The sequence below is a fragment of the Pinus tabuliformis genome, chromosome 6, assembly GCF_031772625.1.
Source record: "Pinus tabuliformis cultivar Carrire ecotype Pingquan chromosome 6, CPIR1, whole genome shotgun sequence".
Lineage (NCBI taxonomy): Eukaryota > Viridiplantae > Streptophyta > Pinopsida > Pinales > Pinaceae > Pinus > Pinus tabuliformis.
In genome coordinates this window covers 83,016,472-83,160,650 of record NC_142292.1, presented here as the reverse complement: position 1 = coordinate 83,160,650, position 144,179 = coordinate 83,016,472, and positions in this window count along the sequence as shown.

Sequence of the window (144,179 nt, the reverse complement as noted above, 5' to 3'; positions counted from 1 at the left end):
AAGTCACTCCAATGTGCAGATGTTCGACAATCCCTGGTTTCGCAGAGATGTCGATAGGCTGGGTTTGTGTGATGTTCACCATATTTCCTTCAGAGGACACTTGATAAACTTGGATAGGTGTTTGAAGGGTTTGAAATGGGAGACAAGGAGCAAACCGCTCGAGACAAGTAAGCATATCCTGATGGGCAGGGAGAAACGAGGAACAATGGTGAGAATCATGCCAAGGAGGTTCCTCGGGAGACATAGTCTCAATAATGGCTTCGTTAGAAGGGAATATTTCTTTTAAAGGGTCCGAAGAAGTCTCATCTCCAAGCCATGAGGATGGAGCGAACGAGTCGGGAACCTTGCTCGAAGGAGCAGGTTCAGAAGAGGGAGCCGATGCAGCAATGATTTCGACGTAGTTGAGCTCGGCAGGACTCAACGGCATCTCATCGCCCCAAGATTCTACTTGATTAGTGGGAGGGAGGATCCACGGATCAGAACAAGTAGTAATCATATTGACGGAAGCGATGTTAGGAGATCGGAGTGGAAAAACACCCATGAGGGCGGGATCTTTGAAAAGCCCGGCTCCCAGACTCTTAGACGATTTGGAGGTATGCTCCACAAAAGGGATGTTGCCTTCAACAGAGGAAGCGAAGAATGATAGCTGGTCTATGGTAACAATCTTCCCTTGATGAGGGAAACGGCTGATACGAAACAAAGATGAATCTACAACTTGCATCGCGTATATCCAGCTATGTCCGAGAAGGAGGTTGTAGGTAAGATTAGCATCAACAACTTCAACTTCCATCTCGACCATCTTTCCTTTCAAAGAGATGGGCAAACGTTGGAGTATACCATAAGGACGGGATGCTATTCCATCAAAAGCTTCCAAGGTTGTGGGAGACTGGCTCAGCGTCGGAAAACCAATGGATTTCCAACAGGCAACAGACATGATGCAAGTTGAAGCACCTTCATCAATGACTGTATGATGAATCGTTTTGGAATTAATAATAACCTGTATGAGGAATGCGATTTGGTGAGGCAGTCTTTGTGTATGGCGTTCCAAGTCAAAAGTAATCAAATCTGAATCGACCGGGTCTATGCCACCGATAGCCAATATCAAGGACTTCCTCTGAGAAGGGTAGCTCTGGAGAACTTCTAAAGCGGACATAGCGAACGGAGTCTGAGCTAAGTCTTCAACAATATTGTAGTGTTGTGCAGCACGAGCATTTGGGTTGTAAGAAGATTTCTGGAGTACTCCTTTTGGAGGGGGTCGAATAGGCGTTTCAGTGCTAGGTCTCTTGATGTGGAGCGGGCCTGAACTGAACGGAGGAGCACTAGAGGGGACCTCAGGCTCTTTCCCGGTAGACGACGGATATTCTTTCGTTCGAGTACTGATGTGGACAGGTATCGTCCCAGCCATAAATACTTGGGAACTGAAGGAAGAGGGAGGTTGAGAAGGGTCAGCCACCATTTGAGTTTGTTGCGAGGGAAAGGGTTCTTTGAGCACCGCAAGAGTCCCGGAAGCGCCTTTCAACAAACGACTAACCTCGGACCGCCTAGGGAAATCTTTGGTATAGTGATCTTCATCACAGATAAGACAAGGATACTTGGGTTTGCACTTGGCACCTTCCTCGGGTGGAGGTTTAGGGGAGTCCTGTTTAGGTTGATCTGGCTTATTCTTCCCTTTTCCTTTCTTCTTCCCTTTCGAGGCTTTGTCTGCCGTGGTGGACTGGACGGCATTGACCTCGGAAGTGATATTCGAAGTGGGTGTAACCTGAGAAGTGTGTTCATTCGAAGCATTTGATTTTTGCTTCCCAGGGTTCGCGGAATTTTTCTTCGAGGATGAGTTAACATAACCAATAATACCGTCAAAAGTTGGTGTTGGCGGTGCTTTGGATGTTCTTGGTCTCGGGGCATCAGGCAAATAATCATACAATGTACCAAACTGAGAATAAACCAAGTCAAGGTACTGAGCGCGCGCGATAGCTTGCTCTTCAGTGACACATGCTCCCATGGCAATGTCCCGAGCTATTGGAGGAACGAACGAAGTCGTAAACCAGTCGGTAAGAAGTTGGTCGGGAATCCAAAATTTGATCATACGTCTACGCCGTCTCCATTCATGGACATGATCAAAGATATGCGTAACCGTTGTCTGTCTTAAGGATTTCAGGAGGTATGTACCCGTTTCATATGGAATGGGCAACTGAAAATGAGTGAGAAATGCCATAGCCAATGAGTTAAAATCTTGAAAGGATCCACGAGTGAGCTCAATATACCACTTAGCTGTAGAGCCAGTGAGAGTCCTTCGAAAAAGGCGAAGTCGAATCGAATCATCAAGCCATGAATTGGATGAACACCACAAGTGATAGGTCATGACATGAGCTTGAGGATCTTCATTAGCTTTACCATCGAATTTGGGACAATCACCGGGAATTTTCGTCGGAACCGGAGGCCAATACGGATTATGGAGAATGGGATCATTGGTCAGTTTGGACACATCCGGTAATTCTAAGGTTGCTAAGAAAGGTAACTGAGGATTAAAGGACATCTGGGGCTGCTGGTAGGATGGAGCACCAGGGTTCCAACCCACTGGTGGTTGCCCCCATGGGCTTTGTCCGGATGGATTTGGCCCCATAGGGTTTTGTCCGTAGGGATTTTGGTTCTGCCCCCCAGCGTTCCATGGATTACCAAACTGTCCTGCAGGAGCACCATACGGTTGTGGATAATTCTGATAAGGATTTGTCTGCAGTTGTTGATAATTTTGATATGGGACAAATGAAGGTTTCCCTTGGGGTTGTTGGTAACCATAAGGTGGCTGGACTCCATACTGAGTTTGAGAAACAGGCTAAGTTTGATAGACTGGTTAGGATTGAATTCCAACTTGCATTTGAAGACCAGATGGGGTCTAGGGTCCAGCCTGGGGCATAAAGCTGGGTTGAGCAGTGCCAGAAGGATGTCCTGTAGGTTGGGCTATTTGGCCGGAAGGATAACCTAGTTGATATTGAGGTTGGCCCACCTGCCTAGAAGGTTGCATTTGCTGGGGGTGGAGTTGTTGTTGCACAACTAAGGGTTGCCCTGACAGACCAGATGGCCGAGTGGGCTGGGCAGTTGGTTGGCCTGATTGGATCTGAGGTTGGCCGACTTGCCCAGGTGTTTGGCTATACTGGACGGTGGGTTGACCATACGGTTGACCAGCTTGTCCAGATGCTGGACCATACTGGACACTAGGTTGGTTTTGTTGAACATTTGATTGACCAATTTGTCCAGTAGAATAACCTTGCTGGATACCAGGTTGGGCTTGTTGAACAGAAGATTGACCTGAGTTACTAGAAGGTTGAGCATAAAAGGTGAAAGATGGACCACCAGAGGCCAAAGGTTGTCCCTGGAAGGGTTGTCCTTGGGATTGCGTAGACGATACTTGGCCACCATGATAATAGGTGGGGCCCCAATCAATTGACAATGGGACTGAAATCTCAACAGTAGGCTGAGACGAAAAAGGCCTACCAAGATGTGATAAATACTGGTTGTATGGCCCCTCTACTGGGACGTTTGACGCAGGATCAAAGACTTCGAATATAGAGGCCGAAGGACCACTAAGAACGGGAGTCGAAGAAGCTACACATACCGTTGGAATGGTTGGGATTGAGGTAACAGATGTACTGCAACTTTGTGGAGTAAAAGGCTCCGTGGTGGGAATGGCGAGTTGTGACCAAACAGAACTTGTGGAGGGATTTCTAGAAGACATAACATCCTGTAATGATTTATAGCCTGGAGGTAGTCTCCCAGTGGTAGGGGTACTACTAACAAGTATAGGTTCCGTTGTGGTGGGAATTTCACCGCTCATCGCAACGGATTCTTCAGTTGAAGTAGGAGATACTTCCTCCATATCGGAAGAAAATAGTGGGGCCAAAATACGAGGGGAAGTGTATTCCCAAAAAGGGATACCGTCTTTAGAAGGTTCCCCAATAGGGTTCCAATGAAACTCGTAAGTCTCGTCGCCTGGAGCACGAGAGTTAATCGGTTGTATACTCGGAATAACAGGAAGAGTTTCACTCACAACCAATATCTCAGCAAAGGCTAAAGAGAAAATTGGTAATTCCGCCAGGATGAAAACTTCACAAAATCCTAGGGAAGCTAACGAGACAGGACCCTACTCAAACTAACGCAAACAAGATCTAACCGGGTAAATGTGAATCGTGGCCGAATAAATTTTAAGACAAAGGAACTGAACTTGACCTTTTCATGTTTTAAGAGTCGAGAAAAGGACAAAAAGATGACTCTAGTCTCCTTCGAATATTTAGTGAGCCCGAAGTGACAAATGCTCAGGTGAACCTTTTCTTTTAGGGAGTCCGAAAAGGGTCAAAAGTGACTACTCTGGAGAACTAGGCAAAAGGTTTACCAAACAATCCGTAAAATTGCATATACACCTTGGCAATTAGATGAAAACCAAGGACTTCCCGTACGGCAGTCAATCTTCCCGAATGTTATGTTCAGTGCATTACGGCTTGTAAGGCGGTAGACACGGCTTCCTGTGGATAAAGGATGATAACCTAGTGGGGTCTCCACATATACTCGACAGTACGTGGGAGCACAAATCCATGCTAGACCACTATCGAGTCACAAAAGGAGGAATCACCCAACCATAATGTGAAACAACAGTGACTAGGTTTAACGACGTCGGAACACGTCTCTAGCCTAGACCTCTAGATGTATGCGTTAAGTTCCAATGCATTTTTAGATTCATTCAGTTCATTTTACAGTTGATCTTTGATTAGGTTTCAGTTTCCAGGTCCTACCGTATGTAATCTCTCACAATTTCCTAAATGCAAGCTATATGCCAAAATATATCATTCCATTCGATGAATGTTAACTACGAGAGAGTTGAGATCTTTCAATCAAACAAAATGATCATCAAACAATCAACAATGAATATAATGCAGCTAATGGCAATAAATAAAACTTTTTCTTTCTTTTTTTTTTTTTAAAGTGACTAATTGCTAATAACAATGAAGAATGCTAATTTCCATTAACTAATGCAATGCAAAAAGATTGTTTGTTTTTTTTTGATGGAAAAATGCACTTAAACAAATTTTGAGAGATAATAACAAAGAGTAAAAAGACAAATTTCACTCAATGAAAATAAAATCAAGTCTGAAGCACCAAGACAATCTTTCAAACCAAGAAAAAATCACAAAAACCTCAATGAGCTATGTGATCTAAGCCCAAACGAAGCCAAGCGAAATCCAAACGGAAAAAAGATAGATTGCTCAAAGCACACAATAAAACGTTTTGACAACCACTAGACAAGTGCAAAAAATAGCCAAGAAGTCGACTGGACAGTCAAAGAACCAAAAACTCCCACGGAAGGCTCGATGTACAAAGCCACTAGATGCTCTAGGGCTGAGATATGAAATTGATAGAAAGAGACAAACACCCGAAGGATGAAAGTCAAAAACCAGTCAAACAAAGCTCTGACGCACTCCAGTAGTTGAAAAAGATGTAAAAAGACAGAAATCCAAGCTCAGAGGGCTTCCAAACAGGAAACTGGAAAAGTTGATAGGCCTGGCGCGACTGTCAGGCTGTAACTCGCGCTATTAAGGGATTAGCGCGAGTTTCTTTTGTGCAACAAGCGCCCACTGGCGTGACTGTCAGGGAAAACATCGCGCTAATAAAGTTTGCTAACTTAAAAATAAAAACAAGCAGTCCAGGGTCTGATTGACAGTATCCAGACAGACCAGGCAGCAAGAAACAACTTAAAAATCCAACCCAGAAAGCTTATCTAAGCAAGCAAGCAAGAGAAAACCAAAGTGCAAGACAAACTCCAAACTGTTCGGTTCGTAAACCAAACCGGAGATTGACTGAAGTGGCGTTGATCTACTTCGCTAATACAGAGCAATAGTGTTTCGAAGGCTACCTGGCCGTACTTTAGGCTCCGTCAAACAACAAATAGCTTCCCCAGCAGAGTCGCCAAATTGTTGGAGAGGTAAATCCCCTCTGCGGACAGAGGCGATCCCATTAGCCCGAAATGGGTCTAGCAACAATCAAACAATGCTATCATGCAGGTTCCTAATTGAAAATTAAAGGTGGATTACGAGAACCTACTTGGATTCCAACGCTAGTGTTGTAGAAGAGTTAACACTCCCGTTCCTTTGCTCCGGCCGGTCACGATCCTCACGATCTCTGTGAATGGACACCTGCACATGCAAAGAACGACACGAATACAAGCATAAAATCCAATAGATGAAATTATATATCAGTCAGAAAAGATATAATTCAATCATCATCATAATGAACATCAAGAATGGAACCATAATGATAGTCATCTATTATTGATAATCAACAAAGTAGTATACAACCGAAGTTCTAACATCAAATCCTCCTTTGGCGGGGTGATGAGCTACATATGCCTTGCAAAGCTTGTTGGGATCAGGAACAAGCCTCTCTCTCTCTTTGCAAATAAGACTCAACAACAATCTCTCAGACTTCTGACAGTATCATTCTCCCTATGCTCAAAATTAGCTTGTCAAATGCACCAGAGCAAGCTTTTATAGATGGAGGAGGAGGAAGAGATACAATGAATCCAGACATTCATGGGATAAGCATTATCCTCGAAAAGTTATTGTGGATAGAGATACGATATTGAATCTCGACATCCATGAGATTGGCATTATCCTTGAAAAGCCACATGAGTCGAAAGGAAAAAACTCTCGGGTGTGCGTTTGTTAACAAAATTTTCCAAACTTGGTTGGTGCGGGTAAGACTCTGAGACAGAGCGCCAATGGGCACGCCCTCTTTGGAGAATTTCCCTCATTGGCACGGGTGATACACTGTGGATCCACGCTAATGGAAAAAAGGGACTTTTTAGGGATATTCTGCAGGAGATGTCTTCAAGGCATATGAAGTCCATACTCAGGGGAACATAATGCAAGTGTTTTCAAGTTATGTCACTGCTCACAGGTCCCGGAATGAGTCCTCCAAAGTGCGAGAAAGGGGTAACAGGGACACTGACCAATGGTGACAAATTACTGTGTAACAATCTCCTTCCCCTTTTATAGTCTTAGGCCTTTCTCAATACCACGGTCCAAAACCATAATAAAACAATACCATGGACCCAATACTTGGGATCAACATTTCTGATGAGATACCATGGTCCAAAACCATAGGTTCAAATACCAAGGACTAACCAGCATGGACCAAAAGTAAGTTCTCTAACATATACGTGCTTTTCCTTGCATGAAAGTGCGTGTATATGCATACGCGCCTTTGTAACGTCTAACCCGCGTGTATACGCACCTTAGTCTAGGTGAACCTATGTATATATCTTTTTCTTCACTCTGAGAGCCTGTACTGAGATCTATCACCAAAGAGAGTTGCCATCAAGGACAACACCTGTGCCATAGCTCCAAACTTGTGCCATAATGCCAATAGAACCTATAAATTCAAAGAACCTTGATAAATAAAGATTATTGCTGTAAATAGAACATAAACTACTCCAAATAGTTATCAGGAAAATAACTAAATTCTAGCATTCAAACAAGGGCATAAACAGGTTGTCAAATGGCAAAGTTGAAAGCAGTTAAAAACATCAGGGGCATGTTGCGAATCTAATTCCTATCATTGAAATCAAGAAAACTACCATTGGAATCTCAGTCTTGGATCCACTTCTCTATTGAATCTATTCATCTACTTGTCTACTTAATCTGTTATAACTGCACCAAATGGTGCCACCTGATAAATAAATTGTACCTTCAACAGATATTTTCAAACAAAGGATATCTACTGGAGATTGGAATGAGTGATGTAGGATCATCCCCAGTCCATTAGTGTTCTTGCATCACCAAAAACGTGTTTAAATTACAGCATCCCGTTGATGTTTAATCATCAATTTGTGCTTTTGAGACTTACATGAGCCCACAGAAGATCACTCTTAGCTTCACCGACTCCCACTTTAAACATGAAATTTCTAAAAATAGATGGCAGGAAAGGCAAGATACAGTGTACTTAGATTATCCCCCCATTACAATGGAACCAAAATAAAAACAAGAGGAGTTGAGATGACAGATTGTTGCTACTGGAGAAATAAGACAAAAACAAAGAGATACCGAATTAACAGAAATACAGTAGGGTGCAATGGCATGGCATCACGGATATTGTTCTTTCCAGAAACATCTTTCTGTATGATGAAACAAAAATCAACTCCAGCAATAATTAAGAAATTCATTGCAAAGGATGAAAGCAATGAGAAATAAATTTTAACATAGACCAGAAATCACTAGGCTAAAGTGGAAGAATTCGTTGAGGAAAACAAATTAAGAGAAGCAACAGACTCTCTCGAGAAGAAGGCAATGAATTCCACAAATGCAATTGAGCATAATAATTGGGAAAGAAGATCCTTGGAGCAATTGAGGCATATCATTGAGTAGTTGAGGAACATCACTCCACTAAAAATGAAGGAGATTGTTAAGGAATAATCAATGAGCAACAAGAAGGGTAAATTCCAGGAAAGAGAACTAGCATGGAATATGTGCCTAAATAAGAAACCGTGCAACCCATTGTTGTGTGAGAAATAGAGTATTTCTTTTTATTCATCCTTTCTTAATCTTGTGCATGAGGATCAATTTCTGCTGCAAAGTGAATGTAATTGAGTAGCATCACTTTTATTTCCCTGATTTACTTGAATGTTATAATATAATTTCAGTGATAAAATCCTCATGTGGAATTGTTTAGATTCTGTTTAGTGATGTACATTGATTGTTATTGACACCATCCACTAAGATGGGTAGTAAATTTTGTTTCTTATCTACCTACAGTAGATTAGTATGCATTTGTGGAGGTTTTCCATTTTCCAGCACCCATTAATTGGTATTAAAGCGGGAAGAACTTGCAATGAGGCAAATCCAACAAAGTAGGGAGAAAACAATTTAGGCATTTCTTGTCTATCAGGAAAAACCCAACAACACTAGGGTTTGTAGGATTTCTTTGATTTTTGGAATGGGAGGGTTTAAGTTTATTGTATGTTTGCTTCTTTTGATTGATCTGTGTTCCTTCGTATTTGTTGAATAGTAGCCCCTTGCTTTAACTTATCACAATGGTCCCCTGCTCACTAGTAGTCCTACTGTGGATGTTCATCTGATTTGGTATGGCAGATTCAACCCTACTCAGCATTCCATTGTGGTATATTTTGTTTAGTCCTTGGAAGCCAGCAAGAACCTAGATCCCTCTTTTTACAGCTGGTGGAAAACCACTCAGAGATACCATGGTCAGTCCAACAAGGCCATCGCCATGGCAAATACAAGGCTAGGAAAGTAGAAGTTGGATGTTGGTTATTCCCTCGGCATACCTCTGAAGCATAGCCAAATTATAGCTCTAGTGGAAGGGGAAATTGCTCCCACAGCTCTGCTTGAGAATGGAAATGTCATGTATTTGGTACTCATGTCTGATGATGTTTCTATAGGCTTCTGTATTCTCCACAACTATAATTGAGCATAATCATTGGGAAAGAAGATCCTTGGATCAGTTGAGGCACATCAGTAGGAAATTGATGAAGATCACTCCACTGAAAATAAAGGAGATTTCTAAGGAATAATGATCGAGCAAAAAGAAGGGTAAACTCCTGGAAAGAGAACTAGCATTGAATCTCTGCCTAAACAATAAATTGTGCAACCCATTGTTCTACGAGAAACATAGTATTTCTTTTTATTTATCCTTTCTTAACCCGTGCACGAGGATCAATTTCTGCTGTAGAGTGAATGTAATTGAGTAGCATCACTATTATTTCACTAATTTACTTGAACGTTATAATAGAAGTTTAATGATGAAATCGTCATGTGGAATTGTTTGGCCTCTGTTTAGCGAAGTACATTGATTGTGATTGACACCATCCACTGAGATGGGTAGTAAATTTTATTTCTTATCTACCTACAGTATATTGATGTGCATTTGTTCAGGTTTTGCATTTTCCAGCACCCATCAATTAGTATTAAAGAAGGAAGAACCTGCAGTGAGGCAAATCCAACAAAGCAGATTTTTTTCTCCCTCCTTTGTTGCAAATCCAACAAACAAGATTTAGGGGAGAGAAGCAACTCCAGGATGAGAATTGGTAAGATGATGTACAAAATCCAGTTGTGAAAAGAGAAAAAGCATGGTATGTGGAGGAGTGGACATGAATTGGAGAAGCATATATCGAAGAAATGCAAACATTACGAAGATGTTGAGAACAATTACTACAACACTAAAACCATAGAAATAGCCCAACTGAGAAAAATTATAGCCAAAGTAAATGATGGAAGTGAACATGAAGGGAAACAAGGAACCCTGAGAGAAGAACTAGAGGACTCTCTTTTAAAATAAAAATGTGATAGAAAACTTTAGGCTGCTAACTCCATTGTCTATCTAGTGAAAGATTAGTTGTTTATATAGATATTCTAGAAAGGCCTATCAATATATATATATATATATATATATATATATATATATATATATATATATATATATATATATATATATATATATATATATATATATATATATATATATATATATATATATATATATATATATATATATATATATACCATTGAGAGAGAGCTTAAAGACTAGAAATTAGAAGTTGGACATAAGAACATCAATTAGAGCCCTATGAAGTTGGTGGGTTAATTTAGCAGCCTTCATCAAAAAATATCTTCCACATTACAAGTCAACGCCATGGAAGGTGGAATAAAACAAAAGTAACCTGAGACATATGAGGATCATTATTTGAAGGAATGATTATCTACTAACACTATGGGATCATTAGTTATGGATCTAGTAATGAGTAGCAAATCTATGTTCTAACCAATTTTACAGATCGCTTTCACTTTCTTATTCTTGTCCATAAGTTTGTGAACAACACCACCAAGGCACTTCTTCAGATTATTCACCAAGTATTAAGTTTTTTTTTTTTTTAATTTCGTCGAAGCATATACTTGACAAACAATAATGTGAAGACAAGAAGTGCATCATGTTGTTTTGTCTATACCTATCATCCAGGAGCAACTACAAGTCTAGGAGGAACATTTATATAAAAAAAAGGCAGTGAAATTACTCAATATCCTTTGCAAAAATTAATCTTCAATTTAGAAAATTCTTAGCTCCAATATAATAAAGGCCATCAATTATACTCATGAAGAGATTATATTTTAGGGACAGATATGGGAGGAAGAAGATTTATAAATAAAAAAAAGCAATGAAATTACTCACTATCCTTTGCAAAAACTAATATTCAATTTAGGAACTGCTTAGCTCCAATATAGTAAAGGCCATCAATTATACTCATGAAGAGATTATATTTTAGGTATGCTCATGGAAAATAAGACAATACTCCTGCATACCCTTATGTGTAGTCTATTTTCAAACAAACATCTTACAAACAGTGGATCTTGTGATCAAGTGAAATAGTGCTAATGTCAATGATGAAGCGAGTGATTGAGTAAAATATGAACTGTGAATGACCTTCGGTTATATGGTTGTGATCTTACTTCCCTCTTTTGCAACTAATTGTTGAACAATTCCAAATAGATAAGTATTCCTAAATGTATATATGAATTGTAATGAATTATTACTAATTTGTTATGGTTTATTTCATTGCTGAATTAATTTTTAGGTTTCCCTTCTTGTGTTAGCCGCATTTGTGATTCATGGATCCGTGATTAATGGAATGGTTGTGTGTATTTAGGTTGCATAAATCTATAGTTTCATGCCTGTCAATAGTAAATAGTTAATAACAAAAATAGTTCAGTTCAGATACTTCGTAAATTTGCGTGAATTTGGGTTCACTTTTTGTGTGAATTATTCAGTTCAGTTACTTCATAAATTTGTGCGAATTTGGGTTCATTTTGTGTAAATTTGGGTGATAAACTGAAGTACCACATCCTCAAAGTGCACAGAAGTTATTGGGTATATTACATGCATGGACCAATACCATATAGCTATGTTTGACATGCAAGCTCTAAAAATATAGCTCCTATAAAATAAGAGAACTACCCACAACGAAAACCAACATGCACCTATAAATGGAACCAACATGATGGAATATGGAACATACAAATCTAGGGGTTGAAATGCCCTTAATGCACATTAGACGTCCAATGATCCAAATGACATCTGAATGCATTCAACAATTTTAAGAGCTTTAGTAGGAAGGCATCACATATGTAGAGCATCTAGCTCGGTGGGCCTCAGAGTTTGTGAGAAAGAGTAAGTAGATCACAAAGTATTGGCTCATTTTAGTCCTTTACAGAAAATTTAAGTAATTTTTAGTTATGAACCATATAAGTTTTAAAGTAAATTCTACTAATTTTCATAATTTAATGGTTTATTTCAGTCTTTATAGAAAATGTAAGTAATTTTTAGTTGTAAATCATACAAGTTTTAAAATAAATTCTACTAATTTTCAGAATCTAAGGGCGGTTTCACTGATCCAAAAATAGAGGATGAATAAAAAGAATAGGAGCTTACTGATGATGACATCACCCCAAGGGTTCTAGAGCTTCATTTTTATTCCATTGGAGTCTAGTGAGGTGCGCAGTATTCTCATAACAGCCCTGGTGACCACAATGTTAGAAATTTTGAACATCTAAGCCTCTCATTTGGGTCTTCTGCCCCTACTTATTTTTTATAATAAATGGCTTCCCAAAGTCATCAAATTCCAGTGCCATCCTTGTAAACAGTAACAAAGTGAGGCATAGAGATTAAATCATAAACTTAAAAGCAAGGATGAAAAAAATAGTGAATTTTGAACTAGAGATCTGGGGTGTGTGTACTCCTCCCTGTGTGGAAGAAGACTAAAGGTGGGGTGGAAATGCAACGAGGTTAGGAATGAAACATACTTGGGCACCATTAATGGATTGAAGATCCAATGGTGGGGTTCGATGTTAGTCTTCTACTGGTAAAACCTTAATTCACAACTCTCTTTAATTTCATTCTGTGAAAAGTGAAAATATGATACTCGTAAACTTAAAAGCAAGGATGAAAAACATAGTGAATTTTGAACCAGAGATTTGAGGTGTGTGTACTCCTCCCTGTGTGGAAGAAGACTAAAAGTGGGGTGGAAATGCAGCAAGGTTAGAAATGAAACATACCTGTGCGCCATTAATGGATTGAAGATCCAATGGTGGGGTTAGAGATCTGAGGTGTGTGTACTCCTCCCTGTGTGGAAGAAGACTAAAAGTGGGGTGGAAATGTAGTGAGGTTAGAAATGAAACATACCTGGGTGCCATTAATGGATTGAAGATCCAATGGTGGGGTTTGATATCAGTCTGCTACTGGTAAAACCTTAATTCACAACTCTCTTCAATCTCGTTTTCCCTCCCGCCTATGAAAAGTGAAAATATGCTACTCATTTTCCCTCCGCCTTATGAAAAGTGAAAATTTAATTCTCTTCAATTTCTTTTTCCCTCCCTCCCTATGAAAAGTGAAAATATCTACTCGTTTTCCCTCCGCCCTATGAAAAGTGAAAATATACTACTTGTTTTAGAATGTAAATGAAGATTGGAATTGGGAGGGCTTTGTTACATCAAAATTAAGGCTGAATTTTTTCAAAAATGTTAAAATTTCCCTCCCTAAAAAACAATAAATACAATATTTATAGAGTATAGAGTAGATGTGTAGGTGTAATGTAAGTATGTAAACAATTCTAAATATGGGCTTAGTTAAATAATAATAGTAATAATAATAATAATAAAAGTCAAAAGTATGGGGATGAGTGCAAAAATATAAATAATAAAAATAATAAAATTCAATTTGTTATATTTTGATTTTTTTTATTAACTTGTGAATAGGTTTTGTTGCAATACCATGAGCCAATAACATGGCTTATCAATACCTCAAGCCCAAAAACCATAACTTATTTCACAACCAAAATATTTTATAACAATATGACAAGATTCTTAACCATGGATATTCACCCCCCCAACCAAAATATTTTATAACAATATGACGATATTCTTAACCATGGATATTCACCCCCCACTTTACAGTGGATATTATTAACTTTTAAAAAAATGGTTTTGTTACAATACCATGGGCCAATACTATGGCTTATCAATACCACATGCTCTAAAAACATAACTTATTTCACAATTAAAATATTTTATAACAATATGAAAATATTCTTAACGATGGATATTCATTCTCACTTTACCATGGATATTATTAACTTGGAAATAGACTTTGTTACAATACCATGGGTCAATACTATGGCTTATCAATATCACATGCCCAAAAAACATAACTTATCTCAAAATCAAAATAATTTATAAGAATATGATAGGATTCTTAATCATGGATATTCACCCCCTCTTTGTCTATGAACTTGTGAATAGGCTTTGTTACAATAGCATGGGCTAATACCATGGTTTATCAATACCACATGCCAAAAAATCATATCTTATTTCACAATCTAAATATTTTATGACAATATGACAAGATTCTTAACCATTGATATTCACTCCCACTTTACCATGGATATTATTAACTTGTAAATATGCTTTGTTACAATACAATGGGCCAATACCATGGCCTATCAATGCCACATGCCCAAAAACCATAACTTATTTCACAACAAAAATATTTTAATTTAATTTAATTTAATAAATTTTTTTATTTGAAGCTATTAGGAAAAGGTTGTAATTAGTTTTGAGAGATATATATAAACCCTCTATCCTCAAGACTTCTAAAATTATTTCCATATAAATTAAATTAAGGTCTTAATAAAATTAAAAATGAGAATACATTTGTATTTAAAAATGTGAAATTTATATAATACAAATATTAGTAAAACCAACATAGATCTATCTTAACTAAGGATCCAAGTGATGATAGCAAGAAAAGTGAAGGGAAGAGAGGGGAGGGAGATAGTGACAAAGATGGAGGGTGGAGAGAGAGAGAGAGAGAGAGAGAGAGAGAGAGAGAGAGAGAGAGAGAGAGAGATGTGGAGAGAAGGAGAGAAGGAGGCAGGAGGAGAGAGGGGAGAGAGAGAAGAAGAGAGGGGGGAGAGAGAGAAGAATAGAAGGGGGGAGAGACAAATATGGAGTTGGAGGGGGAGAGAGAGGGAGGAAAGAAATAAGGCATAGGGAGATAGAGAGGGAGTAACAAGGGATAGATGGATAGAGAGAGAGGGAGAGAAGAGAGGAGGGAAGAGAGAGAATAGGTGGGGATAAAGATAGGGAGAGAAGGGAAAGAGACAGAGAGGGAGGCACAGAGATGGGGGGGAGAGAGAGAGAGTGATGGGGGAGATAGAGAGAGGTGAGAGAGAAAGGTAGAGAGAGGACTAAGAGAGAGGAGAGAGAGATGAAGTTGGAGGGGAAGAGAGAGGGAAGGAAGAAGAAAGAGGTAGAGGGACAAAGGTAGAGAGAGAGAGGGAGTTACAAGGGAGCGATGGAGAGAGGAGAGATAGAGGGAAGAGAGAGATGTAGAGAGGAAGAGGGAGGGAGAGAGAGATAAATATGGAGAGAGAGTGTGTATGTTTGGGGGGTGAGAGAGAAGGAATAGGAAAGAGACACATAGATACAAATATAGATATTATATAGTATTATATAACCAGCCTAGATCCATCTTAACCTAGATCTATCAAGTGCCAAAAAAGAGGTTTGCACATCGAGAGATTGGATCCCTCTCGGCGCTTGATAGATCCGAGTTAAGATGGATCTAGGCTGGCTTAATAAGTTTGTAGTCGTATTTGATAAACTAACACTTTTTTTATGGTTATGTTTGAAAACAATTTTTCCACATTTGGTGTATTTATCATAATAATAATAATCTAATTTTAATTTAATTTTAAGCTTACATTTTTTATGCAATCATTTTGTTGTTAGTTTATAGAGATAGACATGTTATACTTTTGGAATTCGAAAAGGAAACACGTGCTCTTAACTTGGTTGTATTGAAAACATTTAAGTGTAAGAAAGAAACATGCCCTCTTAACTTGGTTGTATTAAAAACATAAGTTTTCTTGTATACTAGGTGGGTGCAAACAAGAGAGAGTATATGGCAAGTGGATTAAATAGTTAAAAACAAAATGTTAATTAAGGAGAAAGTTACAAAATCTAACAAATAGGCTAGGTTTAGGATATTACTATTTTGGGACATCTAAAGTTGAAGGTACATTTTATGGAGGTGTAGTCTAATCCCTTGGGTGTAGGGCACATATTATGGGTATCTTGGAATTTTGGTGTGTGTTAGTGGTGTCAACTAGTGGGGGAGAGTCCAACCAATGAGTAGGCAACGTTTTTCATTTACAAGGTTGGCATCAATCAAGCATTCTCCCTCTCTACCCAACTCTAATATGAGGAGTGTGCATAATGGACTTATTATTGTAACAAATTGCAAATATTTGATTATATTTAAGTTCCAGGGCTTGAAGTGGCTGCATCGACCTAAAAATCTTTAAAGGAACTATGTGTTTTTCAATTAAAACCTTGTGGTCAAGGAGTTTCAAAAGAGGAATGCCTTATGGCTATTTTAAAGGGGTTGTAATGACCCTCATCTTGTGGTAAATATGTAGATATGATGCTAATGGTATTGATCATAGTAAATTCACGTATATAATGTAAATATTTTCCTATCATCTTGCATTGTATAAATATGATAAATATTTTGTGGTTACCGTGATGTACTTGTTGAAGTTACACTTGCATTATTATGGGAAACACTTCTCAATTATCCTTGTGTACATGGGGAAGATCATAATTACTCTATGCCCACAAATATAATAGTGAATAGTGTCTAACTGAATCAAAACCCTAACCATTGACCCAATCTCCATTGATGAGGCTTCAACCAATGGTCCTTCCTTAAGGTAACCACTTATAATTATTGATGGCACATTTTTCTAACTCAATGAACCTTGTATTAACTAGGGGGAGTTAGATGGAACCTCAATGACTTCAAGGTGAGGGTAATAACGAAAGTTCAACATATACCATAATAACCTATACATATGTCTTTATACCAGGGGCATGATACAAGTATAAGGAACTCTATTAATGGGGGGGTTAAAGAGCATATAGCTCGACTCATATAGTTGAAAGAGTAAAAATAATTCGACCCAAGACCTAAGAAGAGACTCACAGACACTCACAGGCATAATATTTACAGGCCTTGATGCAGTCAATGAGGGCAGGGAGATATTTTGCAACCTATTAGCACACATGAATGGATTTTTCTCCTCCCTCACACCTTGTCGATTCTAGAACAAACCTAGGAAGAGGGAAAATGATAGATGGGGAGAAAATGGGAGGCCAAATGGCAGGAAAAGGAAAATCCAATTAGCCAAGCTCTAACTAACTATAAGGATGGAGTATAAGTAGAAAGAGAAGATAAATTGGGATAAGGAGAATAGGAATAAAAAGATAAAAGTGAGAGGAGAGTAAGGGAGAAGGAACTCAGAGTGAACAAGATGAGGAGAGGGCAATCAAAGGCAAGGAAGTCACTAGGTAACTACTCGAAGGGTGTTGTTGCAAGGAGGGTGTCACACTTGGACATCGTGGGGTTTGCACCATGAAGATAACAAACTGAATTCTGATGTCAAAGGTAAGCCTCCATCATGTTGTTGAACTATACATTTGACATTTACGACATCAAACTACCACTTCTTTGCATCTAATTAACAATCGAGTTCTTGGGTCTAGCACAATGGGAAAATCACTACCATGAATCTCTTTAGAGAACTACAATTTCCCAAATATCTTATAGTCATATATTTGTTGGTTAGTTTTACAATCCAAGATTCAGGAACCTTACCATCATGCTTGTGACTTAGCCACCTTCCAAGTAATGCGATAAAAACACCTAGTAATATTTTCACACTAAACACTATACAATAAAATTAACCCTAATATCTTAGTGAAGAACAAGTAAATATCTAGACTCTGGAAGGGTTTTTGGATTGACTTTTAGTGAAACTCATTGTAATTAGGTGTGCCAATGTGTGCTGAGTGTTAGTGAGTTCTAGGAAAACACAAGGGAGGACTCAGTTAAAATGCATGGAAATGAATGAATAAGAGTGTGTGACAGGGAGTGTCAACGAGTTCCAGGTGTGGTAAGAGGGGAGTGACATGGTATGCTAAACAACGCTAAGTCATTCTAGCGTGTCAGAGAAACATGCAGCCAATATGTGCTAGGTGCCAAGGTCTGCCAAATAGTGCTAGGAAGTGTTAGGGAGCGTTAGGGAAACGCAGGGGAGCACTAGGTGAAAATAATGCATGCAAATGAACGATTAAGAGTTTGTGACAAGAAGTGTCACTGATTTCAGGGTGTGCTAAGGAGGGAGTGACAAGGTATGCCAGGTAGTGATAAGGCATTCTAGAGGCCAAGGAAACATGACAAGATGTGATAGGTACTAAGGTGTGCCAATGCATGCTAGGGAAAGTTATAGAGTGTGAGGGAAAAAGAAGGGAGCACTAGTTTGAAATGCATGGAAATGAATGAATAAGAGTGTGTGATAGGGATTGTCAGTGAATTCTATGTGTTATAAGGAGGGAGTGATAAGGTATACTAGGTAGTTCCAAGGAATCCTATAGTGTCAGGGTGACATGCCAAGAGGTGCCAAGTCCTAGGGTGTGCTAATGTGTGTTAGGGAGTGCCATGAGAACACAAGGGAGAGCTAGTTCAAATTGCATGGAAATGAATGGATAAGAGTGTGTGATAGGGAGTGCCAGCAAGTTCCAATTGTGTTGAGGGAGTTACAAGGGTATATGCTAGGCAATTCCAAGGCATGCTAGAGTGTCAGGGCATGTTAGGGAGTGGTAGGGTCTGTTAGGGAGTAGAAAATCATGCCATGAAATGCAGGGGATGATAATGTGTGCCATGTGGTGCCAATGGATTGTTATACATGCGAAATGTTATGGCATTTGAAGATGTAAACTATGTTGCTTAGTTGTTTTATGGGCACAGTTGGATGTGAGCCTTGACTTGGTAACTTGTTAAGTGGGATGAGTTAAGATTGGACATGAGAAGCCTAGGATGATTTATATTCCATTAGGGGAAAAAGGCATAGTCTAGTTGTAGTAAATGTAACTTGGTAAATTTGTTGTAGTCGAGGTAGGACTTGGTTGGGTTCCTAAGTCTAAAAGAAAATAAGGGTAGTTATGAGGGCATGATAATTAAGGAGTGTAATGGCATGCAAAGGAATGACAAGGTGTGCTGACATAAGCTAGATAGTGTCAATGCATGTCAAGGAGTGTTTGGGAGTGTCAGGGAATCACAAGGGAGAACTAGGTCAAAGTGCATGGAAATGAATGAATAAGAGATTATGCCAGGGAGTGTTAGTGAATTCTAGGTGTCCCATGGATGAAGTGTGTTAGGAGAATTTCATATTAGGACTTGTAGGAGGAAATCCTACGATTGTGATAAGAGGATGGAAAAAGCAGTTTGAGACAAAGGGAGACTTTGGTCTAGGCACAACACTATTTTTTCAATGACTTGGTTGGGTTCCCAAGTCACAAAAAAAGTAAGGTTATCTATGAGGGCATGAAAACTATGGAGTGCCAAGGTGTGCATGGAATTTCAGGAAGTGCTAACACATGTTAGAAAGTTCCAAGGAACGTTAGGCATGTAAAGACATGCCAATTGCTAAGGCATGCCATTGTGTGCTAGGTTCTAGAATGTGGCGCCAACACATGCTAGGGATTACCAAGGAAACACAAGGGAGGAATCATTTCAATTACATGTAAATGAATGAATGTGTGTGTGTGTGATAGGGAGTGTTAACAAGTTATAGGTGTGCTAAGGAGGGATTAAAAATGTATGATAAGTAGTTCCAATAGACGATAGAGTGCTAAAAAAGCCTACTAAGATGTGACAAGTGCCATGGTGTGCCAATGTGTGCCAAGGAGTCTTAGGGAGTGCTAGGGAAACACAAGAGAGCACTAGGTCATAATACATGGAAATGAAGGAATAAGAGTGTGTGGCATGGAGTGTCAGTGAGTTCCAAGTGTGTTAAGGAGGAGTTACAAGGCATGCTTGGCAATGTTAAGAAATGCTAGATTTCTAGGGACATGTGGCCAAGATGTGCCAACACGTGCAAGGAAGTGTTAGCTGGGAGTACCAGGGAAACACAAGGGAGAACCATGTCAAAATGAATGGAAATGAATAAATAAAAGTTTGTGATTAGAAGTTTCAGTGAGTTCCAATTGTGTTAAGGACAAATTGACAAGGTTGCTAGGGAGTGTTTGTAGAAATTTTGAATAATTTAACACATATTCAACAGAGATTATCCTGATCATACAATTTAAGCGGAACATGTATAATACATAATCTCCTCTACGTTGATCAAGAATATAGCAGCATCAATAACAATAAAACATCAAGAGCATTCACACATTAACACAGTATGTATCACGGGGAAAGCATCTCGCTAAAAACCCCACACTATCTGTATATTAATGATTGAGTCATGTAACATTACACAGCATAATACTTCTCACAAGTATCTCCACCTCTGTTACACACAATACAGCTCAGATCTGATCTCCAAATCTCTTCCACTGCTTGCCTGCCTCCACTGCTCAATACCTGCTCAAGAACTTATGAGAATAGCTTCCCAAACTCGATTTTCACCTGCAAAATAGTCACTCACTCTTTGTGGACGTGAGAAAAGGCTAAAATGTGGGCCAAATACGTGAGCAAACTCATTGGCATACTCAATCCTTTGATTGTGCAAGATCTGGTGCACAACTATAGTCACAACTGATAGCAATCTGATTCTCTACCACCTGTCCCTGTTGAACTGAACATGCACTGACATGCAACTGAGTTAACTGATGTATTCTTTAGTTTTATTATGAGTTAATAATTAGTTTAACAACTCATCATTAGTCTATTTGCAGTTAGACTAACTACAACCAGTTTAACTAAGTTAAACTGAACACAACTCCATCAACTGTACCTCCAGTCCACTAAACTCAACTCACTTGAGTTCTAACTGAAGTCATGCATGCAACAACTCAACTGACTCATAAGAAAAACGAATTTCCTTCTGACAGCTGCATGTGCCACTTCCGTAGCTCAAACTGAAGTGCTCCAAGAGAATAAGATTAAGTTTATAGTCCAAATATTATTGTGAGATAATAATATTTGACTTTTCTATTTTTGACAGCCAGTCTAAAAATAGACTTGATCACTCACACTGTGATCACTCACACTTTCATCAAAAATAGAAGTCCATCTATTTTTCCCAACTTGATCAATCATCCATAAACATAGACATGATCCATATGTCTAAAAATAGACATAGTCTAAAAATAGACTTGCGCCAAAAATAGCCTGCGGGCCCACTTAGTGAAGGCGACTCTTTTCACTAAGCTCCATCATCTTGTTGCAATCTCAACACTCCCTCTCGACAAGATATGGATTATCAACAACCCCTATCCTGCCTCGGTGGTACTCGAATTTTCTCCTAGTGAGAGCCTTCGTCAGAATATCAGCATCCTGATCCTCCGTTGGAATGTACGAAAGTAACATGATCCTCCGCTGCACACAATCTCTGATATGATGGTACCTGATGTGCTTGGACCCGAAAAACCCGACCAAGATCATCCTCATCCACACAGATCTCTGCTTCCTGCTGTACCAAGAAACTACTGTCGATCCGATACTGAAGACCCCTCCTGATGTGCTCTTTCTGTCCGTTGGGCTCCCTACCCACTCTGCATCCTCCTGCCTGTACCAAGATCCATATCCCGATGTGCCTCTCAAGTGGCTCAATACATGCTTGCCCGCCTTCCAAAAGAGCTTGGTAGGCTTAACCATAGCTTGTGAAAGTTGGTTAACTGCATAGCATATATCAGGTCGTGTATTGACCAAATACATCAGCGACCCCACCAACTGTCGATAAACAGTGGCATCCACTTCTTCTCCCGAAGTGGCATCCTCCTTCCTCCAACCTCCAGGAAGAGGAGTATCAACAGGCTTGCAGCCATGCATGTTGAACTTCTCCAGTATCTCCCGAGCATACTTGCCCTGAGAAACAAACAGTCCACCACTGCGCTGCCATATTTCCAATCCTAGGAAATAGTGAAGGAGGCCCAAGTCCTTCATCTCAAACTCTGTAGCAAGATCCTTCTTGCATGACAGTATCAACAGCTCATCACCCGTTAGAATCAAATCATCAACATACAGTACAATGATAAGCAACTTACCCTCCACCACAATCTGGTATAGGTTCGGATCCGCCTCGCTCTTGGAGAATCCAAGTCCTGTGAAATAGTTGTCTATCCGTGTGTACCAAGCACGTGGTGCTTGCTTCAACCCATACAGCGCTCTCTTGAGCCTGCACACATGCGACTCGCTGCTGAAGACTTCAAAGCCTTCGGGTTGCTCAATGTACACCTCCTCCTCAATGACTCCATTGAGGAACGCAGTCTTCACATCCATCTGATGAATGTGCCATCCCATCTGCGCTGAGAGAGCAAGAATCGTCCGTATGGAAGAATACCTTGCGACAGGTGCAAAGGTCTCCTCATAATCGATCCCCTCAATCTGTGAAAAGCCTCGAGCAACAAATCTTGCCTTGTACTTCTCCACACTCCCGTCAGCTGCCTGCTTAACTTTGTAGATCCATCTCGAACCCACCACTGATTTCCCTTCCGGTCTAGGAACAATCTCCCATGCACTGTTTCTGACAATAGAATCATACTCTTCCACCATGGCATCTACCCATGCGGGATCCTCCACAGCTTCCTTGAAAGAGGATGGCTCAGTCACAACACACTTGCTCATAAGAGCCATGTATCCAGTGTACCGATCAGGTGACTGTCTCTGCCTGCGTTGGGCTGTAGGTGGTCCTACAACTTTCTCTGCATCTTGAGCCAGTCGCTCAGCTTCTGTCAAGCGCTTTCGCCCTCTGATGGTTGGCGCTGCATGAGTGGTCTCTTCCACTCCATGAACCTCGTCCTGTGGCTGATCCACGTCCTGAAGCTCATCCTTAGGAACTAATAGCTCCTCATCTGCATGCAAGTGTAGCTCCCTCTCAAGCGAACACTTCATGGCTTTCTCCTCCTGAAATTTTATATCCCGTCGCACAACAGTTTTACCACTGTCTGGCAAATACACACGATAGTTGTGGGGCGTATCAGTGTACCCCACAAATATCCCAACCTCTGCAGTCGGCTCCAACTTCTTTCTGGCATCCTTCGTCACATGCATGTAAACGTTAGCACCAAAAATCCTCAAATGAGAAAGATCAGGCTTCTTACCAGAATAAGCCTCCTCGGGTGTACTCATGCCAAGTATCCTATGAGGACAACGGTTCTGCACATAAACTGCTGTATTGCATGCTTCCGCCCACAAATGAAGGGGTAGGCCCTGATCATGCAACATTGCCCGTGCAGCACCCACAATCGTTCTGTTCTTCCGCTCAGCTACCCCGTTCTGCTGTGGGTTATGGGGAGCTATGAGCTCTCTACGAATCCCTTCTACCTTGCAGAAATCCTTGAACTCGTCCGAGATGTATTCACCACCATTATCGCTCCTAAGAGCCTTCACCTTCTTCCCCGACTCCTTCTCGACCAGTGCTTTGAATTCACAGAACTTTGAATATGTCTCGCTCTTCTTCTGCATGAAGAAGATCCAGCACTTACGAGAGAAATCATCAACAAAAATCACATAATACCTGTGTTTTGCTGTCGAAGCAACTGAGAAAGGTCCACACACATCTGTGTGAATTCTCTCAAGGATCGTCGTGGCGCGACTATCCTTCTCGTGAAAGGTGGCTTTCACAAACTTCCCCAAAGTACACCCCTTGCATTGATCTGACTGTGCAAGTGTGCCTTTAGGAAGCCCTGTAGTGATCTGCTGCAGTATCTTCAAGGCTCCATGGTGACCCAATCTCCTGTGCCACAACTCGCCATCATCCCGGCTCACCAATCCTTCTGCCTTGCCTGCCATTGCTGCGCATCCATCTACATGCAACTGATAAAGGTTCCTCACTCGAACCCCTATCTTCCGGGTCTCACCAGTTGTCTTGCTGCGCAGGAAGGCCTTTCCCTCGCTGAAAACAACATCATACCCCTTGTCTTCTAACATCGCCACTGAGATGAGATTCTTCTTCAATCCTGGAACATGCATGACTTCCTTCAATACAAAGGGTTTACCAGACTCCCTCTCAAAGGAAATGGTACCGATACCGGTCGCACTGTATCTACCATCATCGCCCATCTCGATGTGCACTCCAAGATCTTTGTCCTCCAGATCAGAGAACAAATCTCTATCTCCCATCATGTGAAAAGACGCACCACTGTCCAAGAACCACACTGATCCCATCACACTTGAAACCAAGCATGCGATCAATGAAAAATCAAGCTCAAACTGAGAAGCTAAAGCCTCTCCCCCTGCAGATCCAGCAGCTTGCTTGTTCTTCTTCTTCTGCGGACAATTTGTGGCATAGTGTCTGTGCTGGTGACAGTGAAAACACTTCACTTTGGACATATCCTGCTTCTTGCCTTTCGCACCGGAATGAGAAGCTTTCTCGTTCTTCCCCTTCTTTGCTTTGGCAGCCAAAGCACAATTCTCTTCATCAGATACCTTTGATGAAGATCCATTCTCACCTTTATTGTTATTGAGTTTATCCTTGAGCGCCAGGTCGCTCTTGCTTTGGAATAACATTCGCAATCTGTTGAAAGACATTTCAACAACACTGTTGCAAATTCGAATTCCACCAACAACCAACTCAACTGCTTCCGATCTAGAATTCGTGAGTAAACACTTCCTGAATAGTAGATCTGATGATCAACCCTCGCTTGATATCCTGTAAAAATCTCTTCTACAAATCAAGCTGCTCCGATACCATGTAGAAACTTTTTCTACAAATCATCTAGCTCTGATACCATGTAGAAATTTTGAATAATTTAACACATATTCAACAGAGATTATCCTGATCATACAATTTAAGCGGAACATGTATAATACATAATCTCCTCTACGTTGATCAAGAATATAGCAGCATCAATAACAATAAAACATCAAGAGCATTCACACATTAACACAGTATGTATCACGGGGAAAGCATCTCGCTAAAAACCCCACACTATCTGTATATTAATGATTGAGTCATGTAACATTACACAGCATAATACTTCTCACAAGTATCTCCACCTCTGTTACACACAATACAGCTCAGATCTGATCTCCAAATCTCTTCCACTGCTTGCCTGCCTCCACTGCTCAATACCTGCTCAAGAACTGATGAGAATAGCTTCCCAAACTCGATTTTCACCTGCAAAATAGTCACTCACTCTTTGTGGACGTGAGAAAAGGCTAAAATGTGGGCCAAATACGTGAGCAAACTCATTGGCATACTCAATCCTTTGATTGTGCAAGATCTGGTGCACAACTATAGTCACAACTGATAGCAATCTGATTCTCTACCACCTGTCCCTGTTGAACTGAACATGCACTGACATGCAACTGAGTTAACTGATGTATTCTTTAGTTGTATTATGAGTTAATAATTAGTTTAACAACTCATCATTAGTCTATCTGCAGTTAGACTAACTACAACCAGTTTAACTAAGTTAAACTGAACACAACTCCATCAACTGTACCTCCAGTCCACTAAACTCAACTCACTTGAGTTCTAACTGAAGTCATGCATGCAACAACTCAACTGACTCATAAGAAAAACGAATTTCCTTCTGACAGCTGCATGTGCCACTTCCGTAGCTCAAACTGAAGTGCTCCAAGAGAATAAGATTAAGTTTATAGTCCAAATATTATTGTGAGATAATAATATTTGACTTTTCTATTTTTGACAGCCAGTCTAAAAATAGACTTGATCACTCACACTGTGATCACTCACACTTTCATCAAAAATAGAAGTCCATCTATTTTTCCCAACTTGATCAATCATCCATAAACATAGACATGATCCATATGTCTAAAAATAGACATAGTCTAAAAATAGACTTGCGCCAAAAATAGCCTGCGGGCCCACTTAGTGAAGGCGACTCTTTTCACTAAGCTCCATCATCTTGTTGCAATCTCAACAGTGTTAAGGCATGATAGAGGCTAGGTCAACATGCCAAGATGTCATAGGTGCTAGGGTGTAACAACACGTGTCAAGAAGTGATAAGGAGTGCTAGGGAAACACAAGGGAGCACTAGGTAAAAATGCATGGAAGTGAATGAATAAGATTTTGTGACCAAGAGTGTCAACGACCTCTAGGTGTGATAAGGAGAGAGTGACAAGGTATACTATGTAGTGCCAAGGAATGTTAGTGTTAAGGCGGTAGGCCAAGATGTGGCAGGTGTTAGGGTGAGCTAGGGAGTGTTAAGGGGTGTCAAGGAAACATAAGGAAGCAGTAGGTCAAAATTCATGGAAATGAATGAATAAGAGTGTGTGAGGGGGAGTTTCAATGAGTTCTAGGTATGTTAAGGAGGGAGTGACAAGGTTATATGCTAGGAAATGCCAAGGTATGCTAAACTACCAAGGCATGTCAGGAAGTGCCACAGTGTGCTAGGGAGTGTCAAAGCACGCCAAGGAATGTAGGGGATGTTAACGCATGCCACATAGTGCCAAGGTATTCTAAGACATGTCAAGTGATATGGCATGTTAAGATGTAAATTGTGTTGCTTATTGTTTTAGACCAAGGTTGGATGTGATGATCCTTATCTTGGTAACGTGTTAAGTGGGATGAATTGAGATTATACATGAGTACCCTAATATGAGTTACAAGTAGTTCTTAGGTGAACAAGGCATATGCTGAATTTGCATGACAAATGAGAATCTGGGTTTGGCCTTAGAATTTTTTTATGCAAACACACTCAAGTGCCACAACACATATACTATGCAGAACGCAATCTTCCATGAAAGAAAAAGTAATGGATTGAATGCACAGAGTTTAGGGTCTGGCACATCTTCATATGTTAATTATTATTATTGTGATATACAATAGCCATTTGTATGTCTGGTGTAAGACTCCTCTAGAGATTTCTATCCAACAACAACATATATGTGGTAAAAGGTGTATTATCAGAGGTTTCTCCATCAAAAATAACAATGAAAAGGGACCTCACTGTGCACACAAATGAAGAATTAAGAATATTGTTATCTATGAGTGTTGATGTGGAGGTATGGGACAAAATTACATAGGCAACGAAGCTTTTTGTTCAACCAATCAAGATCTAAAAAGGAAAATGTGTGATTATATATACATGTGTGATAGTATTTGGAGAAATGCCAACCTAACACACAAATTTGTTGAAATTTTGCTAGAGCTGACCTATAATTGTTCCTAAAGTTAATAAATAGGTAAAATAGGACTGAATTTTCAATACAAAATACAAAATTGATAGGAACAGGGCCAAATTGTGAAAGTGTAAAAATTGGTATGGTTTAAAGGGACTGATCCCTTTGAAAAGTCTTAAATGTGGAAATGAAGGTTGAGCCTCGTTCTAGAACCCCTTTGGGCATCCATATTAGGAATTGGTGTAGGATGCAACACTTCATAATATTTTTTGTAGTAGTGATGTCAACACTTGTATGGTGAAATGGGGTTGGAGTTGGCCTGTCAAAGCTCATTGATCTACTTTGGAGCTTCTCTAGGGTGATGCCTTTGATGCTTTGGAGTACAAGGGCATGATTTGATATTTAGTTTTCATTGAAGAAGCTTTGGAGGCTAGATACTACAGAAAAACCCCTTGTTTTGAACAGGAAAGCACATGCCACTGAAGAAAGTAACAGCAAGTACACAGATTTGAAACTCAAATCACATCACTATTTATTACTCTTTGAAATAGGAATAACTAAAAATTTCAAACACTACTATTCACGTTTCCTTTAGTCTAGAAGGTACAATGAATCTGGAAACATGTACAACAATGTCTCAACTTTCTTAACTCCTAATACCAATGCCCTTCCTTGCATGGATAGACAAGACAATTAAATTCTGCCTCTATTGAATATGATATGAGATATGAAAACATGCTTCCTTAGCTAAGGCTGAGAATTAATAACTAGGGAAGTGCTCCTTTTAACTGTGCATGAAAAACCTAAATAAAGAAAAGAGTTTCGCCACTCCAAGTGCCAAAAATGAGTCCACTGCCTAAGGTAAGTGCTTTCCCGAAAACAAGATATTAAGGACTCAGAAACTTTGTTGCTTTCTTCAAGAGAGGTTTATTCCAAATAGAACTAATCTATCTTGCACTATCCTCCAAATTCATTCACCTTTAACAAAAATCTTGTGCCTAGAAAAAGACAAGAGACTAATATCCAACAGAATTCATTGACCATCCAGAGACCCTTGTGCCCAAATACAGAGATAATAAGGGAATGTCAACTAGGGTGGAATCTTTCACCATCGAAATTGACAAGAGATAGAAGGGGTCAAAAACTATCAGACCTAATGCTCAAGAACAAATGAATTAATCCACACTTGGTGATCCAAAATGAATTCAATCCTTCTTTATTTATAGATTTTCCAGAAGGGTTTCATATTCTTAAGTGATTGAGTAAACATTACTCCAAACCCCAAATTTGGGTTTTTTAATCCCTATTTCCCCAAAAATTTCCCAACAATGGGTATTTTGGGGTTTTTTCCCTTTTATGGAGGACTATATCCTACGGGGATGGATAGGATATTACGTCCCATTTGTCCTCAATTTGTAGAGGACGTTACATGGAACCTAATAAAAGAAACAGTGCTTTAGTTTAGGAGGTAATAACTAAATGCTTATTTCTTTCCACACAAGACATACATCTTGCAAAAATGATCATGGGGTACAAATACTTCAAAAGGCCTAAATATTAATAGCATTGTCATACTCCAAGAATAAAAACCTTTTCACGTCAAACAAGGTCAGTACCACATACTACAAGCACAAATGAAAAATTTAAAAACAATATACTTATTCAATGAAAGAATGATGAATCATATTAGTGCACTTTAAATTGAATAACTCTTGAGTTGTAGTGTCAATCAAAATTTCTCAGGTTGGATCATAATTAAGTACTCAATGTTGTTTTGGGTCCAATTTGAGGAAAAGGAGGAGCTCTTGGTGACGATGGGATGATCAAGCTTTTCAGAAGGGAGCTCTGCTATACTTTTCAACATACTAGCCATTCATTCTAATGGAGGAGATATAAAGAAGCCTTTAATAAGGACCTTTCCAAAGTCGATTTGAAGGAAAATCCATTTTAAAAGCTTAAACATAGTTCTAGATTCAAACAAGAGTAGTCATTTTTCAGAACAATTATTAATTCCCAAGAAATTGGAGCCAAGATGAGATGTTGACCATTTATTCTTCTACTGGATAAGGAAGCATTTATGAAAATTCCTTGGCCCTTTGATCCAGTATTTGATGTAAATATCTTGATTAGAAATGTAATAAGAGATGTAGATTATATTAAGAAAAAGGGAAAAGTAGAGGGCCAGTTAATAATTATCTCTAAAAAAATCTCAATAGAATCCTAACATATTTGAAATGGAAAAGGTTAAGTCCATGGTTATTTTTTTCTTTAGAAACTTTTCTAATTTCCATGATTGAAGCATGTATTCATGCCTTGAAAGAAGCTCACAAATGATTTTGATATTGGTTGAAGCAAAGAAAATGTGCAAAGTTACACTCACATAGAGGTATGGGAAAAAAGTATGTGGAGCTTTTTGTCCCAGAATCCACACAAAGAATGGACAAAAGGTGAAAAAACCAAGTCAAAAGGTATGTGTAGCTTTTGTCATGCAGAGGTAGGTGTTAACTCCACACTCTACAACAAAGTCTTTGTGGTGCAAGTGACATAAAGGTTTGCATGCAGAACTTTGGATTAAAAGGAGTGGAGCTCGATTCTACATGTCCACTATTACCCCACTTTCTGTTTGAGTTACACGAGATAAAAATAATGAGATACGTGAGATATAGAGTAGATACTATTGTTATTCAAATTTAATAAAATATATTACTATGTCTTCCTTGACATAAAACAAACATCTTCCGTAAAATATTTTCTCCATGAACCTAATTTAAAATGAATCTCTTCCGTTGACGCACCCAACCACTAATAGAAACAATGCAAATGGGCCGATTTCAGTTTAGAAAATTCACAATTAGGTTCAATTGTAAGATCTCCTATTTTCAGTTTATATTTTAGTTACAAGTAGTGAAACAGGACTCACTCATCAATCACGATTAATCACGAGTTGAAATCTGCTTGCACTCCAAACAATCTGATCCAAATCTTTGCGAATCAAACTCACGTTGACCAAGTTCAACTCGTGGTCAACACAATTTTGACATATGACTTTCCGATTAAAGCAGAGTCTTGTGATTGATTCCGATTTATTTGATTTTCAGCCCTGACTCGACAGGCATGAGTTTTTCAAGTTTAGGTATGTTGCATTTCTAAAAACTAAACGTCGGTCATTCCAAAATTTATTTCTCATTTCTCAAGCCCGAAAATCATACGTTGAGACCTTTAGTAATCAATCACTATTCACTATTACACAGTCCAGACTCCATATTGAGGAACCACCAGTGTGAGCCTAAGTCTAGACTCCATATCAGGCCGTCGCTAGCGTGTTCTCTATCCATACTCCATATCAACTCTCGCACTGTCGCGCGTCACCTTCAGCATGTGTTACCTTTAGGCTTAGCCACTTCACTATTAAAAAATCATGGTACATTGGAACTTGGCTTAAATAATAGGTATATTACTATATTAAGTTTCAATGTCATTTTCAATGGCAAGTTTGAATTTTTACTGTTCAACAATCGAATGTTCGGCGTATTCCTTTGATTATGAATTTTCAACCCTATAAATGGGGCTTAAATAGATTTTAAAAATGCACTAAGAAATGGTTTCATACCAACCACCGACCAAGTCATCAAGCATTCCTTCCTTGGTCGATGTATTGCCGACTCTAAAGCCTTTAACCATGCATTCAAAACTTTGGGTATTTTTGTTCGTCCAGAATCTGTTATTGATGTATTGGTTCAGTTGTCTTATGCTAAACGAACTTACAAATTCAAGATTACAATGCAATATATGTTGATAATATTTCCTTTAGGTAGAATGTCCTCATATATACCTAATTGTCTTTCAAGGTCATAATGATATATTAGGTCGAAATGTGCATGTGTTGCTGGACACACTCCTCTTTGATCCTTAACAAAACCTCATATCCTTTAAAACCAACCCTCTTTTTTGCAAAGTTATATATGGAATGTTTAATTTTAACTTTTTATTGTCTTTTACAGGAGCCAAATTAAATAGAAGTCACAACTCCAAATCTAAACAGAAGTCACAATTTAAACACAAGTCCAAAACAACAATAATGCCGAGGGAGAAGGAATTTGCTTGGGCTTATCGTGACAAGATTCTTGGAGACCCCAAGCTCCTTTCTAAATTTTTCAAAGCGAAATGTAGTGGAGGCATTTATAGATTCAAGTAACACCTTGCACAAATACCCGACCATGATATAGGTCTCTGCAAAAACGTTGATGAAAAATTCAAACACCAAGCAACCTTGGCCATTAATATGTTGAGTCCTCATAATGTTGGGTTGTGTTATATTCTTTCCACAACTAGCCTACGTAGTGAACTGGGGGTTTAGAGGGGGTGTCGGAGCCCCCATTTCGTTGCGCCGATTGCATAGCGAGGGGATCACAGTGGGTTTGAGGTGGGCGGCTAGCCCCCCTCTATAGGGTTTGGGGCAGCGCCCCGGGAATTTTTTTTTGGACACTATATTAGGTTGGGTGGACCTACCTATGGTTTTGTGTATGATTTTCACACATGGTTTTAGACGTGATGGTTTTTTCTCCATGGTATTGGATGCTTCGGCATGTATAAACATGTATTGTAACATTGAAAGGAACATAATGAAAAATCAACCTGGTAGTCCTGGCTTTTGTGTTATGCTCTCACATTGTTTATTTTCTGTGTTTTAGAATTTGTATGCAGGTAATTTATGTACGGGGTTAAAACCTACACATAATGAAAATAAAGAAAAGAAAAAAAAAAGAAATGGGAACTCCTGGAGTTGACAATTTTTCTTCCACTACCCCATTGTCATCTCCCTCTATTGAATCCTCAATGCAGTTCCCATGTTTCCCACACATGCCTCCAAGTCCAAGTCAAACTCAAGTCCAAATGAATCCTCCTGCATTCAACATTGGAGGTGGAAACATAAACACCTTTTTTTCTCCTCACACAAAACCCAGTTCCCAACCTACCTTGGATACCACTGGTTGGAAAAAAATATCCATAGTCAGGCAATTACGAAGGCCATTGCTAACTTTTGGTACTATTCTAACATATCTTTCCACAATGCCATAATTCCTTATTGGCAAGCTATGATTGATGCAGTTGTTGTTGTAGGTCCAGGGTTCAAAGCCCCTTCATTAGAGAGAATTAGGACAAATTTTCTATTAGAAAGTGTTGAATATGTCATGCTTTTGCTGTTTGAGTTTCGTTCATCATGGGTAGAAATAGGGTGCACCATCATGAGTGATGGATGGACAGATCAGAGGAATAAAACTTTAATAAATCTCCTTGTATCTTGTCCAGTAGGTACAATGTTTCTCAAATCAGTGGATGCCTCAGACAAGGTTAAGACTGCACAACTTATTTGTGAAATGATGGAGGAAGTCATTCAAGAAGTGGGAGAAAAACATGTTGTACAAATTGTCACCGACAATGCAGCTAATTATATGGATACTGGTAAACTTTTTGAGATTAGGAGTCCCACTATTTATTGGACCTATTGTGTTTCCCATTGCATAGATTTAACTCTTGAGGAAATTGGTAAGCTTAATTGGATACATGAGGTTGTGGAGAAGGACAAATCCATAACCAAATACCTATACAACCACACTATTGTCCTAAACACCATGATAAAATACACTGAAGGTAAAGAAATTGTTCAACCTGCAGTGACTAGATTTGCAACAAATTTCATATCTCTGTAATTTGTGGTTGAGCAAAAGATAAATCTGAAGAGGGTGTTCTTGGGACCTAAGTGGATGGCATCTAAACATTCCAAGAGCCTTGAAGACATTGAAGTTGTTTCACTTGTGTTTAATGATGATTTTTGGAAATATTCTGAAGAGATTATTACGGTGATGGAGTCCATTGTTAGAGTTCTTAGGTACTTCAAGTCTTTTAACTTTTTAATGTTTTAAATTCCATTTCAAGCTTCTTTTTATTTTCAATGTTTCATATTTATTTAAATTTGAAATCTTGAACTTTCAGGATGGTTGATGGTGACAAACCCGCTATGGGTTACATTTATGAGGTGATGGATCTTGCAAAGGAGGCCATCAAAAGAAGATATGGCGATGAGAAGGCAAAGTATAAACCTATTTGGGACATTATTAATGCACTTTGGGATATGAAATTGCATTCCCCCTTACATGCTGCTAGGTACTTCTTAAACCCACAGTATTTTTATGATAAGAGAAAATTTAATGAGGATGGGGAGGTTCGCAGAGGACTTATGAAATGCATGGAAAGGTGCTTCCCTGATATAGAATTTCAAAGTCGTGTCTTTTCCCAACTATAGGATTATAGAGCACTAGCTAAATTTTTTCCCTATACCAGTGTTATATGAGAAAGGTCTAGAAGATGCTGCCAAGTACCCTTTGAGGCTTGAAGGCTTCATCAATTCATTAAATTTGTTAAAATTTTATTTTGTATGTTAAATGCTTTATTAAATTTTGTTGTATTTTTAAGCTTTTACTATTAACTATTTAGTATGTCTACTCACAAACCCTTGCCACTTGCTAGGTCTTTGGTGGAAAAACTTTTGTAGTGATACACCAGATTTGAAGAGATTCATCATTCGAATATTAAACCAAGCATGTAGTGCTTTATGTTGTGAGTGTAATTGGAGCATGTTTGAGAGAATACTTTCTAAGAAGTGCAACCAATTGACACAAAAGCACTTAAATGGTCTTGTATTTTCCCATTGTAATCTACGACTTCGCAATAAGCAAATACTAGGTGAGAGCTTGAATTTGAAGGTTTCATAATCTGATTTTCAATTTAAAGTTTAAACTTTAAAGTCAAAATCAAACTTAAATTCACATTTAAATGTCTCCTGATAATGATAGGTTTATATCATTCACCAATAGAACTTGAAGAGATAGATTTTCAAATTACAAATGTAGCATATTGGGTCCAATTAGAGTAGGCTCCTCTTTTAAGCCTACACGACTTGAAGAACTCTGAGACTCAAGCAAGCGAAGGAGTGGGAGGATTCACTTCTAGTTCTCACTCTTAAGAGTCTTAGACTCTTAGTTACTGATTTGTTTCTAATTAGTATGCAGCTGTTTGTAAACTTTTAGAAGTAGTTGCTTCTAGTTCTATGTAAACACTAGTTAGGAGTCATGACTTAGTACTTTGGATCATGTTTGGACTCATAAGATATATGAGATTCTTATTCATTCATGATATTTTGGACATCTATTGATATTAATTGTTTGGACATGGATTTACTGAATATCAATGAAAAATGTTTTTTTTTTTTAATTCAATACATGTGTATATTTTTGTTTATTGAATTCACTGATTTTTTCCCCTTTTTTTGTCGATTTTTCCCCAATCTGATTAAAACTCTTAGCTCTTTTGCCTCACCAATTTATTGTCTATTTCGAGTATGGTAACATTGGTTACAAGTTTCATTCTTCACTTATGAGCGCTAAGGTGTGCTAGAGAGTGCCAATGCATGTTGAGGAGTGTTAGGGAGTACTAGGACAACACAAGGGAGCACTAGGTCAAAATACATGGAAGTGAATGAATATGAGGGTGTGTCAGGAAGTGTCAATCAATGCTAGCTGTCATGCCAAGGAGGGAGTGACAAGGTATGCTAAGCATGGGTAAGGCATGCCAGGGAATATCAGGGAATGTCAAGAAGTGCTAAAGTGTGCTAGGTAGCTCTGCGGTGTGCTAACATGTGCCATGTTAGTGTCAGTGTATTCACACTTCCATCGATGATCAATTTGCTCTTTTGCATGCATATTAGGTGTCTCATTTGATTGGATGCATTCCATTAGGTCATGGATCAACTGATGGTAGTGGTTTCATTTCAGTTTCCCTCAAGTCATATACTTGTTGGCTTGTTCAAACCTCTTTTCAGTCATTTATAGTCATTTCAGTTCATTTCATTCATAAAAACCAGTTTTAGGGTTTAGTTTCACTAGGTCTTAGGGTTTGTCATCATGGTCATCCAAAATTAAATAAAAATGTCAACAGGAACATGAGGAAGATAAAAAGGTTCATATAGTCATGTTGAAATAAAGCTCTTTCACCTCCAAACTTTATTTTGAATTGAAACAAAGCATTTGTACTTCATGGTTTCATTTCATGTAAATTATGTAATTTTACTGTTCCTATATGTAATAAGTGCTCCTGGTGACCTAGTAACAATGTCAGCTTCTGCCACTATAAAAGGTCCATGAAGAGAGTAAGTCCACCTGCAAAAAAGTCAAAATGCCCAAAATTCAGAAAAACAGAGTATTGTTCAAAAGTGACAAAACATTAGGAAAGAGGGTTTTTGTTTATGAAAAATCAAAAGAGGGAAAAGTATAAAAAGGCCCATTCATATGTTCTAATGTTTCATTGTTGAATTTGAGAGTTAAGGAGACCTGCAAAATGCGATTTCGAGCCAAAGGGAGAAAACAGAGGAGAAATTTGCAACATCCTCCTAGCGTCGCACATTATTTCACCAACATTGCGCATTAAATCGACGTTGTGCACCTGCTGTAGTTGGGCAATGTATTTTTGGTCTGGCACTACGCCTAAACTTGTGTTGCGCATCTGTTAGTAAGCATTGCGCACCTGTTGGGGAAGCTCAAAAAACTGCAAATCGCACTCAAACTCCTCAAAATCACCTTGATGCTTGTGCCAAGTAAGTTCACCATCCTCCTTGCTAAAAGAAAGCTGTTGCTTGATTTCTTGAGTATGGTTGTCATCAATTCATAGCAAACCCTATTGCTATTGAGATTTCTCTCATAAACCCTAAATAAGCTAACCTACCTCTCATAAGCCACTAAGGGTCATTGGCTGCCTTTCTCCTCCATTTACACTTGGTCTATCAACTCTTCCTCACTATCCATCACTCATTAAGCTTTATTCCATTAAACCCTAATTTCTACATCAAACCCTAGCCCCAAATTCCCCATTCCCAAACTCCCAAATCCTACATCCTCATTACACCCACTTCAATAACAAACCCTAATCTCACATTTGAAAACCCTACTCCCTCCCTCATTTCCCTCATTCCTTCATAAATCATTGACCCTAATTCCTTCAAACATTCACCCTCACCTTACATTTCACTTACGTTCTATTTCAAAATCTCTTCATACTCATGGATTTAAGACATCTGTGTTTTATATCTTCTGACTTAGTTACTGGAGAATCCACAGTAAAAACTATTTTTCGTCAACGTTCAAATCCCAACTGGGATCCATCATCAGGACCCTAATTCCTTCAAACATTCACCCTCACCTTACTCATTTGTTTTCACTACAAATTTCAACACCCATCATATTATCAAAAGCAGGGAGAGAGATTCAGATTATGAGAGGGAAGAGGAAACTCTCAGTGATTCTTCCAGAGAAGCTCATGTGCCAAGAAAACCACACAAAGGGGGAAGATCATTCGGGAGGAGCCCACCACTCTTACAGAATTGCTTGCTTGCCCTCTTGTTGTAGCTAGATTTAAACACCAGCCTTGTTATCAGTTTTGTCAAATGGAAGAGAGGGTAAAATTTCATCATGAGCTTGCTAGGTTGTTTGTTATCCATCTCCACAATGACCAGGTGAACCTTGCCGGTGTTTCTTTCACCTTGATACCTGCCACCATTTCAGCGGCAACAAGCATCCCTAATGTAGGTGAGTAGTGGAATAAGGGGCAGTATGTGGGCAGAGGACATTATGAGCCTTACATTAAGGCTGGATATCACAGTCAAATCAGCAGGGTTTTTCCTTTCAAATACTTGCAGAACATTTATGCTCCTCTCATGAAACTCATCATCAAGTATTTCACCTGTGAAGGAAGTTTTTCTCACCTATATGCATATCATATCAGGTTGTTGATGCACTTCACAAGAGTAAGGATGATGAACCTCCCTTACTTTATATACAGGAATATTGAGAAGATGGCTCACTATGTGCAAAGGAAACCTTTTCCTCAACAACTCAACAGTATTTACCACTTCTCACTGATCAAAATTGTTGTCTTGCATCAGCTAAGCTTGTTGAACATACCATGGGATACCTTTATTGCCCATGAGATTTTCAAAGGCCCTCAGGTGATTCCATCAGTGTCTCAGGAGGAAGGAGGGCCATCAGGACAGCCAGGTGTTCATGAGACCGAGACTACAAGTGTGTCGGTGTTTGTCACCTATGAGAGAGGCACAAGGAGGCTTTTTTCTACTGCCAGGTGAGTACTATCTCCACCAGGGGTGGAAGGGGTCGCGTTTCTTCACTAGACCACAGGAAAATGCTATCTTCACCGGGGGTAAAAGGGGCTTTGCCTTCTTCTCCAGCTATACAGGTTGGTCAGTAGTCAAAGGGAAGAGATAAAGGAAAGCAAAAGATGCATGAGAAGAGCCATCTTGAAGGGCAAGATAGAGAGTTTATTCTGATTGAGGAGGATGTTACTGATTTGGGCTCTCAAAGCTCAAAACTCAAGGACATGATTATCAAAGAGAAGGAGACTGAAATAAAAGATTTATCACTGAACCTTGAGAGGGCCAAATGGATCATCAACTTTCTTGAGTAGGAAAACAAACAGTTGATAGATAAGAAAACTATTATGGAGCTGTAGATGATTAGGGCAAATAGGCAAGAGGAAAAGAAAGCAAAGATCAAGATGACCTCCCTTGAGCAAGAAATTGAGGATGACAGAGAGTCATGGTTGGAAAGGGTGAACATTCACCTTGAGAAGTTGCTTGAGAAAGCCAAGAAAGAGAAGAAAAAAATGCGCCATATGGCCTATCACTACCTAACTCGGAACAAGATTTGCAAAACAAGGGTAAAGAGGCTAAAAGCAAAGCTAAAAAGAGCTTTGAGGAGCAAAAAAGAGCAAGATAAACTCAAGATCTTGGCTGAAGCATCATTGACACATCAAAGCACCTAACAAGGATCATTCATGCCAAATTTCAAGAAATTTGGAGAAAATTTTGACATTTTTGAATTTTTGAAATTGAAAAAATAGGCTTTTCCAATAGGTGCGCGCTGCGTTTTTGTTGGGGGCATCCATTTGCAAAACGACTTATATATTTGGAAGCAGCATGGAAAAATAAGCAAGATCAGAAATAGTGAAGAATTTTGGACAAGTTCTAGGTCTCCAAAAGGGAAAAAAACCCCCAAAAAGTGCCCTCTCTGCCACTTTTTTGCCACACAAGAAGCAGTCTTGGGAGAATCAATTTTTGGAGGGGCAAATGAACTCCAAATTCAAAAATTCAAGTTATTCCATAAAATATACTCGACAAGATTTCCAAAAAGCTATCCTGCACCTGATTTGGACTCTGGGAAGGCTTCCAAAATTGGCCTAGAAAAAGCGCTGCGCATTAAAATTTTGGCACTGCGCATTAAATTGATTTTGCCAATTTTACTTGATTTTTCTAGATTTTTCCTAGTTTTCTTGGGAGATCATTTTTTTTCTCATTTCCTGGTAAATGTAAGCATGATAAATGATGAATTCGATGTAAATATGGATGAAAATCACTTCATAGGGTAGATACATCGAGTTCCAAGTGGTTTTGAGCTGTAATGAATTGGTTTCCTTGGTTTTAGAGGCAAGTTGTTCCACTACCTATATTCCTGTTCTTAGTTTAGATATGGTTGAAACCACCCCTCTTCTCATGGATTCGACCCTGATAGCTAGCATGAGTGGTTTTCTTTCCTATATGATGTAAATTCTTAGTCATTTGTAAAGGTTGGACTTTGGCAGAAGTGTTCGCACTCATTGAACATTTGTATTAGCAGTTTGGCAAGGAATAAAACTAGGTTTCACAACTAGTTTTGTGGGATTCTTGTGACAGTGAGTTTATGTATTGTTTCTTCTTTGTAATGAGTTTTTTCTGATGTTTTATATGTATCCACATCTCTCTTTCTCTCTCTTCTAAACTAAATGAATCAAGGTGAATAGATAAAATACACTAATTTACAGTGCTTTGTATTGGGAATGCATTTGGTTTTCAATGTTTTCAACTATTTGAAGAGGATTAATTATTTCTTTATGCTCTCCTCAACTCCTTAGCTATCTTAATCTACCATATTAATCCATTGCTAGTACATAAACCCTTGTCTACTCGCCCCACAGGACATGACTATATCCCTGAGTTGATTTCCCAGACCCAATCTGCCTTCTCCAATTGATCCAGCAACCAAAACCTAAAAAGTCAAACCAAAAACCTTGAGCTACTATACCTAGCCTAAAATATACATTAAATTCAGTCATCTCAAGCCCTAGTTGCCAGTATCCTAATTGACATTGACAAGGAGAGAGCCCTCTCCCAACCTAGTAGGGCTAGCTACCAGGTTAAGCGTGGTTTGATGTTACCCTAGACCTGCCTTCCTTCAGCTTGAGGTAGATCCAGGAACTAACATGCCAGATAGTGCCAAGGCATGTCAAGTGCTAAGACATGCTAGGGTGTGCAGGGTGCCATATTATGCTAATATGCGTCAAGAAGTTTCAAGGAAACAAAAGGAATAACCAAGCTAAAATGCAAGGAAATGAACACATAAGAGGGTTAATAAGTCGGGACTTTATCTTTTTCAAAAGGGGCATGCTAGGCACACTAATAATATGTTCAATACATGCCAAGTGCCAATGTGTGCCAAGTGCTAATGTTTGTCAATGCAATATTATGCCAAGGATTTCTGGGGCATGCTAGGGACTACAGGGAATGCCAACACATGATAGGGGAGTGCTATGCTATGCTATGGCATGCCAACATGTTCTTGGGCATCCTAGTCATGGAAATATGTTCTAGGTACAAAGATGTTCTGGGTACAAAGATGTTCCAAGACATGCAAGGTGCCAAGGAATGTTAGTGTACTATTCCAAAGCATGTTAAGGTGTTCCATGAGTGTCGAGGAGTGATAGATCTCTCCCATTAATAGAATTGACAGAGCTTGATTATGTATTAAATAATATAGTTCCTACACACACTAGTGGAAATTTATTTAAAGAAAATTTGCTATATAATAAACCTAATAGAGAGTAATCATGTGTTGACTCATAGGAAGACTATATTCTTATGACTTGAGGGAAATGATACACACTAATTATTTCTCAACAAATTGATTGACTATTATAACCACTATGACCTTGGACACATAATGAAAAGGACTCCACAACAATGGTCTTAAATCATTATAGTTTGACAAAAAATATTGTAACAGGTACATAGCGTCATCAAAAACGCATTGGAATGATCAATGATGATGAACATTTTTTGATCGTCACCAAAAGTAACCAAAAAGAGCATTGGTGAGGGTCAATAAAACATCATCACTAGAAGTGTCACCAAAGAGAGAATTAGTGATGGGCCTTTAATGACCCTCACCAAAAGTGTCACCAAAGAGAGAATTAGTGACGCGCCATTAACTACCCTCACCAAAAGTGTCATTGAAAATGGCTTTGGTGACAAACCTTAAAGGACCATAACTATATACACTTACAACAACGATTTTTTAAAGACTGTCACCATATGCGACATTGGTGATGGACCTTAAAGGTCCATCACATGCATGAAGCATCATCAAAACCTCAATGGAATGATCAATGATGACAAACATTTATTGACTGTCACCAAAAGTAACCAAAAAGATCATTGGTGACAGTCAATAAACAATTGTCACTAGAAGTGTCACCAAAGAGAGAACTAGTGATGGTCCTTGAATGACCCTCACCAAAAGTGTCACCAAAGAGAGAATTAGTGATAGGCATTTAACAACCCTCACCAAAAGTGTGATTGAAAATGGCTTTGGTGACAAACCTTAAAGGACCATCACTATATACACTGACAACAATGCTTTTATAAAGACCATCACCATATGCGACATTGGTGACGAACCTTAAGGGTCTGTCACAAGCATGAACCTCACCAATGACCTTTTTTCTTGTAGTGCTCTTAGAATTGGTTTCAGTTTGGCCTTCAGTTACCTTTGAATATATTTTTTTGGGCTGTAGAAATATTCTACACACGTCCAAATTTCTCTAGTTGTTAAGAAGTCTGTCTGACTGCTTAATTATTAGGAATCTCCTTACATTCTTCTATCATGATCCTTGAAAAGCTAAGTCATTATGTCAAGATGGACGCTGACACATTCTGAAGGGACCCTATCACAGAATGCTTTAATCATGGAAAGAGATTGTCATTGATCGCCAACCACTCCCCAATAAAACCATAAATCTAGTCGTTGTGCTTCAAAGGTTGTTGTTCAGTGACAAGTGAACAACATTAAATATAGCCTCATAACAACTGAGGGAGCCCCCTCTGGTTCAAGGGCCAGCTTAAACCTAAAGGTTGGTTGAGTTGGTTTCCTGGTGTAGTTTTTGCAACTAAGGACTTCCTACGGGAAATAGGTACAACAAGTAGTACACCACATAATTCCAGAAGACGGAAGTAATTTTGGGTAACTCTCTCAAGTATCAAGTTGTACTCCTCAAGTATCTCTTAGGTCTACACAACCATTTGCGAAAGCAAGTGATGTTGTTTAAGCTTGAAATGTTGGATGAGTCTTGTATATAGGAATAATGTTTGGAAAACATATGCAAAGGGAAATGAAATTCAAGTTGTTCAAATTAGAAGGAACATTTTGAAGCTTCAAGGAAAGAAGAAGTGGAAAAATGTGAAGGGTAATAAGACAATGGCCACAACACACCACTAAAAATATCTTAGCAACCTTTTCAACCACTGCAACAATGATTATTGAAAGCACGATGGAAGAAGAATCAAAGGAATATAATGTAAGAGTAATAAAGGCAATCTTGAGTGGGCTACCAGATCCTATAAAGGAAAAAGTTGAAAAATGTTCATCGACAAAAGATATGTGGGAAAAACTTCAAGATATTTACTCAAAAGGAGCGTTGACCATGACCTCTAATAAAGAAGATGTTGGAAAGCAAGAAGTAAATCTAGAACTCATAAAGGATGATGAAAACAAAAACATAGAAAATGAAGAAGATCTCAAGGTAAAACTTGTATCATCCCTAGAAGATATAATTAGTTTGAAAAAGGAAAATAAAGAGCTAAAGAAGAAAGCACAATATGGTGGCCATAACCTTGACAAGACAAGGAAGGAAATTGACATTGTTAAGATACAAATACAAGAAATAAATGAGGATCTCATAAAAGTAAAGGAGGAATTGCATCAAAACAAGAAAAGGCATCATGAAGAAGTAACATCCATGACAAATCAATTAGATAAAGTAAAGAAAATGGGAGACACTTTGTCAAGCCATTTGAACAAAGTCACAAGGAGTTGAACAAACCTAAAGTGAAAATTGGTCAATACAAGGAAGAGGTCTTTTCCCTTAAATCTTAGTTGGAATAAGCAAAGAATCATGCATAAGGAGATGAAAAGGTAATGGAAGATTTGGCACTCCTAGAAGGACAAGTTGATGAAGCAGAAAAGGAAAGAAATGTCATGGCATGACTACTAGAAGAAAAGGATGAAGATATCACCAAATTAAAATCAGAAATCACCTCACTTAAGGCCTAATCATGTGAAGCAACTAGAATGAAGGAAGAAATGGAGAACCATCTAGCAAAGAAGGATGATAGTTAGACTATGTGAGTGTGGAGGTGTAATCTATCTCATAGAGGAAATGACTTTTTCATCGAAATCTCGCGATACGATTTCAAGAAAAATTGTGATTTTTTGTTTTGAACAAATTAAACTCAAAGTTTTAAAAAATATTTGTCAAATTTTGGTTAAAATTAACAAGAAAAAATGCCCTAAAAGATTGTCATTTCATCTATTAGTTAGACTACAAAATATATATATTCTCGGGCAAAAAAAAGTAGAGATGTGTTTGCCTGGGGTAGTTCAAGTGGCAGTGGCCGTGGAAATGAAGTCTCACTGAACTGGAAGTCTTGGGTTCAAATCTTGTGCTACCCACCCCCCGTAGTGGGGTGAATAATGGACATGTAAACACGAAAATCAGAGAGTCCTACCAAGCTTACAAAAAAAAAAGTAGAGATGCAGATAAGAAAAAAACCCTACTGATATAATTAGAAGTAGCTAAGGAAGAGGCAGAATAAATACCTCCATATTACTCTCAACATAAATATGAAAATATTGATGTGGTCTTTAGAAGAGCCCTCAACTCTCAGAAAGAGCAGTTGTATAATGGGAGATCCATTATTTCTTGTAACATCCAAGGTCAAGAACAAAAAATTAAGGAAAAGAATGGTATAACATCAACATGAAAGGTAAGTTATATAAAAGAAAATTATTTGCAAATTTAAACTATAAATATTCCAAACATATGTGTTGTGATTATGATGTGGATTTAGAACTTATTCTAACAATTTTTTAAAAACTTGTAAATATCATCATTATCAACTATTAGATCTATGTATCATTACATCATTTATTATATTTTCTTTTAATTTGTGCTTAGATTAGACATATGATGAAACTCACAAATGAAACTCACTCTTAGATTTGTACTTAGATCAGACATACAATGAAACTCACCATGCCAATTCACATGTTATTTGAGTTTAGATTTCCTTTAAAACAGTGTAGTTCTCACCACACCTTCTACCCCTCCCAATAAGGATCAAACCACACACAAACCCAATGATCTACCCTTCGTAGGTTCAATACAGTATTGAATCCCCTGAATCTGGTGCAATGCATGGAAATTACTACATTAAGTATAGTGAAGGGAATACATCAAACAAACATCATGAATTTATGGGTGACTAGTGATACTCGTACTCCAGTCTCTACATAACTTGTTTTTAATGGGTGAACTATGATACTCGTACTCAAGTCTCTTCACAAAGTAGATGAAACATAATATTTCACAAAGAATAAATTATTTTTAATAAATTTAGACGAACAAATAGACTAATGGGTTTTCAATACATAGTATTTACCCAAGCCTGAAGGGGACTTTTTCGTTAGTACATAGTATTTTTTTGAGCCTAGAGGCACCTTATCCTCATTACACAGTGTTCTCCCAAGCATAAAGAGACCTTGTTCTTTTCTCACTATTTGTTCAAGTTCAAAAGAGATTCAACTATTTTTGCTGGTTGTCGAGGGGCATAATGCCTATCATACACCCAAGACCAGTTAGGTGTTGTCTCTCTTTTATTATCATCTAAGAGGTATCAAAAGGCATTGGCCAAGCTTGAGGGAGGCCAATTTGATTAGCCCAAGTCAGATCGAATTCATACGTTGAAGCACGTTGAATTCAAAGGATTACCAATAAACCTTAGGTTGAGCCATAGCTTGATTTACAATTATCATGTGGCTGAGACATGACATATATCCAAGTTTAATTCATTCCATGTGGTCATCCCTCAACAAGCCTAAATGGTATATGTTGGCACACAACCCCTAACATGTCAAACTAAGGTTTGGCATGTAAGGTGGGTCCACACCATCCCACCAATTCAAAGTCAAATTTAGTACAACGTTGGAATCATAAGTTTACAAGGTTCATTTTGTAGCTCATTTGGTGGGGCACCGGTAATGGATTGGCCAGACCTTGGTTTGAGTGTCGAGGGTAACCAAGTTAGACCATTTGTATTATTATTATTATTCAAAATAATTATGTAGAATGTTTAACCAATTGACAAGATACACTATTTTGTAGCCTCAGTGCCAAAATTTGACCATTTTGTCTGATGTTCCCAAAAGAGGGAATTTGTATAATGGTTAATTTTATTACATGGTTTTAAATTGTTATTTTGATTTTTTAGGTTTATTATTGGTCCAAATTGGATTCCGGAAGAAGCACAGTAATAAGAGCTTAGAGGTAGATGCTCTTGAAGGCATAAAAAATATTATTGATATATATTTGATTACCATAATTTATCTTTTGCATGCGTTTGAGGGTTTATAAGAAGGTTGCAATAGTTTTGGATATGTGGGGAAAATAGGTTCCAAGAAGGAGTTTTTGTGACCAGATTGATGAACTAGTCGAAGTAGAGCATGGAAAACAGTATGACAACAATAGTTTATTTATCTTAAGAGAGGTTGGATCCATTTTGAGATCGTTTGAAAATAGGTATACAATAAGTTTAAGAAGGAGGTGGGTTCCTACACTTAGGTTGGATCCTATTGTAGGTTAGAGCTTCGTCATAATCAAGGTTGGTGCCTCAATTCGGTTGGAGATTATAGTAGGTTAAATTTTCTCATCATCAAGCTTGGTGCCTCAATTAGGTTGGAGTCTAGAGAAATTTGGAGCTTGCCATTATCAAGGTTGGTGCCTCAATTAGGTTGGAGCCTAGAATAGGTTAGAGCTTGCTCATTATTGAGATTGGTTCCTCAATTAGATTGTAATCTACAATGATATGTTTCTTGCACATTTTTTAGGTTGGTTCCTCGATCAAGTTTTGGACATATGCAAGTATCAACTTCCATATTTTATGGGTGGGTGCCTCCAACAAGTTGATGCCTGCAAATATATGTAATGAATTGAAAAATAATAAGAAGACAAATTTGTGGTTTTCTCCAATATGGGTTTCCACGTAAAATTTTGTGTCCCTTTTTGTGGATGTGATGGCTATTGATGTCTTACTAATGTGATGATAGATTCATGATGCATTACTTTGTTTATTGATATGTTGCAACTGGTTATGATGCATTAGTACATAATTGTTCATTCACGAAAATTTGAGAAATGGTTAAATTTCTCTCACAATGATTCAACCCCCCCTCTTAGTGTGATCTTTGGTCCAACTGTATGCACTCAACATAATTTTTGGGTATGATTTATAATGCATATTTATTCTATCTTTATTTCCTTACTAATTTGTTGTAGATGGTTGTCCTTCAATCTCTTTAAATCTTTGCTACTTATTGCATTCTCACTTTTCTCATTTATGCGTTGATATTTGTCAATTTGAATATTTTTTAGCCAAGTCCTACTTTCCCACTATGGTAATTCCATCCAATATGCCCCATTGGTAGCTTCCTTCAATTAGAAATTTGTGTCCCAATTTCATTCTATTAGAAGCTTTCAACACATTGTAATTTTGCACATTATTTCATTCCCTTTCCTTCACATTGTGGTCTCTCCAACCAACTTAACCACTTTCATCATATCATCCTTTTCCATTACCTCTAGTTGTCCATTGCATTTGCTTAATTATTGGATGCTTTTATTCACTTAAATGTGTTGATTTGTGTGAAGCCTTGTTTTTTCTACTCAATGGCACTCTACTCCCAATGGAATTTCAAATTTAATGAATCTTCCTTCATCCATTATTTTGCACTATTTTCACTTGCACCTTGCTTCCACTAGACATTGATAATAGAAACAATTTTCTTGCTCTGACACTATTGAAGAGAACTAGTTGGTTTAGGAGTTGCAAACCCTTTTAGGAATACATTTGCTTACACATAAAGGTGAATTACCCATCTTGTGAGTCACACATCACCTCATGAGATTCTTGCTTTCTTTTGTAAGAAGCTCTACTTTCATCAATGAACTTCTAAATTTACAACAAAGGAGAATTACTTATCTCAATGTGGATATCAATTCCATTCTTCACTTACTAGTTTGTTCCATTTTTGTTTTTTCTTGTTGCATCTGTTACTCAAGTTCATTAGTCCCAGTCTTCATAACTTCTTTCTATATGGAAACATCTTCCTTACCTGTCATCATTCATTTATGATCAATCCTTGAAATAAAAAATGCAATAAAGCTTATCTATATTCATTCATATCATTTGGTCATCTCGTTAATACTCCCTTCATATATCACTCTATCATTGGGGGTTCCCCTATTCATCAATAATGCCCTATTATTAAAAAACTATCATTTTTTCATTGCTAAGTGGTTAAACTTCCAAATATGCCTCCAGACCATTAGAGGGGCACTCTCTTGAGATATATGCAACCTCCCCTACTCAACAATACCATTCTCATTCTTTTTTCTTACAATAGATTTGTATTTCTCAGGAAAATTTTCTTTATAGATATGTCTTAATATCACCCACAAAAATTTCCCTAGGTGGTACACATTGTATGACCCACAAAATAATTTCCTTTCCAATTCACATCGTATCACCCATGATTTTTATATTTGGAAACATTTTTTTATTTTTATGTTTGGTGCTACATTCTTTATTGTTGCTAATTTTTTTCTTTGGTGATACATTTTTTATGATTGATAATTTTTATCTATGGTGACAAAGGTTATGTTGTGGAATTTTCCCTACCTTATCCATTTTCCAAAATATTTCAAGCTTGTGACTACCATAGAACCCATGAAATTTCCATCCTAAGCCATGTTCATCCCCTTATGTTGCATGATTTTTTTGCTTGTGCTGATAATTTGACCAAAAATGAATTTGGGGGAGGTCAGCCCACAAATTCTTATTGGTGAAACTCAATTTTCACCTAAATCTACCCATATTGGAACTATAGCAAACACATGCATATCTAACCTTGCAACCTAGTGCTCTCATACCACATGTAAAATACATGTCCTACTAAATTTTAAATAGAATTCTCTAATTGAAACAAAATTCACACAGACAACATGCCCATATTTTCTCATGCATATAACAACAATTTAAAATTTAGAAGTGCACCTCATTCAAGCAAAGAAAACAACATTCAAGTAAAAAGTCTACACAATGTAATTAACATCATAAAATATAATATGGAATGTATATTTTGATGGAAGAATGTATTGCCTCCATAAAAGAGGTGTTCCTCCCAATCATAGGCATATGTTATATTTGTCTGGATAGCAAGCAAGCCACCCTTGAGATGGAGTTATGAGTCAAGAAAGAGGTCTAGATCTCTTGGTTGTCCATTATCCACACATAATAGCACAAAACCCATATTTTTACTCCAATAGTAATTCCAATCCACCAACTCTCTTTCCCCTGACCCTACACAACCCAAGGAATGGGATCCCCTTGTTTTTCCATGGATTTCATCAAGCTATCCTACTTCCCTTGAGGGATCTAGTTCATGGTCGACAAGGAAATCTCACAATTGGGGACTCCACAAAATTCTTAGTTGTTTTGGGAGTTCTTACAATAACATTCTCAAGGAACTTGAGCAATTTCCTCAACAAGAAACACTTAAATATAGGCAAATTAACAATCACAGGAACACACCCTAATTGTCAACATAAACTAAGCCCCCACAAAGTTGTTTTCATAAACACCATGGCTTGTTCTCTTTTTCAACAACCAACTCACCTCTTGTTGTCCATCTCCAACTTGTTAAAATTGTCTAAACTCTCTGCTCAAATTTCCTTTTTACTTACTTCATGCATGTTTGAATCTCACACATTTTCCTGAAAAGATTGTACCTATCACATACTATCAAAGTTAAGTAAGATCACTTTTCCAGGTACTTCTTACATGGAAACATTCAACCCATACTTTCTTATTCAAGAAATGGACTTTAATAAGTAAAAGAGACATTATATGAATAATAAAAAAATAATCTTGGTATGTGATAAGGCATCTCGTAATTTCTTCACTAGCCCCTTGCCTTTCTCTTGTGAATCATAGCCCTCCAACATCATCATCCATCTTGTATCCCATTCAATGATTTATTTTATAGATAATTTCAATATACAAAATTCCCTTGACCATATTTATCAATACCCGGTCCAACCAACAATAAATTGGCTCCTCACTCTAACCATATTTGCATGATTACATTATAATTTGCAAGGATTAAAAGTGGAAATGTTATATAAATATGAAATTGTTCACATGGATATGTAAACACATTTATACATATGGACACCCATAAATCCTATGGAAGGACCAAAAGTCCATACAATAGTTATATCTAACTTGTGATATGGTTATTTACTATCTTCTTTACGATTAAAACTGTTGGTATAATTTAACTTAATTTTTAAACAACTTAACATCATTAGTTTCTCTCTTTTTTGCAATTAAAAGATACTCCAAATAATTCACCTTAATTTTAAGTATTTTCCGTGAAGTTCTCTTTAAATTATCACAACATAATTTGTCTTTGACTCACTATTTTTATTTCAAACTACCTACTTCTTTAAGTGATTGATTTTTTTTTCCTTGAATAAAAATATTTTTCCTAGTGCTTTGCACATTCCAATATTCATAAATTTGTGGTAGTCTAATTAAAAGACGAAATAGTCACAATCTCACAATCTAATTTCTAGTGAGAATGTGATTTATTGTGTTTAAAGTACAATTATGAATGCATAAGTGTATTCATAGCCTTGAAAAACTCTTGAGGCACCTTTCCAAATTGAAAAACGTAAACTTATGATTTTTAAAAATCTGTACCATATTTTGAACAAAATTGACCAGAAAAATGTTCGATTGTCTAATAGTTAGGCTACTAGTGTAACTTAAACTTATGATTTTAAAAATTTTGAGCTAGATTTTGAACAAAATTGACTAGATCTTTTTTTATCTATTAGTTAGACTACTAGCCTATCTGATAGACAAAATTATTTTTTCACTTTTTTCACAGAAATTAGTCAACACAATTTCAAGCAAAATTGTTATTTTTTGTTGTTTAAATTACATTTTTGAATGTATAAATGGATTCAATACCTTGAAAAATCTGAATAACTGAAACCCCTGTTTTTTTAAAATCTCTTCTGAATTTTGGTTCAAATTAACCTTAAAAATGTTTTGAAAAAAATTTATTTAGTCTATTAATCAGACTATGGGTATATAATATCATATATATAATGATTGTTTAGCCCATTGCCACATAGATATATGTATCTGTAGGGTTTCTAGAAAAATCATTCATATTATATATATCTATATATATATATATAGGAAATAAAATAAAAAGTAAAAATATGTAGAAGAACAAAACCCTAATGATATAAATAGAAGTAGCTAAGGGAGAGGGAGAGCTACCTCTGTCTTACTCTCAACAAAAGGATGCAAAGATTGATGTTGTCTTTGAAAGAGTACTCACGCATGAGGAGTAGTTGTATAATGGGAGATGCATTATTTCTCCTAACATTGGAGGCCGAGAAAAAGATGGAGGAAAAGAGTGATATAGCATCACCATGGAAGGTAAGTTATGAGGTGCTCTCTACTTGTCTCAGCTGTCCAAGATCTTTCTTTGATCGGAGCAGTTGTATAATGGGAGATGCATTATTTCTCCTAACATTGGAGGCAGAGAAAAAGATGGAGGAAAAGAGTGATATAGCATCACCATGGAAGGTAAGTTATGAGGTGCTCTCTACTTGTATCAGCTGTCCAAGATCTTTCTTTGATCGCTCTTTTGTTTTCTTTTGGTTCCATGAGCTTTAAATACCTTTTGTCTTCATGCTCACTAATGGATGTGGTTTAGTTTTCAATGCCTGGTCAGAATAGTGAGTTTCTTGACTACATATGTAACTTTTGTTTACTCCTGGTTTTGGTTTTGGCAACAATAGGATCCATTGCCCAACTTGTTATATGTAACTCATTGTGTAGCTTTTGTTTATTCCTGGTTTTGGTTTGGGCAACAATAAGATCTATTTCCGAACTTGTTACATGTTCCATTTTGTTTATTTTTGGTTTTGTTTTTAGCAACAAGGAAACTCATTTCCTTTTAGATATGTACATAGATCAATGTACCGATGCCAACCCACATGTTAGTCGAGCCCGCATTTCGTTTAAAACAATGTAGATCTAGCCAATAGCTCAAAGCATAAATGTACTCTCTAAATCTTCGCTCTTAAAAAACATAAATTTAGTTCGGAAGGAAGAACTGTGATAAATTGGGAGACTCAAAAAGAAGTATGCCAACTAAATTTTGATCCAGAAACAGCAGTGCTGCCGAATGTAAACAAGAGTTGAAAAATACCAATGTCTCTTTCTTAAAGTTTTTCCTTTCTACCTCATTGTCCATGGAACTGCAGCGATGAATGCAAAGAGCAAAAGTGGTTATTATGCTGTTCATTTCTTTGGCAATTGCCATAAGCCAGGGGATTGTTATGTTGTTTTCATATCAATACAGCAATATATATTTTAATATCTTATTATGTTTATAAGTTGTTTTTAGTATTTTAATGTTAATCTCTTATTAACCTGGAAACATAATGCTCAGAGTTTTATTTTTTATTTTTTAGATTTTTTCACCATTATTTTTTTTTTTATCTATTTTACTTGATTAGTAATTAACATAATTATCCATTATAATTGAGGATATTAAATAATTAAAAGATATTGTCAAAATAATTTTTTTTAATCTAAATTTCAGTTAAAATTTTCATTTTTGAGGAGATTTTGAAAATATAGATAAAAGTAAAATAAAATTTTCCTAAACAAATAAATCTATATGAATCTATATGTTTGACAATGAAATCTAATTGTAGTATGGCCTATTGCATTAACTATGATAACCAAACATGAACTATCATTAATAAAACACTCACATCTTTTCAGAATTAATTTTATAATATAAAAAACACAACAATACCATTGTCTCTACTTAACATTAGTACTTTAATACCAAAAAAAATCATAGTAATACTAATAAGTGGAATGCTTTACGTCTCTTTCTTGCCTGTCAGCTGTTGCACCAACTGCTTGAAGTTTTTCCTTTCTACCTCATTGTCCCTCGTTGTCCTTTTTACATAATATGCAAGATCAAATACTTTCAACCTACTCCAATATTATCAATGTAACCATGATAATAAACATATACACTATGGTAATAAACATCTAAATGTGAATTGTGTTGTTGTGGATGCTCAATATTTCTTGTAAATCAGTGTGAATAATTTTTTCATGACAACAATTGTCTTTGTAATTGTTAATGAATGTTGTAGTCTTTTTGTTCTAGATGTTGCTACAATTCATTTCTTTATATCATGTATAGGTTGGTGCTTTAGATAGAATTTTTCAAAATCCTATCAGTTTCAAGGCCATCCTAAGATAGGAAATATTATCTCTAAGTTCATTGGAATAGCCAACAAACTTCTATGTCATACAACCAAAATCTAACTTGGGAGGACACCCCCGAATTCTCAAGAGACCATAGTTGGCCATAGTTGATGCCTTTATCAGTTGTAGGTCTCGAAATATAACAATTGCACATGGCATTAAGACCAAACAAATTTCCCTATACACACTGCTAGACTAGAACCTCAACTTGAATACACAACATGGATTGATGAGGACAAATGTGAAATTGTTCAACTTGTTTGACTATTGAAAAGCACTAAACATAAATGTTTCTTTAGAAAGTGAGCATGAGAAGAAATTAATCGAGCTCTCAAGAAGGTGTTGTCGTTGTGACAACGACCCTCAAAATTTTAGCCTAATTAAATTTTGAAGCCTACATGAACTATCATTTCAAGCCATCTTGTGTCACCTTGTTATTTGTTCATTTTTTTCTAAGTGTTATTGGGTTGTGTTATATTCTTTCCACAACTAGCCCACATAGTGAACGGGGGGGTTAGAGGGGGGGTAGAGCCCCCCCTTCATTGTGTCGATTGCATGGGGGGCGAGGGGGTGGGGTGGTGTCACAGTCTGGGGGGTTTGAGTGGGGAAAGTAGCCCCCCTCTACGAGGTCTGGGGCAACACCCCGAGAAAAAATAATTTGGACCCTATATTAGGTTGGGCGGACCTACCTATGGTTTTCGGTCCATGTTATTGGATACTTCGGCATGTATGAATATGTATTGTAACATTGAAAGGAACATAATGAAAAAAATCAAGCTAGTAGTCCCAGTTTTGGGATCTAGGGGAAAATCTCTGTGTATATGTGTTTTATGTGTTATGCTCTCGCATTGTTTATTTTCTATGTTTTAGAATTCGTATGCAGGTAATTTCTGTATAGGTTTAAAACCTAAAAGTGTCGACTATCCTTGCAATGTTCCTAAGTGTCGTATTTCCTCCTAGGTCAAATTTTCCTAAGTGTCGTCATCATATTTTTAGAAAGGCTTATGTTATCTTTTATGATAGCCCCACCCAAAGTTCTCATACAAGAAGCATTTGTAAATATATTGTAAATATTTCACAACATTTAAAATCAAGAAAAAATGGACTGAGTCAATGGACATGGATTCTAGAGCTGGAGGAGGTAGTCGCTTGCTTGGGACATCATGGTTTCTTGTGCAAAGGAGAAACTTGAAATGCAAGACAACCATTAAAGGATCGTTGGTGCAGGAATTGAAGAAAAAAGGAGCTCTTGAAATTAAATGAGATGCAAGAGGAGGTATGCAGGCCCATGTTGATTGAGAAACAACCACAAGAAAGAAAGGACAAGCATTTTTGAAGGGATTGCACGTTGCAGGTTAGGAAGGACGCAACAATAATGGTGGCCAAGGAGAAGACCAAGAAAAGGTTGGACGCGAAAAAAAAGAGAGAGAGGAGAGATTTAGAAGAAGAAAAAAAAGGGGGGAAATCAGAGAGACGGATGAGGCGAGATTCAACACGAGCTTCCCATAGGCAACACTGAATAGAAGAGAAGAGAAGAAAAGGGGATTAGCTCTTGATCCTTGGAGGTTGTGCGTTGAGTTTCTAGTCTCTAGAGCCCTATAACATCTTGGGGTCCTTGGAGGCTATGGGTTCACACAGAACCCCTGGAGCCATGTAATAGCTTGGTTCGCTGAGGATGTGGGTTGAGACATAGATCTCTGGAGCCTTATAGCATCTTGGGTCCCTGCAGGCTATGGGTTGGGATGGAATCTCTAGAGCCCTGTAATAAATTGGGTCCCTTTGAGGCTGTGGGTTGAGATAAAAGAATCTATATCCCTGTAACATCTTGGAATGCCATCCTAAAGCTAAAGTGGAAGAATATTAGAATGAAGACTAATGGTTACCTCCCTGATGGTATAGTGGATTTTGGACTCCCTAGAAAGGGGTGAATAGCTATGTGAGCACCTAGGGTTGAGGTCGGGCAATTACAAACTCTCCCTGTCAACCAAGTAAGAAGTTGTCAATTACTGGGTTTGAGGAAGGAAGTCCTCTGGAATCCAAGAATCAGTGGTAGATCGGTGTGCTAGTCCATGAAGCAAGTAACCCCTGCACACTCTAGAATCTAGATTGAGGGTGACGTTTACAAGTAAGTGTGACTGCAATTGTCTATGGTTAGGTGGAGAGAAATTGTCCCAAACACAATTTCCCTGCATGTTCTAAGATAAGTAATTGTGTATATTGTTTAACTCCTGATGAGTCATCTTATTGTGTTATGGATAATGGTTTTGAACTTAGGGACTACATTGTGCTGATGAAACTTGCATATGTGATACATTCCCCGTGGGAACACGTTAATGTGATTTGTATATATGTATGTGTATGTGTTGAATATATGAATGTATGTGTGAGAAAGATGAAAGTGAAATATGTGTAACAATTTCTAATGGTAGGCATGGAATATCTAGCACATAAAAGGCATAATAAATCACATGGTAATGAATACTAGGCCATAATGTTGCACCAAGTCTAGATTCATGCATATGCTTAGCTGTGTGAGAAACAACATATAAATAACTCATTAAGAAAAAGACAGAACACGTTACAAATCATGGTCGTGCCATGAGAGCTTGGATTAACACTTGAAGAATAGTGGGTTCTGAGACCCTTTTTATTAATATAATATTACATGGAAGGCCCTATATATAGCAGGGTTTGTACTCACTTGTGAGTTATTCGTTGTCACATTACAAGTTGTTGTGTTTCACAATGAGCATTGCCTTAATGTCAAAGGGAGTTTTCCCTGGTATTAGTTGAGCCATCGACTTTACCTAAATGTACTTCAGCCTTTCATTTTCGGTAGGAAGAATAGTTTTTTTTGACATCTTAAGATGATTGTCAAGGCACCTGATGGATATGTGTATTGACATGGAGTTGTTTGCAAGCCCGACATAGTGTATGGTATTGTCGGTGTGTGGAAAGCGAGGTAGGAACCTCTCTAGAGTCTACGCCAAGTTTGTGGTAGGTAAACCATGTAGGAGCTCCTATGCCTCCTAGGGTGGAATTCAGTCCTTGTGGGATGGGAAGACTCGTAGGCTAGGAACTCGCTGGAGAATTGATCACTCAATATCGAGAGGGATAACGTCATAAATAATTGTAGGAAACCAAGGGCACCACTATGAAACTATGAAGCAAATTTGTGGGTCTACTGGACTTCTAAGAAAGAGACATAATCAGCAAGGCTAGATTAGAGAAGCCTATGCAACAACATAGCTTGTAGTCAAGAAGGCTTCCAAGCTCTTTTTCTAAGGCACTCCGCGATGCAGAGTCAAGCACCTTTGACTGAGTCATGGTATGAATATGAAAGAAATCCATAGGAAGGAGGCCATGAACTTATAGAAGAAGTTAGGCTAACCTTATCCCATAAACGGTAAAAACCTTAGTCAAAGGAGGCTTCTAATTGATGGAGCTAGATTCCCTTCATGCGATTGATCAGAATGAGAGGGCAGAGGGTCGTAGAGCCTGAAGCCTAGAAGATAATTTAAATTAGTGTTAGGGACATAACAGGAAAAAGAGCTTCAGGATTCTCTCGAGAGATGGTGACAAATATTTCTTTGTTAACCAGACTCATTAGGCAAGGGAAGGCGGCTAGAAGGGGTCACCTCGGAAGCCCGAAAGGTCAGAACCCCTGGGAGTTGTGCGGATGGTTTTTTAAATGGTTTTGGGTTAGAGGGTTCTCGTTCACTATGTAAGGCCTATTGCAAAATGTAATTAGGTTTGGTATTCATTTAATATATTTGATTCATCATGTAATGTATTTGTCAAAAGAATAAATAAAAGAATTATTATTATTATTATTATTGTGACTTATTAAAGAATGGGTTTGATGCTTGGGTCACCTTGTTTTAGGTGAAATTCCCCATTTATGACCTCTAGGATTTATTTTGAGTCAATAGAGTCATTGTACTTTTAAAGAGACCCTTCTTAGGCTTTTGAATTATGTAAAAAGGTAAAGTATTGAGTCAAATATGATTTAAGTATCCTCCACACCATGTCGGACTAGAACAAAGATCAAGTCGGCCTAAGGACCTGTTGAAGCCCCGAAAATCGGGTCTACAACAAGGGGGATACGCACCCAGTCTGGAACTTGGTTAGCAGCTCCTTTTCCATTTGGTATAGTGGGTCCGACTAGGGATATGGGACCAATTTCCCAATTTATGTGTGTGTGTGTGTGATGGACTGATATTTCTCTTACTAATAGTTTCTAAATGGAATACTTTTACTCTAACTCTAATCTAATAATATGGAAATTGTATTCTAATAAGCAGAAATATCTAAATCTACACTAACCCGGGGTGTAACCTTTCTTTTATGCGATCTAAAATGATTTCAAATAACAACTGGTAATAAAGATCATTCAACTGTTATGAGAAAAGAATTCAATAAAGATGAACCACTTCGTATAAAAAGTTAGATGAAACAGTTGTGAAAAACATATCGCATAATAAGCTATTCATACATTAAGCATAAATAAATAGCTATCACCGTACAAAAGTGCCAAATGATAACTCAGGCATTCATACATCAATATATAAATAACTGAACATGAAAATCACTTTAACACAAAGGCAGGAATAGTTAAGAGATAGAAGTACCATTTATAACTAGTCCTACTCATGAGCTTCAAGCGATAATGATTTATCTCTTCTTGATCCAACATCCACTAAGAGTACAAAAGTGCAACATCAGTAGCAGATATCAAATGAAAATAGCAATAAATCCTATTCCATTCATTCATCAAAACCTCCTCAGAGGGTATAGAAGTGCATGTTCTAGGGATAAGCTTTTGACAAATTTCAGGACCCTTCTCTAAATGCATGAGAAGGGTTTAAATACTACTAACTAAATCTAAAAATAAATTATTACAAAAATGTAGGATGCGGTTTAAATGACCGTCCTCATTTTAGGAAAATAAAACAAAATTAAAACTAAAATTGAATCTAAAATTAAAACTACTTCTGTATCTGGTCCTTGAAATTGCACAAATGCAGCATCTGTTTGAGAAGAGTCGGCTGGCCAACTTCCGATTTTAGCTGAGCTGAGAAAACAGAATTGACAAGAGCTAGCGCCATCTTTTCAGCTGACTTGATAATACACTTAAGAGTCATCCGCTGGCTATGTGGCTTTACCAAGTATGCCCAGTAATAATCCCAGTTCAACTTGGTTAACCCTTGGATTGCTTCTTCCTTTTCTTGGGCCTTCTGCTTCCAATTTGTCTCTATCGTTGCTTTCTTGCAATTTTCGGGGCTTGCAGGTGACTGGGAAATTAGCAGGTTTCCTTTTCGAGAAATTTTTCTCAGCAATGCGCGATTATAATCGCGCATCGGAAACTCCCTCCGTTTCTTGATCCAGACTTCCTTGATGCGTTTTTCGCCTTTTGCGCTTTTTCCTTTTAGCGAATATAAAGCTAAAAATTTGTAAAAATAATAATTTTGTAAGCTCTTGACCCTGAGTCTTAAACTGTCTATTTCTGATATCAACGTTGTCTAGTATCCACTTAACCATGTCTGTATATGGGAGAATTTTGGGCCTTGCTGCTATTCGGTGCAAGAATGAGCAAGCTAGATCTGTGATGGATGCCTCAGAAGAACTATGTGAGCCCGCAGTAGCAGTAACTTCCATTACTCTAGGATTCTCCTCCTCAAGAAAATTATACATGCCTTCCCATGTAGCAATTCCTGTGTCTCTGTTACAGGCCGTGTCTGTATACAAGGGCGCCATTTATTTCTCTTCAGATCTCGGAGCTTTGCTTTTCTTTCCCATTTTATCCTGCGTATTGCTTTGTATCGTTCTCTGTTCCTGCAATACACAAGTGAAGTGAAAATAATGACAAGGAATGGTGATGGGAAAGTTTTAAATGCCAAAGATGCATAAAGTATACCACCTTACCTGAGATGATTTTTCGATAAGCACGAAACCATATTCCATTAATAACTAGCAACTAACTCATTTATTAGCATTAAAGCACATAACTAGGTGTTAGTTTATGGAAAATACTTTTTTGAACCACACACCCGAAAGATCTGCGATGAAGCGATTTTGTGATTTGCTTCGCAATGTCACAGATCGCAACATCACAGAATCATAACATCGTTGAGTTGATTGCTCGTGACATCGCATTATCGCATTATCACTAATATCGCAAAATCACAATATCACAAATCGCAGGAACGTGATATATGACAATCTTTGTTATTCTGTTTTCTGCGAAATGTGATTTGCGATATGGGTCATCGCATATCAACAATTTAAGATGTTTCAATGTAAGTTGTGCTTGATGTATGCGATGTGATATTTTATTATCGCGTATCGCGATCTCGCAATGTTGGAATTCGGCTTATAAGGTGGTATCCTATCATATTTTTGCGATGCGATATTTCCTAAGGAAAGATTTTGTCTTACCTTATTATAAAACTTAGATTTTTTAGATTTTGCAAGGGGGTTTCCTAAGCTTATGTTAGTAAGCTTTTATTCGAAAAGGAAATTTAAGCACTAATTGATTTTTTTAATTTTTTTGCTAAGGGTCCCCACTTATTTAGTATTAGGAATAACACTAAATAAGAAGGGGGGTTGTTGCTGGCCAAAAAATTGGTGATTCACTTGGGAGAACCAGTTATCTCTGCTGTTCTTTTGAATTTCAAAACTTCCAAAACAAAAATTTTCCCAGAAAATTAAACTTTACTATAGAAAGACTAAGTACATTATGCTTTTGCCTATCAATGATATTTCATTTCTTCTTTTTCCAACTTCAATTATTTACTCCCTCAAGCTAGTCCTTGTATCTACATCAGTCATTACTTGGTTTATAAAGATAAAAACAAAGTCTTCTCTGTAAATCAGTTTTAAATATGCTCATTTGTCGTAGGTAGAGCCTCTGTTGCCAGCAAGTGTTTATAGCTTCGATAGGGTTACCTATTATCCAACAATGATCATGTATCCTACTTAGATAAATTTACAACTTTTCAAAGAAAAATCCATTTCCACACTTTTTGCTTTCATTTTCTTTTTTATCCTTAAAGAAAAATGTCTTGGTTTGGTAGCCAATTCATGACACAGTCATTCACTGATTTATAACTTTGCTGAACAAGCTGGCTCGTGATGAGACCCCTTGTCTTTTGATTGCAACAATCTTGAGTCACTTCCCTGTTGTGGTATGCAGTATTTGGCAAAGTCAACAAGATATACATTTATGATCATGATAAGTCGGCTCTTGATGAGACCTCTTACTCTTTAAGTTAAAGTGTATCTTTGGATCATTCTCTGAATATTGTAGTTTCCTAGGTGGGAAGGAAGTCATTGTTTCCTTAAGACAGCTCTGGACGACAATGATAGAGTTTTTTAGAAAGAGCCTTTCTATAGAGAGTCTTCATTATGTTATTGATACCTTTCATTGGACCGAAATAAAACAATTTCTAACTAAAGGTGGCTTTTCATCAAAATTTATAAAGTCGAAACTAATATCGTTTCTAGGCCTATAGTATTTAACTGTATCTTTCAATAGTAATGATTAATTTTTCTGAAAGAATTCTATTTATACAAGTGAAAAAACAAAATCCAGAAGAGAATTTGTGTCTTTTTCGTGAATCTCAAATGTAACCATTTACAACCGATTTTATTATGGAAAGAAAAACAACTACTCTACAAGAATAGAAGAATGATGTTCTATGGAAAATATTTTTTAAGGATCTGACCATTAACAGGTAAAGAATCTCTCTTCCCTGTTAAATCTTGTAACATGAAAGTAGACGGACCTATGACTTCGATGATTTGAAAACGACCAAGCCACATTCTTTGAAATTTTGGATGTTTCCCCTTTTCCTCATGAGCCTTGTCCCATTTTAAAACTAGATCTCCCATCTGAAAGTCTTTTCTGGATATCATGTTTGAATCAAAAGAAGCCTTCACTAATGCTTGGTGATGGGCGTGAGTTATCTTTGCCCATTCTTGTTATTCTTCTAACTTAATTAATTCGAGCTGCCTTAATTGTAAGGAAGAATTTGGTGCTTCATCAATATATTGAACCAAGGCTAAAGAGGGAATTTCCAAATGTGTTGGAAGAACCACTTCTTTCCCATAAACTAAATTAAAGGGAGAAGTGCCGATGGAGGCTTTTTGCACTATTCGATCTGCCCATAAAGCATATAATTAAGACTTATGCCAATTTTTGTGATTTTGGTCAATGGTTCGCTTAATGATCCTAATTAAGTTCTTATTTGTAGATTCAGCTAACCCATTCCCTTGTGGGTAATAATTGGCCAAGTATTTAAGCTTGAAACCCCTTTTGAGTGCAAATTCAGTCACTGTATTACCATAAAAATATGATGCATTATCAAACATTAAAGCGGAAGGCAACCCAAAGCTAGTGATTATGACCTGATCTATGAACTCGATGATATTTTCAGCATTAGCCGTCTTGAGTGGAACTCCTTCTACCCATTTAGTAAAGTAATCTATTGTTGTAAGGATGTATCTATGCTATTTAGAAGAGTGAGGAAAAATCTCACCTATTACGTCCAATCCCACTGATCGAAAGGTTGTTCAATGGTAACTGGTTGCAGTGGCAAGGATGGTTTCTTTTGTCTCCTAGTAGCGGTTTGATAGACATGACATTTCCTTACATAATTATGAGCGTCTTTAAAAAATGTGGGCCAATAATAGCCTGCGTGTAAGATTTGTGAGCAGTTGCATCTCCGGCATAGTGTCCGCTTGCTGGCCCATCGTGGAGTTCCTGCAAGACTTTTTCAGCTTCAGATTTCTCAAGACATCTAAGGAGAATAGAGTCATAATTTATTCTAAAAAGAACATCATTCGTGAGTTGATATTGTTTGGATTTTAACCTTAGAGCTCTTTTCTTGGTATGATCAAGGTTTTAAGGAGCATATCCATTCTTTAGATAATAAATAATATCAGCGTATAATGACTCAACATCGTTTAAGCTTACCTCGTACACTTGTACCTCTGCAGATGGATTTTTGAACATTACCGATGCTCCTGCTAGCATTTTTCAAAAGCCTTGACCTTTTACAATACTTGCTGGTTTGATTTCTACGTCATATTCTTGTAAGGTAGTAACCCAATTGGCCCTTTTCTCACCCACATCTTTCTGTACTAGAAGATTTCTTACAGCTAGAAACAATACTATGATTTTGGTATGTGTTTTGAGTAAAAAATGTCTGAAATATTTAATTTCTTTGAAAACAGCATAAGCTTTTTCTCCACATCTGAATAATTCAACTCAGCTCCTTGTAAATTGGAACTGAAAAAAGAATTGGGGCTTCCGCCTTTTCTTGATTTGCTTGAGTGAGTATCGTAGCATATGATCTATCCAAGGCAAATGTATACAATATAAAAGCATAGGAAAAATTTGGAGTTGCTAAAGATGGAGCACTAATTATTGCTTGTTTGATCAGATTGAATGCCTCATGTTCATCTTGGCCCCATTTAAAATTTGCATTCTTTTTAATCATTGCTTGTAAAGGAGATACGATTCTTGAAAAGTCTGGAACAAATCTCTTTACAACGTTAATCTGGCCAAGGAAAGATTGCATGGCTTTCTTGTTGTGAGGTAGGGGTACTGTGGAAATTTCCTTGATTCTATCAGGATCTATGTGAATTCCAGATTTTGACACTATGAATCCTAGAATTTTTCCTTCACTTAATGTGAAAAAGGATTTTTTCAGGTTAAGCGAAATCCCATACCTTAAACAATGTTGGAAGATTGTTTTAAATCTCTGAGATGGTTGTTTTGTTTCTTGGAATAAACAGTTATATCATCCAAATAGATTAGCACTGATTTATTAACTAACCCCTTGAATGTGATGTCCATGGCTCTCTGAAATGTGGCACCTGTGTTAATCAATCCAAATGGTATCTTTTGATATGCGTATGTACCCCATTTAGTTCTGAATGTAGTTTTTAATTGATCGTCAGGATGTACCAACACTTTATTGTATCCTGAGAATCCATCCAAGAATGACATTAATTCTGAGCTCGCAACTGCCTGCAGTATTTGTTCCTGGGGGGAAAAGGAAAATTATCCTTTTGGCAGGCCTTGTTAAGGTTTTGAAAGTCAATACAGATTCTAATATCTCCGTTTTTCTTTCTAACAGGTACCATATTTGAGACCCATTTAGAATGTCTAACGGGAAAGATTATTTTGGCTTTCAATAACTTATTGAGTTTAGTTTTGATCTGATTTTCTAAATTGGGATGGATCTTTCTCAACTTTTGTTGGACAGGTTTTTCATTATCGATCATTGGGATAGTATGTTGGATGATGGAGGTGTCATATGTTTTGAGTTCATCGTAATTCCAAGCAAAGACACTTTTGTATTGTCTCAAGAGATGGATATACACTAATTTTTCTTTAGGGGCTAGGCCAAGGCCTAGGTTGATATTCTGCGGTTTGGCATCAGTTCCTAGATTTACTAATTCATAATTCAAAGTTGAACTTTGGAGTTTTGAATTGGTAGATCTTTTGAATCGATCTTTCAAATCATAAAGGTCTTCTAATTTGACTACTAATTTAGGTATAGCATTGTTAGTACTATCCTATTGCAATTGTTGGTCATGTTGGTCTTTGTCAATTATTTAATTGGTGTAGGATCCTTCAGATGTGAGAAAATTCACGATATCAGGATCGTCGTTGAAAATCCTCCAATTGGTAATTTTATCAGGAATAGATGGTCTAAAAATTAACTCAATTGAAAATCGGTTAGGGCTAAAATCTTCTGAAGGAATGAGCTTGGAAGCTAGATTGGCTAAGAGGTCTGCGCTAGCATTCTGGAGTCTGGGAATTGATGAAATATTAAATGCTATAAAATGTTTAGTCAGATCTTGAACTAAAGATTCGTAATGCTTTAAATGACCTGATAAACAGTGTATAGTATTATGTACCTGTCTGATTACAATTTTAGAATCTCCAAAAACTTGCAGGTGTTTGACATCTAGTCTGATCGCTTTGTATAACCCTTGGATTAAAGCTTCATATTCTGCGGTATTCTTGGTGCAATCAAATTCGAGTTTGCAAGTTAGCATAGTTTTGTCTCCATTTGGGCTTACTAACACGCATCCTGCTCCTGCTCCTTCGTTAGACTTAGAACCATAAAAAAATATTTTCCAAAACAAAGATTTATTTGCAGGACTATCTATAAAATTAATGCATTTAGAACTATCTGTTTGAGAGAAATTTTCTACTTGAGATAAAACAAAATGTTCTAAGTAAGGTGAAGTATGAGCATTAAAATTTCCTAGGAAAGAATCTACTGAATAGTTGCCAATGATGTTAGAATTATATGTTACTGGTTCATTTTCTCCTTCGAGTTATGTTACTATGTATTTTTGATGTCGTTCACGTTCAACTTTTATTTGGTTTGGTTTAGCATTGTAAGGGAGCCACATATGCGACCAGTCAGTTGCAAAGTATCCATGAAGTTTTTTTGACCAATATCTGCTAAGAATTAAGCCATAAAATTCCATAATATCAGCAACTAAAATGTCGATAACTTGACATACCTTTGGGTTGGATGACAACCTTATGGTAACCTGATTTAATTCGCCAATCACTTTGACTTGTGATCGATCTAGCTGAACTATGCGCACAGTGGATTTCTGTGGTTGAACGTTCAATTTTGCACATATTGACCTTGGTAAAATATTCGATGAAGCTCCAGAATCGACTAAGCAATTATGCACGTTTTTATTGAAAATTTCATAAGTAAGGAGAAATGGGGGAGTATGAGATCTCAATCTTCCTCCAATTAAGGCAATATTGTTTGGATCAACCTTATTCATCGTATTAGTTGGAGGTCTTCCCATATCATGGGAAGCTTGAGAGATTACAGCAGCTGGTAAAGGTGCAACTGGTACAGCATGTAATTCTTTCAAAAGTACTTTTTGCTGGTGTTTTAACTTGCTCAATTCAAAAAGAGTAATATTGGCCCTAGTCTTTTTCATATCTTCTATGATATTATACTCCATTTCATCCGAAACGATTAGCGTTTTAGATGGAGTTGATGTGTCTGTTTGGACTGGGCTGGTTTGAGTCGCTTTAGGTGATGTTTTCTTGGCTGCGACTTTATCCTTAGTCATCGAGCTTGTGCTCTTTGGCTTAGGTGTAGGTTGAGGAGGATCAAGTTGATTTCTACTGCGAGTACTAACCGGGAATGCCTCTTGATCCTCTTCATCTGGGAGGATGAAATCCCACATACCTTGTAACTCTACAACTTCTTCTTCATCGGTATGTTCTTCAGTAGCATTTTCCTCTTCTTCTTCTTCTGATTCAGCATTTGTAATTGTGTTAGGGGGTTTGGAATTGGTTGAAGGATTTCTTTTAAAAGGCCTGTATGGCTTTTTAGAAGAATTTTCTGCTACTTGTTTCTTAATGTCGACCATTTCGTTAGAACTTCAAAACTTTTTGTAATCCTTCTAAATCGAATGGATCTTTCGGTTGTTTTTTCTTGGGGTCTTCTTTGAAAGACACCTTCTTAGATCTTCGTTCTTCTATCACATTTTTCTTTTCTAGGGCCATAATACGTTTCTCTACTTCTATTTCTTCTTTCATATTTTCAACTAAGGTTGTTTTGTTAACCCTATCAACAAAGATTGCTAAGTTTGATGGTAAAGCGGTGATGTACCATTCACTTCGCACTTCTTCGCTAGGCTGAGAAGTAGTAGGAATTTTGTTTAAGATTTTATTGAAATGTAAATTGAAATCTTTGATAGGTTCTCTTGACTCGGCCTTAAGGTTAGACAAGTCATTGATCAGTGTCGCTGTAGACCCGTCATCACCGAACTTGGTCAGGAATTGTTCTTGGAAGATGTCCTAACTAGTAATAGATCCAAATGATAATGAGAAATACCATGATCTGGTTGTTCCTTGCAGAGTATAAGGAAAAATTCGAACAACAACATCTTCGTTAACAACTCCATTGAGATTTATGGATAGCATAAAGTTATTTATATGTTCTTCCGCTAGCATGCCTGCCTCAAGATTAAACTTAGGCAGCCATTTTTCAGGATGGGTCGGTAGCTAACTCAATGGTGCAGGCATTAAGACTGCCCTAGGTTATTCCATGGAGATTGGGCCATCGCTGAACTACTAATAGAAGAAAGTGCAGAAGATGATCCCTGTGGTTGAGAAGATGAGGATATTACGACTCCAGATGGTTGAGAAGGAGTTGTGGAAGTTCTAGTAGGCTGATGGACAATGATCTGAAGTTGAGGAGTGGATGGCTGACTTCACGGTGAAGAGGTTGAGATGGATGATTATGATGAAAGAGTCTCACTATCGGACCCTTTAGGAGACTTTCTTTCTCTCTTCCTTGTAGGTAGAGGTAATTCGATTGGTTGAACACCAAAATTTTCGCTCTTTAACCTGGTAAGAGGATGAGCAGGGTTATATTGCGAAGTCATGTTGCCTTGATATTTATCAGATTTTTGAGGAGATATAGAAAATCACTGAAGTTTGTGAATCAAAGATTCAACTTCAAGAGGTTCAATAGTAGATTGTTCTAAACTGTCAGGGTTTGTAGCAACGACTGTTGCTCTAGCGACTTCTGACTCTAGATTTAAAGATTCTAAATGCAATGGAGAAGTCGGGGGAGATGGTGAGGGCGATTTACTCTCAGAATGGTATTTAGATTTAGATTTTACTTTCCATTCACAGTTTGAGGCCCTCCTTCTAGCACCAAATATGTTGAAGCCCCAAAAATCGGGTCTATAACAAGAGGGATACCCACCCGGTCTGGACCTTGGTTAGCAGCTCCTTTTCCGTTTGGTATAGTGGGTCCGACTAGGGATATGGGACCAGTTTCCCAATTTATGTGTGTGTGTGTGTGTGTGATGGATTGATATTTCTCTTACTAACAGTTTCTAAATGGAATACTTTTACTCTAACTCTAATCTAATAATATGGAAATTGCATTCTAATAAGCAGAAATATCTAAATCTACACTAACCCGGGGTGTAACCTTTATTTTATGCAATCTACAATGATTTCAAATAACAACTGGTAATAAAGATCATTCAACTGTTATGAGAAAAGAATTCAATAAAGATGAACCACTTCGTATAAAAAGTTAGATGAAACAGTTGTGAAAAACATATTTCATAATAAGCTATTCATACATTAAGCATAAATAAATAGCTATCACCGTACAAAAGTGCCAAATGATAACTCAGGAATTCATACATCAATATATAAATAACTAAACATGAAAATCACTTTAACACAAAGGCAGGAATAGTTAAGAGATAGAAGTACCATTTATAACTAGTCCTACTCATGAGCTTCAAGCGATAATGATTTATCTCTTCTTGATCTAACATCCATTAAGACTACAAAAGCGAAACATCAGTAGCAGATATCAAATGCAAATATCAATAAATCTTGTTCCATTCATTCATCAAAACCTCCTCAGAGGGTATAGAAGTGCATGTTCTGAGGATAAGTTTTTGACAAATTTCAGGACCCTTCTCTAAATGCATGAGAAGGGTTTAAATACTACTAACTAAATCTAAAAATAAATTATTACAAAAATGTAGGATGATCACAGGTCTGCTCAAGATAAAAGCTCAGTGGGGGCATGATCCCTTGGAGGCAGCCTGGAGGAAATGGTGGCAAGACTATCCGGAGGGGAACTTGAGAAATCTGCCTCTTATTTTCTGATGGGGAGTATGGCTTGCCAGAAATAAAAGTCTTTTCCAAGATAAGGACACCCTTTCTTCCGTGATTGCCATTAATATTGCGGCCATATACTCTGCTTTACCGCCTCCTGAGGTTAAAAATCCTAAACCAAATCAAAAACAAATCAATATACAGGAAGGCATACCATGTGGTTTCTTTGATGGGGCTTCCCAAAACAATAGGGCTGGAGCTGGCCTGTGTATACATATCAATCCGGATCACTCTTTAAAAGCTTCTGTTGGGTTGGGTACAGAAACAAACAACTATGCTGAATTATCTGCTTTGCGCTACCTCTTATGCTGGCTTCTTCACAGAAATATCAACACAATTCAGATATTTGGGGATTCACTAAATGTCATAAATTGGGTCAATGGAAATGCATCTTGTCAAAATCCGATTTTGAGGACACTTGTTGAAGAAATTTCTTTATTAAAGGCATCTTTTAATAAGTTTTCTATATGCCACATTTACAGGGACAAGAATGAGGAAGCAGACCAGCTTTCTAAGGCTGGTTTACAACAGGATATGGGCAGCTGGACAGTAGAAGAGATCAGACAGGGGCAGTCAGTCATAACAAACCAGCCTCCTTATGCACAGTCACTTTGATCACAGCTCATCTTCCTTTTTTGACAGCAGTTTCCGCGGATATATATGTTTCTGTTTATATTTTATTCAGTCTTCTTTTTAGTTTTCTCAGGTATATAGCCACAGCAAATAGTTTTAAATATATACTTTTATATGTTTTCTTTCCGGGTTATAAACTCTTAATTTTTTGATGTAAGGGGTTGTTTTCCTTTCGTCGAAGGAGACCCCAGCTTTTTGTTCGTTTTTCATCATGAGAATTCCTATGCCTCCGATGGGAGGAAGACTGTACAGGTTCAAAAAACAGCAGAAACAGCTCCTAAATGTTGAGCAGATCAGCAAACAAATGAGCCAGCTGTATGGCTTAAGACCAAATTTGCATGTAAAACTTTTTATAGTCTCTTAATAAAAAGTTTTGATTTTTTCCTCGGAAAAAAAAATGTAGGATGCGGTTTAAATGACCGTCCTCATTTCAGGAAAATAAAAAAAAATTAAAACTAAAATTGAATCTAAAATTAAAACTACTTCTATATCTGGTCCTTGAAATCGCACGCATGCAGCATCTGTTTGAGAAGAGTCGGCTGGCCGACTTTCGATTTTGGCTAAGCTGACAAAATAGAATCGACAAGAGCTGGCACCATCTTTTCGGCTGAATTGATAATACACTTAAGAGTCATCCATTGGCTATGTGGATTTACCAAGTATGCCCAGTAATAATTTTAGTTCAACTTGGTTAACCCTTGGATTTCTTCTGCCTTTTCTTGGGCCTTCTACTTCCAATTTGTCTCTATCATTGCTTTCTTGCAATTTTCGGGGCTTGCAGGTGACTGGGCAATTAACAACTTTCCTTTTCGAGAAATTTTTCTCAGCGATGCACAATTATAATTGCGCATCGGAAACTGCCTCCGTTTCTTGGTCCAGACTTCCTTGATGCGTTTTTCGCCTTTTGCGCTTTTTCCTTTTAGCGGATATAAAGCTAAAAAATTGTAAAAATAATAATTCCGTAAGCTCTGACCTGAGTCTTAAACTGTCTATTTCTGATATCAACGATGTCCAGTATCCACTTAACCATGTCCATATATGGTAGAATTTTGGACCTTGCTACTATCCGGTGCAAGAATGAGCAAGCTAGCTCTGTGATGGATGCCTCAGAAGAACTATGTGAGCCCACAATAGCAGTAACTTCCATTACTCTAGGATTCTCCTCCTCAAGTAGATTATACATGCCTTCCGACGTAACAATTCCTGCGTCTCTATTATAGGCCGTGTCTGTATACAAGGGCGCCATTTCTTTCTCTTCAGAGCTCGGAGCTTTGCTTTTCTTTCCCATTTTATCCTGCATATTTCTTTATATCGTTCTTTGTTCTCTGTTCCTGCAATTCACAAGTGAAGTGAAAATAATGACAAGGAAGGGTGATGGGAAAGTTTTAAATTCCGAAGATGGATAAAGTATACCACCTTACATGAGATGATTTACCGATAAGAATGAAACCATATTCCATTAATAACTCGAAACTAACTCATTTATTAGCATTAAAGCACATAACCAGGTGTTAGTTTATGGAAAATACTTTTTTGAACCACGCGCTTGAAAGATCTGCGATGAAGTGATTTTGCGATTTGCTTCACAATATCGCAGATCGCAACATCACAGAATCATAACATCGCTGAGTTGATCGCTCGTGACATCGCATTATCGCATTGTCGCTGATATCGCGAAAGCGCAATATCTTAATATCGCAGATCGCAGGAACGCGATATATGACAATCTTTTTTATTATCTTTTCTGCAAAATTCGATTTGCGATATGGGTCATCGCATATCGGCAATTTAAGATGTTTCAATGTAAGTTGTGCTTGATGTATGCGATGTGATATTTTATTATCGTGTATTGCGGTCTCACAATGTTGGAATTCGGCTTATAAGGTGGTATCCTGTCATTTTTTTGCGATGCGATATTTCCTAAGGAAATATTTTGTCTTACCTTATTATAAAACTTAGATTTTTTAGATTTTACAAGGGGGTTTCCTAAGCTTATGTTAGTAAGTTTTTATTCGAAAAGGAAATTTAAGCACTAATTGATTTTTTAAATTTTTTTGCTAAGGGTCCCCACTTATTTAGTATTAGGAATAACACTAAATAAGAAGGGGGTTTGTTGCTAGCCACAACAAGACCCTTATTCAACCCACAAGAATTCGATAAATACAAGCTAGTCGAATTCATTTGGAGCATCAATCTTTCACAAGAAGTTTGATATCTCTTGCAGCTGGGAAAAGTGTGAAGTTTGTTGCAGGGAAGCTGAAATAAGTGTGTGTTTGGTGAGTATAAGGAGAAATGAAAAATAAAAAATTGGGTGCCTCTCTCTCTCTATTTTGTGTCTTGGATTGGGAGATCAAAATATTCCAAATTTCATTATTTTTCCAGAAGCTTCCAGTTGCTGGAAGATGTTGTCTAGTCGAAGTTGTTGGAAAGGGGTCGAAATTCGGGAAGACTAACTTGGTGTGGAGGGAAGGTCTGGTCTTGGTATAGTGTGAAGAGTCTCAAAAAATACTATTGAAAGGAATAACTTCTTGATTGGGCTTCCCCTTGAGGGGTGTTTTTCCTTGGAACTGTGCCTACATCTAGTGTCCATTGTTTTATGTGCTGACGCTTTGGTAATTTCTTTATGAACTAAAAGAAAGAAGATATAAATAATCGTAATAATAAGAAAAAACACAAGCAATTATCAAGAATAAGAAAATATTTCTGCCTTTCTAATTTTCTAACATGGTATCTGTTGACATGGTGAATTTTCGCTATACCAACAAGGGGAACTAACTCGATTGTAGGCCCCAATTAGATCTGCTTTCGTTTGGAGTGGCTAGTTTCAATGAGTTTTAAAGGATCCCATAAACCGTTAAAGGTGTTGAAGGATGGATTCTGGGAGGGAGACTTCAATTAAATCAACAAAAGGAAATAGCTAACCTATATGTATCAAATCCTATCTAAACTACTTAAGCTAGTCCTAACTATACTAATCCATCTTGCAAGAGCATAGAAAAATATATATATATATATATATATATATATATATATATATATATATTCCAAGTCCAAAAGAATCAATTATTGGTTCACATAAGAACAAGGTTGCATTAAACCTATCAAAGAGATTTAGAACAGTTGGTGAAGGAGCACGTTGTTAAGGCACTCTGTATGCAAAGGTCACCGGTTCTAGTATCGTCGATACCAAAAAATACAGCATGGTTTCCGCTGGTGCGTCTCAGGCTGGGTGCGATCCCTGGGTGACTTTGACGGCTTAGATGCCCCTGAGTCGTGGCCTCTCAGCCACAGGGTAAGAGTGATTTTCAGGATTCACCCACTTATCAACAAAAAAAAAAAGGCTGCATTAAACCTAAATTCCAATCTGATTACTCATACAGGAATACACATTCCTTTTCATACAAATAAAGCTTACAACTAATGTCTAACATAGTTTCAAATCAAGGACTTCTCATGAGTTAACTATGATGAAGAATTAGATTCAAACAACCAAGGTTATTCACAAGTTGTATCATTATCAATATGCACAAAAACAAAACACATTTGTAATTAGGCCAACAACAACACCCTGTTTCAAAACACATAAAAGCAAAGGAAAATAAATCAGAAACCAAAGGCTTCTTCTCGAACCAAACAATCTTCTTTATTCATAATAAATCAAAGTTGTTCTCTCCAAACAAAAAGCCTTGCCCTCATCTCTGGAGGTAATATTTATGCAGGAGGAAATGACCCTTAGTCTTCCTTTAACCTTTTCCCTCCCCGTTGTTTTCAATATGCAAATCAAAATGTAAAGAGATAGAACCGTCAGTGTAACTGCTGACACATAGAAGGCATAACTGCTGGAGAGCTTCATTTCCTGGGGGAAATGAATAGATGTTGATTAAAAAAGGGTAACTGTGTGTCATCTCCCCATGATGAAACTTGGGACAAATTTTCTTTTAGAATACACAGGCAACGCATGGAACCCCAGCTGAGAATGCCTAAGGCTGGACTTTTGAACAAAACACACCCATCTACATGACTCTTCGGATCCACTCCTATGTCTTTTACTCCTCACCTATAGAGATATTAACGATCAACTTCATGATTATGAACATATGATAAAACATCTAGGAACAACTCCTGCCATCATTGAAACTTTAAAAATGATAAGGCGTAATGAAATCAAAAGGAGCGAGTGTGAAAGAATCAGCCCTTGGTTCAGCCAAAGTTGTGTTGCGACCGAGTCGCAATCACATATTGCACAAGAAAACATATGCAACATCGCCCCTATCGGATTTTATTTTGAAAACCTGGACCATGACATTTCATTGAATACATAGGAAAACACGAGAAAATCGTGACTGGACCCTAAGGCGGACTTCAAAAATTATGTACTAGATCCATAACCATCGTCGGGTTCGGCATATGACATCGCATCTTATGCATAAGCACTAGACTTCGCCAATAGCGATTTTCGATGGGGTGGGGACGGACCTGATAATATATAGATTATGTTTAATAGAATCGGTGGGTCCGCCATCTCGCATCTCGCAATATGCACAGGCCTAGGGCTCCGCCGATTATGATATGCGATTAGGTCGGACCCGATATATATATATATATATATATATATATATATATATATATATATATATATATATATATATGTTATATTTAATAACACAGTAAGTCTGCCATATCGCATTTTATTTTATATATGATCCCCGAGTTCTGCCGATTGCAATAAGCGACTGGGGAGGCGGAACTGAAATACATATATGCTGGGGTTAATAGCCATGGCGGGTCCACCATATTGGACTGTGCTTTATGGTTATGCCATGGACACCGCCGATTGTGATATGCGACGGGCTCTAGACCCGACTTATATATATATATATATATATATATATATATATATATATATATATATATATATATATATATGTTAATACCACAGGTGGATCTTTAATGTTAAACTTCCCTTTGAAAAGCCCCGACTTCAATACTTTTTGAAAACAAAGGAATATATGGGGAAACCCACGTCCAACCATCAGGCTGGACTTGAAATAATATGCATCCTGGTCTATAATCATCGTCGGGTCCGAGTGGTAGCGGTCTGTCTTATATAAAGGCCCTGGACCCTGCTGATTGCAATATGCGATGGGGCTCCAGACCAAAAATATATACATTTTGGTTAATAAAACCGTCAGGTCCGGTGTATTACAGTAAGCGTTGTGTTTTAATGTTGATTGTGGTTAAGCAAAAAAAGGATAAGTTGGGCATTTTTTTGAGTAGTTCTATTATAAAGAGTTATATTGGGAATGTAGATGCGATAGGAGGTTTTGGGGGGTGAAAAGGTCCCGATGAAGTGTATGAATGAAGGACTTAGAGAGGGTTATATATGAATCATGCGGTAGAGGTTTATTAAAGGGGCTTAACCATTAGGCATTGAAAATTTGACTCGACGAAGAGTTAAAATCCTTGGGATAAAACAGATCATTCAGAAAGATGAAAGATCAAACTTCTAGGGGACCCATTCAAAATTTGCTACCAGAGCATGTTTTAATAGGGTGGTCGTTGTGGCCACAACATTATCATAGCTTTGGTGAAGAAGGATGAAAAAGGAAGTCTCAAGAACTTGATCAAGGATCTGTTCAAAAGGATTATCTTAAGAAAGGAATCTACTATATCCAAGGAAGATGTGTAACACAATCAAGGGAGAGAACAAAGTTGAAGAGGTCTCAAACTACAGGTCTTGAAAGAAGAGGATTAACCTCATCCTTGGATTAACATTTGAAGAATAGTGGGTTCTAAGACCCTTTTAATTAATATAAGATTACATGAAAGGCCATATATATAGAAAGGTATGTGCTCACTTGTGAGTTGTTCATTGTCATGTTAAAATTTGTTGTGTTGCACAATGATCACTGCCTTAATGTCAAATGGAGTTTTCCCTGGTATTAGTTGAGCCACCAGCTTTACCTAAATGTACTTCAACCTTGCATTTTTAGTAGGAAGGATAGTTTTTTTTTTGCATATTAAGATGGATTTCGAGGCACTTGATGCCTTTGTGTATTGATATGAAGTTGTTTGCAGGCCCAACACAGGGTCTGGTACTGTTGATGTGTGGCAAGCGAGGTGGGAATCTCTTCGAAGTCTGTGCCAAGTTCGTGGTAGGTAATCCATGTAAGATCACATATGCCTCCCAGGTTGGCATTGAATCATTATGGGATGAGAAGAATCATAGGCCAAGAACTCACTGTAGAATCGATCACTGAAGCTCGAGAGGGATAATTTTGTAAATCACCGTAGGCAACCAAGGGCACCCTTCTAAAACCATGAAGCACATATGTGGGTCTACCATACTCCTGATAAAGAGCCATACTCAATAAGGCTAGATCAGAAAAGCGTGTGCGACAACAAAACTTGTAATCGGGAAGGTTGCTAAGAACTTCATCCAAGACATTATGTGATGTAGTGTTAAGAGCCTTTGACTGAGTCATGGTGGGAATAGGAAGGAAATCCCGAGGAAGGAGGCCATGAAATTAAAGAGGAATTTTGCTAACATTATCCCCTAAACAGTAAAAACCATAGTCAAAAGATACTTCTGATTGGTGGAGATAGATTCCCTTCATGCGATTAGTTAGAATGAGAGGAAGAAGGTCGTAGAGCCTGAATCCTCGAAGATAATTTAAATTATTTTTGGGGACTTAGCGAGAAAAATGGCTTCAGGGTTCTATCGAGAGATGGTGATAAAATATTTCTTTGTTACCCGGACCTGTTAGGAAAGAGAAGGAAGACCAAAGGGGCCACCTCGGAATCCTGGAAGGTCGGAAGCCCCAGGAGTTGCGTGGATGTTGTTTTAAATGGTTTTAGGTTTCAGGGTGTCATGAAATTAGCACACAAAAGATAGAAAAGAGAGGTCAATGCCTTCAAAATAAGCCTCTTCAAGGGGGAAACCTCCTTTACATTGCACAAATGAATAATTCTTGGATGATACAAATGACAAAACCTCCTTTCTATATATAGGAGTCTAAGGGGTCACAATATAATCAAAGCTGACATAAAAATAATAATATAAGGGAACAACATTAAAAATAGTGGGCTTGTATGGGGCACAATAATAACAATATGGGGACAATAGCGGCACAAAAATAACAATAAGGGCTGCAATGACAATATTAATGGGGGAATCACTAGTATTATAGGGACCTAACATGCCCCTAACCTTCAAAAACGTGTTTCCCTCAATGCTTGAGTACTTCTAGATGCTTCTGTATAAAATTCTCATCCTCCCATGTGGAATCTTCAGTAGGTAAGTTCTTCCACTTGACAAGATACTCCGAGAATGATCGATTTCGTAGCGCTTGAGTTCTTGTTTCTGTGACTGCTTTAGGTTCCAATATGATTTTTCCTTCCTCATCAAGTTCTGGCAATATTGTTTGAACTGGGAGCTTGTCACCAATAACCTTCTCTAAGAATGGAACATGGAAAATTGGGTGCACTCGGGATTTTGAAAAACTTACCATAGGGCTAAGAATGAATTTTATAAGGCCTATTGGAAAATGTAACTAGGTTCGGTATTCATTTAATGTATTTGATTCATCATGTAATGTACTTGTTAAAATAATAAAGAAAAGAATTATTATTATTATTGTGACTTATTAAATAATGGGTTTCATGCTTGGTTCACCTTGTTTTAGGTAAAAGTCCCTATTGAGGACCTCTAGGATTTATTCTGACTCAATAGTGTCATTTGACTTTTAAAGAGACCCTTCATGGGCTTTTGAATTATGCAAAAAGCTTAAGTATTGAGTGAAATATGAATGAAGTATCTATTACATAGTATTTTGTCACACCTCCTGCACTTCCCTTTGACATACCCCAAAGTGCTAGAAACATGACCATAATGCAATGTACTCATTCATATATGGAGTTCATAGCCTTCCTAAGACATTGATTGGAAAATTCCTTCAACTTCCCCTGAAGGAAATAGCTCTAAAACCCTAGTTTAAGGATCATCGATCTTATGAGACTTAAAAACATGATGATCACATGTTTCATTATACTCAGCCCGCGATGGCATCACTTTGTTTTCTCGTATACCCGCAATGATCCCAAAAAGGAAATTTTCCCAAAGAGGATGAGAAGCTTCATGATCTAGAAACTTCCAGAGCAGCAAGCTGGAGGTTGTTTGGCGTAGATGAGGTCGAATTCTCCCAACTTGGCCTCTTGGTTGTATCCCTATGAGTTACCTCCTTGAGATGAGGGCCTAATCCTATCTTTGGATAGATCCTAGCTCCATTTTCTAGCCTATATATTCATCCTCTCCCATTCCAAATGGTTGGTTAGGTCAGAGGCTCGTTTGTCTATGTCAATTTGCACCCCTATGCTGAGCTTGTGCTTAGAGGCTATTCATTAGACTTGGAGCAGGAGTGTTTGGAGAGTTTCTTGGCTTGGACTTGGATTACCACTCAAGGAGAGCCTTCAACATCAAGGATATGGTTGTAAGCATCCCTTTATTCCTTAAATAATATACAACTGTTGGTTCATCTTCCCCAAAATATATATGTTCGTGTATCTATTAGCTTGGCATTCCTTGATCAGTTAAGTAGGTTGTTATTGGATTTTCTATTGGTTTTGGCATGCTTTGTTGTCTCTTGATCACTTGTGTAGGTACATAAGCAATGAAAGAAGCAGGAACAAGTTTGTGACACAAATGATTCAAGGCCCTCAACAAAGGAAATTGGAATAACATCAGAACGAGGTAGGTCATCTCTTTCGTTCTAATTTGCAATTATAACATAGGAAGATGTCTAATTTATTATCACTTTAGTTTTTTATATAGAAAATTGACCCCCTCATCAGCTCAGAGGGGAAAGACATGATAGTTGAAGCAAGGACCAAGATCACATGCCTTGTTTCCACACTAACACTGGCTATGCACTGACAATCTGCTTTATAAAGCTTCTCTGCAAGCCTAAGGATGTGTTAGTGACCCAAATAACTCTAGTTTCTAGTTTGAGAATGGCATTAGTGGACCCTAATGAAGTTCTAAGGGTAAAAGGAGCGAATTGACTCATAAATATCTAGATATTTTCTCCTAGATCTACTCAGGAAAAGCAAGGAAACATCTCAAGTTCGACCTATTTTGGGGGATTTCTAATCCTAATGAAGGAGGAAAATGGCAAAGAGCTGAAAAGCATGGAAACTTCATTTCTTTTACCCTACAGAACTCATGGAGGAGCTTGGAAACCCTAACTCAATTGCTACATAAGCAAAGTTAGGCCTATGATGATAGAGATTAGATCATTTGAAAGTATAGCATACTTGATTATCGAGCATTGTCTCAAATCATAAGAACTTGGTAAGAAGAGAGAGAGAGAGAAACTGGAGGGGTAAGGGAAGGATGATGCAACAGATGGTTGTAATCACTCTTCTGACATTAATATAGAACTGCAGTTGTACTATCTACTCTGTGGTGTTGGTACTATCATTCATTTATTTGTTTGTCCAATACCTTTTAGCATGAGTAGCTTAGTTATGTGTAACTAGATGTTCTCTTATGTATTCATGTATTAGTTATCAAAGTTGTATGCTATGATTATGCTTGTCTCTTCTATGTGCATGACTTGATCTGGAGCCGGCTCAGGGGACTTCCACCTAACTGTGTTGCGCTCTCCAACAATTCTACACGGAGGCTTGAGGTAATCTATTTTCCTTACTTTGATAGTTAGTTATTGTTTATGAACATGCATGTAACTTTGTGATGGTTGCAGATAATCTTATAGTCTGCTAAAGGTCCCAGGAAGACCTTTGAGGGTATCTCCATTCTCCATACATTGTGCGTTTTATCCTATATAAAAATTGGCGACTCCATTGGGGATTACCATCTAGTTCCCGGTTACCCGGACAGTTCTCAATTTCCTCCTCCTTCTAAGAGCTCCCTATACTTCTGCATTCCCTTTCTGACCCACCAAAACCTTGTTGCATCCTACTTATACATATTCATCATTGAATCTAATCCAAGAAGCCCTGTTTTGAACTGTTTTCCCACACTAACGCAGGTTAGCAGACTACAAAGTGCTTTATAAAGCACTGTGTCTGCAAACGCAGAGCGATAGTGGACTTGGTAACTCTTTGTGGCCACTGCTATAGAGTGTTAGTCTCCCAAAATCTTTATTTCCAGCTATGTCTACAAACCCAAGGCGATAGGAAGCTTGTTCATGGACTGAAAGAGGATCTGCTACTACATTTTGTTAGCAAGATAGGTGTCCTAAAAGTTTTTTTTAGGAAATAAGTTGTTTTTTCTTTCTTGAAAAAGTTTTTATCAAAGAAAAAATCATCAATTCTTTTATTCATTTCTTTGTTTAGCTTGTTAAAAGTTGCTTTATTTTGGTTTCAAGTAGTTGTTAGGAAAGCATTGGAAAGATTTCTGTTGGTTATGCATGTGTTATAAGGACTAAGATGCATGGAACAAATATGAATATTTGAAAGGCTCTCACTTGTATAATACAACTTGTTTTCATCGAATTGAATATTTTTTAAAGCATTGTCTTGTGCATGATTTTTGAGTCAGAGTCCCATCACATTTCATTAAAAAAGGGTGACTGTGTGTCATCTCCCCATGATGAAACCTGGGACAAATTTGCTTTCAGAATACATAGGCAACGCATGGAACCCCGACCGAGAATGCCTAAGGCCGAATCTTTGAACAGAACACACCCGTCTACATGACTCTTCGAATCCGCTCCTGCATATTTTACTCCTCGCCTGCAAAGATATTAACATTAGCTTCATGATTATGAACATATGATAAAAATGTCTAAGAACAACTCCTGCCATCATTGAAATTTTAAAATGATAAGGCATAATGAAATCAAAAGGAGTGAGTGTGAAAGAATCGGCCCCTGGTTCAGCCAAAGTTGTGCTATGACTGAGTCGCAATCGCATATCACACGGGAAATCATATGCAACATCACCCCTATCGGATTTTCTTTCAAAAACCTGGACCACGACATTTCATCAAATAGACAGGAATACACGGGAAAGCTGCAGCCGGACCCTAAGGCAGACTTCAAAAATCATGTACCAGATCTATAACCATCGTCGGGTCCGCCATATGGTGTCGCACCTTATGCATAAGGGCCAGACTTCACCGATAGTGATTTATGATGGGGCAGGGGCGGACCCGATAATATATATATTATGTTTAATAGGATCAGCGGGCCCGCCATATCGCATATCGCAATATGCACAGGCTTAGGGCTCCACCGATTGCGATATGCGATTAGGCTGGACCCGATATCGCATTATATTTTATATATGATCCCCGAGTTCCACGGATTGAGAAAAGCGATTAGGGAGGCGGAACCGAAATACATATGTGTTGGGGTTAATACCTCCAGCAGGTCCATAATGTTAAACTTCCCTTTGAAAAGCCTCGACTTCAATACTTTTCAAAAACACAAGAATATATGGGAAAACCTGTGCTCGGCCATCAAGCTGGACTTGAAATAATATGCATCCTGGTCTATAATCATCGTCAGGTCTAGGTGGTAGTGGTGTGTCTTATATAAAGGCCCCAGATCCTGCTGATTGCAATATGTGATGGGGCTCCAGACTTGAAATATATACATTTTGGTTAATAAAACCTTCAGGTCCAGTGTATTACGGTAAGCATTGTGTCTTCATGTTGATTGCAGTTAAGCAAGAAAAGAGTAAGTTGGGCATTTTTTGGAGTATTTCTATTATAAAGAGTTATAATGGGAATGAAGATGCGATAGGAGGTTTTGCGGGGTGAAAAGGTCCCGATGAAGTGTATGAATGAAGGACTTAGAGAGGGTTATAGATGAATCATGCAACAGAGTTTTATTAAAGGGACTTAACCATTAGGCATTGAAAGTTTGACTTGACGAAGAGTTAAAATCCCTGGGATAAAACAAATCATTCGGAAAGATGAAAGATCAAACTTCTAGGGGACCCATTCAAAATTTGCTACTAGAGCATGTTTTAATAGGGTGGTGGTTGTGGCCACAACAAATGGCAAACTGCTGGGTGAACCAGTTATCTCTGTTTCCAAATAAACCTAGGATCAGTAAAACGTCAGGGTGTTAAGATAAACTTGAAATGCAAATTGTACAGATGAAAAGGCATGGGTTCCACTTCAACATTAATTATTTTAGGCGGGATAAAGACAAATAGCTTCTCCTTACTGACAAGGTTTTGACAGGCATTCTCCAATGGTCATATTATGGGGTTTATTGACCTTCCTTTACCCATTTTCTACAGGGACTCCATGAATGTGTTTGAGTTCTTTTGGATTTGATATTTTGGTCTGAGAAAAAATCATTTATTTTCTGGTTTTTGACTGTGTGACTTTGTATTTGGGTGGGCTAGCTTAGGGTTAAATTAGATTTAAGTTTTTCTTGGTTTTTCAGTAGTACGCACCCTCTGAGTATTGCACAGTGCGTCCCTGTACGCACTGTTGCTGTGTGCACAGAGCGGGCCCGCACCTGTCTTAACAGGTTGCCTGCGTACCCTGCTAAAAATTAAAGAAATTTCCATTTTTTACATTTTTCCTTTTAGATTTTGTTTTTTCTTAGCTTTTACTGCCCAGATCCATTAGTCTACTGTCTACAATCTTCACCTGAACTTGTTTCGCTAGCATTGAGTGTTTTAGTGGATTTCATAGAAGTTTAAGCCCTAGGGTTTGATTTTTGAGTAGGTCCTGTAGTGACTTTGGCGGTGGAAGTTGTCAAGCCTTAGATCTCTCTGGTTTTGTCAGTCTTCTTAGGAGTCGGGCCTGTCATAAAGTCTACCTGTGTGAGCAACCTACCTTTGAGTTGTCTCTTTGGCAAATTTCGAAGTGCTTGTTGATTGAGTATTGAATTCCATTTTACAAAAAGAACAAAAGATTGTTTTGACTGGGTTTTTGATTCTGCATTAGCTGGTCCTTGGCTTGATTGTGGTCAAGTAAAACACCTGGGAATCATCCTTGTAGGCTTTTTTCCTTGTTAGTTTAATTTTTAGGTAAAATTTCCCTTTACATTACTTTTGAGTGATTTACCTTAGAATTGTTACATTTGATTTTCGATAAATAGTTTTACATGCTTGATTAATATAAGAAGAATACAAAAAATTCTTTGGAAACAAGTTTGCTTTGGTTGCATTTGTAGTCTTCTGAAGAAAAGGGTTTTTCGTGTGAATAATTAGTGGTCATGAGTTGCATGTTTTGAAAAGATAAAGAGAATTGTTTCTTTGATTGTCTTTGTTAAGAAAGTTGTTTTCTATAAAATTTGCATTCTCTCAACTCTCTTAGCAAGGAAATTCATTGAAAAAGGAAAGTAGTGCAAATCATCTTAGGTGCATATTTGTAGTGGTTGTGAGTCGAGTCTACACACCACTAGTTTCATCTCCACTACCTTTTGTCTCAAGGAAACCATAAAATTAACGCTTAAAGTAAAATCAACGTAGTAACTTTTATTTACTAGGGCTCTGAAACACCAATATAGATCAGGCTAGTGTCTTGGAATAGGTGAGTAATTAACTCTCCAAGACAGCAAAACCAAACAAGTAGCTGATCTTGTGGTAGGATAAATCCAACTGTTTCATTTATACTCTGGGAAAGCTCCTCTTAAAGAAGAAGCACGAGCTCGTGTCCGAGCCAGTGAGGGGATCAATCCTCCCTCGTTGGGAAATACGCCAGACACGGACGTATTACAAATGGTAAACCTCGGATTAACCATTGTCGAGGAGCCAGGGGTCACTTGTCGGTAAACCTTGGATTGTTGTCAAGGAGCCGGCAAGGGGATTGAGCTTGATACTCTGCCCTTGCGTGCTGTCGAAGTGTAGACTGTTCCCCCAGGTGTATTTGTTGCTGTTGGTAACCTTAGTGACCATTATCTTTAGGATTCTACCCGAGGTGACGGTGGAGGGAAGATCCCACTGTACCTGGAGCAAACGTCGGCTAGACTCACTTGGATTTTCTGGGGGGTTCACTTCACTTGAGACGGTTAAAGTGGAGGAACTTGTGCCGGTCTATTCATTAAGCAGGTTGCTGGGGTAATTGTTCCACCCACCACTTCTGTACTGAATTCGGCGATGTTGGGCTTCATCACCAACTAGCGTTTTCGGTCCGGAAGGCTACTGTTTGTGCTTGGTTTGACGCCCTAGATTCTTTAGGCGTGTGCTTCAAATTTGTTTGGTTCTTTAGAGACTTTAGGTGGTTTGATTTGAGATTTTACTTTGTTTTCGTGTGTAGTAGTTAAAAGTTGTTAGCTATGGCGGAATTACCGAGACAGTCCCGTAGACTTCGGGGCCAATCTCCTAAGATTGTTTCCGTGGCCGAATTGTTGAGGAGATCCCGTAGACTTCGGGGTGATCCTCCTCGAGACGACCCGAGTAATTTAGAAGGTTTGAAAGTCCTTGTAACTCCTCCTAGTGGCAGTAGAGTAGGTTCACCTGAAGAAGGAGAGTCTTCGTTGGTAGTCCATCCAGATTACCAAGGTTTAGAGACATGTTACAATCCTGAAGCTGTTGCAGTTTCTGAGCTTGCTGGTAGTTTTTCATCTACTAGTGATATAGGCGAAGAACCTGAAATATCTGAACCTGTTACTCCGACTTCTAGTGTTCCGGATTCACCTAGGATTGAAAGAGTCCTAATCGAGAATCTTCCTTCTGGTTTGTTAGCTATTGAAGAACTTACTCCAGAAGAAGAAGTAGGCCCTGTTCTTGAAAATCAGCCTACTCTTGACCTAAGAGAGCATGAATCTATCTTTTATAGTCCACCTAGGAGTACTACTTGGTACTTTTCGTTAACTAATTATTTAGACAATTCAGGGATAGGTTTTTCTTCACCTCGTACTCCTTATCCACCCGGAGGTATTTATACTCCTGTAAATATGTCTAGTCCGTCGTCCGTGTCTACTCAATCTCCTGAATCTTTCTTGTATGGTGGTCCTTCTGTTCCTACTGGGTATCAATCACTTTCTGGTACCTTTGCGGGAGCATCTCCTCAACCCATTGGACATGGGTCATTAGCTGGAAACAATGGTAATAGACCATTGGGTGTAGGAGACATTTATATGATGTCAGGTTCAATTCCCGGTTCTCAACCTCAAGGTGGTCAATTTCCGCCTGGGGGGCAGCCTCAATTAATGCCTGGGGGGCAACCTCAAGGTACTCAAGTTGTGGCTGGGGGGCAGCCTCAAGGACAGTATGTACCTATAGTGCAATACGTTCCTCAGGGTCAACCCCAACCTCAATATGTACCTCAAGGTCCACCTCAGTATCAATTTATGCCTCAAGGTCAACCCCAGTATCAATACTTACCTCAAGGGTATCTACCCCAAGGTCAGTACTCGAGTCAAGGTTATCAACCACCTCAGGGTCAGTCTTATGTTCAAGGTCCAGGAAATGTACCTTTCAATTATCAACCCTACCCTCAACCTGGTTACAAATCTCCGTATCCTCAATCTGTTACGGGTCAATACCCCGGAATGATAGTGTGGGATCCATCACAAGGTCAACAGCTGTTGCAGCCAAGTATACAGTCGTTACCTCAAACTGGACAACCTGTAGTTTCTGGTCCACCCCAGCAACCACAACCTGTCCAGTCAAATGTTCAAACTTCTGTAACTTCGGTAGTTACTCAGCCGCCAATCACACCTAGTACTCCATCTCAAACGGCTGCTGCAACTACCGCAACATCTACCACACTTACTTCTGGAGTATCGACAGCTCCGGTTTCTACTGTCTCTGCAACCACCCCTCAGACATCTGTACCGTTGTCCGGATCTACGATTCAAACCACGGTCCAGATGCCTGTAGGGCAGCCTGGTTTAAGTACTGTTGTAACAAGTCAACCACAATTTACTTATCAACAGCACCAGGGACAGTACCAATACGGGCCTGCTGTCCAACAACCAGTTTACCAGTATCAACCATATCCTGGGTATACTTATCAACAACCTCAACAACCCCAGTACGGTCCGGTTAATCCTGGTTTTCCAGGAGGGTATAATATCCCGAATGCGATTCCTATTCCAAGTTATCCTGGATATCCTCCTCCTGGGACTGGTCTTGTGACCCAAAGTTTTAGAGATCCTAACCAGCAATTGCCGTTTATCGCAACTTTGGATTTACCCGACTTGACGCGCCTAATGAACGATCCAATAAATTATCTTCCGTTCTGGCCGCCAATGCCAAATAAGTTGCCCAACGATATACCCAAGTTCGAAGGTAAGTCTGGAGAGGATCCATCCAATCACGTGATGACTTACCACCTCTGGTGTGCTTCGAATTCTATCTCGGATGATTCCATCCGCTTACGTCTTTTCCAACGTACGCTCATTGGTCTCGCGGCCAAGTGGTACATTGAGTTACCACGGGCCTCTTTTTATAACTTTAGCCAGTTAGCTACCTCGTTCCTAACTCATTTTCAGTTGTCGGTCAGATACGACAATGGTACTGAGTTATTAACTTCATTAAAACAATCGACGTCCACTTATATTTCTGATCATATCCATGAATGGAGACGTCGAAGACGTTTAGTGAAAGTTTTTATCCCGGACCAAATCTTAGCTGAATGGTTTGTCAAATCATTATTACCGAAGATTACTAAAGATGTGGCCAAGGCCGGAGTAGTTACTGAGGAGCAAGTCATTGCTCAAGCCCAATATCTTGACTTAGTTTACACTCAGTCGGGTACATTGCACGAGAAGATCCCAGATCTTCCGAAGTCGAACCAAATCGCTGCTGCTCCTTCGGGGTCTCATGCTGCTGATGGCATGATTGGTACGGTGAGCACCAAAAGTAAGAAGAAGTCCTCAAAGAATTCTTCTCCAATCATAACCTTACCAGATTCCCCGACAGGAGAATCTTCTCCTGAAATTACCGCCGACGTTCACGCTGTAGAATCATCTACGGCTAAATCAAAAAACGGTGGTAAAAAGAAAGGTAAGAAGAAGGATAAAGAAGACAAGGCTCCAAAGGAGAAAAAAGAGAAGTCGGAATCTAACGACGAGAAACACAAACCTCGCTATCCTTGTTTAATTTGTGAAGAATATCATTTCACAAGAGATTGCCCTCATCGGGCAGAGGTTGTGAAAATCGTTAAAGGTTCCCCAACTCCTGCTGTTTTGAAAGATCCGTTTCCAAAGCAGGAGAGTAAGATGATAGGTTCTTCCTCGAGTGCCAGTGAAGAACCCATATTGATGATGTCTCATGTACGGATTGCGACTCGATCACACGATTATGGTAGTAAGAGTCCTGTTGATGGCAAAGAAGCAGAATCTTCTCATTCTAATCCATCAACCTCAGCTCCCGGTTCCGATCCACTACAGATCGAGAAACCTAACCTGGACTTGGTAATCAAGCCGCCCGCCAAGGGTATACTTCGAAAGTCTGCTTTCAATCCACATGCGAGAGCAGCTCAGAACTATAACATTGTTGAGGACTTAGCTGTTTCACCTTCAGCAATGTCGGCCTTGGAAGTGCTGCAATCATGCCCAGCACAACGAAAATTACTTTTGTCGGCTATAGGAGCTGTTGATATTCAAGACCCCAACCTAATAATCTTTGATCTAGAAAATAGTACACCACGTCTCCCTCATCAGATGGCTTTCCAGATTCCAGTGATAGTCAAAAACATGTCTATTCATCGAACTGTAATTGATGAAGGGGCTTCTACGTGTATTATGTCGATTCAATGTTGGATATCACTTGGTTCTCCTTCACTGAACCAGTCCCCGACTATTCTTAAGGCCTTCGATGGCCGTGGGTTCCATCCGTTTGGCATTCTACAGGATTTGCCTATAGGGGTTGAAGGAAAAACTGTTAGTCTGGATGTGGAAGTGGTTGATGCCCCTCTAGACTACAACCTTCTCTTGGGTCGAAGTTGGTCTTACGCTATGACAGCGGTCGTCTCATCGGTCTTCAGAGTTATAAAGTTTCGACATAATGGCAAGATCATGACAATAGACCAGCTGACTTTCTTTTCGTCCGACCCAACCTCTTCAGAAAGTATCCAGCATGTCGGTAAGACGACTATCCCTTACAAGGATGTTGGCGTAGGATTAGTTAAAGATTCCGGTTTACTGGGAACTTTTCCTTTTCCTCCAATCAACGCAGACCCTTCGTTCGCTTCCATTCATATGATTACTTCAGACACTATTATATATGATGATCCTTGGATTGTCCCATCTGAATCTGAGGTAGACTCATTCGGTGATGCTATGCCTTTCAGTCCATATGAAATTGCTTATGAAGATGTGTAGTCTTTTACCGGCTCGCGTTCAACCCAAATTGACCAAATGAATGTGGTCAGTGAAGAATCACTTTTCGCATCAACCTCAGAACGGATAGCATTTCCTGAAGATGTGTCATCTGACGAACAACTTCGCGAAATCCTAAGTGTAGACGATCTACCGTGGGAAGATCTCCATCATAGATCTTCGTTTTTACCTGAGGATGATGGCTTTGAAAATGATTTTTCATCAATTTTTACGGCTGAACATGTTAAGGGCGCTCAGAATTCCACGAAACATCCTGATTCAGAGTTGAATTTGGGAAACATTTCCCGAACTATTGCCATTGACATTTCAGTCAAAGTTGGAATTATTGAGAACATTCATATAGGTGCCTCGTGTACAGATGATGAAATTCAACTTTACAAGGCCTTATTCCAAGAATTTCGCGACGTGTTTGCCTGGTCCTACGAGGAAATGCCAGGAATCGATCCCGCTATTGTTGTACATGAAATCAAGACCTACCCGGACGCTAAACCCGTCCGGCAACGGTTGCGTCAGATTCACCCTAGGAAAGCGGCTGCAATTAAAGCAGAAGTAGAAAAGTTGTTGAAAGCAGGTTTCATTTATCCGATCCCGTTAACGGATTGGGTATCGAATATTGTTCCGGTTAACCAGAAACAAGGAACAATAAGAATCTGTATCGACTATAGGGATATCAATCGAGCTTGTCCAAAAGACAACTATCCTACGCCCTATATCGATCAAATAATTGATGATTGTGCCGGAAGTGAAATGTTTTCCTTTATGGATGGTTTTTCGGGCTATAATCAAATCAATATTCTACCTGCCGATCAACCAAAAACGGCATTCATTTGTCCATGGGGGACATTTGCTTACTGCAAATTACCTTTTGGGCTTAAGAATGTCGGAGCCACTTTTCAACGGGCGATGTCTTATGCATTTCATGACATCAAACACATTGTGCAACCGTACCTCGACGACTTGCCTGCTCATTCTTTACATCGAGCTGATCACCTTGTCCACTTATGAGCAATCTTTATGAGGTGTAGGCATTATCGTATTCGGTTGAATCCGCACAAGTGTGTATTTTGTATAGAAGCGGGTCGATTGCTGGGATTTGTTGTTTCAAAATACGCCATTCGCGTTGATCCCTCGAAGGTCGAAGCTATCATCCCATTGCCTCCTCCCTCGAGCTTGCGCCAACTCCAAAGTTTGCAAGGGAAAGCAAACTTTTTACGCCGATTCATTCCAAACTACGCCGAGGTCACTAAGGGTTTTACACGGTTGTTGAAACAGAACGCTCAATTCTTTTGCGACGAGATTTCCCAACAATCTTTTGATGCACTTAAGCACGCGTTGACCCATGCACCGTTGCTGCATCCTCCCAACTACAACCAAGACTACTTCTTATACCTCACAGCTTCGCATTCCACTATTGGAATGGTGTTAGTCCAAGAAGATGAATTCGGAACGGAACATGTGATATATTATCTTAGTAGGACATTAAACCCCACTGAGCTAAAATATTCGCATGTGGAGAAATTGGCCCTGGCAGCTGTTCAAGCTGTCCAGCGTTTCCGTCACTACATTCTTCTCCGTAAAACTACAGTTATTTCGGATTGCAACCCTATGATTTATATTTTGACTAAACAGCTGCTAGGGGGCAAGTACTCTAAATGGATCGTTATCCTGCAAGAGTTCGACTTGGAGTTCGAGAAGTCCAAGTCTAAGAAATCCTTAGTTTTTGCGGAATTGATGTGTGATTTCCCGCGTACTGACACAGAGACTGTGGCAGAGGAGTCCATTGCGGACGAATATTTGTTTCTTCTCAGTACTTTAGATCCGTGGTATGGGGATATAATCATCTATCTCCAAACCCAAACCTTTCGGCCTGAAGCTTCAAAGTCAGAGCGTCGAAAAATTCGATTCCAGTCCCAGCAATAGAGAATTATTGGAGATACACTTTATCGCCGGGGGGCAGGCTTGGTTTTTCAACGTTGTTTAACTCACGAAGAGGCTGAGAGGGTTTTGAATGATTGTCACTTTGGAGCGTGTGGCGGTCATATGTCTGGGTATGCCACAGCTCAGAAGGTGTTGCGTGCTGGCTATTTCTGGCCGTCCATGTTTAAAGATTGTATCATTGCGGTCCGAAAATGCCACAACTGTCAAGTGTTTGATCGCAAGATGCGCGCACCACCTGCTCCTCTCCACCCTATAATTGCCATTGGTCCTTTCGCCAAATGGGGTATCGATTTTATTACTTGTAACCTGTTAACACCCAGGTTGTTCCCTATGACTCCCAAGGGAATACGACCGGGGTAACCACTAACCAATCTTTGGGTTACAGTTTCTAGCCAAACTGTAATCAGAGAGGGCTCTCTCTTTGTGATTTGTCTCTGTTATGATAGTGTTTTAGGCTAGCTATTATGGTCAAGTTTTGTTTATGTTTTGGTTGAAGGATGTCTTTCAATGCCTAAGATGTAATGTTTGGACAGCTGTATTTCATTGGGCAATGGAGTCTAGAGCTGTGAAATGTTTGAAATGCTTCAGTGGGAATGTTCAGACTGCAGGGCCTATTGGGTATCTCAACAAACAAAATTTACAGCTTAAAATGGTGATGTACGATGATGCATGTTTAGCCAATGGAAAGCAATTAAGAATTCTCCATTAAGTTAATGCTGTGAAAGTGAAATATCTTGTTCAGGAGCAAACTTGAATTCCTGAAACAAAGGTCACTGTGAAAGATATATTCTTAAAGTGTAGCAATTAAGGATTACACTTATCAAGATTATAATCTGAGGAAAACATTCATTAACAACATAGATTGAGCTCAGGGTATTCCATGAATAAATCCTGAAGGCTATTCTTTTTCTTTGCTGCTAAATACTTAGAACTTAGAGACATTTATGGATTGTAAAAGATTGAAACACAAAACGAAGAGAGTTACAGAAAACTTATTGTATATGAGATGCACAGGGATCCTGCAAACTTCAACAAAACACCATGAACGCATTCAAACAACTCAGAACTCCAGAAATTCCATCACTTTTGTTATTAAGCTCTGCAAAGATTACAGCATAGGAAATTTCTTCAAAAGAAATCAACAATAACCCCCGCAAGCTTATGCGAGGGGCAAATATATACAAGCGGTAATACAAAATATCTATGGCGTTGAGTTATCTGAGAAATAAATATTTCACCAACTTTGTACATAAAAGAAGATAAAAAGTTATTGCTGTCTTTAATACATCATAAATGTCCATTTATAACAGTCAGAAGATATTTTGGCCTTTGGAGGCCACCGAGTCGGTTGGAATGATATGCTTTAAATGCTGGTAAATGCGCTGCTGTGGCTGCTCTGCTGTAACTTTTCGGCCTTGTCACCTGTAGCTGTCCATTTTGACTTGCTGGCCGAAAGTCCTGCTGAGTTGGCTCAGCTTTCTCCTTTTATGCATGCTGATTTTATTGACTTTTCCTGTGCATGCCACTTTGTATTTTTTGATAAAAAACTTGAAGAATGGCTTCCTGCTCTATAAGATCATCTGTATTGCCTTTGTCCACCATTCCTGTGTGGGTAGTTGATGGCTAAGAATTGCATCCATAGTCTCATCTGCCTCTGTGTATTTATAGAAGTTAGGAGGCACTTCAAACAGGTGTGTAATTTCATTCATTATAAAGAACAGATTTTCCACTCTGTTATAGAGACTCTGCCCTGTAGCTGGCCCTGTTTCCTCTGAGGTGCTGGCCTTCTCTGTGATCTGATTTGTGGCAAATGTATTGACCCTCTCGGCATACTGCTTATGAGTAAGCAGTCTTCCTGCACTGTTCAGTAAGCCAGGGAGACCTTTGTTCTGTAATACCACAAATTTTTCCATAAATCTGTTCACCTCGGTCTGCATGTCTTGGGTCCTCCTCTCTAATGTCTGCACTAAGCTTCTCAGTGTAAGGACCCTTTTGATTAGCTGGATGGTCTCAGTTCTGCTGGAGATTCCCATAGTAGCTAACTGAGCACTCGTTCTGTTGTTAAGCACATTGATCATCCTGGTGGCAATTTCAGGCATATTGCCTAGAGCTACCCTTGATCTTTGAATTTCCTTTTGTGCTTTTGCAATGAGCTCCAACTGCTCATGGATTGTCTCAATATACTGCCATTGGTCAGTAATAGACTAGCCAATATTGGTCCATAGCACTGTCTTGATCTCAGCCACTATTTTATCCAGTTGGAGCTCCTTCTCTAGCTCCTTTATCCTGTCTTTGAGGGCTTTTATTTCCCTGCCCTTTTCTACCACAGTCTGCTTGGACTTGTCATATCTTTCATTGACTTTGGCTAGTTTCTCCCTGGCCTCATTCAATTCTGTCATTTGTGCTTCCAAGGCCTGGATCTCATTTCTCAGCTTTTGCATGTCCAGGCTTTGGGCCTGCTCTGTTGTTGGTGGTAGTGCTGAGGTGGATGGTGCTGTCTGTCCTGTTTGTTGAGGAGGAGGAACAATAGTTGGAGCAGTTTCCTCAAGGTTTATTATTTCAGGGGGAAGCTGGGAGGTCTGACCTTCTTCTTTTTGCTTCAAAGCTGCCTGTAATGCTGCCTGTGCAGCCTCTGATTCTCCCAGCTTTTCTTGAGTCTGGATTAGCTGCTTATATAGAGACACCAGCAAAGCTGTGGCACCTTCATCATGCCTCTGCTGGGCCACTTCATCAGTTTGAGGGTGAATGGTGGCTGGAATTTTGATCTTTCTCCTCAAAGCTGCCATGTCTGCATCCCTCAACTTCAATATCTCTTGTATGCCCTTGATATCCTTGGGATCATGCCCAATTTCTATAATTATATCTTCTAAGGACCTTATTCTGTTGTCCTTAGCTTGAGAGGATTCTCTCTCCAACTCAAGTTGGGCAGCTGTATTATTTAGGCTATTTACTAGCCTGTAGTTATCCAAGGTCTTGTCTGCCAAGGATGCATACACCATCTCACCCGTTTGCTTATGCAATTCAATTTTATCCATAGGGTGGATGTCCTTGGCAAGGACCTCAAGATTGGTCCTTATATAATCTGCAGGAGACTGGGGCTGAGCTACAGCTGGCAGAAAATGACTCATGATCATTTTTCCTTCATTTACATCATAGGCAGACATAAGTCTTTGCTGGTTAGTAGGAGCCATCTTCAGCAAATGATTGTATAGTTGTATCTTTATTGGCTCACTTCTCCTCTTTATGTCAATGAACTGTTGTTTAATGCCCCGTTCACCTTCTCTCTGCTGGCTTGAGGAGCTGACTTCTCCTCCCATTGTTCTGTCCTGTTCTTGTTGAAAGGAACTTGCGGATGCTTCCCTACTAGGTGGGCCCATGCCCAGAGACTGCCCTATTGGCATTTCCTCCTCAGAGAAAGGATTCAGACTCTGTCTTTTCTCACCATGACTTAATGATGTGGTCAAGGGAGTCTCTCTGTCTCTTTTTCTGCTTACATCCTCCTTCTGTGGGGTTTGGAGGATTGATGTTTCAGCTGATGTTACCTGCCTTGGAGGCACAGTTTGTTGTGGCTGTTGCTCAATGGATATTGGGGTTTCCACTGTCTGCTCTTGCTGTACAGGCTGCTCCTGTCTTTGTTCTTCTTGTTGTTGCTGTTGTTGTTGGTGTACTTCCTGCTGCTGCACTTCTTCTTGCTGCTCCACCTCTTTTTCTGTTTGGTCTTCAGTCATGGGAGGTGGTTGCTCTTGTTCCACCTGCTTTTCTTTGCCTTTGCTGGATGTTTTTTGGGTGTCCATGGCAGCTTGCTGATGTGTTGTTGAAGAAGAGGCAGCTTCTCCAAGTTGCCTTTGATATGAGAAGGAAACCTGTCCACAAGTTTCCAAGTCAGCTTCTTTTCGAGCATTCCTAGCCTCTCTTTCTAGCATCTATTCTCTAGTAATTGGCTCTTCTAGAGTGTCCTCTTTCCAGCTCAAAGAATTGGCATACTTTTCAATATGAGGCAACCTTACATGTGCATAGTTACCCAATTTGTATTTTATCCTTCTGAGGGAAATGAAATGATTAGGGTCATAAGGTGTCCATTTGAAACTGGTTTGCAATTTAAGGCCCTCTAGGATCATATCTGCCTCCTTCCATCCCTCCTCTCTTTTGTTGTATAGAAAAGGGCCTAACTGGTTTCTTACCTTCAGCTGCACCTTCTTATTCTTACTTTGGAAATGGAAGCAGTCTGCATTCCCAAACTGCCTGAAATATTCTAGGGCAAAAAGTCTCATCGGGACATACCTTGGCAGCCTATAAGGGTCCAGCTCACAGCCATATATTCTGATTACTGTGTGGTGTTGGTAAAAGTACCAATCACCAATGTTGTAGGCTTTGGAGAGATGGAGAATTCTTCGCATGTCATCAGTCAACCTTGGAGGAGGCACACCATACAACAATGTCATAGCTGGGTGAATGAACAGGTCTATGAATTCACAGTATGTGTATGGTGATTCAGAAGCATAGTGAAACACTGAAGACCAAAACACCACTGACCTTGGATTCCCCTGTACATTAAGTTTCCTGAGGGGAACGGAGAAACTGTCTGGTTGATAAAACAAGAACAGGTGGTAGATGTATGAGGTGTATCTGAACACCCTTTCCCTTTGTAGATTCATAAGCTGTTCATGGATCTTGTCTGTAATATAGGTGGCATAGTCATAGTGTACAGCTGGAGGCTTTCCAGGAGAAAATATTTACAGCATTGCCATTATAGTGTCATCAACATCCTCAACTCCCCTGTACCCCAGGACATAGCTGATCAAATCCACTAGCATTCTGCCCAAGTCATTCAGATAAGGGTATCCAATAGGAGGAGTTCTTATAGTTTCAGAGCTTGGCTGTATGAATAACTGATTGATTTTAGTGATCTGGGCACTTGACAAGTTACTCCCCTTCTTGACCCAGTCTATCATGGAGAGAGGGGCCAATGGTCTTGCAGTGTGAAAATACAGCATCTCATTTATGGCTTCTGGGGTGATATGGAACAACACTGAGCCTGTAGGACTGAGAACAACTCTTTGGCATGGGTCATAACACTCCTGGCACTTGTGGACCAAGTCTGGAAAGGCATTGACTTGAGGGAGGTTATAAATGGGCAAATTTGAGTCCCAAATCCCTAATATATCAGCTCCACTAAGGTGTTGGGCTTTCAACTCATTTAGCATGTGAATATTAAATTTAGATTTCATTGGGAAGGAGTCCATCATCTGGTAATCTAAATCTCCCAGGGCTTTCCATTCTAACTCCCTTTGAGGGGCATTCAAAGGCTGAAAATTCAGGGCTATTGGTGTTTCCATGGCTAGTAAAGCTTCTGAATTGTATGTAAACTGTTTTGAGTGAGCAGAACAAAGCAGAGGAGTTTCTTTACACTGTAAATTTGAATTGTATGGAACAGAGGGTGAATTGAGCAAACAAAAATTGAAATACCGTTTATAGGATTGGTTAAAACAGTAGCAGGACTGACTAGAGTATTTCTATGGCGAATTTATGTAATGGAGGTTTCTAGTTCACGACTGCGCGAACTACCTGTGAATTCAGGTGAATTTTATCAAATGCAGGCTTGGCAGAAGGTTTATAGCCTCAATAGTCGGAAATGAGTGCAGGTCACTGGATGCTTGATGGTGATTTTGGTGTTTTATACTCTCTTAAACAGTTTGCTTACAGAAACATGGATAAAACCAGGCGCAGGGAACAATTTTGAGAAATACCTTGCGAATTGTCGATAACAGTTGCGAATGCAGGTACGACTGAGGCGCCCACGGTTTCAACGTCGAATTGTGCAGGTTGGCGCTAAATTGGTCGTAAAATGCATGCAGGAAAATCAATAGTAGTTTTGGCAAAAGTGAGAAAAAACACGCATTTTTGGCTAAAATATGGATTTTTGGCATATTGGCGCGTTTTTGAGATGATGTCAGCATGACGTCATTAGGTGGGGTCAAGGTCGGATGACATCAGCATGACGTCACCGGGTGATGTGGCAAGCTGTGATTGGTCCACGGGATAATGAGGTGGCAGACATATCAGTGCAGGGGTGGACCAGAGTGCTGACGCGACGGCGGGGTGGCACCGACGTGGGTCCGACGTGTTGATGACGCAGGCATAACAGAACCAGTGGTAAATGATAAGCGGTAATGGTTTTTCTCGGACCGCCTCAGATACGGCCGCGGTTTTGTCAGAGGGCGACCCGAGAAATTGTGAGGGCGACGCGTGGCAAAGGCCTGACGTCACCCTCTGACAGTTTCTCGGGCGCTAATCTTCGGACGTCGGGCCCAACCCGATATGTATAATGGCCATCCGATCAAAGGCGCCCGATCAGACGGTTGACGGGTCGCTGAACAGACAGATGATACGGCAGCGGGGAGGTAATAAAATATTATTTCTTTTGAACGGCGTGCCCAGCGAGACTTTGGGTTTAGGCGGGTTTATTTGGTTTTTCAATGTAAAATGGAAATATTAATATCACCGCACCGATACTTTGGATAAAATGGAAAAGTGGGTTTTTGGGCGCCTTTTGCAAATGAAGCGGGTTATGGGTAAGAAAGGGTTTTTCATATGTTTTTTCTTAGCAAATGGGGGTATAATGGGTCAAAATGGATTGAGAAGGGCGAAGGGGGGTGAGGCTTAGGTTTCTCAAGCTGACCAGATGTCAACTTGATCCCTGACAGAGAACGTATGGCTATAATGCCAAGGGAAGGGATATTTATACCATGTTTGGGGTTTATACACCATGGTGTTATAATAAATAGGGAAAGGGTAACATAGGGGATTTAGATAGTAGAAGTTAGGGGTTAATATGGGTGGAAAAGGTGAATGACGGGTGAAATCACTAAGTTTATTTGCAAAACACTTAGCTTAGGGAGTAGATCAAAATGAAAAGATTTTTACACAGGAAATGTGGCTTTTAAAAGCATAAGACCACCAATTCTTCCATGAATCTCAACTGATAAGGGGATGTTAGTAGTGAATGGAAAAGGGGAAAATTGGGAAGTTAGACATGCTTCTTTGCTTTACTGCAACCTGATAAAGAAGAAGGCCTTCTTGATCCATTCATTTTTCTTTGTGAAAATAGGTTAGCACACCTTCAATTATGAGGAATGACACTTCTGCAACCCCATCTGCCTACCCATCTATTTGCCTAGCATTTTTTGTTTCTTCTTGGAGGGTGCACTTGGACTTGCAGACCCTTATTTGCCTTTTCTTTTCTCTGGCTTTTTCCTTTTGATTTTCTATCTAATGCTACCCTTATTTCTTCCAAGGTCCAAGATTAAGTAGTTGGGAGCCTTACTTCTCTACCTAAGCTAGTTGTCTACCAAGATTAAACAGTTTGGACAGACTTCTTTCTCTATTCTACAACTGAAAATTTAAAACATGGCATGATCCAGATTAGGTTGTTGGACCATCCATCAAAATTGTGTTCAGATCAAGCTATGTACACACCTTGTCTATTCATGGAAATATGGGATCTTTGCATCATCAAAGCAGAGCATATTTGGACCTTTCTTTGCCAATCATGAAATATGAAACCTATTGGTATAGGTAGCTAACAGTGGCTCCACATGGGGATGGTTTTTCATTAGAAAGACCAAGAACAGCAGGTCAGAATGCCTTGGCCCTTGCCTGCTTTCACCACCATTTGAGGTATACTGCTTTAAAATGCCAAATTTATGTTCTTCTCATCTTGGTGGATCTCTGATTCCATATGCCCCTTGCTGATAGTTAACAAAACTTAAGAAACTGCATTTTTACCTTTTGACAGAAAGTAATATATACACTTGAATATGTACAATGGAAACTCAGGCTGCACTTATGGGTAGTAGTCAAAATAGTGCTTCAGCATCCTGCCATTCACAGGACCTTCATCCAAATCAGTTTCATTAAGACTTTTAAGGAAATAAGTATTGTTTCCTTGTATTGCTTGGACAGCAAATGGTCCTCTCCAAAGGGAATCAAATTTTCCATGTTTTCCTTTATCTTCCCTTCTTGAATCCCACTTGAGGACTTTGTCACCAATGTTGAAATCTTCTGCCTTGGTCCTTCTGTCAAAGGCCTTCTTTAATTTTTCTTGTAAAACTTGAACTCTGCTGTAGACTTGATCTCTGGTTTGCTGTAAACATATTATTTGATTCACCCTCCTCTGCATGTCATTTGGTTCAGCCTGACTTTCTTGAAGAAGTTTCATAACAGGAACTCCTAGTGAAGAAGGGAATTTGGCTTCTAATCCATAAACCAACTCATATGGGCTGACCCCAATTGATCTCTTGGTTGTTAGTCTATCTGCCCATAAGGCATTCACAAGCTTTTTGTGCCAGTTCTTTTTATTTTCTTCTAGCACCTTCTTTATGATGTTTACCGGACTTTTATTTGATGACTCAGCAAGGCCATTTCCTTGGGGATAGTATGCAGTAGAATGGCCCAAGGTAATGTGAAATTTGTGGCAGAAATTCACCATCTTCTTAGATCTGAAAGCAGCAGCATTGTCTGTTATTATTTTTTCAGGGCAGCCAAATCTAGCCAATATGTTATTCTCCAAAAACTGAATGATTGTTGAATCATTTGCTTGTCTGCATGGAGCAGCTTCAATCCACTTAGTGAAATAGTCTGTAGCTGTTAGAATCCATCTGTGCTGGCCTGAGGATGAGGGATGAATTTCCCCAATGAAATCCAAGCCCCATTGTTGAAAAGGTCTCTCTGTTGCAATAGGCTTTAAGGGAAGTGGTAGTAACTTTCTCTTTCCCTCAAACACTTGACATTTATGACATGATGTAGTAAACTTTTTAACATCAGAGAATAGGGTAGGCCAATAGTAACCAGCCCTCAGTATTTTATCCACAGTGGACTTCCAATACAAGTGTCCACCTGTTGTGCCCTACAACAACCCCCCATTTCATAACATTTTTTATCACAAACAATTAACATATGAAATGGGTCCCTTTTAAAATTTTAATTGGCATTAATGAATTTGTTCGAAAAAGGTATGATAATCAAATGAATTTGTGAATAAAAGCCTTTTTGAATAAATAGCAAGCAATTTTTGGTTAAGCCCGAAAAAAACAATCGCAAGATCGCTTGTTACTTTGGTCCTTTCCGATGCGATATCGCTATCGGCCATCGGCGATAGTCAATGCACACACAGAAAAAGCACATGTCTTTTCCCCGATGCGATGTAATATCGGTGATCAGCTTTCGGCGCTGCCTCTTATGAAAAGAGTTTTAAGCCACCCCCGATGCGATATCGCTATCGGTAGTCGGCAGAATCCCATAGACTTTCATAAGACGTTCAGATCTTTTCCCCGATGCGATGTGATATCGCTATCGATAGTCGGTAAATCATTTGATATACATCTAGGGATCATGTTCGCGCGCTAATACGATGCAATGTCGCAATCGGCATTCGCCAAGATCTCTCCCAAACGATAATATCACTCACACCCTCGATGCGATGCGATGACGCTTAATGATGACCAGAATTTCTAAAAGGTGATTATTTCAAAGCTTCAAAGTTATATTTGAATCCGATTTGACAAAAGCACAGATTTCAAAATGCCGTTAAATACAGGGATAAGGTAATGCATGCGTATTTAAAGCTTTGCCCCTTCGATTTAACGAACATTTACGATTAGACCTTTGAAAAAATCTGTTGCACGCTTTAAAGGGTCATTCGGTTTAATAACTAAGTAATGGTCATTTATGGAGCTGCAGGCTGTAAAATCACCATCATTGCATCTGCAGTGCCTTCTCAAATCATTAGATCCGCAGCCACTTTTAGAATTAATCTCGCCACGCTTCAAGTAATATATCTATCCCGTTATGGATTGTCATTGTTATTTCCTTGTTACGATTTCTCTTGCATTTGTGTAGAATTCAACCATCAAGAGAAGCCTGAACATGATGGGAAAGAAATTCAAGAAGGTTGCAGGTTCTACTGTAACACCTGTCTCAGGTCAAGCTGCTATAGTTTCAAAGAAAGGCTTAATCTCAGATACTACATGCACTGGTCTTCCTAGCACTACATGGCAGGGTACATATAATCTGTTAGAGGCTGAGCAACCAAAAAAAACAGTAACTGAGGCTAGTGTGGATGAACTAAGGAAGTCCGAGGCAACTCTCAAAGACTTGGCCGACTCCTTTTTGCACAGAATAGCAGCCAGAGAACAAGTCCTACCTTACACTGATGTGGTACACTGGGCAATTGAGGAAATTACCCTCACTGATAGAACCTTTCATACAAAGGATGGAAGGATTTTCGGATCCTTCAAGCCTGAGGACCTGAGGCGGATGTATCATTTGCCTGAACCTGAGCTAGTCTATAACAGAACCTTTGTGGAGAAGTTCGCGAACGAGAATGAATCACCATCCGAACCTCTCCGAGATTGGAGGCAGAATCCAGCCAAACACAAGCATGAAAGTTCGGGTAAGTACTCCAATGCTTCTTTGGCTTCTCCCTATTGCTATGCTGGGATTATGATGTGTAGATTGTGGGGATTACATGACTCTGCTAATATCCATATTGACATGGTTCCCTTAATGGAAGCGGCCGTCAATAGTACAATTATGGATTGGGCCACTATTCTGTCTGATAAATTGGTCATAGCTGTTCGTGAGTTTAGAGCCAAAACCAGAGTCACCGAAAGGAAAATCCCACCCTTTTATTACTCTGCTTACATTATGGATACCCTGTGTTTTAATTCTGAGTTTCCTGTCCTTGGTTGGAGATGGACCACCCATGACCCAACACCCATTCACTTGTACCATCGGAAATTATGGAAGCCCTCTTACAAAGACCATTTGTATCAAATTTGCAATGGTTTCATGGTGCCCGTCCACTATTCTATTTTCGACAGACCCATCCCAAGAATTTCCTATGAAGCTTCTTTTGACCTACCAGCCGTACCACATTGGTTCGGGGAAGAACATTTTACCTATATTAGAGTTTTTGGAAGCAAGGCTAGGCCACACGTTCTCCCTCTCTACATCCCAGATAAATTGTTAGCCCGGAAATCTCCTACCAGATTATGTCTGAGGGTGTCACACAAACTCTCAAAGATGAGAAAAAGAGAGGATGGCCCTCTTTTCCTTTAAGAATTGGAGTTTATACGCTACAGAATTACAAGCATGCAGAAAATGAAGCAGCAAAACTCCAAATGATATCCCTGGCTTCTATTCCAAACAAACTCTATGATCCAAAAAAGACTACTTTCATTGCCTTGGAACAGGCCAAACTGTCAAAGGTTTTCCATCAAGAAGATCAGTTTGATGACCTGTTCGTGAGTGCCGATTCAATAAGCCAAATCAAAAAACTTGCTGCAATAAGATACGAAGATGTGGAGTTAACTGAATTTAATAAACTTAGAAAGCAAAGGTTCCAAAATTTTCCTCTAGATTTATTATCCACAACCCGAACATCCTCCTCAAGTGAGCCTGGTCAGCAGCAAATACATCCACCCCCTGTTACAATTAAAGAGTATGATAAACAACAGGAGGAAAGGCAAAACAAGCTGCAGGTAGAGAAGCATAAAAGGGAGCAGATAGAAAGGCAGCAAAAGGCACAAAAGGATCAAGAGCAAAGAAAACAGAAAGAGTTAGAGCAACAGAGGAAGAGGGAAGAAGAAGAGAAAGCAAAGAAAGAACTGGAAGATAGGCAGAAAAAGGAATTGGAGGAGCAGAAGCAGAGAGCACAAGAGGAGCAGAAGCAAAGAGCACAAGAGGAGCAGAAGCAGAGAGCACAAGAGGAGCAACAGCGGAAGGCATTCGAGGAACAGCAGAGGATTGAACAGGAGAAAGAACAGAGTAAAGCCCACACAGAACAGAGTGAGCAAATCTCTACCGATCCTGAATTGATTAAGGAATGGAACCAATTCAATTCCATTATCAGTGGTAAGGAAGCCTCCAAAGACTCAGACGCCTCTAAAACAAATAATGCTCCCGATACTACTTCTTCTCAGGTTCTAGAAGGAACCAGCGGCCCACCCATGTTACAGAATGTTGAGGTAATCACTCAAGACCCATCCGATCACATTGATCTCCAGGTGGAAGAAATTCCTCCCCTAGATATTTTCTACAGCCCAAAGCATAGAGCCGTTGTTAGGCGCTCTAGGAAAAGACGAAGGCTTGATCAACCTTCTATTTCTCCTGAGCAAACAGTCACGGGAAATGTGGTCTAGAAGGGGGAATTAGATCCCTCTGAAGATCTGACTAAGCTATTGCACTTTGCGGGAGCTTATTCAGCAGCAACTATTGACAAAGCATCAGAGGTAAGTCTTCTGTTGAAGACTAAAGATCATGAAATATATGCATTGCAGGCAGAAGTAATTGAGGCAAAAAATAAGGCAGCGCAGGTAGAGGAACAGTTGTTGGCTCAACAGCAAGAAAACAATTTGTTAACCCAGCAACTGTTAATCGAAAGACAGAGGATAGACCAAAGTGAGGTTCAGAAGGCAAAAGAATTATCAGAGGCATTATCCCAGTTAAAAGCATCAAATGAGCTGATGATAAAATCTAAAGACGAGCAAATAATTCAGCTATCAGCACAGCTCGAAGGTATCAAGGATGCCCAGAGTATTGATGATTTCAGAGCAGAGGCAACTCGAATAAATGACGCATTAATATCTCAGATCAGGCTCTTGTGCCAACAACTTGTTGACGCTGAGTCATTTTGTGAAACATCTACAGTAGTGTGTGAGCAAATAGAAAAGGCCAGGAATAAGCTAGATCAGGCCGAAGATGACATATCAGAATATATTGAGTGGCAAGACACTCCAGAAGGGAAAGCGGCAAATTTATCCCGAATCCATGTAACATACAAGGACATACTCTTCATGGAATGGAACACTCAGGTAATGAAAGCGGAAAGGGCAGCCTCAAGATGTAAAATGATTGCCAGCAACATGATCAATCTAGTCAACGACACACTGTATCTGGCAAACATGATTTCCCAGTGCACACCTGGAAGCATAACAACAGCAAGCATGCTGGAGCAGAGAAATTACTCTGATCTGGAGAAACAAGGACGGTTAATCGCCGGAGTAAATACTTTAACCGCCGACGCATACTGACTCTTTCTGATTAAACCACATTCTCAAAGGTCGGCTCTTAACTGTTTAACAGATGCCCTCCGATATCTGATTTCCGACATTCAGGATGCCACATATGATGCCCAGCTAACTTCACGCCTTAACACTCCACCAGAAGTAGAGCCAATGCTGGCGATATGTCAGCGAAGGAGTAAAGGCAAAGAGACCTCTGAATGAAGCATCGCCGCCGACTGCCAGATCGCCAGGAAACAAGATGATATTTGTTAATGCCAATTTAGTAGCTTTTCAGTTTTTAGATATTTAGATATTTAGATTAGCGTAGTATTTATAGATCCTTTCATTGTTTTGGAAAGGGTCGTAAAATTTTGTAAAAGACTTAAAGGCTGAAGTTTGCACTATTGTGCTTCAGTCTATATCCTTTTGTGAAACTCGACCGATGGTTCTTAATTTTGCTTAGAAGGTTGTTTTATGCAATTGTGCACTACTGTCATTTGCTTGGAATGCTTTCTGGTTTGAAGGAAGGACCGCAACATAGTGATTAATATACTGGATTGATCAAACAGCTTACATGGTACTATTATCTGTATCTGTCCTCTTTTCTATTATATGAATTGTTGTGTTATTATCTTTGCTATTGTTGAATACATGTATGCAATATAACAGCAAATCTTCATTTCATATCACTATTGAATGTTTTGTGATTTGTTATCTCTCTTACTCATGCGTGTAGCAATAATATAAATGACTAAGTGTAGTAATTCGCTATTATCGCTCTGCATAACTAATTATGCAGAGCAATCTTAAAATGATTTAAACATCTATGCTTTAGTGTTAGAGTCATCTATATGCCTGCCATTAAGCACAGATTATCAAACGCTGCACTCCATAAATCGATAAGTCCCGGGATTAGATTATAGTTATTATATTTCTCTTATAGTTTAGTTATTCACTTATTACCATCTTATATCGTAAATCATTCATCCATCCCGTTTACTTATAATTCTTGGGAAACTGGTCCCATTATCCCCAGTCGGAGCCACTATCCCAAACGGAAAAGGAGCTGCACTAAGTTCCGGACCGGGTGGTTTCCCCGATGTTGTTGCAACGAATTTCGGGGCATCAACACCACCACAGTCACCTGCATGAAATTCTTTCATGATATTGTTAGTCTCATCCTCAATTAAGCAGTTTAGCAATATCCCTTCATGGTTTTTCCAAAGTAAATTTCCTTCCATGACACAAAATCTTGAAGCTTTCATTTTTAAGAATCTACATTTAGTTCTGGACAATCCTGGGGGAGCACACAGGTTTTGCAATACATAACATATATCAGAGTACCAAGGGGATTGTTCAAAGGCTACATTGATCTTTGGAGTCGCCAACTCCGGTTCACTGTCCAGCTGGTTGATTTCTAAGGCTTGGAAGTTTGCTTCTGTCATTAGTTTGGCCAAACCTTGCCCTTTTATTAGTTTTGTAGGTTTTATCTCAATATCAAATTCCAAAATGTTGGCAATCCACTTTCCTCTTCTTCCCTCTAAATTTTCTTGGGTGAGAATGTCTTTGACAATGGGACTTGGTACATAAGCTATAACATGTGAATAGAGGATGTAAATCCTAAAGTCTTTGATGGCCTTGACCAAAGCATAAGCTTGTTTCTCCATGATTTGGTATTTTAGGGGAGCATCTCTAAGAGCCCTACTAAAGAAAGTAATGGGTTTCTCATTTCCTTGGTCATCTTTCTGCAATAAGACAGCACCAATTGTGTGTTGGGAAGCAAAGGAAAATATGATAAATTCCCTGTCAAATTGAGGATTTGTTAAGACTGGGGTTTGGGTGAGGGCCAATTTTATTCCTTCAAAGGCTTGATTTGCTTCAACTGTCCATTTCACCTTTGAATCCTTCTTTAGCATATTATTCAGTAATCTGATCATTTCTGCTAAGTTTGGGATAAACCTTCTCAAGAAATTGATTTTTCCCAAGAATGCTTGCAATTCTTTAATATTTCTTGGGTGGGGCATTTGTAGGATAGCTTGTATCCTATCTGGGTCAATTCTTATGCCATCCTTTGAAATGATATGTCCTAACAGTTTGCCTTCCTCCAAACCAAACAGAGACTTCTTAGGATTTAAGGAAATTCCATATTTCCTGCATGTTAGGAAAATCTGCCTCAGGTGTTTCAAATGTTCTTGGTCAGATTTTGAGAAGGGTGTAAGGTCATCCAAATAAATGACAAGGAAGTCATGAATCTCTTTGGCAAAAGCAATATCCATTGCTCTTTGGAACGTTGCTCCTGCATTTTTCAATCCAAAAGGCATTTTTACATATTTGAAAGTTCCCCATGGGGTTGTAAATGCAGTTTTGTCTTGATCATCAGGGTGTACTAAGATTTGGTTAAAACCTGAGAATCCATCAAGTAATGAGATCCTTGAGGCACCTACCACTCTTTGGAGGATGTGATCCATCTTGGGTAAGGGATAGTTATCTTTGAGGGATACTTGATTCAGATTTCTTAGATCTACACAAAGCCTTATTTCACCAGTTTTCTTTCTTGTAGGGACCAAATTTGAAATCCAATCAGAAAACCTGATCGGTGCTATGATGCCTGCTTTAAACATTTTTTGCAATTCCTTTTCAATTGAAGGGAGGAGCATGGGATTGATCCTTCTCAATTTTTGTTTAAATGGTTTCTGATTAGGCATGAGAGGGATGGTATGCTGGATAACAGAGGTGTCATAGGATTTTAAATCCTCATAACCCCATGCAAAGACATCCTGAAACTCTTTGAAAAGGTCAATGTATTTGGGTTTTTGGTGAGGAGGTAGAGATGCAGATAGCTTCATTATCTTGGGCTTATCAACAGTGCCAATGTTGCATTCTTCAATGGCTGTATTTAGGGGCTGCATTTTTGGTTTTCTAGGGATGTCATTTGAGTCAAAGATGTCTTCTAATGGAGTTAGGCCTGTTGGGAGAAAATTGTCTTTCAGCTCTATGATTTCAGCCTCTACAACAATTGCTTCCTCATGATTAGTTTGTTGAATTTGTTGTATGTTCTCCTTGTTGAAAATAGTTGGATTTAGCATTTGTTTTGCTATTTTGGATGATATTGGGTGTTTAGTCTGTTCAAACTGTATTTGTGATTGACTTTCTTTTTCAAGTATTTGTGATTGACTTGCTCTTTCAGTGTCAATATTTAGTCGTGCAAATTCTTGTTGCAAGGTTAAGAAGTTGTTTATTTGTGCATCATCTTCAAATACCTGCCAGTCTTTGACATTGTTTGGGACAGAATTTCTGTGCTTTACCTCAGCTGTAAAGCGCTGATGGGACTCAAAAGGCAATTTGCAGGTACTTGCAAATGTGGCTAAACTATGAGCATGAAGATTATGGGTCCTAGAAATTTTGGTGATTTGGAATTCAGAGAAGAAGCTTAGTATTTCAGCCACAGCAGACCTATAAGACCTCAATCTCTTGGCATTGGTGACAAAATTTCCCTTCACTTGTTGGATGACTAAATCCAAATCCCCCATAATTGAGACTTTTGTGGCTTGTAAGAACTTTACTAGCTTGAGGCCTAGTAAAAGAGCTTCATATTCTGCCATATTATTAGTACACTTGAAGTTCAGTCTATAGGCTCGGCCTTCTGCATGACTGTCTTGTTTGTTATGTATCCAAACTCCAGCTCCTGCCCCTAATTTGTTGACTGACCCATCAAATTCAAGGAACCATAGGATCTCTTGTTCCGGGGAGAATTTGATGACCTCCTTGTGTGATGGAATTGTAAGTTGAAGCTCTGGCTTGCCATCTTGTTTGTTTTCTAGGGCAGTCTCTTCACTTGATGGAACCTGTTCGCTTTCTTGAGCAGCAGCTATGTTTAATGTTTGCTTAATCATTGTTTCTTGAGTAGCAGTTTGCTCATTAGTGTCTTCCTCTTGTATGAGTGTCTTGGGTTGAACCTCATCATCTGAGAGGGTTGTATTATCATTGAAGAGAATGTATGAGTCTATGTCTGAATGGACAGCATATATGGGAAAGTTTTGAGGCTTTTCTTCACTTCTGACCATGTATTTCATTAATGTTTCTCTGTATAATCTCTTTGGTTGCCCAAAAACAGTGATGGTAGCATATGACATATCTAATTGCAGGGAACCTTGAAGTTTAGCACCCCATGATCTTGATAACAGCATCCCATACTTGGGTGGGATGTCAGCAACTACCACATCCATTAGAATTGTTTTGTTTGGGTACTGAACAAGAGACACACATAGATCTTTTATTAGGCCTAAGCACTTGACTTGGCTGGAATCAAAGGAGAATAGGTCCTTGTATGGTCTTGTAATATCCAGGTTTAGTCTTTCCATGACCGATTTGGGCATCAGGTTGTGAGAGGCACCCGAGTCAAACATTGCATTGTGTAATATTTTGTCATGAACATGCAGGCTGACATAGAAAGGTAAAATGCCCACACCTGCTGTCTTTCCATCCACTTCAGGGCCAAAAAGTAGTTCTGGGGTATCATCCAATACATTAACGTCATCCTTGTTGCTAGTAAGTTGGAGGGATTTCCTGATTTGTTGTTTGTATATGCTGTGTCTGGCCAATTCTGAGAGAGGAATTGCTATCTTCAATTTACTAATTTCAGTTTCTAAGTCAAAGGGTTTTTCAGATTGGGTCCTTTGGCTGTGGATGACATTTCTTTCCTTGTTCACTAACTCTTCATCTTGATTGTTATCCTGTTTTTGAAGCTTGCCCTTCTTGCTCATCTCTTGAGGAGTGACACCTGGATTAGGGTGCAGGGATGATGCAGCCAAGGGCTGCTGTTTTGAAGGATCTGGATCAGTGATTTCTTCAATGGTTACTTCTTTTGCAAGTGAATCTGTTGGGTCATTTGGCTCTGTGACTATGGCTCTTTTGGGCTGCTGATTATCTTTTATCTTTTCAGGCTGTGTTACATTTACAGTTCTGCTCCTTAGCTTGTATTGCTTATGGACTTCATAAACAGCTGTATCATAGCCTTGTTTGAAGTCAAATGACTCACCTGATTTGATTGGGAACAGCTTGGTTACCTCATCCTCATGGTCTTCTTGTGTCAAAAAGACTTGACTTTCACCATCTAGACCCATTAAATTAATCTGAGAATCTTCATTGGGTTCACTTGATGTGGAAGTTTCAGCATAGTTTTCTTGGAAAGGGGGTCTTATGTCTTGGTCAGCACTGGCCTTGCCAACGTTTGGGTTTTGAGTTCTCCTAAAATTTGGATTCCTAGGAGGATTGTTTTGTGGTGCTTCCCATGATGACTTTCTCTCAACTGATTCTACTCTGTCACCCAGTCTCTTCATACCAGTGAGTATTGCATCCAGTTTTTTATCAAAAGTTGAGGGTTCATCTTTAAAAGTGGTTCTTTTCTCCAATCTTGCCCTGTTTCTTTTGGCAATCAGGTTAGCCTCTACTGTGACAGCAACTTTTTGAGCCTCTTCAAGGGTTTCAGGGGCTCTTTCCTTCAATTGATAGGCCATGTCAGGGTCAAAACCATCAGGGAATTTGTACAAAGCTAAATCAGGAGGAGGTCTTAAGTTTTGTGGGATTGCGTTATATACATTGTTGAATCTTGCACAATATTCCAAAACAGTCTCTTGGGGACCCCTTTTGATAGTGTCATATTCACCAAGTATGTGTAGAGGATCCTTCTTTTTCTCCCATCTGCTAGTAAAGGCTTGATAAAGCTCATCCAGAGTTGTGATGGAATTTGCATTCAGGGATCTAAACCAAGTTCTTACATCCCCAGTCAGACTTTGAACACACATCCTCATTCTCACACTGTCATCATCTATTTCATAGGTCTCAAAATGGTCTTGCATCCTTTTGGTATGCTGAATAGCTGTAAAATGGCCAGTGGAGTCAAAATATGAGATTTTAGTTTGGTAGTCTTGGGGTAGAGCTGCAGCATTAGCTGGTAACTGCAAGGGTGCATATCTGTTAGCCATATTCACAAGGTTTGGGGGATTTACAGGGGTAACTGGGATAAAAGGAACGGTGTGTACCACAGGGGTAACAGGTGTAGCAGCACCTAGAGTGTTGTTCAAGGGGATATGTGCAGTGGGTGAAGATGTGAAAGGAGGACTTTAAGATGTGGATGGTGAACTGGGAGAGACAGGGGTAGACCTAAATAGAACCTTGATTGGGGTTGGAACTGGCTCAGGGTGGGCTGTCTCAGGAGTCAAATTAGTAGGATTCTCCTGCCTTTGCTGCTTCCTAATGATTCTAGGGATTATATTAGGATTCTCAAACACAGCGGGTGGATTTAGATCAGGGTTTGACCTAGTGTACCTGTTTTCCCTTTTAGGAGCCAGCTTCTGAATTTGTTTTTGGTATTTTCTGAGATATTTTAGGATTGTTTAAGGGACTGTTTAAGCCTTTTTAGAACCACAATCTACGGATAGACCACGGTTTGCAAAGTATGCTTGTCCCCAGTGGAGTCGCCAATTATGTTAACACCCAGGTTGTTCCCTATGACTCCCAAGGGAATACGGCCGGGGTAACCACTAACCAATCTTTGGGTTACAGTTTCTAGCCAAACTGTAATCAAAGAGGGCTCTCTCTTTGTGATTTGTCTCTGTTATGATAATGTTTTAGGCTAGCTATTATGGTCAAGTTTTGTTTATGTTTTGGTTGAAGGATGTCTTTCAATGCCTAAGATGTAATGTTTGGATAGCTGTATTTCATTGGGCAATGGAGTCTAGAGCTGTGAAATGTTTGAAATGCTTCAGTGGGAATGTTCAGACTGCAGGGCCTATTGGGTATCTCAACAAACAAAATTTGCAGCTTAAAATGGTGATGTACGATGATGCATGTTTAGCCAATGGAAAGCAATTAAGAATTCTCCATTAAGTTAATGCTGTGAAAGTGAAATGTCTTGTTCAGGAGCAAACTTGAATTCCTGAAACAAAGGTCACTGTGAAAGATATATTCTTAAAGTGTAGCAATTAAGGATTACACTTATCAAGATTATAATCTGAGGAAAACATTCATTAACAACATAGATTGAGCTCAGGGTATTCCATGAATAAATCCTGAAGGCTATTCTTTTTCTTTGCTGCTAAATACATAGAACTTAGAGACATTTATGGATTGTAAAAGATTGAAACACAAAACGAAGAGATTTACAGAAAACTTATTGTATATGAGATGCACAGGGATCCTGCAAACTTCAACAAAACACCATGAACGCATTCAAACAACTCAGAACTCCAGAAATTCCATCACTTTTGTTATTAAACTCTGCAAAGATTACAGCATAGGAAATTTCTTCAAAAGAAATCAACAACAACCCCCGCAAGCTTATGCGAGGGGAAAATATATACAAGCGGTAATACAAAATATCTATGGCGTTGAGTTATCTGAGAAATAAATATTTCACCAACTTTGTACATAACAGCAGATAAAAAGTTATTGCTGTCTTTAATACATCATAAATGCCCATTTATAACAGTCAGAAGATATTTTGGCCTTTGGAGGCCACCGAGTCGGTTGGAATGATCTGCTTTAAATGCTGGAAAATGCGCTGCTGTGGCTGCTCTGCTGTAACTTTTCGGCCTTGTCACCTGTAGCTGTCCATTTTGACTTGCTGGCCGAAAGTCCTGCTGAGTTGGCTCAGCTTTCACCTTTTATGCATGCTGATTTTATTGACTTTTCCTGTGCATGCCACTTTGTATTTTTTGATAAAAAACTTGAAGAATGGCTTCCTGCTCTATAGGATCATCTGTATTGCCTTTGTCCACCATTCCTGTGTGGGCAGTTGATGCCTAAGAATTGCATCCATAGTCTCATCTGCCTTTGTGTATTTATAGAAGTTAGGAGGCACTTCAAACAAGTGTGTAATTTCATTCATTATAAAGAACAGATTTTCCACTCTGTTATAGAGACTCTGCCCTGTAGCTGGCCCTGTTTCCTCTGAGGTGCTGGCCTTCTCTGTGATCTGATTTGTGGCAAATCTATTGACCCTCTCGGCATACTCCTTATGAGTAAGCAGTCTTCCTGCACTGTTCAGTAAGCCAGGGAGACCTTTGTTCTGTAATACCACAAATTTGTCCATAAATATGTTCACCTCGGTCTGCATGTCTTGGGTCCTCCTCTCTAATGTCTGCACTAAGCTTCTCAGTGTAAGGACCCTTTTGATTAGCTGGATGGTCTCAGTTCTGCTGGAGATTCCCATAGTAGCTAACTGAGCACTCGTTCTGTTGTTAAGCACATTGATCATCCTGGTGGCAATTTCAGGCATATTGCCTAGAGCTGCCCTTGATCTTTGAATTTCCTTTTGTGCTTTTGCAATGAGCTCCAACTGCTCATGGATTGTCTCAATATACTGCCATTGGTTAGTAATAGACTGGCCAATATTGGTCCATAGCACTGTCTTGATCTCAGCCACTATTTTATCCAGTTGGAGCTCCTTCTCTAGCTCCTTTATCCTGTCTTTGAGGGCTTTTATTTCCCTGCCCTTTTCTGCCACAGTCTGCTTGGACTTGTCATATCTTTCATTGACTTTGGCTAGTTTCTCCCTAGCCTCATTCAATTCTGTCATTTGTGCTTCCAAGGCCTGGATCTCATTTCTCAGCTTTTGCATGTCCAGGCTTTGGGCCTGCTCTGTTGTTGGTGGTAGTGCTGAGGTGGATGGTGCTGTCTGTCCTGTTTGTTGAGGAGGAGGAACAGTAGTTGGAGCAGTTTCCTCAAGGTTTATTATTTCAGGGGGAAGCTGGGAGGTCTGACCTTCTTCTTTTTGCTTCAAAGCTGCCTGTAATGCTGCCTGTGTAGCCTCTGATTCTCCCAGCTTTTCTTGAGTCTGGATTAGCTGCTTATATAGAGACACCAGCAAAGCTGTGGCATCTTCATCATGCCTCTGTTGGGCCACTTCATCAGTTTGAGGGTGAATAGTGGCTGGAATTTTGATCTTTCTCCTCAAAGCTGCCATGTCTGCATCCCTCAACTTCAATATCTCTTGTATGCCCTTGATATCCTTGGGATCATGCCCAATTTCTATAATTATATCTTCTAAGGACCTTATTCTGTTGTCCTTAGCTTGAGAGGATGCTCTCTCCAGCTCAAGTTGGGCAGTTGTATTATTTAGGCTATTTACTAGCCTGTAGTTATCCAAGGTCTTGTCTACCAAGGATGCATACACCATCTCACCCGTTTGCTTATGCAATTCAATTTTATCCATAGGGTGGATGTCCTTGGCAAGGACCTCAAGATTGGTCCTTATATAATCTGCAGGAGACTGGGGCTGCGCTACAGCTGGCAGAAAATGACTCATGATCATTTTGCCTTCATTTAGATCATAGGCAGACATAAGTCTTTGCTGGTTAGTAGGAGCCATCTTCAGCAAATGATTATATAGTTGTATCTTTATTGGCTCACTTCTCCTCTTTATGTCAATGAACTGTTGTTTAATGCCCAGTTCACCTTCTCTCTGCTGGCTTGAGGAGCTGACTTCTCCTCCCATTGTTCTGTCCTGTTCCTGTTGAAAGGAACTTGCGGATGCTTCCCTGCTAGGTGGGCCCATGCCCAGAGACTGCCCTATTGGCATTTCCTCCTCAGAGAAAGGATTCAGTCTCTGTCTTTTCTCACCATGACTTAATGATGTGGTCAAGGGAGTCTCTCTGTCTCTTTTTCTGCTTACATCCTCCTTCTGTGGGGTTTGGAGGATTGATGTTTCAGCTGATGTTACCTGCCTTGGAGGCACAATTTGTTGTGGCTGTTGCTCAGTGGATCTTGGGGTTTCCACTGTCTGCTCTTGCTGTACAGGCTGCTCCTGTCTTTGTTCTTCTTGTTGTTGCTGTTGTTGTTGGTGTACTTCCTGCTGCTGCACTTCTTCTTGCTGCTCCTTTTCTGTTTGGTCTTCAGTCATGGGAGGTGGTTGCTCTTGTTCCACCTGCTTTTCTTTGACTTTGCTGGATGTTTGTTGGGTGTCCATGGTAGCTTGCTGATGTGTTGTTGAAGAAGAGGCAGCTTCTCCAAGTTGCCTTTGATATGAGAAGGAAACCTGTCCACAAGTTTCCAAGTCAGCTTCTTTTCGAGCATTCCTAGCCTCTCTTTCTAGCATCTGTTCTCTAGTAATTGGCTCTTCTAGAGTGCCCTCTTTCCAGCTCAAAGAATTGGCATACTTTTCAATATGAGGCAGCCTTACATGTGCATAGTTACCCAATTTGTATTTTATCCTTCTGAGGGAAATGAAATGATTAGGGTCATAAGGTGTCCATTTGAAACTGGTTTGCAATTTAAGGCCCTCTAGGATCATATCTGCCTCCTTCCATCCCTCCTCTCTTTTGTTGTATAGAAAAGGGCCTAGCTGGTTTCTTACCTTCAGCTGTACCTTCTTATTCTTACTTTGGAAATGGAAGCAGTCTGCATTCCCAAACTGCCTCAAATATTCTAGGGCAAAAAGTCTCATCAGGACATACCTTGGCAGCCTATAAGGGTCCAGCTCACAGCCATATATTCTGATTACTGTGTGGTGTTGGTAAAAGTACCAATCACCAATGCTGTAGGCTTTGGAGAGATGGAGAATTCTTTGCATGTCATCAGTCAACCTTGGAGGAGGCACACCATACAACAATGTCATAGCTGGGTGAATGAACAGGTCTATGAATTCACAGTATGTGTATGGTGATTCAGAAGCATAGTGAAACACTGAAGACCAAAACATCACTGACCTTGGATTCCCCTGTACATTAAGTTTCCTGAGGGGAACGGAGAAACTGTCTGGTTGATAAAACAAGAACAGGTGGTAGATGTATGAGGTGTATCTGAACACCCTTTCCCTTTGTAGATTCATAAGCTGTTCATGGATCTTGTCTGCAATATAGGTGGCATAGTCATAGTGTACAGCTGGAGGCTTTCCAGGAGAAAATATGGACATCATTGCCATTATAGTGTCATCAACATCCTCAACTCCCCTGTACCCCAGGACATAGCTGATCAAATCCACTAGCATTCTGCCCAAGTCATTCAGATAAGGGTATCCAATAGGAGGAGTTCTTATAGTTTCAGAGCTTGGCTGTATGAATAACTGATTGATTTTAGTGATCTGGGCACTTGACAAGTTACTCCCCTTCTTGACCAAGTCTATCATGGAGAGAGGGGCCAATGGTCTTGCAGTGTGAAAATACAGCATCTCATTTATGGCTTCTGGGGTGATATGGAACAACACTGAGCCTGTAGGACTGAGAACAGCTCTTTGGCATGGGTCATAACACTCCTGGCACCTGTGGACCAAGTCTGGAAGGGCATTGACTTGAGGGAGGTTATAAATGGGCAAATTTGAGTCCCAAATCCCTAATATATCAGCTCCACTAAGGTGTTGGGCTTTCAACTCATTTAGCATGTGAATATTAAATTTAGATTTCATTGGGAAGGAGTCCATCATCTGGTAATCTAAATCTCCCAGGGCTTTCCATTCTAACTCCCTTTGAGGGGCATTCAAAGGCTGAATATTCAGGGCTATTGGTGTTTCCATGGCTAGTAAAGCTTCTGAATTGTATGTAAACTGTTTTGAGTGAGCAGAACAAAGCAGAGGAGTTTCTTTACACTGTAAATTTGAATTGTATGGAACAGAGGGTGAATTGAGCAAACAACAATTGAAATACCGTTTATAGGATTGGTTAAAACAGTAGCAGGACTGACTAGAGTATTTCTATGGCGAATTTATGTAATGGAGGTTTCTAGTTCACGACTGCGCGAAGTACCTGTGAATTCAGGTGAATTTTATCAAATGCAGGCTTGGCAGAAGGTTTATAGCCTCAATAGTCGGAAATGAGTGTAGGTCAGCGGATGCTTGATGGTGATTTTGGTGTTTTATACTCTCTTAAACAGTTTTCTTACAGAAACATGGATAAAACCAGGCGCAGGGAACAATTTTGAGAAATACCTTGCGAATTGTCGATAACAGTTGCGAATGCAGGTACGACTGAGGTGCCCATGGTTTCAGCGTCGAATTGTGCAGGTTGGCGCTAAATTGGTCGTAAAATGCATGCAGGAAAATCAATAGTAGTTTTGGCAAAAGTGAGAAAAAACACGCATTTTTGGCTAAAATATGGATTTTTGGCATATTGGCGCGTTTTTGAGATGACGTCAGCATGACGTCATTAGGTGGGGTCAAGGTTGGATGACGTCAGCATGACGTCACCGGGTGATGTGGCAAGCTGTGATTGGTCCATGGGATAATGAGGTGGCAGACATATCAGCGCAGGGGTGGACCAGAGTGCTGACGCGACGGCGGGGTGGCACCGATGTGGGTCCAACGTGTTGATGATGCAGGCAGAACAGAACCAGTGGTAAATGATAAGCGGTAATGGTTTTTCTCGGACCGCCTCAGATACGGCCGCGGTTTTGTCAGAGGGCGACCCGAGAAATTGTGAGGGCGACATGTGGCAAAGGCCTGACGTCACCCTCTGACAGTTTCTCGGGCGCTAATATTCGGACGTCGGGCCCAACCCGATATGTATAATGGTCGTCCGATCAAAGGCACCCGATCGAACGGTTGACGGGTCGCTGAACAGAGCGGATGATACGGCAGCGGGGAGGTAATAAAATATTATTTCTTTTGAACGGCGTGCCCAGCGGGACTTTGGGTTTAGGCAGGTTTATTTGGTTTTTCAATGTAAAATGGAAATATTAATATCACCGCGCCGATACTTTGGATAAAATGGAAAAGTGGGTTTTTGGGCGCCTTTTGCAAATGAAGCGGGTTATGGGTAAGAAAGGGTTTTTCATATGTTTTTTCTTAGCAAATGGGGGTGTAATGGGTCAAAATGGATTCAGAAGGGGGAAGGGGGGTGAGGCTTAGGTTTCTCAAGCTGACCAGATGTCAACTTGATCCCTGACAGAGAACATATGGCTATAATGCCAAGGGAAGGGATATTTATACCATGTTTGGGGTTTATACACCATGGTGTTATAATAAATAGGGAAAGGGTAACATAGGGGATTTAGATAGTAGAAGTTAGGGGTTAATATGGGTGGAAAAGGTGAATGAGGGGTGAAATCACTAAGTTTATTTGCAAAACACTTAGCTTAGGGAGTAGATCAAAATGAAAAGATTTTTACACAGGAAATGTGGCTTTTAAAAGCATAAGAACCAGCATAAGACCACCAATTCTTCCATGAATCTCAACTGATAAGGGGATGTTAGTAGTGAATGGAAAAGGGGAAAATTGGGAAGTTAGACATGCTTCTTTGCTTTGCTGCAACCTGATAGAGAAGAAGACCTTCTTGATCCATTGATTTTGCTTTGTGAAAATAGGTTAGCACACCTTCAATTATGAGGAATGACACTTCTGCAACCCCATCTACCTACCCATCTATTTGCCTAGAATTTTTTGTTTCTTCTTGGAGGGTGCACTTGGACTTGCAGACCCTTATTTTCCTTTTCTTTTCTCTGGCTTTTTCCTTTTGATTTTCTATCTAATGCTACCCTTATTTCTTCCAAGGTCCCAGATTAAGCAGTTGGGAGCCTTACTTCTCTACCTAAGCTAGTTGTCTGCCAAGATTAAACAGTTTGGACAGACTTCTTTCTCTATTCTACAACTGAAAATTTAAAACATGGCATGATCCAGATTAGGTTGTTGGACCATCCATCAAAATTGTGTTCAGATCAAGCTATGTACACACCTTGTCTATTCATGGAAATATGGGATCTTTGCATCATCAAAGCAGAGCATATTTGGACCTTTCTTTGCCAATCATGAAATATGAAACCTATTGGTATAGGTAGCTAACATAACCCTCACTCGGCCGGGGGGCATGCGTATATCATCCTCGCGGTTGATTATTTTACTAAATGGGACGAGGCGATGCCTACATTCGACGCAAGCGGAAAAACAGCTGCAGTTTTCGTATTCAATCACATTATAACTAGGTTTGGTGTCCCGCAAGCAATCATCACTGACCATGGGAGCCATTTTCGAAACATCATGATGACTGAGCTTACAAGCCAGCTTGGTTTGCGCCACGATAGCTCTACTCTTATTATCTGCAAGCCAACGATTTGGTTGAGTCTATCAACAAAGTTCTGGTTATCATGATCCGACGAATCATTGGTATTCATCGGTCGAATTGGCACAACATGTTATTTTCAGCGCTATGGGCATACCGAACTTCAGTGAAAACTTCAACAGGGTTCACTCCTTTCCAGCTAGTTTATGGCTTGGAAGCTGTGTTACCCATTGAATGCGAAATCCCATCACTTCAAATGGCTGTCGAATTACTCCCAGCTACTTCCGAAGAGGAGAAACGTTTATTATACTTAGCTCAATTAGATGAGACTCGACGTGACGCTGCATTGGCAATCGAGACTCACGCGAAGCGAATGAAAGCTCAGTATGATAGAAATGTGACCCCTCAAAGTTTTTCGGAGGGAGACCTGTCACACGGAATTGGTCAAGGGTGCGGACACGACTGACCTTCCTAGAAGTCTAAGACGTTCTAATGACAAACAAGACAAAATGGAGTGATCTTTCTCTAAATACACCTTTTACAACATGAAAACTACAAGTGTTTAGGCTTACCTTATTCCAAAACGCTGTTGTTGAAGTCCGTTCTTGACGATCCGGATGAGCTCCTCCTTCAAGTCAATTCCTGCAACCACAAACAATCAAACAATTACCAAGCACTTGCATTTCATATAATAAAACATATATTCAACATGCAGACCAAGGAACACATGAAATAACTCATTAACACAAGCTATTGAGAAAAATAAACCAGTTTGTATTAATAACGAAACAAAGAAACTCTTACAACCTGGCCTTGGTGTTGTGCAAGTTCCTCCCAGGGTCCATCAAGGGTTTTCCTCTACTTTGACAAAGCTCACCCTCTCCCAAGTAGAATCAAGTGAAGACAATCTCTCCTCACAAAGGCTCTAATGGAAGACCTAAATCCTGCAGCATTTACCCAAAGAAAATGTATAGCTCCAACCTCCTCTCCTTCTGGCTCAATGCCTTTATTTATAGTGCTGTAAAGAGGTTATTCAGGTCCACTATCAATGGGATCATCCCCCTCTTTGGGTGGGATAGGTCCCTTATTGATGGGATAAGTTCCCCCTTAATAGAGATACATGAACCAACTGGAGGCGCATCCATTTCATCAAACCGACCTCTAGAATGTTCTAGAAGTAACCACAAGTAACTTTTTCAAGATAAAACTCGCGCATTTTGCCTTTTACAGAGGGACGCACCTGTCCCTTAACATACAGAGCGTCCATGGACGCAGATTTTGTGAACATGGTCAGCGTCCCCGCAGGTAAGGCTAGAGAGAACCTGCGACCCCAGAGATAAACATAGTTTTTACAAGACTTTCTCTCTTCTTTGAGTTTGAGATGGATAACAGAGGCATAAGACTTGCCTAAGAGGGTAGCATGACTGTTGATTTGAGCCATACTAACTGTAAGTAGTCAAGGTGACATTTTTTAGTGTAACAGATTGCCCCCTAAAGTGCGAAGCCTGGAATAGAGTAGGGTTTTGTAATTCTAGGAAGGGTGAAGCGCTTTATCATTTCAAGGATTGTCTTGTGGATGGCCTGGTTGGAACCTGCAATTTTCAACACAAAATACATGGATAAGATTATATCATCACTGAGGTAGGCATTCCCATACTCAGATTCAAAACTTTAACTAATGGACTAACTATTCTGATACAGGAATGATCTTGCAGTACATCATTTTTATAGACTTTTGTAGACACAGTATGGACGCAGCCATCTGTTTATGATTAGTCTACATAGATAATGAATACAAAACTCCTCGCAGCCTGGATGGTAGAAATTAGATCCAGGGTCTTCACTTCTACTTCCCGAATTGGTACGATTCTAGCCATGTGATTAAATGATTCGATGTCGAACATGTTAGAAACCACTTGATTACCAGTCGATGATGTAAACTGTTAACAAGCATGAGAGAGACCACCAGTAATGTCAATGGTTCTCAAAGTACCAAGCACAACCCGTGAAATGTGAATAGATGTTTTGATGTCGAACACTTCACGGAATCCTTTGATCGAAAGTCAATGATGTAAACTGACGTCAAAGGCGAGAAACCTGCCATTGATGCATGCAGACTTCAAGGTACTGTCGATTCCTAAGTCATCTTTCTAGATAATGTGTCGATGTCGATAGAAAGCGACCCGTTGCAGGCAAGCCCGCAACACGAAATCATTGTTCAAGTTGAAGAAATGTTGCTGTAAGGACTGACTCAGGGATGGTCAAATGGATGACAAGTATTTTGCAGATGAAAGTTTTGCTTGCAGACCTCTTGAACACATAACGACACAACAGATGGCTTGGTGACGAATAACTCAAAGTTAATCCCCGAAACCCGGTTAAAGACTTTCAAAGTGATTTGGTCAACTGTGAGGTAAAAGATTTCCCAACCCAGGTGAATGAAAAGTGTCGTGTTCAAGAGTGGTAATAAAGTTTCTTCTGAGACAAAAGGTGACAAACAGGTTCATTCTTCTCTCTTTTCCCCCACCATTTCTGGCAAGTACCTCTTTATTTTTAACAAGCTTGAGGAGGATAACATATGCTTGATTATAAGCTCATCCTTCGGACGAGTCCAACCTAGTTTAAATTCGAACCCTAGGAAGGAGTGGTTCGTTCCTGTTTGTAATTGAACAGGTCCTCTACTGTAAAAGTTTAACGAGCCCAGTATAGGAGAAACTCGGCGTTTTTCAATTTTAGAGAGTCTGAAAAAACTAAAGGAGACTCCACGTTGAACTTTTTCGTATATTTGTGTCCCTCAAGCCCGAAAAAGTATAAAATAATACCTGGGGGAACCGCTTGATCTTGCGACCAAGGAGTACTTTCATAATAGTGTCGTCAACCTGAAAAGTAAAAAGCGATCAAGGACACGTCGTTTTATTTCCTTATCGAGTTTGAAACGACAAAAACCCGGCAATCTTTTCCTGATTTTGCGGTCAGAAAAGAGCTAAAAGGGGACCGTCTTTTAATTCCGTTTTAACGAGTGTAAAAGAAACACTCGGCGATTTTTTCATGTTTTAGGAGTCAGAAAAGGGTTTAAAAGATGACTCTGATATTTTTGTTTGTGAAAAATTACAATTTCCCTCGAAATCTCTTTGTCCTGCACAAAAGCAACACATTACTCATACCTGTTTAAAATAGGCAAAAATACATTCAAAAACATCTTTTCATGGTAAAAAATGAACTAATTCATCCAAAAAACCTATAAAAAGACCTTTTACCATGTCATTTTTACCGTTTCACTGTTGAGGTTGAAAAAGGAGCTTTTGACAAGAAACTTCCCGTGGTTGCTGCGGAAAATCTGACCGTCGGAATCGAACGCCGTCTCATCCAGGTATTTTACACATCCTACTCTGCATTTCTATCCGTTTAGAATTAATTTTTAGGTCTTAGTTTCATTTTTTGGGAGGGTTTTGGTTTTGGAATGCGCCTCTCGGCGGACGCAGGTGCCCTTCGGGTGACCTGCGTCCCCCGACTTTTTCTCATACGGGAAAACGGTCGGAAGACGCAGCCCGCCTTCAGGCCAGCTGCGTCCGGGCGCCCTGTGCTACAAAGCCGGGGTGCGTCCTCCGAGAAACGCGCATTTCAAAACCCCAACTCTCTCAAAAAACCACCAAAAATTCCCAAATCAATTTCTAATTGCTATTTTTGATATGCAGGGCATTAATCATGTTAGACTGGAGAGAAAGAGAGCATGTAGAGGAAGATGAAGCTGCAATAAATCATCAACCTTCCCTGGATGCCCTAAGAGCATGCGGATTATACAAATATTGGACCATACCGGGCATGAGGGGCCAGGTAAGATTCTTGGAATGGCTGGTTGAGCGATGGAACGTACAAGAACAATGCTTTTACATAGGAGGGCACCAGCTCGAGATAGAGCCCTCGGATGTATACTTTCTCACTGGCTTGCCAAACAGAGGTGAGCAACTCAGTCTTGCGGGGACTAGGCCGGGTGGCCAATCCCTTGATAGTCTCCGCGAGGATTGGTGCACACGTGGGGCTCACCATTCAAAAGGCATAGAGATAAAACACATCACTCTACCGGAACTCAAAGTCATAGCGTTCACGGTTACCAGAATTTGCGGCGCGGCCGCTTTACACATTGCTTCCGGATCCCAAATGCGGATGGCAATTGACTGTTACCAAGGCACCATTTTCAACTGGTGTGAAGCTGTGTCGGCTCATATGAAGAGCCAACTGACCAAGGCAAAGAACGGACGACTAAAGACTTTTGGATATGGGCCTATAGTCGTGAGCTTTGCCTTGGAGAGAATTCCAATGCTGATCCCTCAGCAACTCACTGTTGATATCTTGGGTCCTCAGCAGCCAAAGCTGATACGATGGGTTGCGGTGATGGCCCGGCATCCTGACGAGGGCGCGACAGTAGTTCGATTCTCAGATAGTTATTTTGACTGGTTAGAGGGCCAGCTTTTTGTGATACAGGACTTTCCGTATGCCGGAATGGATTTCAGAGGTGATCCGGACATGGTTCTTCCACAGGGAGAACAATGGGACGACAGAGGTACTTTTATTTTCACAAGTTTTCTAGTTATGTATTTTTTGTATTTTTTATATATATCGTCTCAAAACTAATAGTAAATCTTTCAAAATGCAGATGTTGGTCCACAGCGTCCAGCCAACCTCCGGCCTTATGATAGACTACATCCAGCTGCACCGGTACCGGCCCCACAGGACGCGACAGCAGAAGTACTAGCTGAGTTGGAGCATGATCTAGAGCGTCTCACGGCAGATATACCTGAGACTACTATGGACGACATTCCTATCAGGCTTCAGCGCTTCGTAGTCGCGGTCCCTGGACCGTTTAGGAGATTTTTGCGTAAGGTAGCCCGCGCAGTGGTGTCGTACAGAGAGCACCACCAGTGATTGACTAGTCACTTTTGTAGTCACATGTGACATTTTTGACTTTTTGTACTATCATTTTGCCGATCATAAGGTGTTTTAAACCTATGATCGAAGACGATGTATATATTTTTTGACACACTTCTATCTATATATATCACTATTACCGGCTTATCTTGTTTAACATATGTGATGAAATGTTTTTAAATTTACTTGCATGATTATCGTAAATGTCTGTCCAACATTCGAGAAGCAATTGCATCTGCTAATGTATTCAAAGACCTTGGAATATGTTGATATTCAATGTAATCAAATTCACGTTCCAAGAGACGCACTCTCAAAAACAACCTTAATAACACAGGATTTCTAATGGCATAAACTCTATTAAGCTGTAATACAACAAGTTCAGAATCTAACCTCACTATCAAACGTCGAATTCCAAATGAAATAGATTCGGATAATAATTCAACCACTGCACTGTATTCTGCAATGTTATTCGTTGTTTGACCGAGGCTTACCCCATGCATAGAAACTAACTCGTCAGAGGGCGAATAGATAACCCAAGCTGCGGAAGAGATATTCCGTGTATTACGACAAGCACCATCAGCAAATCCAATGTATGTTTGGAGAGGCGTCGACATCTACAATATCAAGAGTAAAACCAAGATAAGCCAGAATAATGACGAAAAACCACACTCGCTAAGCTAAGCACACTGACTAAACTAACACACTTGCTAGCTAGAAAGGAAATCTAACCTATCTAAAAATTTCTCCATACCCATCATTTTAAGCATAATACCTCTTTAGGTAAAGTCCATTTCTGGGTTTACCCAAAGAGTCCCCATCAAAATCAACTAACTCATAAGCCCCTTTTGCTAGCTTTCGCTTTACAATGTAGGGCCCATGCCACATGGGAACGAATTTTCCGGCACCTAGCTTATCGTTAGCTTGATCATATAATAGTACTAGGTCTCCTTCCGAAAAACTTCGAGGGGTTACATTTTTATCGTACTGAGCTTTCATTCGTTTCGCGTGAGTCTCGATAGCTAAAGTAGCGTCACGTCGAGTCTCATCTAATTTAGCCAAGTATAATAACCGTTTCTCCTCTTCGGAAGTAGCTGGAAGTAATTCGACAGCCATTTGAAGTGATGGGATTTCGCATTCAATAGGTAACACAGCTTCTAAGCCATAAACTAGCTGGAAAGGGGTGAAACCTGTTGAATTTTTCACTGAAGTTCGATATGCCCATAGCGCCGAAAATAACATGTTATGCCAATTCGTTCGATGGATACCAATGATCCGTCGAATCATGATGACTAGAACTTTGTTGATTGACTCAACCAAACCGTTGGCTTGCGGATAATAAGGAGTAGAGCTATCGTGGCGCAAACCAAGCTGGCTTGTAAGCTCAGTCATCATGACGTTTCGAAAATGGCTCCCATGGTCAGTAATGATTGCTTGTGGGACACCAAACCTAGTTATGATATGATTGAATACGAAAACTGCAGCTGTCTTGCCGCTTGCGTCGAATGTAGGCATCGCCTCGGCCCATTTTGTAAAATAATCAACCGCGAGGATGATATACGCATGCCCCCCGGCCGAGTGAGGGTTACAAGTAATAAAGTCAATGCCCCATTTGGCGAATGGACCAGCGGCAATTATAGGGTGGAGAGGAGCAGGTGGAGCGCGCATCTTTCGATCAAACACTTGACAGTTGTGGCATGTTCTGACGGCAAGGATACAATCTTTAAACATAGACGGCCAGAAATAGCCAGCGCGCAACACCTTCTGAGCTGTGGCATACCCAGACATATGACCGCCACATGCTCCAGAGTGACAATCATTCAAAACTCTCTCAGCCTCTTCGTGAGTTAAACAACGTCGAAAAACTAAGTCTGCCCCCCGGCGATAAAGTGTATCTCCAATAATTCTGTATTGCTGGGATCGAAACCGAATTTTTCGACGGTCTTCCTTGGAAGCTTCAGGCCGAAAGGTTTGGGTTTGGAGATAGATGATTATATCCCCATACCACGGATCTAAAGTGCTAATAAGAAACAAAGATTCGTCCGCAATGGACTCCTCTGCCACAGTCTCTGTGTCAGCACTCGGGAAATCACACATCAATTCCGCAAAAACTAAAGATTTCTTAGACTTGGACTTCTCGAACTCCAAGTCGAACTCTTGCAGGATAACGATCCATTTAGAGTACTTGCCCCCTAGCAGTTGTTTTGTCAAAATATAAATCATAGGGTTGCAATCCGAAATAACGTAGTTTTGCGGAGAAGAATGTAGTGACGAAAACGCTGGACAGCTTGAACGGCTGCCAGGGCCAATTTCTCCACATGCGAATATTTTAACTCAGTGGGATTTAAGGTTCTACTAAGATAATATATCACATGCTCTGCTTTGAATTCATCTTCTTGAACTAACACCATTCCAATGGTGGAATGCGAAGCTGCGAGGTATAAGAAGTAGTCCTGGTTGTAGTTGGGAGGATGCAATAACGGTGCATGGGTCAACGCGTGTTTTAATGCATCAAAAGATTGTTGGGCAATCTCGTCCCAAAAGAATTGTGCGTTCTGTTTCAACAACCGTGTAAAACCTTTAGTGACCTCGGCGTAGTTTGGGATGAATCGGCGTAAAAAGTTCGCTTTCCCTTGCAAACTTTGGAGTTGGCGCAAACTCGAAGGAGGAGGCAATTTGATGATAGCCTCGACTTTCGAGGGATCGACGCGAATGCCGGCTTTTGAAACAACAAATCCCAGCAATCGACCTGTTTCTATACAGAAAACACACTTGTGGGGATTCAACCGAATTCGATAATGCCTACACCTCATAAAGATTGCTCGTAGGTGGACAAGGTGATCAGCTCGATGTAAAGAATGAGCAGGCAAATCATCGAGATAGGGTTGCACAATGTGCTTGATGTCATGAAATGCATAAGACATCGCCCGTTGAAAAGTGGCCCCGGCATTCTTAAGTCCAAAAGGTAATTTGCAATAAGCAAATGTCCCCCATGGACAAATGAATGCCGTTTTTGGTTGATCGGCAGGTAGAATATTGATTTGATTATAGCCTGAGAAACCATCCATGAAGGAAAACATCTCACTTCCGGCACAATCATCAATAATTTGATCGATATAAGGCGTAGGATAGTTGTCTTTTGGACAAGCTCGATTGATATCCCTATAGTCGATACAGATTCTTATTGTTCCTTGTTTTTTATTGACGGGAACAATATTCGATACCCAATCCGTTAACGGGATCGGATAAATGAAACCTGCTTTCAACAGCTTTTCGACTTCTGCTTTAATCGCAGCCGCTTTTCGAGGGTGAATCTGACGCAACCGTTGCCGAATGGGTTTAGCATCCGGGTAGGTTTTGATTTCATGAACAACAATGGCAGGATCAATTCCCGGCATTTCCTCGTAAGACCAGGCAAACACGTCGCGGAATTCTTGGAATAGGGCCTTGTAAGTTTGGATTTCTTCTTCAGTACATGCGGCACCTATATGAATGTTCTCCTCGATTCCGGGCTTCACTGAAATATCAATGGGAATAGTACGAGAAATATTCCCTAAATTCAGCTCTGAATCAGAATGTTTCGTTGGATCCTGAGCGTCTTTGACATATTCAGCGGTAAAGATAGATGAAAAATCATTTTCAAATGCATCATCCTTAGGTAAAAACGAAGATCTGTGATGGAGATCTTCCCATGGTAGATCATCTACACTTAGGATTTCGCGAAGTTGTTCGTCAGATGACACTTCTTCGGGAAACGTTATCCGTTCTAAGGGTGAGGTGAAAAGTGACTCTTCACTGACCACATTCATTTGGTCGACTTCGGTTGAATGAAAGTCGGTAAAAGACATAAGAGCTTCATAAGCAATCTCATACGGACTCAACGGCATAACATCACCGAGTGAGTCTAGCTCAGAGTCAGAGGGAACATACCAAGGATCATCATAAATAATGTTTTCTGACGTGATCATATGAATTGTTGCAAACGAAGGGTCTGCATTGAGTGGAGGGAGAGGAAAAGTTCCCAGTAAACCGGAATCCTTAACTAAACCTACACCAATGTCCCTATAAGGGATTGTCGTTTTACCAACATGCTGGATACTTTCTGAAGAGGTTGGGTCGGATGAAAAGTATGTCAGCTGATCAATAGTCACGATCTTACCGTTATGTGGAAACTTAATGACTCTGAAGACCGATGAAACGACCGCTGTCATAGCATATGACCAACTTCGACCCAAAAGAAGGTTGTAGTCTAGAGGGGCATCAACCACTTCCACATCCAGACTAACGGTTTTACCTTCGACCCCTATAGGCAATTCTTGTAGAATACCAAACGGACGGAACCCACGGCCATCAAAGGCCTTAAGGATGGTGGGGGATTGGTTCAACGAAGGAGAACCAAGCGATCTCCAACATTGAATCGACATAATACACGTAGAAGCTCCCTCATCAATCACAGTCCGATGAATAGGCCTGTTTTTGACTATCACTGGAATTTGGAAAGCCATTTGATGGGGGAGACGCGGTGTACTATTTTCTAGATCAAAGATCATTAGGTTCGGGTCCTGAACATCGACAGCTCCAATAGCCGACAAAAGCAATTTTCGTTGCGCTGGACATGATTGCAGCACTTCGAGTGCCGACATTGCTGAAGGTGAAACAGCTAAGTCTTCAACAATGTTGTAATTCTGGGCTGCTCTCGCATGTGGATTGAAAGCAGACCTTCGAAGTACACCCTTGGCGGGCGGCTTAATCACTAAGTCTGGGTTAGGTTTTTCGATCTGTAGTGGATCGGAACCAGGAGCTGAGGTTGATGGGTTAGAGTGAGAAGATTCTGCTTCCTTACCATCAACAGGAGCCTTACTACCATAATCTTGCGATCGAGTCGCAATCCTGACATGAGACATCATCAAAATGGGTTCTTCACTGGCATTCGAAGAAGAACCTATCATCTTATTCTCCTGCTCTGGAAATGGATTTTTTAACACAGCAGGAGTGGGAGAACCTTTGACTATTTTCACTACCTCGGCCCGATGAGGGCAGTCTCTCGTAAAATGATCTTCTTCACAAATAAGACAAGGATATCGAGGTTTGCGTTTTTCGTCATTGGTTTCCGACTTTTCCGTTTTCTCCTTTGGAGCCTTGTCTGCTTTAGCCTTCTTCTTTCCTTTCTTCTTTCCACCGTTTTTTGATTTGGCCGTAGATGACTCTACAGCGTGAATGTCGGCGGTAAGTTCAGGAGGAGAAGACTCTCCTGTCGGAGAATCAGGCAAAGTGATAATTGGAGTATTGGAGGCCTTGGAAGACTTCTTCTTACTCTTCGTAGTCACGATACCAATCATACCATCAGCGGCATGAGATCCCGAAGGAGCAGCAGCGATTTGGTTTGACTTTGGAAGATCCGGAATTTTCTCGTGTAACGTACCCGACTGAGTGTAAACTAAGTCAAGGTATTGTGCCTGAGCAATGACTTGCTCCTCAGTAACTACTCCGGCCTTAGCTACATCTTCAGTAATTCTTGGTAATAATGATTTGACAAACCATTCAGCTAAGATTTGGTCCGGGATAAAAACTTTCACTAATCTCCTTCGACGTCTCCACTCATGAATGTGATCAGAAATGTACGTGGATGTCGATTGTTTTAGCGAAGTTAATAATTCTGTACCATTATCGTATCTGACTGGTAACTGAAAATGAGTTAAGAACGAGGTAGCTAACTGGCTAAAGTTGTAAAAAGAGGCCCGTGGTAACTCAATGTACCACTTGGCTGCGAGACCAATGAGTGTACGCTGGAAAAGACGTAAGCGGATGGAATCATCTGAGATGGAATTTGATGCACACCAGAGGTGGTAAGTCATCACGTGATTAGACGGATCCTCTCCAGACTTACCTTCGAACTTGGGTATATCGCTGGGCAACTTATTTGGCATTGGCGGCCAGAACTGAAGATATTGAATTGGATCGTTCGTTAGGCGCGTCAAGTCGGGTAAATCTAAAGTCGCAATAAACGGTAACTGCCGGTTAGGATCTCTAAAACTCTGAGTCACAATACCAGCCCCAGGAGGAGGATATCCAGGATAACTAGGAACAGGAGTCGCATTTGGGATATTATATCCTCCTGGAAAACCAGGATTAACCGGACCGTACTGGGGTTGCTGAGGTTGTTGATAAGTGTACCCAGGATACGGTTGATACTGGTAAACCGGTTGTTGGGCAGCTTGCCCAGGTTGATACTGTCCCTGGTACGGAGGTTGAACAAATTGAGGTTGAGTAGTAACAACCGTACTTGTACCAGGTTGGCCTGCAGGCATCTGGACTGTGGTTTGAACCGTGGGTCCAGACAACGGTACAGATGTCTGAGGAGTGGTTACAGGGACAGTAGAAACCGGAGCTGCCGATACTCCAGAAGTAAGCATGGTAGATGAAGCGGTAGTTGCTGCAGCCGTGTGAGGTGAAGTTACAGGGGTCTGAACACTTGACTGGACAGGTTGCGGTTGCTGGGGTGGACCAGGAACTGCAGGTTGTCCTGCTTGAGGTACCGACTGTATACTTGGTTGCGACATCTGTTGACCCTGTGACGGATCCCATGTTAACATTCCAGGGTATTGACTCGTAACAGGTTGAGGATACTGAGATCCATAGCCGTATTGAGGATAGGGTTGATAACTGTAAGGTGCAGTCCCATATGATTGCCCTTGAGGTGGTTGATAACCTTGACCAGGGTATTGACCCGTAGGTTGATAACCTTGAGGTAAATACGAATACTGGGGTTGACCTTGACCTTGAGGTTGGTATCCTTGAGGTTGATACCCTTGGGGTTGATACCCTTGGGGTTGCCATCCTTGAGGTTGCCATCCTTGAGGTTGATATTGATACTGAGGTTGACTTTGGGGTACATATTGAGGCTGGGGTTGATACCCTTGGGGTTGATACCCTTGAGGTTGCCCCCCAGTCACAAATGAAGTACCTTGAGGTTGCCCCCCAGGCATTAACGAAGGTTGCCCCCCAGGCGGTAATTGGCCACCTTGAGGTTGGTTAATGGGAGTTGAACCTGACATCATATAAACATCACCTATACTCAATGGTACATTACCACTGTTTCCAACTAATAACCCATGATCAACGGGTTGAGGAGATGCTCCCGCAAAGGTACCAGAAAGTGATTGATACCCAGTAGGAACAGAAGGACCGCCATGTAAAAATGATTCAGGACTTTGTGAAAACACAGATGACTGACCAGACATATTTACAGGAGAATGAATTCCTCTAGGTGGAATAGGAGTACGAGGTGTAGAAAAACCTACTGAGTTGTCTAAAAAATTGGTTAATGCAAGGTACCAAGATTCACTTCTAGGAGGACTGTAAAAGATGGATTCACGCTCCCTTAGATCAAGGGTAATTAGATCTTCAGAATCAGAAACGCCTATTTCTTCCTCTGGAACAAGTTCTTCTATAGCAATTAATCCAACAGGAAGATTTTCGGTGATAATTCTTTCTATTCTTGGTGAATCAGGAACACTAGGAGTTGGAGTAACAGGTTCGGAAATTTCAGGTTCTTCGCCTGTTTCACTGGCAGATGAAAAACTACCAGCAAGCTCGGAAACTGTAACAGCTTCGGGATTGTAACCTGTTTCTAATCTTTGGTAATCTGGATGGACTACCAAGGAAAATTCTCCTTCTTCAGGTGATCCTACTCTACTGCCACTAGGAGGAGTTACAAGGACCTTTAACCCTTCTAAATTACCTGGGTCGTCTCGAGGAGGGGATCCCCTAAGTCTACGGGATCTTCTCAACAATTCGGCCACAGAAACAACTTCAGGAGACTGGCCCGCAATTCGACGGGACCGTCTCGGTAATTCCGCCACAATTAAAGATTTTAACTACAACACACGAAAACAAAGTAAAAATTTCAAATCAAACCACCTAAAGTCTTCTAAAGAACCAAACAAATTTGAAGCACACGCCTAAATAATCTAGAGCGTCAAACCACACACAAACAGTAGTCTTCCGGACCAAAAGCGCTAGTTGGTGATTAGGCCCAACCTCGCAGGATTCAGTACAGAAATGGCGGGTGGAACAGTTACCCCGGCAACCTGCTTAATGAATAGACTGGACCAAGTTCCTCCACTTTAACCGTCTCGAAGTGAAGCGAACCCCCCAGAAAATCCAAGTGAGTATAACCGACGTCTGCTCCAGGTACAGTGGGACCTTCCCTCCACCGTCACCTTGGGTAGAATCCTAGATATTATGGCCACTAAGGTTACCAATCACAACAATTACACCTGGGGGAACAGTCTAAACTCCGACAGCACGCAAGGGCAGAGTAGCAAGCTCCAATCCCCTTACCGGCTCCTTGACAACAATCCAAGGTTTACCGATAAGTGACCCCTGGCTCCTCGACAATGGTTAATCCGAGGTTTACCGTTTGTAATACGTACTGCCTGGCGTCGTTCCCAACGAGGGAGGAATGATCCCCTCACTGGTTCGGACACGAGCTCGTGCTTCTCCTTTAAGAGGAGCTTTCCCAGAATGTAACTGAAACAATTGGATTTGTTCTACTCAAGATAGACTATCTGTTTGGTTTTGTAGTCTTGGAGAGTTAAGTACTCACCTACTCCAAGACCCTAGCCTAAGCTATGTTGGTGCTTCAGAGCCCTAGAAAAATAAAGATTACTAGATTGATTTTAATTTAAGCGTTACTTTTAAGGTTGTTTCTTAAGTCAAAAGGTGATGGAAGTGAAACCAGTGGTGTGTTGACTCGACTCGAAACCACTACAAAATGCACCTAGAATGATTTATCCACTACTTTACTTTTTCGATGAATTGCTTAACTAAAAAGTTGAGAGAATGCAATCTTTATAAAAGCAACTTCTTAATTGAAGACAATCAAAGAAACAATTCGTTTTTCTTTTCCAAGCATAAAAACATAACCTCTCTTTACATGCACGAAAAAAACTCTTTTCTTCTTTCAAAAACAAAAAGCTACTTGAAACAAGACTTTTTAAAGAAGATGTTTTTGTATTTTTCTTTTAATAAAGCAAATAAATCTAATATAACCAAAAATCAATCTTAACAACTCTTAAAATCTATGAAAATGCACTCATAAGCAAACTAAAGGCAAATTTACTCTAAGCAATCTTAACGAGGCCAAAACTAACAATGATTATTTCTAAGGTGTTTTACTTGATCACAATCAAATCAAGGACTAGCTTATTGCAGAACCAAAAACTAGTCAAAACAAAATTCTAATCTTTTTGTTCTTTTTGTAAAATGGAAATCAATACTTTATAAACAAGCAATTCGAAATTTGACCCAAAACAACTCAAATGGCAAGTTGCTCACAAAAGGAGACTTTACGACAGGCCCGACTTCTAAGAAGGTTGACTAACCAGAGAGATCTAAGGCTGGACAACTTTCTACTATCAAAGTCACTACAAAGCCTTTCCAAAAATCAAACCCTAGGTCTAAACTTCGTTGAAAACCACTAAAACACTCAAAGCTCACAAAACTAGTTCAGGTGAAAATTCTTGACAGGGTACTAAAGGATCTGGGCAGAAAACACTAAGGAAAAACAAAATCTAAAAGCAATTTAAAGCAAAAATGGAATTTTCTTAAGTTTTACAGGAAGACGCAGGCAACCCGTTGTCACAGGTGCGGCCCCGCTCTGTGCAAACGGCAACAGCGCGTCCAAAGACGCACTGTGCAGTACTCAGAGGGTGCGTCCTTCTGGAAAAATGAAGAAAAACCAAATCTAACTAAATCTAAAGCTAAGCCACCCAAATACTAATTCTCACAGTCAAAAACCAGAAAATAAAAATGATTTTCTCAAAGCAAAGTTCATATAAAGGAAAAGACTCTCTCATTAATGGATTCCCCAGCGGAGTCGCCAATTTGTCACACGGAATTGTCAAGGGTGCGGACACGACTGACCTTCCTAGAAGTCTAAGACATTCTAATGACAAACAAGACAAAATGGAGTGATCTTTCTCTAAATACACCTTTTACAACATGAAAACTACAAGTGTTTAGGCTTACCTTATTCCAAAACGCTGTTGTTGAAGTCCGTTCTTGACGATCCGGATGAGCTCCTCCTTCAAGTCAATTCCTGCAACCACAAACAATCAAACAATTACCAAGCACTTGCATTTCATATAATAAAACATATATTCAACATGCAGACCAAGGAACACATGAAATAACTCATTAACACAAGCTATTGAGAAAAATAAACCAGTTTGTATTAATAACGAAACAAAGAAACTCTTACAACCTGGCCTTGGTGTTGTGCAAGTTCCTCCCAGGGTCCATCAAGGGTTTTCCTCTACTTTGACAAAGCTCACCCTCTCCCAAGTAGAATCAAGTGAAGACAATCTCTCCTCACAAAGGCTCTAATGGAAGACCTAAATCCTGCAGCATTTACCCAAAGAAAATGTATAGCTCCAACCTCCTCTCCTTCTGGCTCAATGCCTTTATTTATAGTGCTGTAAAGAGGTTATTCAGGTCCACTATCAATGGGATCATCCCCCTCTTTGGGTGGGATAGCTCCCTTATTGATGGGATAAGTTCCCCCTTAATAGAGATACATGAACCAACTGGAGGCGCATCCATTTCATCAAACCGACCTCTAGAATGTTCTAGAAGTAACCACAAGTAACTTTTTCAAGATAAAACTCGCGCATTTTGCCTTTTACAGAGGGACGCACCTGTCCCTTAACATACAGAGCGTCCATGGACGCAGATTTTGTGAACATGGTCAGCGTCCCCGCAGGTAAGGCTAGAGAGAACCTGCGACCCCAGAGATAAACATAGTTTTTACAAGACTTTCTCTCTTCTTTGAGTTTGAGATGGATAACAGAGGCATAAGACTTGCCTAAGAGGGTAGCATGACTGTTGATTTGAGCCATACTAACTGTAAGTAGTCAAGGTGACATTTTTTAGTGTAACAAGACCTAGTGCTATTATATGATCAAGCCAACGATAAGCTAGGTGCTGGAAAATTCGTTCCTATGTGGGATGGACCCTACATTGTAAAGCAAAAGCTAGCAAAAGGGGCCTATGAGCTGGTAGATTTTGATGGGGACTCTTTGGGTAAACCCAGAAATGGACTTTACCTAAAGAGGTATTATGCTTAAATGATGGGTATGGAGAATTTTTAGTTAGGTTAGGTTTTCTTTCTAGCTAGTATGTTTGTTAGTTTAGATAGTGTGCTTAGCTTAGAAAGTGTGTTTTTTCGTCGTTATTTTGGCTTATCTTGGTTTTACTCTTGATATTGCAGATGTCGACGCCTCTCCAAACGTACATTGGATTTGCCGATGGTGCTTGTCGTAGTACACGGAATATCTCTTCCGCAGCTTGGGTTATCTATTCGCCCTCTGACGAGTTAGTTTCTATGCATGGGGTGAGCCTCGGTCAAACAACAAATAACATTGTAGAATACAGTGCAGTGATTGAGTTATTATCTGAATCTATTTCATTTGGGATTCGGAGTTTGATAGTGAGGTTAGATTCGGAACTCGTTGTATTACAGCTTAATAGAGTTTATGCCATTAGAAATCCAATGTTATTAAGATTGTTTTTGAGAGTGCATCTCTTGGAATGTGAATTTGATTACATTGAATATCAGCATATTCCAAGGTCTTTAAATACATTAGCAGATGCAATGGCATCTCGAATGTTAAATAGACATTTGTAACAATCATAAATATAAATTTATAAACATTTCATCACACATGTTTAACAAAATAAGCCGATAATAATGATATATATAGATAGGAGTGTGTCAAAAAATATACATCGTCTTCAATCATAGGTTGAAAAACACCTTATGATCGGCAAAAATGATAAGTACAAAAAACCAAAATGTCACATGTGTCTACAATGTAACTAGCCAATCACTGGTGATGCTCTCTATACGACACCACTGCACGGGATACTCTACACAAAAAACTCCTAAAGGGTCCCGGGACTGCAACTACATAGCGCTGCAATCTGATAGGAATGTCATCTATAGTCGTCTCCGGTATACCTGCCGTCAGACGCTCTAGATCCTGCTCTAACTCAGCCAGTGTCTCTGCAGCTGCATCCTGTGGGGCCGGTGTCGGTGCAATTGGCAGTCTCCTCTCAAAAGCCCGGAGATTGGCCGGACACCGTGGACCTACATCTGCATTTTGAAACATTTTACTGTCAGTTTGAGACGATATATATATAAAAAACAAAAAATAGATAATTTAAAAAACTCGTGAAAAATGAAAGTACCTTTGTCATCCCATTGTTCTCCCTGTGGAAGAATCATGTCCGGATCATTCCGAAAATCCGTTCCGGCATAAGGAAAATCCTGAATAGCAAAGACCTGGTTTTCCAACCAGTGAAAGTAACCATCAGGAAATCGAACAACTACTGCTCCCTCATCAGGATGCCGGGCCATAACCGCAACCCATCTCGTCAACTTAGGCTCCCGAGGAGGCCCAACTGGAACAGTAAGATGCTGGGGGACCAGCATTGGAACTCTCTCTAGGGCAAAGCTCACAACCAAAGGCCCATATCCAAAGGTCTTCAGTCGTCCGGTCTTTGCCCTAGTCAGTTGGCCCTTCATATTGGCCAACACAACATCACACCAGTTGAAAATGGTGCCTTGGTAGCAGTCTATAGCCATCCGCATTTGGGACCCGGTGGCATGGTGCAAAGCGGCCGCGACACAAAGTCTGGTAACAGTGAAGGCTATCACCATAAGTTCAGGTCGGGATATATACTTGATTTCTATCCCCTTCTCCTGGTTTTGGTTGTTACACCACTCTAGCCGGAGACTAGTAAGGGATTGGCCACCCGGCCTAGTCCCGAATAGAGAGAGTTGCTCGCCCCTGTTAGGCAAGACAGTGAGAAAATATATGTCGGAGGACTCTATCTCGAGCTGGTGCTCTCCGATGTAGAAACATTGATCCTTAACATTCCACCTTTCAACCAGCCACTCAAGGAATGTCACCTGGCCCCTCATGCCGGGTATGGCCCAGTACTTGTACAGACTGCATGCTTTTAACGCATCAATAGAAGGTTGATGACCAATTGCGGCCAAATCAACGTCCTCGTGTTCTCTTTCTCTCCAATCTAGCATGGTGAATGCCCTACACACCAAAAAACAATAGTTAGAATTCATAAATTTAAATTTGGTTGGTTGATTTGGGAGATTGGGGTTTCAAAATATATGTTTCTTCAGGACACAGAGCGGCGGTACGCAGCTGGTCTAAAGGCGGGTTGAGTACCCCGACCTTTTTCCTATATACAAAAAAGGTCGGGGCCCGCGGGTCACCCATAGGGCACCTGCGTACCCCGAGAAACATATCTCAAAACCCTAAACCCCCCTAAAAAATCAAATTAAAACTGGAAATGAAATTCTAAATGGATGAAATTGGAGAGGAGGATGTTGTGGAATACCTGAAAGAGACGGCGTTCGATTCTGACGGTCGGATTCTCCGCAATGTCCACGGGAAGTTTTCTTGCCAAAAGCCCTTTTCTCAACCTCAACAGTAAAATGGTAAAAATGACAAGGTAAAAGCTCTTTTTATAGGTTTTTTGGATGAATGAATGCTAAGTTTGTTTATTTTTCACCATGAAAAGATATTTTTCAATGTATTTTTGCCCATCTTAAACAGGTATGAGTAATGTGTTGTTTTTGTGCAGGACAAAGGGACTTTAGAGTAAATTATCATTTTTCACGTCAGAGTCATCTTTTAAGCCCTTTTCTGACTCCTGAAACATGAAAAGATTGCCGAGCGTTTCTTTTACACTCGTTAAAATGGAATTAAAAGACGGTCCTCTTATAGCCCTTTTCTGACCGTAAAAACACGAAAAGATTGCCGGGTTTTTGTCGTTTCAAACTCGATATTGGAAATAAAACGACGTGTCCTTGATCGCTTTTTACTTTTCAGGTCAACGGCACTAACATGAAAGTACTCCTTGGTCGCAAGATCAAGCGGTTCTCTCAGGTATTATTTTATACTTTTTCGGGCTTGGGAGACACAAATTTACGAAAAAGTTCAGCTTGGAGTCTTCTTTAGTCTTTTCAGACTCTCTAAAAATTGAAAAACACCGAGTTTCTCCTATACTGGACTCGTTAAAATTTCACAGTAAAGGACCCGTTCGATTACAAACGGGAACGGACCACTCCTTCTTAGGGTCTGAATCTAAACTAAGTTGGACTCATCCGAAGGATGAGCTTATAATCAAGCATATGTTATCCTCCTCAAGCTTGTAAAAAATAAAGAGGTACTTGCCAGAAATGGTGGGGGAAAAGAGAGAAGAATGAACCTATTTGTTATCCTTTAATACAAAAGAACCTTATACCCGCTCTTGAACACGACACTTTACATCCACCTGGGTTGGGAAATCCTTTGCCTTAAAGTTTGTCAAATCACTTTGAAAGACTTCAACCGTTTCTGGGTATTAACTTTGAGTCAATCGTCACCAAGCCATCTGTCGTGTCGTTATGTGTTCAAGAGGTCTCTGCAAATAAACCATTCATATACAAAATACTTTTCATCCATTTTGACCATCCCTGAGTCAGTCCTTACAGCAACATTTCTTCAACTTGAACAATGATTTCGTGTTGTGGGCTTGCCTGCAACGAGTCGCTTTCTATCGACATCAACACATTATCTAGAAAGATGACTTAGAGATCGTCAGTACCTTGAAGTCTGCATGCATCAACGGCAATTTTCTCACCTTTGACGACAGTTTACATCATTGACTTTCGATCAAAGGATTCCGTGACGTGTTCGACATAAACCCATTCATTCACATTTCATGGATTGTACTAGGTACTTTGAGAACCATTGACATCACTGGTGGTCTCTCTCACACTTGTTAACAGTTTACATCATCGACTGGTAATCAAGTGGTTTCTACCATGTTCGACATCGACTCATCTATTCACATGGATAGAATCGTACCAATTCAGGAAATAGAAATGAAGACCCTGGATCTAGTTTCCACCATCCAGGCTGCGAGGAGTTTTGTATTCATTATATAGTAGACTAATTATAAACAGGTGGCTGCGTCCATACTGTGTCTACAAAAGTTTATAATTGTAATGTACTGCAAAATCATTCCTGTGTCAGAGCAGTAGTTAAATTGTTAGTTAAAGTTTTCAATCTGAGTATGGGAATGCCTACCTCAGCAATGATATCATCTTATATATGTATTTTGTGTTGAATATTTGCAGGTTCTGACCAAGCTCTCCGCAAGATACTCCTTGAAATGATAAAGTACTTCACCCTTCCTAGATCATATAAAACCCTAATCTACTATAGGCTTCGCACTTTAGGGGGCAATCTGTTACACTGCAAATTGTCACCATGACTATTTGCAGTTAGTATGGCTCCATCTACTGTCATACTATCCTCCTTGGCAAGTCTCATGCCTCTGCCTTCCATGTCAAACACAAAGAAAGAGAGAAAAGTCATTTAAAGTCAAGTTATCTCTGGAACGCAGTTTCTCTTAGCCTTACCTGCGTATACGCAACCCAAGTTCACAATACCTGCGTACTTGTACGCTCTGTATGTAAAGGGATGGGTGCGTACTCCTGTAAAGGTCAAAAGGCGCAAGTTTCATCTTTAAAAAGTTACTTGTGGTCATTTCTAGAGCATTCTAGAAGTTTGTTTGATGTGTATGAAGCGCCTCTAGATGGTTCATGCATCCCTATAGAAGAGGAACTTATCCCATCAAGAGGGGAGCTAACCCACCCAAAAGAGGGGCTCATCCCATTGATGGTGGACCTAATTAACTTCTTCTACAGCACTATAAATACATGCATTAGGCCAGAAGGAGGGGAGGTTAAAAAGCTGAACATTCCTAAGGGTAGATGCTGCAGGAATTAGGACTTCCTTGTGAGAACTTGTGAGGAGAGATTACCATCTTTACTTGTTTCCATTGGGAGGAGGGTGAGCTGATCAGAGTAAAGGAGGACTCTTGTGGACCCTGGGAGGAACTTGCACAACACTAAGGCTCAGGTTGTAATGGTTCCTTTTGTTACCTTTAATACAAATTAGTCCATTCTTCTCAACAATTTCCACAAGTAACTTTTTAAAGATGAAACTTGTGCCTTTTGACCTTTACAGGAGTACGCACCCATCCCTTTACATACAGAGCGTACAAGTACGCAGGTATTGTGAACTTGGGTTGCGTATACGCAGGTAAGGCTGAGAGAAACTGCGTACCATAGATAACTTGACTTTAAATGACTTTTCTCTCTTTCTTTGAGTTTGACATGGAAGGCGGAGGCATGAGACTTGCCAAGGAGGATAGTATGAGAGTAGATGGAGCCATACTAACTGCAAATAGTCATGGTGACAATTTTTAGTGTAACAGTTCCACTTCAACATTAATTATTTTAGGCGGGATAAAGACAAATAGCTTCTGCTTACTAACAAGGTTTTGACAGGCATTCTCCAATGGTCATATTATGGGGTTTATTGACCTTCCTTTACCCATTTTCTACTTTCAAAATCCTTTCGGGGCCATTACTTGTCTATCAATACCTGTTCAGGTGTGTACCTCAGCTCTTTATTGCTCATCAAACTTGATGTAGATGTGCTCATTTGCACTTTATATGAGAATTTTAGTGTTATATTTTCATATGATTGGATGGGGCGCAGTCATGGATCATGCCATATTTTTAAACCGCTTAAGCGAGGTTAGGCTTGCTGTGTCAATCGATACTCTGAGCCCAGAAGCAATCCATACTCTAATCGGCTTCCCAAACAACCTGTCCTTCTAGATTGGCATAAGGACTTCACATTTCATTTTATTTTAAATAAGTCCATCTAGATTCAGGCACAAGGACTAGAGCACAATTGGATTTGCCACAGGGTATATGACAGTGAGCTTAGCCCATGAAAGGAGGTTTACTTGTAGCTGATAGGTATTGGAGAATTTAGTGTGGTGGATGGGACCAATGGAGAATAATTGCAAACCTTACAAGCAAGTATAGGCTACGTCTAAGTGGGATTTGTTTAAAAATGCGGTGTTCCTCCATGCCAGTCCAGATATAGTTACACATTTTTTGTTTTATAAAGATGCCCCTACATGCTCCAGATATCCAAGTTATCAACAGATCTTACCTAGTTCCCAACAGATGCCAATGAGTGTCTTTGGTTTGAATTCCACAACTAATTTTCAAGTTCTCATAGGTTGATTGAAAATTTGTTTGATTTGCAAGGTAACAATGGATTTAGAATCAGTAGACTCATTAGCAGGTTAATGAGGGGTGCAAAAGCTGAAGGTGGTGGATGAAGGAAATATGAAAAAGGTAAAAATGAGACTGGAGGACCAAAATCAGTTGGTTGAAAAGGGTTGAAATTCAAAACAGAAGGAAAATAAGCTTTGCAGAAAAACAAGAATGGAAAATACAGAAATATAACTAAACTAAAAACAAAAATTAAATGAAATCTAACCTATCCATGAGGTAACGACCATGTGGTGGCTACTGGAAGTATCTCTTCAGATGTTGGCAATTAACAGGGAGTTTTTCAGTTTCTCCCTATAAAGTTTTCAATCTGTAACTTCCCTAACCAATTTTTTCCACAACTTGGAATGGGCCCAGCCATAAGTGTTGGAATTTCATGTGTTTCCCTTTTGGCTCATTCAACTTGTCCCATTTCAGGACTAGCTCTCCTACTTGGTAATCTTTATCTCTTGCCAGATGGCGATCAAACCATCTCTTCACAATCATTTGGTGAATTCTGAATTTATTTCTAGCTTTACCTCTCAATTCCTCCAACCTCATCAGTTGGTTGATCCATTCTTGAAGTAAGGCTAAAGGGGTCCCTCTTGAGACTTGGGAGAGCTATAGAGAGGGAAGGGTAATGTTGGGAGGCAAGATGGCTTCCTATCCGTAGACGAGGAAATATGGGGAGTTTCCTAAGGCCACCTTTGGGGTGACCCTATTGGCCCAAAGGGCATTTGTTAGAGCATTGTGCCAGTTCCTCTGGTTGTCAGTGACAGATTTACGGATTATGCATATGAGGTTCTTATTTGAGGACTCTACAACTCCATTTCCCTGGGGGTAATAGTTTGATGCATACCTTATTTGAATTGATTTATCAATAGCAAATTCTTTCAATTTTAGTGATGAAAAGTGAGAAGCATTATCAAATTTGAGAGCATTAGGGATGCCATACCTGTTGATGATGAATTTCTCAATAAATGATATTACCTCATCTTCATTTACCTTGTGAAACAGGATGGCTTCGGTCCATCTGGTGAAGTAATCAGTTGTTGTGAGTATATACTTATGCTTCTGTGAAGAGTTTGGAGTGATCTCGCCTATGATATCCTGGCCCCATTGCTGGAATGGGTGACAAATAATAATGGGCGTGAGGGGAACAGCTAGCTTTCTTTCTCTTCCTGTGGCAATTTGACACACCTTGCATTTGCGAGCGTGGGCATGTGAGTCTTTGAACACTGTGGAACAGTAATATCCATCTCTTAATATTTTGTGAGCAGTGGTCTCTCCGCCATAGTGACCACCTGCTAGGCCATCGTGCATTTCTTTCAAGACATCATCAACATCACCTTTTTCCAAACACCTCAGCCAGATTCCATCATAATTTTTTCTATATAATGTGTCATTAGCCAAGTGATATTGATTATATTTCGATCTAAGCGCTCTCCTTTCTGATGCATCCATGTGCTCAGGGCATGCTCCTTGTGTGAGATAGAAGCCATGTCGTAATACCACGACTCAGGATCCAAAAGGCATTCTGATGTTTCGCGCTCACACATTATCATCTCATTAATCCATAGGGCCTCCTCCTTGAGTTCTACTTGTTAATTTCGCATGGTCCACGCTTTTGGTTCTTTGGATGCCCCTTCTTTATCCACCAAGGCTTCTGCTGCTAACCTGCACAATATTTGCCCTTGAACTATATTTTCCGGCTTGATCTCAAGGTCAAACTCTTGAAGTGCGGTTATCCAATTTCCTCTCCATTCACCCATTTCTTTTTGCACGAAGAGGGCTCTTACAGTAGGATGGGGAATTATTAATTTAGTCCTAGCTTTTAATAAATAAGGGCAGAAGTGTTTTATGGCTTTAAAAATCACAAAGCCTTGTTTCTCCATGTCTGGGTAGTTTAGTTCTGCTCCCTGAAGATTGGAGCTCATATAAGAAATTGGGACTTTGTTTTCATCATTATTTTTTTGAGTGAGGACTATGGCATATGAAACATCAGAAGAGAAAGTGTATAGGAGGAATTCCTTGTTGAAATCAGGACTGACTAATGCAGGGGCTTCTGTGATGGCCTCTTTAATTCACTAAAATGATTTCTTGGCTTCATTGCTCCACTTATATACAATGTCTTTCTTCATCATTAGCTGCATGGGGCACACTATTTCTGTGAAACCTGAGGCAAATTTCCTAACGAAATTTATCTTCCTGAAGAAAGATTACATTTCCCTTTTATTTGTAGGGGTTGTATTCTCATGATGGTCTCTATTCTTTCAGGATCAATAACAATTCATTCTTTAGAGAGGATATGACCTAGTAGTTTCTGTTCTGTAACTGTGAAGATGCTCTTCTTGGGATTCAAAGATATTCCATACCTTCGGCATCTTTTGAAAATTTGTTTCAGGTGATAAATGTGATCCCTTTTGTGATATGAATACACAATGATGTCATCCATGTAAACCACTATTGATCTATTAATCAACCCTCTGAAAGCTATGTCCATAGCTCTCTGGAATATGGCATCTGCATTAATAAGTCCAAAAGGCATTTTACGATATGCGTAAGTGCCCCATTTAGTGTTGAAGGTTGTCTTAAGTTGATCCCCATTAGATACCAAGACTTGATTATATCCTGAAAACCCATCTAATAGGGAAAACATTTCAGACCCAGAAACACACTAAAGGATGTGGTCCATAGAAGGGACAGGATAGTTATCCTTTTGTGATGCTTTGTTCAAGGCTCTAGAATCGATACACAACCTGATGTCTCATTTTTCTTTCTTACTAGCATGAGATTGGAAACCCAATGGGTGTGTCTAACCGGAAAAATGATTTTAGCATCCAACATTTTTTATAATTCTTTCTTCACCAATGTTCTAGGCTGGGATGCATCTTGCGAAGCTTTTGTTGGTAGGGCTTAGCCTCATTTTCCAGAGGAATTACATGTTGTATAACGCTAGTATCAAAGGTTTTTAAGTCACTATATGTCCATGCAAAGACGTCCTTATCCTCTTTAAATAGCTTAACAAATGCAACCTTCTCTTGTGGAGAGCACCCCAGGCCCAAATTGACATTTTTTGGGTCTTCTTTGGTTCCATGGTTGACTGATTCATACTTCATGGATGAGCTATGCATTTTGCAGTTAGTCGGCTTCTTGAATTTATCATGCAGGTCATACAAGTGCTCCATATTGACAACTGACTTGGGAATCATATTGGACTGATCTTTTTCCTTATCTTCCCTCTCATTCATAAGCCTGTCATGCTCCTTTTCATCAATGACTACATTCTTGAATGTCTTCAGCAGTGCAAGAACTCAAGGATTTGCTCGTCATCTTCGAACACCTGCCAATTTGAGGTGTTATCAGGCACGGATGGTTTGAAAATCAATTCAACATAACATTTATTCTTCTTTAATCTAAAATCAGGCAAAATCTTTGCAGCCATACCAACCATCAAATCAGCATCTTGGGTTTTCCCTCTAGGTATGTATGTGATATTAAAAGAATCAAAACTGTCAATTAAGCTCCATACCTCATGCTGGTACCTTACCAGGTGTGGAAAATTGTAATGTATCCTCTTCCTTACCTGATCCACAATTATCTGTGAGTCACCAAAAACTTTAAGGTTTTTTACCTTCATACTTTAGGCCCTGCAACAAGTCTTCATATTCTGCCATGTTGTTGGTGCACACGTACTCCAACCAGCTGGCCATCAGATGTTGGTTGCCTTGTGGGCAAACAATAATTCTCCCAGCACCTGCACCTTCAAGGCAGTTAGAGCCATCAAAATAGAGTATCCGAAATATAGAATCTAATTTTACATCAATTTAACTGCTATCTACGAAATTAGTTCTATCATCTACTATATTATCGGATGGTTCATTAATTGGACTACAGGGGAGAGCTTCCAACTATGCGTTTATTACAGTTTCTTCAATTGTTTCTGCATGGAATTCTCCAAAATAGGTTTCTGTGGCACAAACATTGAAACTATAATTCCCAAGGATAGATTTGGTAAGAATTACAGGTTCATTGGGACTGTTTAGCTCCGCCACTACATACTTCATGTATCTTTCTCGATCAACTCTGAGCATATCACCTTTTCCCTTCTAACGTAGCAAGATATGGGACTAATCAGTTGAGAAATATCTATTCAATTTTGTTGACCAGTCCCTACTAAGCAGCATTCCATAAGCCTCGGGTATATAGACTACCACTATATCAATGACTTGTGTATATTGTGGTTTAACAGCCATCCGAATGAACACATCTTTCAATTCCCCAATTACTTTCACATTTGTCCTGTCCAATTTCATAATTCGAGTCCCAATTTTCTCGAGTATCACATGTAGTATTTTAGCAACAGCATAAGGCATCAAAGTGGACGAGGCACCAAAATCTACCAAGAAATTGTGTATGTTCATGTTGAGGATTTCAAATGTGATAAGGAAAGGTGGGGTCATGGATTTTGATTTTCTCCCTATCATGGCTGCACTGACATCTTGGGATTTTCGATTCAGTTTAGATAGAGTGGCTTCCATAGCTGATGGTATTTGGGTTGTAATGGAGGTGTTGATAGGTCTAGACACTAGCTTCTTGGTTTGTCTACTTGGGATGGTGGGAATTTTGCACATAGCTTTCAGCAGTAGACCTCTTTGCTACGTTAATTTTAGAAAATCAAAGTATGTGATATTAGCCCTATATTTCTTAATTTCATCCACAATATTGTAATAAATGTTATAAATAGGATAGGGCAGAGTAAACATACTAGTTTTTCCATTCTTAGGTGGAATCTTACCATTTTGAGTCCCCTTCGTTGCAGTGGGAGATGTATTATCTTTTTCTAGATGGTTTGCAACTGGGGTATTCTTTGACTAACCACCAGGTCTGCCCTTCTCAGCAGGAACTTTGGGAGCGGGTGCCTTCAAAGGGTGAACATCTTTCTTTGTCTGGTCTACAGGCTTCATCACACCCGCAAGTGGCCCTTTACTTCATGTGTGGATTCCATTAGTGTGGATTTCTGTCGTGCTATCGTCTTCGTAATCATCATTATCATTTGCATAGAAATCCCATAGTACATTGATTTGAGATTCTTCATCCAAGGGTTATTCAACTTGGTATTCTTCCTCATTTTCTTATTCTGGCTCCAGCTCTACTATAGGTTCTTCTTTGTTAAGGAGCGATCTGATAAGAGCCAGCTCTTCCATATTTAGATTCCCTTCATTGGGTGGAGTAGGCAACACAAGTTGACCTTGACCACCTTTTGTCTTCTTATGATAGAAAGGTTTGAAGGGTTTTCTATTGTAATACTCTCCTTCACTCTCTCCAGAATTCCTTTTCATATCGATGACTGTGTTTGTTAGTTTCTTAATGATCTGATGCAAACCTTCCACATCTGTGGTGTCCCTTTATTTTCCCTTAGCTACTTTGTTATCACTCCCATTATTCTTCTTGGATGATTGAGAGGCTTTCTTCCCTTCGGTTGTATGATGACATGTTGTGAGACTGATCATTTCATTCTCAACTTTTATCGCTTCATCGATAGCACCTTATAAGGGTTATGCATTACTTCTCTTGACCCACATCGCAGCAGGGATAGGGAGAGTAGTGATATAAAATTCCATGAGCACCTCATCAGTAGGTCTAGCATTAGCCAGGATTCTATTGAGCAAAGAGTTGAACCAGATGTTGAAATCCTTGACCTTTTCTTTGGCTTCCATTTTTAGATGGGATAGTTCTAAAACGAAGGTCGTAGGTGTTTTATCATCGCCAAACTTGTCTAAAAAGGCCTGATGAAAGGCACCCCATGAGGTGATTGATCCTATCCTTAAGCTAAAGTACCATGTGGAGGCCGCACCAATCATAGTAAATGGGAATAAGAAACATACCACATCCTCATTGGCTACCCCCAACATGCGCACAGCTAGGAAGAAAGAGTGGATATGGTTATCAACATGTCTCCCCGCTCAGGGTCAAATTTAGGTAATACTCTTTCTCGTTCTTGGGTAAGGGATGTTGCTCCACAAGTACCGCTATTGCATCTTGTGCAAGCCAGGGAGGGATTTCCCCCGGAGGAGGTGGTGGAGGTTGATTCCCACCCGGAGGAGGTGGTGGAGGTTGATTCCCACCCGGAGGGGGAAGCAGAGGTTGATTCCCACCTGGAGGAGGAACGTTAGCCATGTTATGGATGGAGGTTCTGGTTGAGGGTTTCTTCGTTAGGATTTTCCAAATCAGGCCAGGGATTGCCTTCAGAAAGGGAATCCTCGATACTTTGCAAAGAATCTAGCACAATATGTTCAAGAGAAGGGGCTGCAGATGTCTCTTCGTTTAAGTGAAAAACCCTTGGCTTTCTTTTGGCTATCAGAGATAAAGACTAAAAGATAGGGAATTATCATAGGGAATGAACATAAGCCCAAGTAAGTCTTCTGAGCGATTCCTCTTGAGTGATAACATACTCCCACAGTCTCTCTTCTTTGGGTGACCTAGACATGGGACTAAGAGGGATATCTGTTTCTTCGAAATGAGGCTCTTCCCATTGGGCAGAATGTGTTGGCATTATGTTTTCTGGTATGACTGTATGTTACAGATGTTGTACTTGATGGCAACTCCAGTGGTAAGGCTCTCAGTTTGATGAAAATTAAGAAGGACGCAGGCAATCGGTTCAGAAAGTGCGCCCCCGTAGGTATACCATGCAGAAACCGCGTCCAGGGACGCCGGCCGGCCGTTCAGGGGGTGCGTCCACCCAGTGCACACATTTCAAGGCAGAGAAAAGCACGTGGGGGTTTCTTGTGTGGTATCTAGCCGACGGTTTTGTGTTTCTATGGTGTCGGCTCGTGGTATTGTTCCATGTTTTGGGGAGAAGCTTGCCTATATAAAGCAAAGGAGTTCATTTGGATTGTGCAATTGTCTTGGGTTGAATATCTTATTTGGTGAGATCTAGTCCAGATCTAAAAAGGCGAATCTTCTAATGGACTGTGATCTCTATGGCGCATGAACAGATCGGTAGATCTGACTGTTTGGGTTTGTTCTGAAGTCTTCATATCATTTATATCTGAAGGGTCGCAGGTTCAGTGAAGGGAAAGTGCGCCGGGACGCAGGTACTGTAAAGGGCAAGTGCGCCGAGACGCAGTACAGTAGAGAGAGACCTGCGTGGGGACGCAGGGCGATCAAGGTTCAGGTGCGTCTCTGAAGCAGAAGGACGCGGCGTGATAGTGTTTTCAGGTGCGTCTCTGTAGCGAAAGACGCGGCGCGATAGTATCCTTGGGTGCGTCCCTGAAGCAATAGAACGCAGAGCAGTCAAAGGAACAGTGCGTGGGCACGCAGCGAAGCAGAAGGATATCTGCGGGTGGACGCAGAGTAGCAA